The sequence below is a fragment of the Lathyrus oleraceus genome, chromosome 5, assembly GCF_024323335.1.
Source record: "Lathyrus oleraceus cultivar Zhongwan6 chromosome 5, CAAS_Psat_ZW6_1.0, whole genome shotgun sequence".
Lineage (NCBI taxonomy): Eukaryota > Viridiplantae > Streptophyta > Magnoliopsida > Fabales > Fabaceae > Lathyrus > Lathyrus oleraceus.
This window is the reverse complement of record NC_066583.1, coordinates 322,968,507-323,112,685: the sequence shown is the minus strand read 5'-3', so window position 1 is coordinate 323,112,685 and position 144,179 is coordinate 322,968,507. Positions and strand designations below refer to the sequence as shown.

The window sequence follows — 144,179 nt, the reverse complement described above, 5'->3', positions numbered from 1 at the left end:
ATGGCATCATAACATAACATTGCATTGCCTCAAGGATCATTGGACACCTTGCTTCCTTCCCTGTGGGTGGGATCCCTTTGATAGTAGGTTCTTGATCACCAAGCATTGCTTGTATTTGTATATCATTGCTTTTCTTTATCACTAACCAAAATGTACAAAAATATGTCATTTACCTTTGTTACTTGCAGCTTAAGCAGTCAACAGGTCAAGGCATCAGGTGAATTCATGATACAAAGAGCAGATAGTATTTTCTTGAGATATGGATCATGTGATTATCATTTTGAACTTATGTGAGCTATAGGTTCATTTTGGAGCAAATTCCCAAGTGGTTGAGGCCCCAAATTCATCAGAACATTTTCAGGTCATCTAAGGACCAATGCAGTCAACTGAAAAGTCAACTGTGGGTTTTGAATGTGAGAATTGAGTTTCTTCATCCCATTCATGTTCAAATCATGCTTATTCATCATTTCAAAGATCAAGGATGAAGAATTTGAAGTCAAGTCAAAAGTTTCCAAAAATGGAAAGTGACCTATAATTTCAACTTTCCAAAAATGGAAAGTTTTTGATCCAACTTCAACTCAACTTTCTAACATCAAAGAAGCTTCAAATGAAATTGTGTCCAACATGAAAGTTGAAGATATCTCTCTCCTATTTCCAAAAAGTCTAAGATCATGAGCATATGATGAATGGTTGAGGAGATATGATCCAATCATTGCCAAGTATACATGGAACTTCAAATGGCCATAACTGTTGATTCATAACTCCAAATTTGGTGGTTCTTTTTGCATTTTGCTTCTCATGACATGAAGTTTCCTAATCAATCATCACATTGCATAAAATGTTATCACATGATCATTTGCTATTCCATGCCTTTTTTGGAGGGAAATTGCAAAATTCAAAAATGGTGCATCATGGGAACTTTCTACCATTGCCATTGTGTTTAAAAACTGATCTTAAGTGTAATTGATCAAGCCAATGGTACTGTTCACGTGGGATTAGTCCATGCACCATGCATTTTTGAAATTTTTCCAAACACCTTATTTCAATTAACCAAATTAAGTGTGGATTAGCAATGTGATTAGGATTTCATATAAATACTAAAACCTAACAGAATTTGGAGGAGGTTAATCATTTTTCACCATTTCTAGATCCAAATTCTCTCTCCCTCCAAAATTTTCTCTCAATCATAATTCAAATTTTCTTCAAATAACATTGCAATTTTATTCCATTTTCTTGCTCTCTGGTATTGATATAGTGCAGATCAAGCCTTGGATTGTGGAATTCGTGCAAGAATCAAGTGTAGCAAGTTCATGAAGGTGAAGATGGAAATTCTGATTTGAGCTAGATCCAGCACCTGCCAAGCTTCAATTTCTTCATCAAACATCATTACAAGTGTTATAGAGGTGATTAGGATCATTTGGAGCTTTGAATCGTGCGAATCCAGAACCTGCTCTTCAAGAGGTGAGTTTTCCGAGCTTCATAATTCTCAAATCCATGCACATGTTCATGTAGATCTTGTGTTATTGATGAATCTGAGCTAAATTTCATGTGAAATGGTGCATTATTGAGTGAGTTATGTGTGATGGAAGTTTGATGCCTCATTTTTATTTTGTTCGATTCTCTTTGATCTTGATGAGTTAGGATTAGATGTTTGTTGATCTATAATCTCCATTGCAAAAGCTTCATGATGATGTATGATTTTGGAATTTCTGGAAAAAATCTGGAAAAAATGTTTGAAGGTGCACTGTTCATCTTCGTCTTCATGAGGAAGACGAAGTAGCGTCGGCTTTGTGACGGTTTAGCGTCCATTCTGGTTTGGCTAGGGTTTTGCTCAAAACGGCACCGTTTTGTGTTGGCGCACGCTCATTTTGAATGTATACCGGCTTCGATTCTGGCGTGTAACACTTATTCAAATTAATTCATCAATTATCCAATTCCCTCCATATTTCATATGCTATGCTTCATTTTGATTTTTATTTTTTCTTCCAACTTTAAAAATTCATAACAAATTGAAAAATGCTCCAAAAAATGCCTGGTCTTTTGCTACTTGTTCCTTAAAATGTCTAGAATTTGATGATGTTAAATTTTGAAGTTGTGCATGGCTGGATTTTGGATTGTGCTAGACTTTGTGATCATGTGTACACTTGTGACCTTGCTCCATTCATCTTATCATGAAATGCTTGATTTTAATCCAATGGACATGAAATTTTACATGATGATTCTTGACATGTTGATAGATGTTTTAGGCTTGGTTTGGTATTTTTCTCATTTACCATTTCTGTTTTATGCACATGTTTGCATGGTGTGACAATTTGTGTCACACATTTGGCTGATCAACTTGTACAATTTCATTTCCATGCCAATTGATCTTTGATGCTTCTGATTTTTTGTATGATGATTGGATTGGATGTGTTGAATGCTCCTGAATTTTTCCAGAATTATTTGAATCATTTCTATTTTGATTTGGAATTTTCTTTCTCAATGTCCAAATATGAGCTTTGAAATTGTCTTTGACTTCTCTTGCACATTACATGGCCTTGCTAGATGATTTTGATTTGGTCCTTTTTAGGACATGTTAATATATGTTTGAAGTTGCATTGTGTTAAACATTGGCTCCTGTTTTGAATTATTTCTTCACCTTTGACCCTAGGCTTTGACCTAGTGGTTTGGACTTACATTTGAGCTTTGAATTTCAGGACCAAGCACTCAATTTCCATGGTTGATGTTGCTTTATCATTTGAATGTTGATATTTGCTATTGATTGCTAACATTTGGTTGTTTTGTAGGTTGATGATAATTCACTTGAGTTTGCCGTATGGCTTATTTGTTGTACATTGGGATTGTCTGTTTGTTGTTGACTGTTGTCTGTTTGTCTGAATACTGTACTGATTTGTTTAGTTGTTTACACAGGTACCTAAGTTGCTTTAAGTTCATTTGAACTTTGCTTTGCTTTGCTTGTGGTTGGCATACCACTTAGGTATAATCCCTTGATCTTCATGTAGTTTGGAAGACCTGTCATGTTACTTTGGCAGGCACCTGTCTGAAGCCCTCCTTATGAGGCCATGTCTTTGATTGTTTATATTTGTACCAAGCAGGTTAAGTCCTCTTAAGAGGCAATTGGCAGATAGAAGGGATGTGCAATCCATCCCCTGCTATTCAGTTGTGTCTTTCATCTTGCTCACACCATGTGTTGACGCAATTTGAATAAAAACTCAAAATCTTGTACATAGAGTCAGTCATTGTGGAGTAGAGTTCCTCATTCTGGACTCCCACACATTCTATTGATTCAAGCTCTCCCAGGCCAGGGATAAGAGCTATGAGGCATAACCCTTATCTCCATTTCATCTGCTCACCCTAACTCTCAATGTTAGAGGTTAAGAGCTCAAAACACCCATTTCTAGTTGGCTTGTTTGTTGAGGTTGATATGACCCCTTGACTAAAGCTTAGCCTTGCTTGAGCCTATTGATTGTGTATAGTGTGTGATAATTGACTGTTTGTTTGCTTATTTGTCCATATGTGCATAATTGTTTGTGTGTGCCTTTGTGCATTTTTTTCATCTTTGAGCATTAATTGTATATCATTTCATGATCATTGTTCATACTTTGTGACATGTTTTGTCCATTGAGGAGTCAATTGTAAGTCCATTTATTGGCATTTGTTTCCTATGATCTGGTAGGAGTTGGAACTAAGACCCTTGATTGGCATTCCATTTCCTAGGAGTCGAGTGTAACACCATTTATTGGCAACTTGTTTCCTCTTGCTTATTGCATTTATCTTCTTTGCTTTGTGAGGCTAGTGTAAGTCCATTGATTGGCATCTGGTTTCCATCTTTGTTTTGTGGAGGTGGACATAAGACCATTGATTGGCACTCCATTTCCTATTTTATTTTGTCTTGTGAGGAGTCAGATGTAAGACCATTGATTGGCTATCTATTTCCTGTGATCATTTTGTGGAGTCAGGTATAAGACCATTGATTGGCAACTTGTTTCCTATTTTGTTTCTTGTTGTGGAGTTGGCTGTAAGACCATTTATTGGCATTCTATTTCCAGCTTTTGTTTCCTTTTTAAACCTTGCTTGTTTGCTTGTGCTTGTTGCCTATTCCAAAGGAACCACTTGGATCATCTACATATGATCTCAAGAGGTGAACTCCTAAGAAGTTTTACTCCTCATCCCCACCTTTTGTTTCCTTACAACCTCCATTTGCATGTTAACCCAAACCAGAAAATTTTGTGCAAACATTTTCATCTGTTTTCAAACTAGAAACCTAGGCCTTAAGCCTTTGATTTTCAAACTTCATTTTCATTAATACTCATTGTGAATAAACTCTAATGTCAACTTTGACCATTTTTGTGAATAATCCTAATTGGTTAATTCCACTCATTCAATTGTTTTGTGGCTTTGTCCATTCTTAATAAGTTTTCATACATTAGCCATAGATCTCAATTATCTTAGTGGTTGATGTAAATATTACCTTTTGTCCTTAGGGATTGAATTGTAAGACTTCCTTGCTTATTATAGGGCATGGTCCCTCACTAGCAAGTTGAAGCTTTTCTCACATGGTGGACTTGTGGTTGTATAGGTTGAGTTTTCTCCCGTGGATAATGAAAGACCTTAGGGCTTTTGTTTAAAATCAATCCACTCATATTTTGGAAATCTTTTAGCCGAACTACGAGGTTTTGATCCTGTAAAGGTACGTAGGCAATGGTTATCCATCCAAACACAAAAATAATAAAAATTGTATATTCTTTTCTCATCCTCCCAATCCATGTTTGCATAATAAATATTTCATAAACAATATCTTTTGCAACAAGTTGTGAAAAGGGTTCCCTAGGAGTACCTAGGATGCATTGGGTGCCTAACACCTTCCCTTTGCATAATTACCCCTTACCCAGATCTCTGTACCCCTTTTATTAGTTTTCTCGTGTAAAACTTCTTAGGCTTTTGTTCGCTTTCTAGCCATTCCTTTGGATAAATAGAAGTGCGGTGGCGACTCTATCTTTGTATGCTTTGCTTTTGATTTAGTCAATAAATCATAAAGTGATGAATACACCGCTACAGAAAAGTGGCGACTCTGCTGGGGATGAAACGATGTTTCCTAGTGGGTTTGCCAACTTTTCACACTTGTTGTGATATATTGTTTATGACATATTTTTGTACAATTTGGGATTACTGTATTGCTTGTAATGATTGATTTGCTTGATATATCAATTGCTTGCTTGCTTGGTGATCTCTGTGAGATGAGTTCTATACCCGAACTCGAGTGCACCCTATGATAGGAGAATGGCATAGTCTCGTTGATTTGTGTGGAGTTATTCCTTAGCAAGTTGACTTGCGAGTCCATTCACTTGGTGGAGGTCATGTTGGATTAATAATGTCACACAAGTTATTTGTGGTTAGGCATTATTCTTTCAACATGTGCCGTAGAAGCCAAGGACCTTACTTTACCAAGCCCATCTTGGCCTATTTTTAGGACGTAGTGCGGAGGTCGTTCAGATGTAAGATCTGATGCGATTGTTACGCGATACTACACTCATAAGAGTCTCTCTTGAGAATATTTTTGGAATACGAGTATTCGTTCCTCCGATAATATTCGAAAGATGGGATGATGACTATGGGAACCTCTGTTAGAACATGTTCAGCAGGTTTAAACCATAGTACACTCCCTTTGGGTGGTCCTTAACCGAGACTCCGTGCTCGTGACTCACAACAAACCCGTGATTCATGGTTGATCCGTTCAGGCAACTTTAATATCAATGGAATCTGGGTGTTGATAAGGTGAAAGCCATAATCCACCAAAATGGATGATTGATATTAAGGAGGTCTGAATCGTTCGTATATCATTAATATCAATGGAACCTGGGTGTCGATAAGGTGAAAACCATAATCCACCAAAATGGATGATTGATATTAAGGATCATATGAACCATCCCATGACCTTTGTCTGGTGTGCTTTGCTTGATCCTTGAGTGTGATTGTTGCATTCATGCATTCATGCATTCATCTGCATCCATATCATCAGATAAAAAGAAAATTTTCAAGGAACTTAAGGGGTTTATTTGCAAAATTTTCAGATATGGAAAGACCAAAAAGGCATACAAAGAAGTACAGCTTTCGACAACCCGATCTGAAAGAGTTAAGGAATCTGACATCTTATTGTTGCACCTCAAATTTGCACCTCCCATTTTGTATATACATTTTCATTTTAGGTCATTAACATTGCATTGTCATTGCATAGTTCATTGCATAGTCCATCAAGTCATCAGGCAAGACTGGTCAGGAGACTCAACTGTGCAAGGCAACAAGAGCATTCTCCATGAGATCAAGGCCCTAGGGTTGGTACAATGAGTTCACATGATTCAAGGATCATTTTGAAGTGGTTTGGCCAAGTATTGAAAGCTCAAGGCTCATCAGTCTATGTACAATTCATCTGAAACCCTAAAAAGTCAACAAAAGTCAACTTTCAGTTCAACTGTGGATTTGGAGGTGGGAGATGGTTAGAGATGCCTCATTCATGTGCTAACACGTCTCATTTGACATTTCAAACATCAACATTGAAGGATTTGAAGCCAGATCAAGACTTGCCAAAAATAGCAGGTGACCTGTAATTTGAACTTTCCAAAAATGGAAAGGTTTTGGACCAACTTCAACTCAAGATTACATCATCAAGAAAGCTTCAAATGAAATTTTGTCCAACATGAAAGTTGAAGATCTTTCTCTCCTATTTCCAAAAAGTCAGAGATCATGGATTTCTCATGTGTGGTTAAGGAGATATGATCAAAACTTGGCAAAGTGTGGTTTGAACTTCAAATGAGCATAACTTCTTAACCAAAACTCCAAAATGGATGGCTCTTTTTGCATTCTTCTCCTTGTGACCTCTAATTTTCAAATCTTGCATCACATTGCATAATTTATCATCATATAAACATTTGCCATTTCACTTGATTTTTGGAGGGAAAAATTGAAGTTTAAAATTGGTGCATGGTTTGAACATTCCACCATTGCATTTAGCTCCAAAACAGAATTTTGAGTGAAATTGAGTCAATTTTCGTGTACTGTTCATTCATGATTTTCATGCATAAGGGTGAAAAACCAAATTTGCCAAAACACCTTGAAACTTAATCCATTCCATTAGCATTTGGTTTAGACTTAATTAAACATGATTAGGGAGAGGTATAAAGGCCAAACCCTAACAGTTTTCAGGATAACCACCATCATTTTTTTCAGATCTAGAAAAATTTCTCAAGATTTTCTCTCAAATTTTCTTTCAAACTCTTCAAACACAATCCACTTCTCTTGATCAATTCATGATTCTGAAGCATCATTGAGCAATATTGGACTTGGAACCAAGAGAATCCGTGCCTGTTTGAAGCATATTGAAGCTTGAACTCATCCATGGCAAATGCAAATTTTGGTGGATTCGTGTGTAATTGAACCTCAAGCTTTCATCCAATCAACTTCACAAGCTTCATATAGGAACATTGGAGCATTGCAAGGCTTGAATCAACACAAATCCAGATTTGGTCTTCAAGAGGTCATGAATCGAATCTCCTAATTTTGAAATCTATTGTGCTATTGTTGTTGATCTTTTTATGCTGAGTATTTTGAGCTTTGAACCATGAGATTTCGTGCTGTTTTGAGTGAGATATGCTTGTATAAAGTTTTGATGATGAAACTTGTTTGCTTCGATTCATGCATGATTGATTGTTTCTTGATGAAATAGCTATGGATTATTGATGTATGATGAAGGATGTACACGATGATATGTTTAATTTCAAGTTCTGGAAATATTGTTCTTGATGTTCTTGAGTTTGTCACTGTTCATATGCTGAAACGCGTGAGGAAGATGAAATTCAGTTTTGGCCATAATTTTGATTCCAATTGCCGCGAAAAAGCGTTGCTGAAGGTGTTTGTGTAGGGTTTGATTTTGATTGGTGCATGCGTTTGCCATGCAAGCTTCTGATTCGTCCATGCTTTGACCACGTGCGCTGACTGCCAGCTCATAAATGAAATGCAGAGTTTCATTCTGGCGCGCCTCTCTCATTTCAAAAAGGCTCCGTGTTCGATTCCTCGCTGGAGCCAATATTTCAAATGCTTCTTTGATTTTTCCTTTTCCCTCCATGTGTTCATGTACATGTTTCACATGATTTTTTTATTTTTTCATCATTCCACAAATTCATATCTAATTGAATATTAATCCAAAAATTATGAGATTTTTTGCATCATGATCCTTGTCCTGTCTACTATTTTTTGAGCATTAATTCAAAAATTGTGCATGGCTGAATATTTTTTGGTGCTAGGATACTTGGACATGTATGCATTTTGTACCTTGCCTTGCCATATCATTTGTGAAATGCTTGATTCTTGTCCAATGCCTATGAAATTTTGCATGCTATAACTAGACTCGTTGCTTGATATTTTGGTGTTGATTTGGTATTTTTATCAATTACCATTGCTGTTTTATGATCATGCTAAGGTAGGTGTGACAATTTGTGTCACACCTTGTGATGTTCAACTTGATTGATGTGTTTACCATGCCAAATGATATCCAATTGCCTTGATTTTTTGTGTGATGCATGCTATAGATATTGTGATTGCTCATGATTTTTGCTGGAATTTTTGGGATCAGTTCTGATTTAATTGAGATTTTTCCTTCTGGATGGTCATATTTGAGCTTTAAAATTGCTTTGAACTTCATTCATTTGTGAAATGCTTGTTCCTTATCCAATGAATGTGAAATTTTGCACACTATTTCTAAACATGTTGAGTGTTGTTTTGGATTTGGTTTGAGGCTCTTAACATAATCCATCTCTGTTTTATGCCTATGCTAACTTGGTGTGACAATTTGTGTCACACATGTGCTTGTTGTGCTTGTCTTGACTTATGCTATGTGATTGCCATGCCTAATGATGTCCAATGCCTCTAATTTTTTGTGTGATGATCATGTTGTATGTTCTGTTTACTCATGAATTTTGCCAAGATTATTTGAATCATTTTTGATTTAATGTGAATTTGTTCCTTCTGAATTCACAATGTGGTCACAACTTGCATACCTTGCCATGTTTAATTCATGAAATGAATTTGGTTAATGATATTGATATGGGACCTTTTGGATTGTGTTCTTGATTGAATGAAGTTGATTCATGTTGAATTTCATGTTCTGTTTTGAATTTTTTCTCCATCTTTGACCCTAGGCCTTGACCTAGTGGTTTGTGACTCACAGTTGAGCTTTGATTTCAGGTTTACACATCCAAGTCCATAGTTGATGATGCTTCCTCACTTGAGCATTGATGTTTGCTCTAAATGTTGACTAACATTGAGTTGTTTTGTAGGTTGATGCCAAGTCATTTGTGTTGTGCCTATTGGCTTGTGGCTTGCACATTGTTGCTTAATGCCTTGCCTGTCTGATTGTGTGATGGTCTGTTGTCTGTTTGATTGTTTGACTTGTAAACTGATTGGTTTAGATTTTTTTTCAGGTACCTAAGTTGCTTTGAGTTCTTTTGAACTTGATTTTGCTTTGCTTGGTTGCTTAACCATTGAGGTATAACTCTCTGACTTCATGTAGTCTGGAAGACCTGTCCTGTTATATGGGCAGACACCTGTCTGAAGCCCTCCTTAAGAGGCAATGCTTGTGAATGTTTACTTTTGTGCCTAGCAGGAAAAGTCCTCTTATGAGGCAATTGGCAGATAAAAGAGATGTGCAATCCATCTCCTGCTATTCAGTGTGTCATCCACTTTGCTCACACACCTTGTGTTGATGCACTATGGATATTAACCCAAGATCTTTGTTGTGTCAGTCATATGTGGAGAAGAGTTCCTACATTCTGAACTCCCACCCTTTCATTTGTCTGAAGCTCTCCCAGGCCAGGGATAAGAGCTGTGAGGTCTTACCCTCACTTCCCATTTCATCTGCTTCACCCTAACTCTCAGTGTTAGGGTTAAGAGCTAACTACACCCGATTCCAGTTGGCTTGTGTTGCACAGCCTAACCTTGTATGAGCCTAATTGTGTGCATATAGTGTGTGTGCTTGCTTTGTATGCTTGTATGTATTTGCCTGTGCTGTTTAGGATATCTTGCTTCCTGTGCAAGTTAGATAGAAACCTTAACATAGGGATCGTATGCATGACAACTTCTAGGCTCGAGTCGTAGTCTCCCTAGTAGTTTGTGTCTCCCTTTGTATCTGGTTAGGCTAGTCCTTTTTCCCTGCGTAGGGGAACTACGTCGCCCTGATCCTCATACCAGATGAGGTACGTAGGCAGGAGATGAGCTGATCTCTCCGGGCAACCTTTTGCTTTTTCACCCCCTTGTGTGTGTTGGAGTCTGACATAAGTCCAGCGATTGGCAGTCGGTTTCCTGTGTCTTGTTTGTTTGTTGGAGTCTGACATAAGTCCAGCGATTGGCAGTTGGTTTCCTGTGTGTGTTTGTTGGTTCGGAGTCTGATGTAAGTCCAGCGATTGGCATTCGGTTTCCATGTTTGCCTGTTTGTGTGGAGTCTGACGTAAGTCCAGCGATTGGCAGTCGGTTTCCTGTTTGTGTTTTGTTTGGCGTGTGTTAGCCGAGCTACGAGTGCTCTAATTCTTCTCTGGTTAGAGAAGATACGTATGCATAGGATGCGACATCCTAGCGAGCACGTTTTCCCCTATTCCCGAACTACGTCGACTCTGATGTCTGTGTCTGACAGACTACGTAGGCCCAGGATGCGATATCCTGCCGAGTTGGTTTCTTTTGTCGTTCCTGTGTATCCTTCCAGCCTTGTGTGGTGTTTGTGAGCAGTTTTTTAGCAACCTTATCCTTTCTTTTGAGCGTGGATCCCGTCGAGTACGACGGATGCGTAGGGGTGCTAATACCTTCCCTTCGCATAACCGACTCCCGATCCCATCTCTCTTTGGTCGCGAGACCATGTCTTTTCCAGGTTTACTTCGAGCGTTTCCTTTCCCTCTTTTGGGATAAATAACGCACGGTGGCGGCTCTGTTGTTTCGTTTTCCCGCCGGTTTTTCGCGTAATGCGACAACTGGCGACTCTGCTGGGGACCCAGAGAAGTTGACCTCTTGCTGGTCCATCTTCCCTAAGCGAGTCTCTCCTAGCGCTCTCTAGGATAGGGTTTGGTTGCTTTTGCTGTTTCATTTATTGCATTCATTCATTTATTGTTTGCATTTATTGTTTGCATTTATGTTTGCATTCATCATATGTTTCATCTGTTCATCTGGCTGTGCTGTGTTGTCTCTCTATTGGGGTGGGAATTACATGAGGTAAAAGGCCCAATACCCAGGCTGTGAGTAAAATCTAGGACACCTAGGAATAGAGTGATTCATGGGAAGCGGGTGGTATTGCGCCACTTAGCGGAACATTGATATCACGAGCAGTTCAGACTCTGATGGGGTATCGTCGTTACATGCTTCGGGTGTGTATATGATGATATTCTATGAAAGGGTTATTTATGCTGCGTTTCTCTCGACCTTACCTTGGCCTAGATGACACTCGTGAGTGGGGAGGGAATGATCATTATTACAGGTACAGTTGGTGACTTGTCGGTGACTTGTTGGTGACTTGTGATCCTGTTGGTGACTTGGTTCAGAATTTAAGGGTCTCAGATGACTTTGGGTCTCAGATGATTTTGTGGTTCTGAGTTCAAGCCGAAGCTTTGATCCTGTGCTCCGAGATACACAGCCAGCCAGTCTTGTCTGCATCATTTGCATCATAGCATGTTTATTTTCAAAAAAATACGCAACAAAAAAAAAATTGAAAAAAAGAAAAGAAAGAAAAAGCTAATCTCTGCATGCATATCATTTCTCAGGTTCATTCAGGAGTTCGATTCATTGATAGAGATGGCAACTGGTCCAGAGTTGAAGCGGAAGACTTGTTCATACAGCTTTCATCGTGAGCCTTTGACATCTTTGATAGAGTTGAGCAACCTTGTGACCAGTGGTAACCAGAAGGGGTTTGTTGATCAGTATGGGGACTTGTTAACACTGTTGAGGATGGTGGTAGATCCAGTGCCGTTGCAGACTCTTCTACAGTTCTAGGACCCAGAGCTTCGTTGCTTCACCTTTCAGGATTATCAGTTAGCGCCTACTCTTGAAGAGTACTCCATTCTGTTGAATGTCCCGATCCGGTATCAGGTTCCTTTCTTGGAGGAGCCTAAGGAGGTTGATTTTAGAGTTGTTGCCAGGGCTCTCCATTTGGGTATCAAAGAAGTGGGTGATAATTGGAAGTCCAGTGGGGATGTTGTGGGTTTTCCTTTGAAGTTTCTGTTGAAGATGGCTAGAGAAGAAGCAGAGAAGGGAAATCGGGAAGCTTTTCATGCTCAGTTGGCTGTCATGATTTATGGGATTGTCTTCTTCCCGAGTATGCCCAACTTTGTGGACTATGCTGCAGTCACTATCTTCATTGGAGGAAACCCGATTCCTACCTTGTTAGCTGACACTTACTATGCTATTCACAGTAGGCATGGTAAAGGTGGAGCTATCAGATGTTGCCTTCCGCTGTTGCTCAGATGGTTCTTGTCTCTCCTGCCAGTCAGTGGACCTTTTGTGGATGCTCAGAGCACTCATAAGTGGACTCAGAGGGTTATGTCTTTTACCTCATATGATATCAGGTGGCAAGCTTATCGGATGGATGTGCGTAATGTCATCATGAGTTATGGAGAATTTCGTAATGTGCCACTTGTAGGGACCAAGGGTTGCATCAATTACAATCCGGTTCTTTCTCTTCGCCAGTTGGGGTTTGTGATGAATGGAAGACCACTTGATGCTGAGATAGCTGAAAGTGTGTATTTTGAGAAGCGAAGTGACCCCGTTAGTTTGGAGCGAGTGGGAAGAGCTTGGAGGACCATTGGTGTCAAGGATGGAGTTGTCCTGGGGAAAAAGTTTGCCATTGCTATGCCTGACTACATTGATTGGGTCAAGAAGAGAGTGGAAACTTTGTTGCTGCCCTATGATAGGATGAAGCCTTTGCAAGTGCAACCACCTTTGATCCTTGCTGAGAGTGTACCTGCTGAGCAGTACAAGCAAGCCCTGATGGAGAATCGTCGGTTGAAGGAGAAGGAACAAGATACCCAGATGGAGCTCTACAAAGCCAAAGCTGATAAGTTGAACTTGGCTCATCAACTCAGAGACATGCCAGGTGTAGATGCTAGTGGAGTAAAGAGCAAGAAGAGATCTTATGAAGAGATGGAGAACTTGCTGAATGCAGAACACCGGGAATGCTTGAGGTTGCAGAGAGCTGAAGCCAGTTACCAGAAGAAGATAAGAGACTTAGAGAAGCAACTCAGAGACAAAGACATCCAACTGAAGAAGGAAGTTGACTTGAGACGTGCATCCGAGGGCCAACTTGGAGGAGAAGTTGTGGAGCTCAGAAGACAACTGAAGGAAAAGCTCACTCCTTTGCCAGAATGTTCAGAGTGTGACCTGTTGATAGACCAGTGCCACTACTTGAAGACTCTCATTCCTGGCAGCCAGTTGTCTTAGCTTGTATCTCTGTTGTTTATGTTGAGAATCACCTCCAGGCTTGTTGGATGGGATTCATTTGTTGTACTCCGATCGTTTGGATCTTTGTTGACTTTGTTGTATGATCTTTGTTGCTCATATCTATAGATGAGCTGGTTGTTGATGTTTCACCTGGTGCTCAGTTATCTTGTGTTGCTTCCTTGTTGTTTGTTGCAGGTTGCCATTTCTTGAAGATGATTTAGGCTCTTTGAATGCCTGAGAAATGAACATATCATGTGCATCATACGCATCATTAGCATCATACACATATCATTTTGCATAGCATGTGTTCTTGTTCGAGACTTCTCACTCTGCTTCCTGTCTCAGGCAGGATAGTTGATCAGCGACCGCACCGCTACTCAACCAGATTGAATCCTCAGAGGAACATGGACCAGGTTCAAGCAGAATTGGCTGAGATGAGGGCTAACATGGCCCAATTTATGACTATGATGCAAGGCGTCGTTCAGGGGCAAGAGGAGCTGTGTGCCTTAGCCTAGAGACAGGAAGACGTGATTCCGCCATCCAACCGTTCTTCACCAGTGGGTGTCCCGGTTCATGAGAATAATGTTGCTGCTGCTCCCGCCAATGACTACGCTGTAGGGGATGAATTGAGGGGTATTAGAATCAACGGACAGCCTCTTGCTGCAGAGACTGTTAATGCCAGAGTCACCTGGGCTCCGATTCGTCATCCTGCTCCGCTTGTTGACAGGCAGGAGGACATGTTCACTCTGCTTAGTGAAGACGATGATGTTGTGAGAGTTGAAGAGAGGGATCAGAAGGTGGATGCCCTTGCTGAGAAGATTCGAGCTATGGAATGTCAGAACTACCTAGGTTTTGATGTTACAAATATGGGTCTGGTGGAAGGTTTGAGAATCCCCTACAAATTCAAAGCACCCTCATTTGATAAATACAACGATACTTCTTGCCCTCGCACCCACGTGCAGGCGTATTATAGGAAGATCTCTGCTTACACCGACGACGAGAAAATGTGAATGTACTTCTTCCAGGATAGCTTGTCTAGGGCTTCTTTGGATTGGTACATGGAGCTTAAGAGAGATTCTATCCGATGCTGGAGAGATCTAGGTGAGGCCTTCTTGAGGCAGTATAAACATAACATGGACATGGCGCCGAGCCGGACTCAGTTACAGAGTCTTTGTCAAAAATCTGGAGAGAGCTTCAAGGAGTACGCCCAGAGGTGGCGTGAGTTGGCTGCAAGAGTACAACCCCCTATGCTGGAAAGGGAACTGACTAATATGTTCATCGGTACCTTACAAGGTGTATTCATGGACCAGATGGGAAGTTGCCCATTCGGTAGTTTCTCGGACGTTGTAATCTGTGGGGAGAGGACAGAAAGTTTGATCAAAGCCGGGAAGATTCAAGATGCTGGGTCCTCATCTTCCAAGAAACCATTTGCTGGGGCACCTCGCAGGAGAGAGGGTGAAACCAATGCAGTACAACATCGAAGGAATACAAACAGAAATCAGTATCGCCAGGTTGCTGCTGTGACTATTCCAGCACCTCAACCTCGTCAACAGCAACAACAGAGGGTTCAACAAACGCAACCGCCACAACAACAACAACAACAACGTCCGTATCAGCCTAGACAGAGGATGCCTGATCGACGTTTTGACCCGTTACCGATGACCTATGCTGAGTTGCTACCTGAGTTGCTCAGATTGGGATTCGTGGAGTTACGTACCATGGCTCCGTTGACAAAAATACCACCTGGGTATGATGCCAACGTGCGTTGTGATTTCCACTCTGGTGCACCGGGGCGCCATATTGAGAACTGCCGGGCTTTTCATCATAAGGTCCAGGACCTGATTGACGCTAAAACTATCAATTTTGCTCCTGTGCCGAATGTTGTGAACAACCCTATGCCGCCGCATGGTGCACACAGAGTGAACAATTTGGAGGATGGAGAAGCTGTGGATTTGGTAGTCAACGTTGATGATATTCAGACTCTGTTGTTTGTTGTGAAAGACCGTCTATTGAAAGGGGGCGTATTCCCGGGCTGTTATGAGGGCTGTATAGACTGTGCAGAGTCAAAGAACGGTTGCATTCAGTTGAGGGCTGGTATTCAGAACCTGATCGATGAGGGCTGTTTGGAGTTTGCTCGGGCTGCTAGAGATTGTGGGGTGGTGTCAACCGTCACCATTTACTTCAAACCGTCCGATGGACGTGGCTAGAGGACTGTTAGTGCGCCTACAACTGGTGGTACTCCTGTTACCATCTCTGCTCCTGTAGCCGTCGGTACTCCGACTACTATTGTTGCTTCGGGAAGAAGGGCTAAAAATAGTAGGGTTGTGCCATGGAAGTATGACAACGCTTACCGCAGCAACAGAAGGGCTGAGAGTCAGACTTGGCCGGTGAATCAGTCTCCTGTGACTATTGGTGCACCTAGTAAAACTCCTGTGATTGCAAGTCCAGTTGTGGACAATGTTGGAGGACCCGGAGGTTTCACCAGAAGCGGTCGTCTGTTTGCTCCCCAACCTTTGAGAGATAATAATGCCGAGGCTCTTGCCAAGGCCAAAGGTAAACAGGCTGTGGTTGATGAAGAACCATCTCAGAAGGAGGCGCCTGAGGGCTCGTTCGAGAAAGACGTGGAGGAGTTCATGAAAATAATCAAGAAGAGCGACTACAAGATTGTAGATCAACTGAATCAGACTCCGTCCAATATTTCTATCCTCTCATTGTTGCTGTGCTCTGAGGCGCACCGTAATGCCTTGTTGAAGATGCTGAATCTGGCTTACGTACCTCAAGAGATCTCTGTCAACCAGTTGGAGGGTGTGATTGCTAATGTGAGTACCAGGCATGGTGTGGGGTTCACAGATTTGGACTTGACGCCTGAAGGTCGCAACCATAACAAGGCCCTGCATATCACTATGGAGTGCAAGGGTGCAGTGTTGTCACATGTGCTGGTAGACACTGGTTCTTCGTTGAATGTGCTGCCTAAGAAGATTCTGGGTAAGATTGATGTTGAAGGGGTTGTGCTCACTCCAAGTGACCTGATTGTGCGTGCATTTGATGGATCCAAACGGTCTGTTTTTGGTGAAGTCACGTTGCCGATAAAGATTGGTCCGGAGGTTTTTGATACTATCTTCTATGTGATGGACATCCAGCCAGCATATAGTTGTTTGTTGGGACGTCCTTGGATTCACGCAGCTGGGGCAGTTTCGTCAACTCTCCACCAAAAGCTGAAGTGTGTCTGGAATGGTCAGATTGTGACCGTGTGCGGGGAAGAAGATATTTTGGTGAGTCACCTATCCTCTTTCAAATATGTAGAGGTGGATGGCGAGATCCATGAAACCTTATGCCATGCATTCGAGACTGTTTCTCTTGAGAGGGTGGCTTTTGCTGAGCAGAAGAAGCCAGGTGCCTCAATTGCATCGTATAAGCAGACGGTAGAGGTTGTCAACTCTGGCAATGCCGAAGGCTGGGGCAAGATGGTGGATTTGCCTGTCAAAGAAGACAAGTTCAGAATTGGCTATCAACCTCTGCAGGCGGAGAAGGGTGTGCAAACAGGTCCGAGTACCTTTACCAACGCTGGGCTGATGAATCACGGTGACGTCTTTGCAACCAGTAGTGAAGACAGTGACAATGATTGTGATTTCGACAACTGGGTTCGCCCGTGTGCACCAGGGGAGTCGATCAACAACTGGACAGCAGAAGATGTGGTCCAAGTTACTCTTCAAACAGAGTAATTTTCTTTTGTTTTTTCATTTTGCACTAAACCCTACGTTCTGCCCAAGGCGTAGTGGTTCATTGTAGGGCCTCATCATGTTTTTACAATGATATCATTAATAAAGGACGTTTTGCAAACAATTTTGTGATCCCTGTCTTTCTATTTTTGTTTTTCACTTTTCAAAAAATAAAAATGGCAATGTTTTTGTTTTTTTGTGTGTCTTTCTTGAGCTCTTTTTTCTAAATCAAAGCATTAAACATGCAGAATCGATCTTACGGATCCCACTATGAACAATTCTGTTATGGCTCAGTATGATTTCAATAATCCCATCTACCAAGCTGAAGAGGAGAGTGAGGAAGACTGTGAACTCCCTAAAGAATTGGTCAGATTGTTGAAGCAGGAGGAAAGGGTCATCCAACCTCATCAGGAGGAGTTGGAGATTGTTAATCTTGGTACCGAGGACGCTAGAAAGGATATTAAGATCGGGGCTGCTTTGAAGGAAGACGTCAAGAGCATGTTGGTTGAGATGCTGAGAGAGTATGTGGAGATATTCGCCTGGTCGTATCAAGATATGCCTGGGTTGGATACCGATATTGTGGTGCATAGACTACGTCTCAGAGAAGAGTGCCCTTCAGTCAAGCAGAAGCTTCAGAGAACGAGTCCTGATATGGCTGTTAAGATCAAGGAAGAAGTTCAGAAGCAGTTTGATGCGGGTTTCTTGTTAGTGACAACTTATCCCCCGTGGGTGGCCAACATTGTTCCCGTGCCGAAGAAGGACGACAAAGTCAGAATGTGTGTCGATCACCGGAATTTGAACAGAGCAAGTCCGAAAGATGATTTCCCATTACCTCACATTGATGTATTGGTTGATAATACGGCTCAATCCTCGGTTTTCTCTTTCATGGACGGTTTCTCTGGATATAATCAGATTAAGATGGCGCCAGAGGACATGGAAAAGACGACATTCATTACGCCTTGGGGCACGTTCTGCTATAAGGTGATGCCATTTGGGCTGAAGAATGCCGGTGCTACCTATCAGAGGGCTATGACGACTCTCTTTCATGACATGATGCACAAAGAGATTGAAGTGTACGTGGATGATATGATTGCGAAGTCGCAGACAGAAGAGGAGCACCTGGTAAATTTGCAGAAGTTGTTTGACCGACTGAGAAAGTTCAAACTAAGGTTGAACCTGAACAAGTGTACGTTTGGTGTGCGATCCGGGAAGCTGTTAGGCTTCATTGTCAGTGAGAAAGGGATTGAGGTTGATCCAGCAAAAGTCAAAGCTATTCAAGAAATGCCTGAACCGAAAACAGAAAAGCAGGTTCGTGGGTTCTTAGGGAGATTGAACTACATTGCACGGTTTTTATCTCACCTAACTGCCACGTGTGAACCAATATTCAAATTGCTGAGGAAGAATCAAGCAATCAGGTGGAATGATGATTGTCAAAAAGCTTTTGACAAGATAAAAGAGTATTTGCAGAAACCTCCAATCCTTATACCTCCAGTTCCAGGGAGACCTCTGATAATGTACTTGTCAGTGACTGAGAACTCGATGGGGTGTGTATTGGGACAACATGACGAGTCTGGTCGAAAAGAGCATGCCATATACTACCTTAGCAAAAAGTTTACTGACTGTGAAATCAAATATTCGCAGCTTGAGAAAACTTGCTGTGCTTTGGCCTGGGCTGCTCGCCGACTGAGGCAGTATATGTTGAACCATACCACTTTATTGATTTCTAAGATGGATCCAGTGAAATACATCTTTGAGAAGCCGACTCTCACCGGACGTGTTGCCCGTTGGCAGATGATTTTAACAGAATATGATATCCAGTACACGTCGCAGAAGGCCATCAAAGGTAGTATTCTGTCAGACTACCTTGCGGAGCAACCTATTGATGACTATCAGCCGATGATGTTTGAATTCCCTGATGAAGACATCATGTATCTTAAAATGAAAGACTGTGAAGAGCCTCTTGTCGAGGAAGGACCGGATCCTGATGACAAGTGGACACTGATGTTTGATGGGGCTGTGAATGTGAATGGCAACGGTGTTGGGGCAGTGCTTATCAATCCTAAAGGGGCTCATATACCTTTTTCTGCCAGATTGACTTTCGACGTCACCAACAACGAGGCTAAGTATGAGGCTTGTATCATGGGGATAGAAGAAGCCATTGATTTGAGGATTAAAACACTTGACATTTATGGAGATTCCGCTCTAGTGATTAATCAGGTCAATGGAGATTGGAATACCAATCAGCCACATTTGATTCCTTACAGAGATTACACCAGAAGGATACTGACGTTCTTCAAGAAGGTGAAGTTGTATCATGTCCCCCGGGATGAGAATCAGATGGCTGATGCCTTGGCTACTTTGTCTTTGATGATCAAAGTTCATTGGTGGAATCATGTGCCACATGTTGCGGTGAATCGACTCGAGAGGCATGCGTATGTGTTTGCAGCCGAGTCTGTTGTTGATGAGAAGCCGTGGTACTTTAACATCAAGAATTTACTCAAGAGCCAAGAGTATCCTGAAGGTGCGTCGAAAAATGATAAGAAAACCCTGAGAAGGCTAACTGGAAGCTTTTACTTGAATCAGAACGATGTGTTGTACAAAAGGAACTTTGACATGGTTCTGCTCAGATGCGTGGATAGACACGAAGCAGACATGTTGATGCAAGAAGTGCATGAAGGATCTTTTGGTACCCATGCTGGTGGTCATGCAATGTCTAAGAAATTATTGAGAGCCGGTTATTATTGGATGACTATGGAATTCGATTGTTTCAAATACGCTCGGAAATGCCATAAGTGTCAAATCTATGCTGATAAGGTGCATGTAGCACCAAGCCCTCTGAATGTCATGAATTCGCCTTGGCCGTTCGCTATGTGGGGCATTGATATGATTGGGAAGATTGAGCCTACTGCTTCTAATGGGCATCGCTTCATCCTAGTTGCGATTGATTACTTCACCAAGTGGGTGGAAGCAGCTTCCTATGTTAATGTTACCAAACAAGTGGTTTCCCGGTTCATCAAGAAGGAAATCATCTGTCGTTACGGGGTTCCTGAGAGAATCATTACTGATAATGGTTCGAATCTCAATAACAAGATGATGAAAGAGCTTTGCAAAGATTTCAAGATTGAACATCACAATTCTTCTCCTTACAGACCGAAGATGAATGGTGCTGTAGAGGCGGCAAACAAGAATATTAAGAAGATTGTGCAGAAGATGGCCGTGACGTACAAGGATTGGCATGAGATGCTGCCTTTCGCTTTGCATGGGTACCGTACTTCAGTACGTACGTCGACCGGGGCAACCCCTTACTCCCTTGTGTATGGTATGGAAGCTGTCCTACCTGTTGAAATAGAGATTCCTTCTCTGAGAGTCTTGTTAGACGTCAAGTATGACGAAGCCGAATGGATTCGAACAAGGTTTAACGAGTTGAGCCTTATCGAAGAAAGACGGTTAGCAGCTGTATGCCATGGGCAGTTGAATTAGAGAAGGATGAAGAGAGCCTTTGATCAGAAAGTGCATCCTCGAAGCTATCAGATCGGTGATCTAGTTTTGAAGAGGATCCTTCCTCCCGGTACAGATAACAGGGGCAAGTGGACTCCTAATTATGAAGGTCCATATGTTGTGAAGAAGGTTTTCTCCGGTGGAGCCTTGATGCTTACAACTATGGATGGTGAAGATTTCTCGTCCCCTGTTAACTCAGATGTAGTCAAAAAATACTTCGCATAAATTGACCCGCTGGACAAAAAGAATAAAAGAGTCCAGGCAAAAAAGGGCATCCCGACGAACCAAAAAAAAAAGAAGAGAAAAAGGTTCGGGCAAAAGTTAGGGATAAAAATGAAAAGAATTTGTACACCCGGTAAGTCGAAAACCCGCAAGGGCAGCTTAGAAAAAAATGGGTATCCCGGTGGATTGAAAACCTGAAAGGGCGATCCAGCTAAAAGAGGGATTAAAGCGAAGACTACAGTCTGAGTTATCTGTACTTTGTCGCGCTTCATCATCTGCCATCTCGAAGGATGTGATCGGTCCAATTATTCTTCTCCGAAAGCAAGGAATTCGGGAGAAAACTGATGATCTGTGAGTTATAACAGAATTGGGAAATAGTGGATGCCGTGTTCACATTGCCATTAGGATAGATTTTTCCTTTTGTGCGCAATTACCTCTTTCGATGTCGGTAAACGTCGAGTCTTATCCCAGTCATCGGTAAATGTCTGGTCGCCTTTCTTTGATGTCGGTAAACATCATCTTTTGATGTCGATAAACGTCGAGTATTTTCCCCAGTCATCGGAAAATGTCTGGTTGTTCCCCAGCCAGAAATCCCCAGTAGAGTCGTCGGTAAACGTCCTATCTGGTTTCCGGTTGCAAATACCTTTTTCCTTCCCCAGTGAAATGTTCACCTCTCCGTTGGTGTCGATAAACGTCGAGCTTCTCCCTTTCGTCCGTTGACGTCTGGTCGAGTCTTCCCAGTCATTCGTTAATGTCTGGTCACTTCTCCGTTGGTGTCGATAAACGTTGAGTTTTTCCCATTCGTCCATTGTCGTTTGGTTGTATCTTTCCTTTGATGAAAATCAAAATCCCCAGGAGTCGTCGGTAAACGTCTTGTCTGGTTACTGTTGCATAATATCCTATATCATATCCCGCGTAGTGCAAATTTCTACAGTTCTTTGGTATTCAATCCCTGTTTACCCTGAAGGTCTGACAGTCGTTGCTCTCATCCGTTCAGGTTCCCAGCTGATTGAATAGGGGCAGCTGTAGCACCTCAAATTTGCACCTCCCATTTTGTATATACATTTTCATTTTAGGTCATTAACATTGCATTGTCATTGCATAGTTCATTGCATAGTCCATCAAGTCATCAGGCAAGACTGGTCAGGAGACTCAACTGTGCAAGGCAACAAGAGCATTCTTCATGAGATCAAGGCCCTAGGGTTGGTACAATGAGTTCACATGATTCAAGGATCATTTTGAATTGGTTTGGCCAAGTATTGAAAGCTCAAGGCTCATCAGTCTATGTACAATTCATCTGAACCCCTAAAAAGTCAACAAAAGTCAACTGTCAGTTCAACTGTGGATTTGGAGGTGGGAGATGGTTAGAGATGCCTCATTCATGTGCTAACAAGTCTCATTTGACATTTCAAACATCAACATTGAAGGATTTGAAGCCAGATCAAGACTTTCCAAAAATAGCAGGTGACCTGTAATTTGAACTTTCCAAAAATGGAAAGGTTTTGGACCAACTTCAACTCAAGATTACATCATCAAGAAAGCTTCAAATGAAATTTTGTCCAACATGAAAGTTGAATATCTTTCTCTCCCATTTCCAAAAAGTCCAAGATCATGGATTTCTCATGTGTGGTTAAGGAGATATGATCAAAACTTGGAAAAGTGTGGTTTGAACTTCAAATGAGCATAACTTCTTAACCAAAACTCCAAAATGGATGGCTCTTTTTGCATTCTTCTCCTTGTGACCTCTAATTTTCAAATCTTGCATCACATTGCATAATTTATCATCATATAAACATTTTCCATTTCACTTGATTTTTGGAGGGAAAAATTGAAGTTTAAAATTGGTGTATGGTTTGAACATTCCACCATTGCATTTAGCTCCAAAATAGAATTTTGAGTGAAATTGAGTCAATTTTCATGTACTGTTCATTCATGATTTTCATGCATAAGGGTGAAAAACCAAATTTGCCAAAACACCTTGAAACTTAATCCATTCCATTAGCATTTGGTTTAGACTTAATTAAACATGATTAGGGAGAGGTATAAAGGCCAAACCCTAACAGTTTTCAGGATAACCACCATCATTTTTTTCAGATCTAGAAAAATTTCTCAAGATTTTCTCTCAAATTTTCTTTCAAATTCTTCAAACACAATCCACTTCTCTTGATCAATTCATGATTCTGAAGCATCATTGAGCAATATTGGACTTGGAACCAAGAGAATCCGTGCCTGTTTGAAGCATATTGAAGCTTGAACTCATCCATGGCAAATGCAAATTCTGGTGGATTCGTGTGTAATTGAACCTCAAGCTTTCATCTAATCAACTTCACAAGCTTCATAGAGGAACATTGGAGCATTGCAAGGCTTGAATCAACACAAATTCCAGATTTGGTCTTCAAGAGGTCATGAATCGAATCTCCTAATTTTGAAATCTATTGTGCTATTGTTGTTGATCTTTTTATGCTGAGTATTTTGAGCTTTGAACCATGAGATTTCGTGCTGTTTTGAGTGAGATATGCTTGTATAAAGTTTTGATGATGAAACTTGTTTGCTTCGATTCATGCATGATTGATTGTTTCTTGATGAAATAGCTATGGATTATTGATGTATGATGAAGGATGTACACGATGATATGTTTAATTTCAAGTTCTGGAAATATTGTTCTTGATGTTCTTGAGTTTGTCACTGTTCATATGCTGAAACGCGTGAGGAAGATGAAATTCAGTTTTGGCCACAATTTTGATTTCAATTGCCGCGAAAAAGCGTTGTTGAAGGTGTTTGTGTAGGGTTTGATTTTGATTGGTGCATGCGTTTGCCATGCAAGCTTCTGATTGGTCCATGCTTTGACCACGTGCGCTGACTGCCAGCTCATAAATGAAACGCAGACTTTCATTCTGGCGTGCCTCTCTCATTTCAAAAAGGCTCCGTGTTCTTTTCCTCGCTGCAGCCAATATTTCAAATGCTTCTTTGATTTTTCCTTTTCCCTCCATGTGTTCATGTACATGTTTCACATGATTTTTTTATTTTTTCATCATTCAACAAATTCATTCTAATTGAATATTGATCCAAAAATTATGATATTTTTTGCATCATGATCCTTGTCATGTCTACTATTTTTTGAGCATTAATTCAAAAATTGTGCATGGCTGAATATTTGTTGGTGCTAGGATACTTGAACATGTATGCATTTTGTACCTTGCCTTGCCATATCATTTGTGAAATGCTTGATTCTTGTCCAATGCCTATGAAATTTTGCATGCTATAACTAGACTCATTGCTTGACATTTTGGTGTTGATTTGGTATTTTTATCAATTACCATTGTTGTTTTATGATCATGCTAAGGTAGGTGTGACAATTTGTGTCACACCTTGTGATGTTCAACTTGATTGATGTGTTTACCATGCCAAATTATATCCAATTGCCTTGATTTTTTGTATGATGCATGCTATAGATGTTGTGATTGCTCATGATTTTTGCTGGAATTTTTGGGATCAGTTCTGATTTAATTGAGATTTTTCCTTCTGGATGGTCATATTTGAGCTTTAAAATTGCTTTGAACTTCATTCACTTGTGAAATGCTTGTTCCTTATCCAATGAATGTGAAATTTTGCACACTACTTCTAAACATGTTGAGTGTTGTTTTGGCTTTGGTTTGAGGCTTTTACCATAATCCATCTCTGTTTTATGCCTATGCTAACTTGGTGTGACAATTTGCGTCACACATGTGCTTGTTGTGCTTGTCTTGACTTATGCTATGTGATTTCCATGCCTAATAATGTCCAATGCCTCTAATTTTTTGTGTGATGATCATGTTGTATGTTTTGTTTACTCATGAATTTTGCCAAGATTATTTGAATCATTTTTGATTTAATGTGCATTTGTTCCTTCTGATGTCACAATGTGGTCACAACTTGCATACCTTGCCATGTTTAATTCATGAAATGAATTTGGTTAATGATATTGATATGGGACCTTTTGGATTCTGTTCTTGATTGGATGAAGTTGATTCATGTTGAATTTCATGTTCTGTTTTGAATTTTTTCTCCATCTTTGACCCTAGGCCTTGACCTAGTGGTTTGTGACTCACAGTTGAGCTTTGATTTCAGGTTTACACATCCAAGTCCATAGTTGATGATGCTTCCTCACTTGAGCATTGATGTTTGCTCTAAATGTTGACTAACATTGAGTTGTTTTGTAGGTTGATGCCAAGTAATTTGTGTTGTGCCTATTGGCTTGTGGCTTGCACATTGTTGCTTAATGCCTTGCCTGTTTGATTGTGTGATGGACTGTTGTCTGTTTGATTGTTTGACTTGTAAACTGATTGGTTTAGATTTTTTTTCAGGTACCTAAGTTGCTTTGAGTTCTTTTGAACTTGATTTTGCTTTGCTTGGTTGCTTAACCATTGAGGTATAACTCTCTGACTTCATGTAGTCTGGAAGACCTGTCCTGTTATATGGGCAGGCACCTGTCTGAAGCCCTCCTTAAGAGGCAATGCTTGTGAATGTTTACTTTTGTGCTAAGCAGGAAAAGTCCTCTTATGAGGCAATTGGCAGATAAAAGAGATGTGCAATCCATCTCCTGCTATTCAGTGTGTCATCCACTTTGCTCACACACCTTGTGTTGATGCACTATGGATATTAACCCAAGATCTTTGTTGTGTCAGTCATATGTGGAGAAGAGTTCCTACATTCTGAACTCCCACCCTTTCATTTGTCTGAAGCTCTCCCAGGCCAGGGATAAGAGCTGTGAGGTCTTACCCTCACTTCCCATTTCATCTGCTTCACCCTAACTCTCAGTGTTAGGGTTAAGAGCTAACTACACCCGATTGCAGTTGGCTTGTGTTGCACAGCCTAACCTTGTATGAGCCCAATTGTGTGCATATAGTGTGTGTGCTTGCTTTGTGTGCTTGTATGTATTTTCCTGTGCTGTTTAGGATAGCTTGCTTCCTGTGCAAGTTAGATAGAAACCTTAACATAGGGATCGTATGCATGACAACTTCTAGGCTCGAGTCGTAGTCTCCCTAGTAGTTTGTGTCTCCCTTTGTATCTGGTTAGGCTAGTCCTTTTTCCCTGCGTAGGGGAACTACGTCGCCCTGATCCTCATACCAGATGAGGTACGTAGGCAGGAGATGAGCTGATCTCTCCGGGCAACCTTTTGCTTTTTCACCCCCTTGTGTGTGTTGGAGTCTGACATAAGTCCAGCGATTGGCAGTCGGTTTCCTGTGTCTTGTTTGTTTGTTGGAGTCTGACATAAGTCCAGCGATTGGCAGTTGGTTTCCTGTGTGTGTTTGTTGGTTCGGAGTTTGATGTAAGTCCAGCGATTGGCATTCGGTTTCCATGTTTGCCTGTTTGTGTGGAGTCTGACGTAAGTCCAGCGATTGGCAGTCGGTTTCCTGTTTGTGTTTTGTTTGGCGTGCGTTAGCCGAGCTACGAGTGCTCTGATTCTTCTCTGGTTAGAGAAGATACGTATGCATAGGATGCGACATCCTAGCGAGCACGTTTTCCCCTATTCCCGAACTACGTCGACTCTGATGTCTGTGTCTGATAGACTACGTAGGCCCAGGATGCGATATCCTGCCGAGTTGGTTTCTTTTGTCGTTCCTGTGTCTCCTTCCAGCCTTGTGTGGTGTTTGTGAGCAGTTTTTTAGCAACCTCATCCTTTCTTTTGAGCGTGGATCCCGTCGAGTACGACGGATGCGTAGGGGTGCTAATACCTTCCCTTCGCATAACCGACTCCCGATCCCATCTCTCTTTGGTCGCGAGACCATGTCTTTTCCAGGTTTACTTCGAGCGTTTCCTTTCCCTCTTTTGGGATAAATAATGCACGGTGGCGGCTCTGTTGTTTCGTTTTCCCGCCGATTTTTCATGTAATGTGACACTTATGTATTAGATCCCTTGGGTTTCAAAGCTCGTTATGGAAAGCTTCTGCCTCTGCTGACTACTCAGGTTGATGAAGGGTTGATGAATACTTTGGCGCAGTTCTATGATCCTCTGTATCACTGCTTCTCTTTTCCGGACTTTCAGTTATTGCCTACCCTTGAGGAGTATGCTCATCTTGTGGGTATTCCGATTCTGGTTCAGGTGTCGTTCAGTGGCTTGGAGAGTATTCCTACTTCTCGAGAGATAGCTGACTTGTTGCACATAGATGAATCCTTGGTTAAAGCTCATATGACTACCAAAGGTGGAATTCAAGGTCTCCCTTCTGAGTTCCTCATCGCTCAAGCTACTGTTTATGGGAAGGCCATGAGTGAGGATGCCTTTGAGGCCATATTTGTGCTTCTCATCTATGGACTGGTATTGTTCCCCAACATCGACAAATTTGTGGATGTGAACGCCATTAGGATCTTCTCTGTTCTTAATCCCGTTCCGACTCTGTTGGGTGATACCTATGTCTCTTTGCACTTGAGGAATGCAAAGGGTGGTGGCGCTATTGTGTGCTGTTTGCCTCTGTTGTATAAGTGGTTTATTTCTCACTTACCTCAGACGGTCGCTTTCAAGGAGAACAAGGGATGTCTACGGTGGTCTACGAGACTCATGTCTCTCACTAATGATGATATCTCTTGGTATGATCGTGCATATGATGGTGTCCAGATCATTGATTCTTGTGGTGAATTCTCCAATGTGCCTCTTCTTGGTACATGTGGTGGGATTAGCTACAACCTTATATTAGCACGATGTCAGCTTGGATTCCCCCTAAAGGATAAACCTAATAACATTCTATTAGAAGGTGTGTTCTTTCAGGAGGATAAAGATCCCCAAGGCCTGAAAGCTAGGATGGTCCGCGCTTGGCGCAAGATTCACAAGAAGGGTAAAAGTGAATTGGGTCCGAAGAACTGCATAGCTTTGGAGCCATATACGACTTGGGTAAGGAAGAGAGCATCCGAGTATCTCATGCCTTATGATTATCCGAGACCTACACCTTTGGTTGTGGCTGGGCCTTCAACCCTCCCTAACCAAGGCGTAGAGGAGTTGAGAGCCAAAGACCTTTCACGTGCCTAGAACCGTGAAAGAGAAGAGTTGCTTCAACAACTTAAGGAGAAGGATGCTATGATCGAGTTTCTCGAGCATCAGGTCATTGATGATCCTGATGATACTTGGACTTCTCTACTTCCTCAGTCTTCCAAGTTCTGGAAAAGGAGGTATGATAGACTCGCCAAAGATAAGGCGGATATGGAAGCAGCATATGAGAGAGAGATCAAGAGGCTTCGGGCAGCTTATCTTCCGGCATCCCAAGCTTCTAGGGATCCATAGGATGTTTATTTTCCTTCTCTCTTGGAATATAATGAACCAATGATGTACTTCTTTGTCTCAAATATATTTGATGAGATATTTTCCATATGCGATTAAATGCTAATATTTCAAAATTGCAAATAATACCCTTAAAGTTCCTTCAAAATAAAAACAAATCATGTGCACGAGCATTGCATGCATCATTTGCATAAGCAGGTGTTGTTCCGGTCTTCTTGTCTGTGGCCTAACTCTGTGCTCTTCATTTATTTTGAAGACAAGCTGACTCATCGGTACTACACCAGAGCCAACTCTGCAAGATTGATGGATCATCTCGAGCAAGAGAACCGTGAGTTGAAGGATGAGGTTGCCAGACTCACTGCTTTGATGGAGCAATTCCTAGCTGCTCAGAACCAACCGTCTCCACCACCTGCAACTCCTCCCCGGAGGACTGTTATCTCGGAGGTTGTGTCTTCGACAGTGCCAGCTGCTAGTGCCCATTTTGTGCCAACAACCATGCCGCCCGGGTTTCCGTGGGGGATGCCTCCTGGTTATATGCCTGATATTCCAGCTCCGACCTTTGCTTCTATGCCGGCATCTAGCCCGGTCCTTGCAATGCCTCCTCCTGTCGTGCATACCATTCCTAGGGTAGACGACACCATCTATCATTCTGAGCCGTCTGAGGGCCCAAATGTTAATGAGAAGATGGATGCAATGAATGACCAATTCCTTGAACTCCGCAAGGAATTGAAGACCCTTCGAGGAAAGGATTTGTTCGGCAAGTCTGCTGCTGAACTCTGTTTGGTTCCCGGTGTGAAGATACCTATCAAATTCAAAGTCCCTGACTTTGAGAAGTACAAGGGGAACACCTGCCCGCTCAGCCACCTGGTTATGTATGCCAGGAAAATGTCTACTCAAACTGATAATGATCAACTGCTGATTCATTATTTCAAGGACAGTTTGTCCGATGCTGCACTAAGATGGTATATGAGTCTGGATAGTGCAAACATCTGTTCCTTCAATGATCTTGGAGAAGCCTTCGTCAAGCAGTACAAATATAATGTGGATATGGCTTCCGATCGGGATCAGCTCAGAGCCATGTCCCAGAAGGACAAAGAGACATTTAAAGAGTACACCCAGAGGTGGCGAGAGCTGGCAGCTCAGATTACTCCTCCGCTGGAAGAGAAGGAAATGACCAAAATCTTTCTGAAGACTTTGAGTTCATTTTATTATGAGCGGATGATCGCTAGTGCTCCCTCTGATTTCACCGAAATGGTGAACATGGGGATGCGATTGTAGGAAGGAGTCCGGGAAGGACGGTTATCCAAAGATGAAGGCTCTTCTAGCAAACGGTATAGGGCATTTGCTAAGAAGAAAGATGGGGAGGCACATGCTGTGTAGTCCCATGTCAAATCCAGAAGACCCTCTACAAAGAGGAAGCCTGCGCGTCATGCCAGCAACCAGCACCAGGTGGCTCATATAGCACCTGTCTTCCGTGATAATCAGCAATATCAGCATCAGCAGCATAATCAGCAACAATCTCAACAGTATCATCAGCAACAGCATCGCCCTCAGCAGTAAGCTTACCAGCCTCGCAACAGTAATCCAGCTGGTCCGAGTTATGAAAGGAAGAAGATCACTTTCGATCCAATTCCTGTATCATATGCAGAGCTGTATCCCTCTTTGATAGAGCGGAAATTGATTACTCCAAGGGATCCTCCGGCTATACATGCTAACCCGCAGTGGTGGTATAAGCCTGATCAACATTGTGTTTACCACTCCAGTGCTCCGGGTCATAATGTGGAAAATTGCTTTCCTTTGAAGACTAAGGTTCAAGACCTTATGAGATGCGGCATTCTGAGCTTTGAGGACTCAGGCCCCAATGTTACGAAGAACCCATTGCCCGAGCATGGGAAGTCGGTTAACATGGTCCAGGGTTGCCCTGGAAAATACAAGGTCAAATATGTAAGCCATATTCGACAGTCATTGGTTGAGTTGCATCGTCTGTTGTGTGATTACAGTCATATGGAGCACGACCATGACAAATGCCGTATCTGCTCTGTCAATCGTCTAGGTTGTCGCCAAGAGCGTAGAGAGCTGCAAGAGTTGCTAGATGATGGGACTATTGGGATTCTTCAAAACAGAAATGTAGATGAAGACGAACCAGAGGTGAATGTGATTTCTCTTGTGTTCAAGATACCTGAGCCTGTTGTCATCCGATATGATGGCAGCAAGCAGAAGGTTTCCCCTTCTCTGATTATCAAACCTGCAGGTCCTGTGCCTTATTCGTCTGATAAAGCAGTTCCCTTCCGCTATAATCCGGTTGCTGTTGAAGATGGGAAAGAAGTGTCGTTGCCTTCATCCTCTGTTGTGAATATAGCTGATGTGAGCGGGTTGACCCGTAGTGGTCGCGTGTTTTCACCTCTGAAGCCTCAGGCTAAAGCTGATTCGGATGTGCGTCCGGTGGGGAATGTTGTTAATCCTTCGAACCCGGCACCTGTTGCCAAACCCTCCTCTGTACAAAAGACTCCTATTTCTTCTGTTGGCCCTAGTGGCACTGCGAATGAAGACTGTGATGAGATGCTGAAGCTCATCAAGAAGAGTGAGTACAATGTTGTAGACCAGCTTCTACAAACGCCGTCCAAGATATCCGTACTATCTTTGCTTCTGAATTCAGAACCCCATAGGAAGGCTTTGCAGAAAGTTTTGGAATTGGCTTATGTTGATCACGACGTCACTATTAAATAGTTTGACAGTATTGTTGCAAACATCACTGCTTGCAACACTTTGAGTTTCTGTGACGCTGATCTCCCTGAGGAGGGAAGAGACCACAACATGGCTTTACATATATCCATGAATTGCAAGAATGACGCCATGTCCAATGTGCTGGTGGACACTGGATCATCTTTGAATGTATTGCCGAAGACCACTCTCTCTAGATTGTCATATCAAGGGCCTCCTATGAGGCAGAGTGGAGTTGTTATGAAAGCTTTTGATGGGTCGCGTAAGACTGTGATTGGGGAAGTTGATCTCCCGATCAAGATTGGACCAAGTGATTTCCAAGTTACCTTTCAGGTTATGGATATCCACCCATCTTATAGCTGTCTCCTTGGCAGACCATGGATTCACGAGGCTGGCGCCGTGACATCCACCCTACACCAAAAGCTGAAATTCGTTAAGAATAAGAAACTGGTTGTGGTAGGGGGAGAAAAGGCTCTCCTGGTTAGCCACTTGTCTTCTTTCTCATATATTGATGCTGAGGATGAAGTTGGAACGCCTTTCCAAGCTTTATCTATTGCTGAGCCAATTGAGAAGAAGTCTCATTCATTTGCTTCCTATCGTGATGCGAAACTGGCCATTGAATGTGGTGCAGTTGCTGGTTTAGGGAAGATGATTGAGCTTGAAGACAATAAATCCCGGGCTGGTATTGGCTATTCTTCTGGAGTCTTCAACGATAAAGGGCTGTTCAAGAGCGGAGGATTCATCCACGCCAATCAAGCTGAAGAAGCTGCTGCTATCTTGGAAAAGGATGCAGAGGATACTGGCAATTTTGTCATCCCTGGAGGGATCTGCCACAATTGGGTCGCTGTAGATGTTCCTACAGTCATTCATAGATCAACGTAATATGTTCACTTTGTTTAAAAACCCTTCTCCCATGCCAAAAGGAGAAGTGATGACATTGTTGGCATCATATATACAATGATATTTCATTCAATAAATTCATGTTAAATGTTTGTTTTTCCATTTGTTTTCACTTTTTGCTTTTGCATGAAATCGGTGATCACAAAAAACCCTAAAAACAAGAATAAAAGCAATCTTTTCATCTGCATAATGATTTGCTTGTTTAAATTCTAAAGTTTTTTATTAACCAAAATCATTATGCAGGTTGATTCTAAAACCCATCGAACATAATGATCCAACACCATCTCCCAATTTTGAATTCCCTGTATTCGAGGCAGAGGAAGATGATGTTGAAGGGATTCCTAATGAGATTACCCATCTTCTTGAGCACGAAGAGAAGATCATTCAGCTGCACCTTGAGAATCTGGAAACAGTCAACTTGGGGTCCGAAGATTATATTCGGTTGGTGAAGATTGGGGCACTCCTTGAAGAGTCTGTCAAGAAGGGGTTGATCAGTTTGCTACGAGAATATTCCGATATCTTTGCTTGGTCGTATGAAGAAATGCCAGGTCTAGATACAGATATTGTGCAACATTTCCTGCCTCTGAAGCCTGAGTGCGTGCCAGTGAAGCAGAAGCTCAGAAGAACTCATCCAGATATGGCAGTGAAGATCAAAGAGGAAGTTCAGAAGCAAATTGATGTGGGGTTTCTAGTGACTTCTACGTATCCTCAATGGGTGGCCAATATTGTGCCTGTGCCTAAGAAGGACGGAAAAGTCCGTACGTGTGTTGATTACAGAGATTTGAATAAAGCTAGTCCGAAAGATGACTTTCCTCTACCACACATTGATATGTTGGTAGACAATACAGCTAAATTCAAAGTCTTTTCGTTTATGGACGGATTTTCCGGATATAATCAAATCAAGATGGCACCCGAGGATATGGAGAAGACAACATTCATCACACCTTGGGGAACATTCTGTTATCAAGTGATGCCCTTCGGTCTGAAGAATGCCGGAGCCACGTATCAACGTGCTATGACTACCTTGTTTCATGATATGATGCACAAGGAGATAGAGGTCTATGTCGATGATATGATTGCTAAGTCCCGAACGGAAGTTGAGCATGTTGAGCATTTGTTGAAGCTTTTTCAGCGTTTGAGGAAGTACAAGCTTCGTCTGAATCCTAACAAATGTACATTCGGAGTCCGTTCTGGCAAGTTATTGGGTTTTGTTGTCAGTGAAAGAGGTATTGAGGTTGATCCTGCAAAGGTCAAAGCAATACAAGAGATGTTTGCGCCCAAAACTGAGAAGCAAGTTCGAGGTTTTCTTGGCCGCTTGAACTATATTTCCAGATTTATATCCCACATAACTGCCACATGTGCGCCGATATTTAAGCTCCTCCGGAAAGATCAATCTCACGATTGGACCGAGGATTGCCAGAAAGCTTTCGAAAATATCAAAGAATATCTGTCTGAACCTCCGATCTTGTCTCCGCCTGTAGAAGGAAGACCTCTGATCATGTATCTAACTGTTCTTGAAGACTCGATGGGTTGTGTACTCGGTCAACAAGACGAATCAGGGAAGAAAGAATCTGCTATCTACTACCTGAGTAAGAAGTTCACTGATTGTGAGTCTCGATACTCTATGCTTGAGAAGACGTGCTGTGCTTTGGCTTGGGCTGCTAAACGGTTGCGCCAGTACATGATAAATCATACAACTTGGTTGATATCCAGAATGGATCCAATCAAGTATATCTTCGAGAAGCCTGCTTTAACTGGGAGGATTGCCCGTTGGCAGATGTTGTTATCTGAGTATGATATCGAGTATCGAGCTCAGAAAGCTATCAAAGGTAGTATCTTGGCTGACCACTTGGCACATCAGTCGATTGAAGATCATCAGTCTGTTCAGTACGACTTCCCAGACGAGGAGATTCTGTATTTGAAAATGAAAGATTGTGATGAGCCTACACTTGATGAAGGTTCGGAACCTGGTTCCAGATGGACGATGGTGTTTGATGGCGCTGTAAATCAGTACGGAAATGGAATTGGGGCAATAATCATTACTCCTCAGGGCACACATATTCCTTTTATAGCAAGGCTAACTTTCAAATGCACGAATAATATGGCGGAGTACGAAGCCTGCATTATGGGATTAGAAGAGTACATTGATATAAGGATCAAGCATCTTCATGTGTATGGTGATTCGGCCTTGGTTGTCAATAAGATCAAGGGTGAATGGGAAACGAATCAGCCTGGTCTCATTCCATACAGAGATTATGCGAGGAGGATTTCAACGTTCTTTACAGAAGTTGACTTTCATCATATTCCTCGAGAGGATAATCGGATGGCAGATGCTCTTGCTACGCTTGCTTCAATGATTGTGGTGAAGTATTGGAATGAAGTTCCCAACATCACCGTGATGCGCTTGGATAGACCAGCTCACGTGTTTGCAGTTGAAGAAGTGAATGATGACAAGCCTTGGTATTTTGATATCAAGAATTTCCTCCAGAACCAGGTCTACCCGCCTGGGGCATCTGTGAAAGATAGGAAAACTCTGAGAAGGTTGTCAGGCAGTTTCTACCTCAGTGGTGAAATGTTGTATAAGAGAAATTTTGACATGGTTCTTCTCAGATGCGTGGATAGAAACGAAGCAGACCTGTTAATGACTGAGGTCCATGAGGATTCATTTGGTACTCATTCCAATGGACATGCCATGGCTAGAAAGATGTTGAGAGCAGGCTACTATTGGTTGACAATGGAGTCTGACTGCTGCAAATATGTGAAGAAATGCCACAAGTATCAGATTTACGCGGATAAGATTCATATTCCTCCGACACTTCTGAATGTGATTTCATCACCATGGCCTTTCTCTATGTGGGGAATTGACATGATTGGCATGATTGAACCGAAAGCGTCCAATGGGCATAGGTTTATTCTCGTAGCAATTGACTACTTCACCAAATGGGTTGAAGCCGCATCATATGCTAATGTGACCAGGCAGGTGGTCGTGAAGTTTATCAAGAATCAGCTGATTTGCCGTTATGGTGTGCCTGATAAGATCATTACTGATAATGGATCTAATCTGAATAATAAGATGATGGAAGAGTTGTGCGCTGAGTTCAAGATTGCACACCATAATTCCTCTCCTTACAGACCCAAGATGAATGAGGTTGTTGAAGCTGCTAATAAGAATATCAAGAAGATTATCCAGAAGATGACAGTCACGTACAAAGATTGGCATGAGATGCTGCCATTTGCTTTGCATGGATATCGTACGTCTGTCCGCACTTCAACAGGGGCAACCCCTTTTTCTCTTGTTTACGGCATGGAGGCTGTGCTCCCAGTAGAGGTGGAGATCCCATCAATGAGAGTCTTGATGGAATCCAAGTTGACTGATGCTGAATGGATTCAGAGTCGTTATGACCAACTGAATTTGATGGAAGAGAAGTGATTGACTGCCATGTGTCATGGTCAGTTATATCAGCAGAGAATGAAGAAAGCATTTGATAAGAAGGTCAAGCCTCGTGTGTTCCGAGAAGGTGACCTTGTGCTCAAGAAAGTCTTGTCTTTCGCGCCCGATTCCAGGGGCAAGTGGACTCCAAACTATGAAGGTTCATATGTTGTCAAGAGAGCCTTTTCAAGCGGTGCTTTGATGCTTACAACAATGGACGGGGAGGATTTCACTCGTCCTGTGAATTCAGATGCAGTCAAGAAATACTTTGCATAAAAAGAAAAACAGAATAGCTCGCTAAGTTGAAAACCCGAAAGGGCGGCTTAGGCAAAAATGAGCGTCTCGGTGGATAACCCGAAAGGGCAATCCAGGCAAAAAAATTAGAGACATAAAAAATATATATTTGCATCCCTCTAGATTGAGTACCTCACCCTCGGGCAATCTAGGCAAAAATTAGGGATTCGGCAAGTAACTGCATCCTGACAAGACTTTCTGTTCCGCAACCGTCTTTTTGTCAGAGATTCTCGCTCAGTCATCGTCAACTGAAGCTTCAAATACATCGGATTCAAATTGGTAGAGAAATGGTCATTATGTTCAATGTAACCCTCTTCCAATATATATCATCGATTTCAAATTTGTACAGATCTATGGAGTCTTGCCATTTGCAGACTACCATTCCATCAAATAAATTTGAGCTTTTATCCAATTATTTGCACTCTTATTTGTTTCAATTCAACAAATGTTTTGCATGTTTTAATTGATAAAATGACATTGTTAAACAAACAAATTTTTCAAAAATTGTTTTTAAACAAAGTGAACATTCACAATGATAAAAGGATACTTAAGAATTTCTCAGTGCTCTCCCAAGGGTGGCATGATTTCCAACAGGGTAAGACATTTGTTCATATTCCTGGCATGATTGTATCTTCTTTCTCCAGATTGTTGTTGGGATTTCTCCCCGAGCAGAGCTTCTGTTGAGATTTTGTTCCTTGAGCAGGGTGTTTGTTGGGATTTCTCCCGAACATTTTTTTGTGGGACAGAGCCTTTATTATGACTCCTCCTCATTTAGAGTGCTTGTTGAAGACTTCAATTGTCCTCTCCAGCAATATTCTCTCCCCAGCATGGGTGCTTTCCTTTTGGAAGATTCGGTAGTTGGTGGGTTGACATCCCAGTACTTCGTCATTTTCCTCAGTGAAGTCGCCAGCGAAGTTGTTGGTATGATGTACTTCATCTATGCCATCTCCCCATCAGGGTGTTTGTTGAGGTTTTCACCGCCCCTCCCTTCAACAGAGCAGTGATTCTTTCCTCCTCAGCAGTTGTGGTTCCTTTTGGAAGGTTCAGTTTTTGGTGGTTGATCCCCGGTTCTCCTTCTCTGCCTCAGATAAATCCCTAGTAGATTTGTGGTGATGGATTGTATCTGTGATGGTTTTCTCCCATGCAGAGATTTGGTGATTTCCGGATATCTTTGATCCCCAGTAGAGTGGCTTGTATGGCAGAATCTACTTGCGTGATCTTGTTTCCCTCAGTGGATTCGTCCCCAATGGAGTTGCTGATAGTATCCCCGGTAGAGTTGCTTATGCAGCCAGATTCTACTTGTGTGTTATGTTCTCTTCAGCAGTTTCTGCTTGTGCAGTAAACTCCGTTTCTCAGTTGAGACTGATGATCCCCCTGCAAAAATCTCGTGATTTCTCCACTTCCCCAACAGAGTTGATATCGTGGCAGTTTCTGCCTGCTGTGAACTTCTGATCCCCAGTTGGGTTGACTGATGGTCCATCACTCAGAGATTTTGTGTGATTCCTGTGATATCTCATATCTTCAGCAGATTGGATACTCTCCATTAGAGTTTCTGGTTTTCTCTCCTGTGGTGTAGTACCGGGCGTTTGATTCCTGGGCCTGTTTGTGTTAGATATGCCTGTTTTGTCAGCATTCATCAAACATAAATCAAGCATATTCATGCATACTATCAACATTCAGATATTAATGTTGCATTTTTTGCCATGTATTTTTTGTTTGTTGTCTCCTGCTAATTGGTGATATAGATCTCTCCAGTAAATCTCCCCAAGCAGATGTCGGGTGTCTAATCTCTCAATATAGAGTTAGCCCCATAAGCAGAAAGTGTCTGTCACTCCTTCTGCAGTTCCCCACTGAGATATATCCTCGTGGATGACGGTTGTTTCCGTTTCCTCCCAACATATATATTGGGATGGGTTTTCCCTATTGAGTTCTTTCCTCATTAGGACGAGTTTTGATTCAGTTTGCCTTTTTGGATTGATCCTGAATTGGCATTTTTTCAACTGTCTCTTGTGATTCCGTGTGGAATAAATGAATAAATCGCCCAGTAACCGGCAATAGTTCATCTTATCCCCAACGGAATCCTTTTTGGGCCTTCTACCCATTAACCGGTAGTTATAAGTCTTATCCTTTTGGTTATCTACCCAGTAACAGGTAGTTGTAAATCCATATTTACCTTTTCCCTCTTTGCGGACTCTGTGGTTGTTTACCCAGAGATTGGTATTTGTGAACTTTTGTTCCTCGGCAAGAGTCGGTGGTTTTCTACCCAGTATTCGGTAGTTGTAAAGCCTATTTTCTTGCTCTCCAGCAGAGTTTGTGGTTTTCTACCCAGTAACTGGTAGTTATCAACCCTATTTTGTTTTCCCGTGCGGAGTTGTGATCCTTTCACCCCCCACGCAGAGGTTTTGGTTTTCTACCCCGTACTCGGTAGTTGTAAACCCTACCTTTTGTATCCTCATCAGAGTTGTGGCCCTCTACCCAGTAACCGGTAGTTGTAAGTCCTATCTCTATTCCCCTAGCAGAGGTAACCTTTGTGGTTCATTCTGGTTGATGGCGGATTTTTGTGGTTTTCTACCCAGTATTCGGTAGTTGTAAATCCTATATGTTATTGTTGTTTCCCTATCGGAGTCTGTGCTTTCTTGTGGATAATTGCCGTATGCTAGCAATTTTATCCTCAGCTGAGTCTTTGGTTTTCTACCCAGTAGTCGGTAGTGGTAAACCTCTTGTTTCCTCAGCCAGAGTCTTTGGTCTTCTACCCAGTATTCGGTAGTTGTAAATCCTTTGTTCTCCCCTTTTGCAGAGTTAACCTTGTTATTCATCCTAACCGAGGATGGTTACTCTTGTTGGTTATCCTCATCCAGTATTCGATGTTGATATTCCCTTGTCTGGGTAATTGCTCTGAGTAAGCAATTGTATCCCCAGCATGTTTTTGTGGATAATTGCCGTATGCTAGCAATTTTATCCGCAGCGGGTCCTTTCAACGTTTGCCAGTGATTTGTTCCCCGGATCATTGATTTTTATCAATGCATCCCCGGTGAGTCCTCTTTCATTTACCCTTTTGATTGGTAATGATTGTTGCTCCCTTTGATCGGTCATCATTATATGCCTAGTTTTGGTATCCCGATGCCTTTCTTGTCGGTTGATTTATCCTTTATTAACCCAGTAACCGGTTGTGGATAATCTTCCATGCGAGTGTGTTATCCACGTTCTGACGGTAATGGATAATATATCTCATGCACTCTTCAGTCGAAGCCTGTTGTGTTTCCCCAGTCGAGTAAGATTCGTTGTCCCTTTGCGGAATCGAATATTTTTCCCCTCTTTTGAGCGTATCTCCCAGTAACCGGTGATATGTCTCTGGGATAATTGTCGTATGCTTGCAATTTATCCCCAGCGAGTTATCTTTCGTCTACCCTGTTGTTGTTGGTAACGATTGTTTCTCTTTTCGGTCGGTCACCTATTATATGCCCAATAACCGGTATCCCTGGTGTTCCTTCCATGCGAGTATATTATCTACGTTCTGACGGCAATAGATATAATATCTCATGCGAGTATGCTATCCACGTTCTGACGGTAATGGATAATATATCTCATGCACTCTTTGGTTGAAGCTTTTGTCCTTCTCCATTTGAGTAAGATTCGTTTTCCCGTTGCGGAGTCGAATGTCCATCCTGTAAGTCGATTTGCTTTTTCAAGCCCTCCTTTTGGATGATGAGTGTTTTGGTAGTAAAAACCAATTCACGCTTTGGTTGGTCACCTATTATACCCAGTAACCGGTATCCCTGGTGTTCCTTCCTTTCTGCTCCCTATTATGACCTTGGTCCCCTGTGGAGTCAGATTTTCCTGAGTTGATGTACCTTTTTCAGGTCTTTCTCAGATGTTTTGGTTGATTGATATCTCTCACCCTTATACCGGTCTTAGATATTCTTTCTTCCTGAGCTTGTTGTTCGTTCACCTAGTAACCGGTGTTTAGATCACATGTCTCGTTGAGCTTGTTACCCAGTAACCGGTAACACCTCATCTTGCAGATTTTCCCCAGGAGAGTCTCTTTGTTAGACATTCCCCAGTGGAGTTTCTGTTGTGTTTCACCCTTTGCTGTATTGGAGTTTTCCCTAATATATGCATGTTTCCCCGGCAGGGAGGTTCTGTGTGAATCTTTTTCCCCAGTCCGAGTCCGAATTTTTTATCCAAAGTATCCTTTATGGATAGTTCTGCTGTATTCGCGTTTTCCCCAATACACGCATCTTTGAGTCAGCTTGAGTCTTTCCATTGGATTTGTCCCTTTTGGAACTCTCTTCCCCAGTTTGAGTCCTTTACTCCCTAGTGAGGTCTCCAGTCGTGTCCTGCTCACGCAGTGTCAGTTTTCCCCTAATTCAGAGTCGTGTCTTGCTCACACATTTCTTTTTCTTATCCCCATAAGAGTCTTGTTAGAGTCTCTGTTCACGGTGGGTGTATTACTCCGATGGATCGTCTTTTCTTCTTTGTGGACCCATATTCCCCACAGAGTTTGTTTCTTTTGCATTCATACATTTGCATCATGAGGTCTCTTAGGGACCAAAATTTGTCTCATTATTGTTATTTAAGCCCATTCTACCGCGTCGAGATGAAGATTTTAACCTTCACTTCTCCGGCTAGAATGACCTTAAATAGGGGAATCTGTAAGACCCCAATTTTGTCCCTAAGATCCCTCATGGCATCATAACATAACATTGCATTGCCTCAAGGATCATTGGACACCTTGCTTCCTTCCCTGTGAGTGGGATCCCTTTGATAGTAGGTTCTTGATCACCAAGCATTGCTTGTATTTGTATATCATTGCTTTTCTTTATCACTAACCAAAATGTACAAAAATATGTCATTTACCTTTGTTACTTGCAGCTTAAGCAGTCAACAGGTCAAGGCATCAGGTGAATTCATTTTGAACTTATGTGAGCAATAGGTTCATTTTGGAGAAAAATCCCAAGTGGTTGAGGCCCCAAATTCATCAGAACATTTTCAGGTCATCTAAGGACCAATGCAGTCAAATGAAAAGTCAACTGTGGGTTTTGAATGTGAGAATTGAGTTTCTTCATCCCATTCATGTTCAAATCATGCTTATTCATCATTTCAAAGATCAAGGATGAAGAATTTGAAGTCAAGTCAAAAGTTTCCAAAAATGGAAAGTGACCTATAATTTCAACTTTCCAAAAATGGAAAGTTTTTGATCCAACTTCAACTAACTTTCCAACATCAAAGAAGCTTCAAATGAAATTTTGTCCAACATGAAAGTTGAAGATCTCTCTCTCCCATTTCCAAAAAGTCCAAGATCATGAGCATATGATGAATGGTTGAGGAGATATGATCCAATCATTGCCAAGTATACATGGAACTTCAAATGGCCATAACTGTTGATTCATAACTCCAAATTTGGTGGTTCTTTTTGCATTTTGCTTCTCATGACATGAAGTTTCCAAATCAATCATCACATTGCATAAAATGTTATCACATGATCATTTGCTATTCCATGCCTTTTTTGGAGGGAAACTGCAAAATTCAAAAATGGTGCATCATGGGAACTTTCTACCATTGCCATTGTGTTAAAAAAATGATTTTAAGTGTAATTGATCAAGCCAATGGTACTGTTCACGTGGGATTAGTCCATGCACCATGCATTTTTGAAATTTTGCCAAACACCTTATTTCAATTAACCAAATTAAGTGTGGATTAGCAATGTGATTAGGATTTCATATAAATACTAAAACCTAACAAAATTTGGAGGAGGTTAATCATTTTTCACCATTTCTAGATCCAAATTCTCTCTCCCTCCAAAATTTTCTCTCAATCATAATTCAAATTTTCTTCAAATAACATTGCAATTTTATTCCATTTTCTTGCTCTCTGGTATTGATATAGTGCAGATCAAGCCTTGGATTGTGGAATTCGTGCAAGAATCAAGTGTAACAAGTTCATGAAGGTGAAGATGGAAATTCTGATTTAAGCTAGATCCAGCACCTGCCAAGCTTCAATTTCTTCATCAAACATCATTACAAGTGTTATAGAGGTGATTAGGATCATTTGGAGCATTGAATCGTGCGAATCCAGAACCTGCTCTTCAAGAGGTGAGTTTTTCGAGATTCATAATTCTCAAATCCATGCACATGTTCATGTAGATCTTGTGTTGCTGATGAATCTGAGCTAAATTTCATGTGAAATGGTGCATTATTGAGTGAGTTATGTGTGATGGAAGTTTGATGCCTCATTTTTATTTTGTTCGATTCTCTTTGATCTTGATGAGTTAGGATTAGATGTTTGTTGATCTATAATCTCCATTGCAAGAGCTTCATGATGATGTATGATTTTGGAATTTCTGGAAAAAAATTGGAAAAAATGTTTGAAGGTGCACTGTTCATCTTCGTCTTCATGAGGAAGACGAAGTAGCGTCGGCTTTGTGACGGTTTAGCGTCCATTCTGGTTTGGCTAGGGTTTTGCTCAAAACGGCACCGTTTTGTATTGGCGCGCGCTCATTTTAAATGTATACCGGCTTCGATTCTGGCGTGTAACACTTATTCAAATTAATTCATCAATTATCCAATTCCCTCCATATTTCATATGCTATGCTTCATTTTTATTTTTATTTTTTCTTCCAACTTTAAAAATTCATAACAAACTGAAAAATGCTCCAAAAAATGCCTGGTTTTTTGCTACTTGTTCCTTAAAATGTCTAGAATTTGATGATGTTAAATTTTGAAGTTGTGCATGGCTGGATTTTGGATTGTCCTAGACTTTGTGATCATGTGTACACTTGTGACCTTGCTCCATTCATATTATCATGAAATGCTTGATTTTAATCCAATGGACATGAAATTTTACATGATGATTCTTGACATGTTGATGGATGTTTTAGGATTGGTTTGGTATTTTTCTCATTTACCATTTCTGTTTTATGCACATGTTTTGCATGGTGTGACAATTTGTGTCACACATTTGGCTGATCAACTTGTACAATTTCATTTCCATGCCAATTGATCTTTGATGCTTCTGATTTTTTGTATGATGATTGGATTGGATGTGTTGAATGCTCCTGAATGTTTCCAGAATTATTTGAATCATTTCTGTTTTGATTTGGAATTTTCTTTCTCAATGTCCAAATATGAGCTTTGAAATTGTCTTTGACTTCTCTTGCACATTACATGGCCTTGCTAGATGATTTTGATTTGGTCCTTTTTAGGACATGTTAATATATGTTTGAAGTTGCATTGTGTTGAATATTGGCTCCTGTTTTGAATTTTTTCTTCACCTTTGACCCTAGGCTTTGACCTAGTGGTTTGGACTTACATTTGAGCTTTGAATTTCAGGACCAAGCACTCAATTTCCATGGTTTATGTTGCTTCATCATTTGAATGTTGATATTTTCTATTGATTGCTAACATTTGGTTGTTTTGTAGGTTGATGATAATTCACTTGAGTTTGCCTTATGGCTTATTTGTTGTACATTGGGATTGTTTGTTTGTTGTTGACTATTGTCTGTTTGTCTGAATACTGTACTGATTTGTTTAGTTGTTTACACAGGTACCTAAGTTGCTTTAAGTTCATTTGAACTTTGCTTTGCTTTGCTTGTGGTTGGCATACCACTTAGGTATAATCCCTTGATCTTCATGTAGTCTGGAAGACCTGTCATGTTACTTTGACAGGCACCTGTCTGAAGCCCTCCTTAAGAGGCCATGTCTTTGATTGTTTATATTTGTACCAAGCAGGTTAAGTCCTCTTAAGAGGCAATTGACAGATAGAAGGGATGTGCAATCCATCCCCTACTATTCAGTTGTGTCTTTCATCTTGCTCACACCATGTGTTGACGCAATTTGAATAAAAACCCAAAATCTTGTACATAGAGTTAGTCATTGTGGAGTAGAGTTCCTCATTCTGGACTCCCACACATTCTATTGATTCAAGCTCTCCCAGGCCAGGGATAAGAGCTATGAGGCATAACCCTCATCTCCATTTCATCTGCTCACCCTAACTCTCAATGTTAGAGGTTAAGAGCTCAAAACACCCATTTCTAGTTGGCTTGTTTGTTGAGGTTGATATGACCCCTTGACTAAAGCCCAGCCTTGATTGAGCCTATTGATTGTGTATAGTGTGTGATAATTGACTGTTTGTTTGCTTGTTTGTCCATATGTGCATAATTGTTTGTGTGTGCCTTTGTGCATTGTTTTCATCTTTGAGCATTAATTGTATATCATTTCATGATCATTGTTCATACTTTGTGACATGTTTTGTCCATTGAGGAGTCAATTGTAAGTCCATTTATTGGCATTTGTTTCCTATGATCTGGTAGGATTTGGAACTAAGACCCTTGATTGGCATTCCATTTCCTAGGAGTCGAGTGTAAGACCATTTATTGGCAACTTGTTTCCTCTTGCTTATTGCATTTATCTTCTTTGCTTTGTGAGGCTAGTGTAAGTCCATTGATTGACATCTGGTTTCCATCTTTGTTTTGTGGAGGTGGACATAAGACCATTGATTGGCACTCCATTTCCTATTTTATTTTGTCTTGTGAGGAGTCAGATGTAAGACCATTGATTGGCTATCTGTTTCCTGTGATCATTTTGTGGAGTCAGGTATAAGACCATTGATTGGCAACTTGTTTCCTATTTTGTTTCTTGTTGTGGAGTTGGATGTAAGACCATTTATTGGCATTCTATTTCCAGCTTTTGTTTCCTTTTTGAACCTTGGTTGTTTGCTTGTGCTTGTTGCCTATTCCAAGGAACCACTTGGATCATCTACATATGATCTCAAGAGGTTAACTCCTAAGAAGTTTTACTCCTCATCCCCACCTTTTGTTTCCTTACAACCTCCATTTGCATGTTAACCCAAACCAGAAAATTTTGTGCAAACATTTTCATCTGTTTTCAAACTAGAAACCTAGGCCTTAAGCCTTTGATTTTCAAACTTCATTTTCATTAATACTCATTATGAATAAACTCTAATGTCAACTTTGACCATTTTTGTGAATAATCCTAATTGGTTAATTCCACTCATTCAATTGTTTTGTGGCTTTGTCCATTCTTGATAAGTTTTCATACATTAGCCATAGATCTCAATTATCTTAGTGGTTGATGTAAATCTCACCTTTTGTCCTTAGTGATTGAATTGTAAGACTTTCTAGCTTATTATAGGGCATGGTCCCTCACTAGCAAGTTGAAGCTTTTCTCACATGGTGGACTTGTGGTTGTATAGGTTGAGTTTTCTCCCGTGGATAATGAGAGACCTTAGGGTTTTTGTTTAAAATCAATACACTCATATTTTGGAAATCTTTTAGCCGAACTACGAGGTTTTGATCCTGTAAAGGTACGTAGGCAATGGTTATCCATCCAAACACAAAAATAATAAAAATTGTATATTCTTTTCTCATCCTCCCAATCAATGTTTGCATAATAAATATTTCATAAACAATATCTTTTGCAACAAGTTGTGAAAAGGGTTCCCTAGGAGTACCTAGGATGCGTTGGGTGCCTAACACCTTCCCTTTGCATAATTACCCCCTTACCCAGATCTTTGTACCCCTTTTATTAGTTTTCTCGTGTAAAACTTCTTAGGCTTTTGTTCGCTTTCTAGCCATTCCTTTGGATAAATAGAAGTACGGTGGCGACTCTATCTTTGTATGCTTTGCTTTTGATTTAGTCAATAAATCATAAAGTTATGAATACACCGCTACAAAGTCCTATGCATGTTTAGGAAACAACCTATCCTTAATGCAAAGCCATTCACTTGATCAATTGATCAAGATGAATTAGATTTGAATTAAGGAAGATTAAGTCTCCCTAATCAATGCTAACTTATCAACCTTTAACTCATTGATCAAAAAGAAAGAAGAAGAAGAAGGAGATGAATAATGGATAATGGAAAAGGAAATAATAAAGTGCATTAAGATGAAATAAATTGTACCAATCCATGTGTGTTGACCAAATGACATTGAGAGTCAAAGTCAAATAATGAGAAACCAAAAATGAGATGAAGATTGGAGGTCAAACAATAAGCAAAATATTTTTGGCATTTTTAATATTAAAATAAACTTGAATTAAAAATAAAAGAAAGGTCAAACTTCAAAATTACTTCAAATCAACCTTGAAAGGTCCAAGAGATTTATCCCAAGTTCAACAAGGTCAAACAAAGTTTGACAAAAAAATTCAGCATTTTTATAGTCAGAAACTATTTTTAATCAATTAAAATGAATAAAAAATAACCTAATTCAACTAAAATCTCAAATAAATCTCAAATCAATTAAAAAATTGATGAGAATATTTTTCATAGATCCATCATCATTCAAATAGGTTAGGAAAATATTTTTGTATTTTTTGAATATCAAAAACTATTTAAAATGAATTAAAAATAACCAGAAAAGAGAAAATTCACAAAAAATATCAAATGACAAAATAAAAAATATTAAAAATCAAAATTAGAAACTAGAAATTATTTGGAGAAGAATGCAATTGGTGCCATATTTTTTGGAATTAAAATGAAGAAGATATGAATTTTTGAAAATAATGGAAATAAAAGAAATTAAATCAGAAAATAGAAAAATCAAAAAAACTAGGAGCGTTTGATCAAGCCTCATTAATTGACGTGGATGATCAAACGCTCCAGATGCGCGCTTCCACCATATGCCTTGGTCAACTGAAACACACCAAGCCTTTAAATAAGTCATAACAATGGACGCGTGTGATTGAATCTGGAAACTCATATGGACGGATCAGATTGAATCTGGGAACCAGACGGTGGCCAGCGCCACCGTCTTCTCCGGCCAACCTCCGGCCACATCCAAAATTTGCAGAACTTAAAATGGAAACCAAAATGAACGATCTAGGTATCATTCGAAAGAGGAAGTGATGTACATCACCCCTGTACCACTCAATTCCACTCTAGATCTCTATATTGAGAGAAATCAGAGGTGGAAATTCTGTGGTGTTCATGTGAATTTCATGGATTTCAACAATTGAGCACTAAAACAATTGCCTCTATGTAGAGGACTTCAGCCAACACAATATCCAAGCAAATAGATCAATAAATAGTGAGTTTCGAAGAAAAACCAGTTGGAGAGAACCTTTGAATTGTGGTGATCTGAGCTTGTTTCCTTGCTTCCTTTGGCCCAACAGAGCTTCAATGGATTATGAGAGAGAGGTCTAGGAACTTTAGATCTAGAAATTCAACCAAATTTAGTTGAATTTCATATCTGAGAAATTTGAATGAAAATGAAATAGTTCCTTTGGTGAGAGGTTTGGTTTTCAATTCAGCAGCATTTCAGGTTGATTCATGGATGAAAATTGAATGGAATGATGCCTCTATTTATAGAAGGAGAGGCAAGGCAAGTGTGATCAAACTCGTGTGCATGGCAAGAGGATATTCATTGCATGGGCTTGCATGATCATGTAGAAGGCCCAAATCCAATGCCAAATGCAATCTGAGATATAATTGAGGTGAAATGGACGTGTAGTTGGCAATGCATAGGCTTGTGTAATGAGTTTCAACATGTTATGCACAATTATGCCTAAAACTTCTCCTCTTCGAAAATGTCATTTGCCAAATCCAAACATGAGCATGTGAGTAATGGTTGGAAAGGTCTTGATATAAGGAAAAAATGTTATGTTGGTCAAAAATCCATTTGAAGTGTGGAAATTAGTGAATTTTGAGTTTAAAGTGTAAGGTGCAAAACATGCAAAGGCGAGGTTTCCAAATTTGGCCAATGTTCAAGCCCCTCTGTTTTAATGATGCAAACTTCAAATGAAAAAACCTTCAACATCAAAGTTGTAGATATTTTCAAGACAATCAAAATGGACTTAAATTTTGCATCATTTGGATTTTTGATAAAAGAGTTATGGGCACTTGAAGTTGGACTTTTTTGCCTTTCAATGCATTTAGTCCAAAGTGACCTATAATGTTTTGCATTATCACATGTATTTACTTTGAGATTTTGAAATTTGTTTCAACATAACATTTTAAGTAGACAACTTAAGATTTCCAATGCATTTGATCCCACCTCAAAATCATAAAAAATGAATGAGTTATGTTCTTGGGAAGTTGACCCAAAATTAGGGTTTCAGTCAAAATGACCTATAATGTGTTGGAATGGGAGATGACTTTCCAAGCTTCAAATCAATTTGTGATGAACACTAAAGTTGTTCATATTGTCCTTAAGAACAGTTTTGCGTTTGGTATCATCTCCATTTGACCAACACATAAAAAGTTAGGTCTCAGTGCATTTCAAAATAGTCAGATGGATTGACTGATCAACTTCTCAAGTCCATGACTCATATCTTGATGAATTTATGATTGAGGACACTCAAATAAGTTCAAATATTCATGAAATGATGAGTTAAAGAAATTCCCTTGATTGTATTTGATCATGGGCTGAGGTTGCTTCAAGAGCAAGGCATTGTGGTACACAGATGAATTAGGGTTTCCTTGGGAAACAAACCTCAAACTCTTTGACTTGCTTTGATCAAAAATGATGAATTGAGATGCTAGGGAGGCATATTTGATGGATGAGAGCTTTGGGAACCATTACCATGCTTGCTTTCCTCTTCTCTTCTATATCTTTGCACCAATGATTCTCCTTGAAGCTTTTGACCTTATGATTGCTCAAGCTACAAACGAAAGATGTTAGTGACATATTTTTGTGCTTTTGATTAGTAAATAAAATAAGAAAAGAAATAATATATAATTCAATCATGCTTGGTGATCTCAACCACTCACAAGGGGTCCCACCCAAAGGTAAGGGGAACCAAGATGCTTATGATCCTTGAGGCAATGCAAATGCAATGTTATGATGCCATGAGGGATCTTAGGGACAAAATTGGGGTCTTACAAATGCCCCTATTTAAGGTCATTATAGCCGGAGAAGTGAAGGTTAAAATCTTCGTCTCGACGTGGTAGAATGGGCTTAAATAATAACAAAGAGACGAATTTTGGTCCCTAAGAGACCTCAAGATGCAAATGTATGTATGAAAAAAGTAATACTCTGTGGAGATATGTGTCCACAAAGAAAGAAAAGAAATCCGGAGAAGCTGATAATCCATATGAGTAATTTACTCCATGGGACAGAGATTCTGGGACTCTCATGGGGATAGAAGAGGGGATACATTGCGTGAGCAGGGCACGGCTCAAAGCTTGGGGAGCAGAATTCCAAAAGGAGTAAATGTATTGGGGAATATGCCAATATAGCAAAAATTATCCACTTCGGATACTTCGGATGAAAATTCGGACTAAGATGGGGAAAATCCACTACGGGACTCCACTAGGGAAACACCAGGATGAGGTATTACCGGTTACTGGGTAATAAGCTCAAGGAGACATGTGATTCGAACACCGGTATAAGGGTGAGAGAGAAACATGCTCCGGGAGAATGAATATCTAAGACCGGTACAAGGGTGAGAGATACCAAACATCCGAAAATCATTTGAGGAATACCTAAAATTAGGTACACTTCAGCTCAGGAAAATCTGACTCCGCAAGGGACAAAGGTCATAATAGGGAGCAGAAGGGAAGGAACACCAGGGATGCCGGTTACTGGGCATATAATAGGTGACCAACCAAGGCGTGAATTGGGTAATATTTCCAAGACACTCATCATCCAAAAGAGGGCTAAAAGCAAACTCTAACATAGGACGGACATTCGACTCCGCAGCGGGATACGAATCTTACTCAAATGGGGAAGAACAAAAGGCTTTGACCAAAGAGTGCATGAGATATATTATCTGTTACCGTCAGAACGTAGATAATATACTCGCATGGAAGATTATCCGCAACCGGTTACTGGGTTAATAAAGGATAAATCGACCGATAAAGAAAGGCATCGGGATACCGAAACTAGGTATATAATGATGACCATTCAAGGGGAGCAACAACCATTACCGGCAATCGGTATATGAAAAAAATGACTTGCTGGGGACAAACTGTCTGATCAGAGCAATCATCCAAGAAATATACCACCGGGGGTGAAGGACTTATCAGTACCGAATATTGGATAATGATAATGTCGCATCCGCGAAAAACAACCGGCGGGCTAAAACAAAAACAAACACAGAGCCGCCACCGTGCGTTATTTATCCCAAAAGAGGGAAAGGAAACGCTCGAAGTAAACCTGGAAAAAGCATGGTCTCGCGACCAAAGAGAATGGGATCGGGAGTCGGTTATGCGAAGGGAAGGTATTAGCACCCCTACGCATCCGTAGTACTCTACGGGATCCACGCTCTAAAAGAAAGAAAAGGTTGCTAAAACAAACATCACACACACACACTGAAGACAACGCAGGTGGAGGAAGAGGAAGAGGGGGCTCGCTAGGACATCGCATCCTATGCCTACGTATCTCGTCTGGAACGAGAATCAAAGCTGCCGTAGTTCGGCTCACGCACGCCGAAACAAAACACACGCAAAAGGGCAAACATGGAACCCGAACGCCAATCGCTGGACTTACATCGGCTTCCGAACCAAACAAACACACTCAGGATACGAACAGCCAATCGCTGGGCTTACATCCATATCCTGACACACAAGAAGAAACAAACAACAAGTTACTAAGGAGTCGGGAACTCGAGCCTAGCAACTGTCAAGCAAACGCACACAAAAAGAAAAAAGTACCCGGAGAGACCTCGCACGGTCTCCTGCCTACGTACCTCATCTGGTATGAGGATCAGGGCGACGTAGTTCCCCTGGACGGGAAATAAATTCTAACCAGATACAAAGGGAGACACACTACTAGGGAGCTGGACTCGAGCCTAGATGTTATCATGCATCATTGCCCTATGTTATGGTTTCTATCTACTTGCACAACAGCAAGCTAATCCTAACCAGGAAAAAGCAAAGCATGCCAGCATCAACAAAACAAATCAAACATTCACAGTTAACACACACTATATACAGACAGATGTGGGCTCAATCAAGGGTTAAGTTGCAAAAGCAACACAACTGTGTCAGGGTGGTGTTAGCTCTTAACCCTGACATTGAGAGTCAGGGTGAAGCTGATGAAAGGTGAGTGAAGATTAGGCTTCACAGCTCTTATCCCTGGCCAGGGAGAGCTTCAGACAAAGGAGCGTGGGTCCAGAAAGTGGGAACCCTTCTACACTCAAGACTCTGACTCAACTGATCTTGGGTTAATGTCCCAATGCATCAACACAGTGGTGTGAGCAGAGGGACGACTCAACAAGAATAGCAGGGGATGGATTGCACATCCCTTGGGTTCTGCCAATTGCCTTAATCAAGGTCTTTTCCTGCTTGGGGACAAAGTTAAACAATCACAAACATCGCCTCTTAAGGAGGACTTCAGACAGTTGCCTGGCTAAATAACAAGCCAGGTCTTCCAGACTACATGGAGACAAGAGAGTCTACCTCAATTGGTTTATACAACCAAGCAGCAGCACAACAAGTTCTCAAAGAACTAAAGCGACTATGGTACCTGAAATCAATCTAATTCAGTCAGTATACCAATCACCAAGTCAAAACAGACAAGATAAGAACCAACAGACAACACAATCAATCATGTGTGCCAAGCACAAACTCAAATGAAATGAGTCAAGCATCCTACAAAATAAACCAAGTTAGTCCATAACAAGCATATAAACCAAACTCAATCAACTCGAATTAATCTCCTTAAAGCATTTGCTTCTTAACCTGAAAAGCAAACTCAAACGTGAGATACAAGACCACTAGGACAAGCCTAGGGTCAAAAGGAGGTGAAAAATTCAAAACAGCAAGTGAAAATTAATCAAAACCAAGATTTATCAAGCAAAAAGAGAATCCAATTGGTCCCACATCAAAACTATGCACCAAATCCATTTCATATACAAAACATGTCAAACTATGCACTTTGGAAACACATTAGAGCAAACAGAATGATCACAATCAAATCAATATCAAAACAGCTCAATAAATTCCACAAAAATTCAAGCCTAAACAGAACACATTCAATGAGTAGCATATCAAATTTCATGCTATTTGGACTAGAGTAAGTATGGAAATTAAATTCACTAAGTCATGGTATGCAAATACAACTTCAAACAAGACCACAAATCATGTGCCAACTTCAAATGAATGCCAAACAGTGGAAACAAATGATAAATGAGTGGGACCAAAGCCAAGATGAAGTTAAACATGTTAAGAACCAATCCACCAAATTTCATCTTCATATGATAAGGAATGAGAATTTTACAAGTCATGTAAGTTGATCACTCAAGAAAAGTTCACAAAATGGTAAACAACAAACAAAAATCCCAATCAAATAGGAAATGGATCAACAAATCCTACAAAAAATCATGATGAAACTAGACATACACAAGTAATCTCATGCAAAAATTGAGAGCAAATGACAAAGCAGAAGCATGGAAACAAAATTCAAGAACATGGCATAACATAGTGTGACACACATTGTCACACTCAACTTGACCACATCATATCTCTCTAACCAGGGACTCAAAATTAGCAAACTATATACCAAAATCACCAGGAAGGAGTCAAGAACATGCATGTAAAATTTCACACATTTTGGATAAGGCATCATTGTTTCATGAAGGAAATGGTAAAACATACACATGAAGCACACATGACCAAAGGCATTAGGCAAAGTCAAAAAATCAGCCAGGCACAACTTTGACTATCATATCTAAAAAAAACTAGAGAAAATTTGGGGATGAACACAAAAATCCTCACTCAAATTGGATAAAAAGTGAATTAATTATGATTTTTAGAAGTTTAATCAAGAAATGAAATAATTATTTAGTGATTTAAATGAATTAAAGTAGCAGCGTGGCAATTTCGTAATTAAACGGAGCCAGGGGCAAAACGCCCCGTTTCACTAAACGCAGTGGCGTCACGTGATTGGTCAGAAGCGGCGGTAAACACGAATTTGAAACGAAGGCATGGCAAAGCGAATCAAACGCGAAAACTGGACGTGTTCTGCAGCTTGTTCATCGCGTTCTTGATCAAAAATCATCACCATGACCAAACTTTCATGAAAATCAACATGCCATATATGGTTGGAACCGGCGTTCAGCAAGGATCACAAATATGAACATGAATTCGTCCAGAAATCAACACACAAAAAGATTCGATCAAAAATAGTTTTGACATTCAAACTTTAGATCCAGATTTCTTCATGAATATTGGATGAAAACGCACGATTCAAACTTCATTCTACTCTATGTTGCACACTCTACCTAAGCCACATGTTGATTTTGAGAATTAGAGGTTTTGAATTTTTACCTCTTGATGAAGTTGCTGTTGAAATCGTGATCTTCAGGTTGCCAATTGCCACAACAGAAGCTGGATGATGCCTAGGAAGATGACTGGAACAAGTAATTCAGCTCAATGATGCACCAGATTCGAGAACTTCCAAACTGTCATGGATAAGCAAGCTTGCAACAGTTGCGGATTTGATCGATTCTTCCACAATTGATTTTGAACAGTTGATCTAAACCACCTGCAAATGGTGAACAAGGCAAAAGATAGCACAAAGAACAATGGATTCTTGATGAACAATTGCAAAAAAGTGTGAAGAAAAGTGGAGAAAATTGAGAGAATTGGTGAATTTTGGAGTTTGGATCTGAGAAAATGAAATGTGATTATGCATTTTCTGTTATGATTAATGTTTTATACCACATGCTAATCCAAGTGCTAATCACAATTAGCAAATTCAAGTGAAATTAGCAAAGTGAGTTTTATGCATAATTGGCCAAAATGCCCTTTTCTAGATGCATCCAATGTAACAGTAGAAAACCAGTTCAAGCAAGTCCAAAATGATGTTTGTGATGTCTTGGAATGAGTTTTGTTTGCAAATACCATGTATTTTGGAAATTCACCATTTTTCCCACCAATTTTCAAAATGAATCACTTGAAAAATGACTTTTTTCTATGATGATTTGTGATGAAATGTGATAATGCATCATGATAGTACACATCAAATGTGGTTTGCTCAAAGAAAGATCACCCAATTTGGCCATTCTATTCAAAAGTTATGCCACTTTGAAATTCAACATTTTTGGAAAATGATTTGATCATAACTTGCCAACCACACATGAGAAATTCATGTTCTTGGATTTTTTGGAAAGGTGAGAGCAAGATCTACAACTTTCATGTTGGACAAAATTTCATTTGAAGCATTTTTGGACATGTAATTTTGAGGAGGAAAACTTTTCATTTTTGGCAGTTTCCAATTACAGGTCACCTGCTATTTTTGGAAACTTTTCATCTGACTTTATTTTTTTCATTCTTGATGTTTGAAATGTCAAATGAAACTTGTTTAGACATGAATGAAGTGTATCTAACCCTCTCCCACCTCCAAATCCATCATTTTAGGCACAGTTGACCACATTTGACTTTTCTGACTGATAGATGAATCTGGCAGTGCATTGATCAACTTGAGCTTCAAACTCCTGATGAAATGGCTCAATGATGAAACCCTAGCTTCCATAAGCTCAATATAATCATATGAAGATCTCCATATCCATTGAAAACCCCATCTCCTTGCAAAACCCTGATTGGCCCAATGCAGATGATTAGGGTTGACCAGTGGTCAAAACCCTAATCTCAAGGTATCTGATCAATCTCTTGAATCTCTTAGATGATAACAAGACCATGATGATGATGATGTATTATTTCAACCAAGATGAAGATCAATCTCCTTGAGAAATCATGAAACCCTAATTTGTAGGACAATCCTCAGATGGCTAGTGATCAATTCAATCAATGAAACCCTCAGCTTGCATCTTAACCTCTTTATCTTCTGACCAAGACTTAGGAGGAAGACTTGCACAATGTAACCACATGATATGCAAAGATGCAATGACTAATGACCTAAAGATGAAACGCAATATGTTAAGCTAGTCCCAAGAGAGGAGGGCAAATTTTGAGGTGTTACAGCTGCCCCTATTCAATCCACTGTGAACCTGTCGATATGAACAGCCTCGGCCTTCAGATGATTAGGATGAAGAGTGATTGAATACCAAGAACAGACGAACAATTTGCACTCTGATGGGAAATAATTAACAATGCCTGTCAGAATCGGCAAAGAAACAATCTTGAAGAAAAATCCGTCTGGTACGGAGAAAGTCGGCCTGATCACCGAAACAGCAACATCGACCTGGATACCAAAATAAATGGTAACACAGGGATAACCATGGCCTGAACACCACATATCCGCTGGGGATTATCATCTCCCTTTTTTTTTTACTTTTTCTTGAACCCCGAAATTTTTCTTTTTTCCATTTTCTTGAACCCCAAAATTTTTCTCTTTTTTCGTTTTCTTGAACCCCGAAATTTTCCTTCGCGCAAATGATCCCGGATCACTGCATTTGAACCCCGACATCTTGTTTGCCAAAATAACGAACCCCATTCTCCATTTGAACCCCAGTCGCCTGACGATAACTTACGATCGCCATTATGAACCCCATTCTCCAGAAAATGCCTCAACATTTCCCTTTCTCCGTTTGAACCCTGCTCTCCAGAAAATGCCTCAACATTTCCCTTTCTCCGTTTGAACCCCGCTCTCCAATTCTTGTGATAATTCCGCTGGAAACGTCAGAAATAACACCAAACACCACTCTGAGGGCGACATATCAGAGGGTACACCTTCACAAAAGGAAGGTAACATGTGCATCTCTTCCTCAGAAGACACCTATAACGACCTCCATTGACCTCAACCAAAGTCTAAGGTGACACATGAACAGAAGATAATCCTGCGGACCTCATCCCGGATACAATCTTCAACTCCAATCTCCATTTGGACCCCGCTCTCCAGAAAATGTCTCATCATTTCCTTTTCTCCATTTGAACCCCGATCTCCAGAAAATGTCTCAACATTTCCCTTTCTCCATTTGAACCCCGATCATCGCGCTGATCGCGTAGCGTCCTTTGATTTTATTTCCATCTCTGTCCGACAGAAAAGTTCCCTTCAGTATCGCACTACTGGGGAACACTGCTGATCTGACATCATGATGCTAAACTCCTCAGAATAACAACTTTACCCTCGGGAAAAACCAAATCTCAAACGGTAACCACGGCTTGAGTCGCGCTGATCGCGTAACATTCCCATCTCTGTCCGACAGAAAAGTTACCTCCAGTATCGCACTACTGGGGAAGTACTGTTGATAAAAAACGGTGCCAAACTCCTCGGAGCAACACCTTCACCCTCAGGCAACCACTTCTCAAACGGTAACCACGGTCTGAGACTAGCTCATGCTTGCAATATGATGCATGATTGATTTTTCTGCGTAATGCTCCATAATTATGGAAATGCTACGCGATTTATTATGCAATATGCTATGCTATTTACATGATGCATGCATAAAAAGCATCCCCCTCAGGGGACTCTTCTGAGGAGCTCGAGACACTCTGCTGAGGAACTCGTCAACACTCCGATTCCACCCTGCTGGGGAATAGCGCCGCTGCTGGGAAAAGGCAACCCTTGCTGGGGAAGAACCTCCTTTGCACCCGATCCGCTTGGGGAATTGCTGGGGATAGAACCACCAATGCACTCTGTGGGGAAACAACAGTCTTAGACTTGCTGGGGATGCAACACTCCAGACTCTGTTTGGGAAACCAACACTCACAGATACCTCCGCTGGGAAATAGCAACCTTCAGACCCGGCGACTGGGGAAGTATCGATCTAAAACCTGCTGGGGATAACCATCTTGACCCTGCTAGGGAGGCCACAGATCTTGAATCTGCTGGGGAATTAGTCCTTCCGACTCTGCTTGGGGAGAAGGACAGCCTGGTACCGAACACCCGTCGACTCGTCGAACCAATCGGTACTCATATCCAACTCCCATGTCATCTTTCCAATTTTGAGAACTCCCAGACTCGTCTGGACCTTTTCTGCTCCATCATCTTGTATTCCCAACTGCTCCGCGCTCGACGGAGAGCGAACTCCTGGGATTTATACATACTTTCCATCCTTCCGACTTTGAAGAGTCTTCTTGATTAATTTCAAGGATCGTCGTACGTCCATCGCCGTCTTTTCCGCCGTTCTTCTACTTATTCGTCCCTGACTGGACTCCGTGGGGATTGTTTTGTCAAAAGCTTCCACATCACAACCTGCAAGTGAGGGAAAAATATCTAACAGCACCTGCAAAACAGATCGTTAGATAAAACCGTGCCCCAGGCGTGTCAAGATTCCAACACTTGGGTGACTCAACCTTCCGAATAAGATTTCAAGCTTTCAATCTTATAAACATGCATTGGAAGGGACCTGTATGTCTTAAAATGCAAGATTCTTTATCAAAATAATCGGATGTCTTTGCAATCAAAGCGGTAATGAAAAACAAAAACAAAATTATTTGACCGAATATGCATTTTATTGATTGAAAAAGTGTGGCTCAAATTGAGCAATACAAAGGAAGCAATTCCTGAAAAGAGGTAATTGCGCACAAAAGGAAAAATCTATCCTAATGGCAATGTGAAACCCGTGATCTCATCGAGTTCCAACTCAGTTACACCTCATATGTCCTCAGACTCTCCGTGCTTTCTGCCTTCTGAACAAGACGTTTCCGACTGATCCCTACCGGGTATTATCCATGATGCTTTAACCAAAGCACAAACGATCATGCTAGACGCAGTTGTTCGTTTCAATCCCTCTTTTGCCTGGACCGCCCTTTCGGGTTTTCAGCCCACCGGGATACCCTTTTTTGCCCAAGTCGCCTTTTCAGGTTTTCGACTTGCCGGGTGTACAATTTTTTTTCATTTTTATCCCTAATTTTTGCCCGAACCTTTTCTTTCTGTTTTTGGTTCGCCGGGATGCCCATTTTTGCCTGGACTATTTTGTTCTTTTCGTCCAGCGGGTCTATTTATACGAAGTATTTTTTAACTGCGTCCGCATTCACAGGGGATGGAAAATCTTCGCCATCCATGGTCGTTAACAACAAGGCTCCGCCAGAGAAGACCTTCTTGACCACGAATGGACCTTCATAATTAGGTGTCCATTTGCCCCTACGATCATTTTGAGGAGGAAGGATCCTTTTCAGCACCATATCACCCACGTGATATACCCGAGGTCGTACCTTTCTGTCAAAAGCACGCTTCATCCGCTGCTGATACAACTGCCCATGACAGATGGCTGCCAGCCTCTTCTCTTCAATCAGGCTTAACTCTTCGTACCGGGTCCTCACCCATTCAGCTTCTTGCAACTTTACGTCCATCAGGACTCTCAAAGAGGGAATTTGAACCTCAACCGGTAGCACCGCCTCCATTCCATATACCAACGAGAAAGGAGTTGCCCCAGTAGATGTACGTACCGACGTTCGATACCCATGTAATGCAAACGGCAACATCTCATGCCAGTCCTTGTAGGTTACCACCATTTTCTGCACAATCTTCTTGATATTCTTGTTGGCTGCCTCAACCGCCCCATTCATCTTCGGACGATAGGGAGAAGAATTGTGATGTTCAATCTTGAATTCCCGGCACAGCTCTGCCATCATCTTATTGTTCAAATTAGAACCATTATCAGTAATGATTCTCTCGGGAACCCCATATCGGCAAATGATGTCTCTCTTGAGAAATCGGGCAACGACCTGCTTCGTCACGTTCGTATAAGAGGCTGCTTCCACCCACTTGATGAAGTAATCAATAGCCACTAATATGAACCTATGCCCATTCGAAGCCGTAGGCTCAATCTTTCCAATCATATCAATGCCCCACATAGCAAACGGCCATGGAGACGACATCAAACTCAACGGGTTAGGAGGCACGTGCACCTTGTCAGTATAAATCTGGCATTTATGACACTTCCGCACGAAATTGAAACATTGGGCCTCCATTGTCATCCAATAATAGCCTGCCCTCAGTAGCTTCTTTACCATTGCATTCCCACTGGCATGGGTACCAAACGATCCTTCATGAACCTCCTTCATCAATTGGCTTGCTTCTTTGTCATCAACACATCTGAGCAAGACCCAATCGAAATTCCTCTTGTACAAAACCCCATCTTTATTCAGGTAGAACACCATGGCCAACCTCCGCAGAGTCTTTCGGTCCTTCTTCGATGCTCCCTCAGGATACTCTTGAGTCTCTAGATAGCGCTTGATATCGAAATACCACGGCTTGTCATCATCAGACGCTGTATCAACAGCAAACACATAAGCCGGTCTATCCAGACGACCTACTTCAACACTGGGGAACTGATTCCACCATTGCACCTTGATCAAGGCAGCCAGAGTAGCCAAAGCATCTGCCAAAGGGTTCTCTTCTCTGGGCACATGATGCAACTTCACCTTGGTGAAAAACGTCAACAATCTCCTCGTATAATCCCGGTATGGAATTAAATGAGATTGATGCGTATACCATTTCCCGTTAACCTGATTCACCACCAGAGCTGAATCTCCATATATGACAAGGTTCTTGATCCTCAAATCAATCGCCTCTTCAATCCCCAATATGCAAGCTTCGTATTCAGCCACGTTGTTGGTACACTCAAATGTTAGCCGGGCAGTAAAAGGAATGTGGGATCCTTTCGGCGTAACCAAAACAGCACCAACACCGCTTCCATTCACGTTAACGGCCCCATCAAACATCAGAATCCATTCGGATTCAGGGTCAGGCCCCTCCTCCGGGATTGGTTCCTCACAATCTTTCGATTTGAGAAACATGATGTCCTCATCAGGGAATTCAAACTTCATCGGTTGATAATCATCAATGGGTTGCTGGGCGAGGTAATCAGACAATACACTCCCCTTGATCGCTTTCTGAGAGGTATACTGTATATCATATTCAGTCAAAATCATTTGCCACCTCGCAACCCGTCCGGTCAATGCTGGCTTCTTAAAAATGTACTTGATTGGATCCATCTTGGAAATCAACAAAGTGGTATGAACCAGCATGTACTGCCTTAGTCGGCGAGCAGCCCAGACCAAAGCACAACAAGTTTTCTCGAGCAGTGAATATCTTGTTTCACAGTCGGTAAACTTTTTGCTAAGGTAGTATATGGCATGCTCTTTTCGACCAGACTCGTCATGCTGCCCCAATACACACCCCATAGACCCCTCGAGGATTGTCAGGTACAGAATTAACGGTCTTCCCTCCACAGGAGGCATCAGAATCGAAGGCTCCTGCAAATATTCTTTTATTTTTTCAAATGCTGCTTGGCAATCATTATTCCACCTGACCGTTTGATCTTTTCTCAACAACTTGAAAATTGGTTCACACGTGGCTGTTAGATGAGATATGAACCGTGAAATGTAGTTCAATCTACCTAAGAAACCACAAACCTCCTTCTCTGTTCTCGGTTCAAGCATTTCTCTTATTGCTTTTACTTTAGCAGGATCAACCTCGATTCCTTTCTCACTCACAATGAACCCCAGCAATTTACCGGACCGCACTCCGAAAGTGCACTTGTTCGGATTCAACCTCAGTCTGAACTGTCTCAACCGGTCGAACAACTTGGCCAGATCTACCAAATGCCCCTCTTCTGTCTGGGACTTTGCTATCATGTCATCAACATAGCATTCAATTTCATGATGAATCATATCATGAAACAAAGTCACCATGGCCCTCTGATAGGTAGCACCGGCGTTCTTGAGACCGAATGGCATCACCTTGTAACAGAAAGTGCCCCACGGTGTGATGAACGTTGTTTTCTCCATATCATCTGGCGACATTTTAATTTGATTATAGCCAGAAAAGCCATCCATGAAGGAAAACACCGAGAATTGAGCCGTATTATCTACCAACACGTCAATGTGAGGTAATGGAAAATCATCTTTCGGACTAGCTCTGTTCAGATCTCGATAGTCCACACACATTCTCACCTTACCATCTTTCTTCGGGACTGGCACAATATTTGCGACCCATGGCGGATAATTAGTGACAGCAAGGTGTAGCGGTGTATTCGTCGATATATGATCTATTGATTAAATCATAAGCAAAGTATACAATGAACATAGAGTCGCCACCGCACTTTTATTTATCCTAAGGACTGGTTAAAAAGCGAACAAAAACCTAAGAAGTTTTACACATAGAAAACCAATAAAAGATCAGAGAGTCTGGGTAAGGGGTAAATTACGCAATGGGAAGGTGTTAGGCACCCATCACGTCCTAGGTACTCCTAGGGAGCCCTTTTCACACTTGTTGTTTGAAAATTATTATTTGTCATGACATAAGTATTGTGCAAACATGATTGGGATGATGAGAAAAGAATGTACAAGTTAGTTATTTTTGTGTTCGAACGGATGAACCCGTTGCCTACGTACCTTCCATCAAAGGTAAGGATCAAAACGCCGTAGTTCGGCTAAAAACTTCCAAAAGTTAGTGGATTCAATTTTAAAACACAAGCTCTAAGGTCTTACGTTACCCACGAGAGAAAACTCACCCTTAAGAAACAACAAGTCCACCACGTGAGAAAAGCTTCAACTTGCTAGAGAGGGGTTAACCCTATAATAAGCAAGGAAGGCTTACAATTCAATCAACTAAGGACAACTAGGTGAGATTAATATCAACCAACTAGGGTAAATCAAACCTATAGCTAATGTATGAAAACTTAACAAACATGGACAAAGCCACAAAATCATTTGAATGGGTGAAGTTAATTGATTTGGATTATCTACAAAGTATGGTCAAAGTATGATTAAAGTTAATTCAAAATGAAGTGTTTACAAAAAATGAAGTTTGGAAAATCATGGACTTAAGGTCCAAGTTTCTAATTTGGAAAGAAGTGAGAATGTTTGCACAACATGTATATACGAGTTTGAAAAGTCAACAGTGTGAAAAGGGGTTTGAAACAAAATGGATGGATGATGGAGTGTAAAAACTTCCTAGAGGTTCACCTCTTGAAATCATATAGAAGATGATTCAAGTGTGTCCTTTGGAATGAGGGACAAAGCAAGTTAGTAAAATAAAAGACAAGGTGATACCGGATGCCACTCAATGGTCTTACTCCGATCTCACACAAAAGCGGATACCGGATACCAATAAATGGATTTACACCAATCTCCTAAAATGAACAATGATACCGGATGCCAATAAATGGTCTTACTCCAATCTCACAAAGCAAAACAAAAACAAACATGGAAGTAAACTGCCAATCTATCTGGACTTAGGTTAACCTCCACAATGATCATAGGAGAACAAATGCCAAATTACATGGGCTTACAATGAATCCTCACATACAACAACCAGTTCAATCAAAGAGCAAAGAGGATATGAGTGACCAATGAATTGGTCTTACACTCTATCCCTTCCATGTCATAGGAACAAAAGCCAATCAATATGGACTTACAATTGTCCTCAATGGGAAAACATCAATGTCACGAGGACAAATGAAATGATCATGCACCAAAGGCAAACAAAGATGATAAATGCACAATGGCAATCAATGATGGTAAATGCACAACGGCAAATCAAGTAATCATGTATAAATGAATCAAGTAATCAATCACATAAATTCAAGTAGCACACACTATAACCATTCAATTAGGCTCAAGCAAAAGGGTGAGGCATTAAAGCCAACTGGAATAGGGTTAATATTGCTCTTAACCTTGCCATTGAGGGGCTAAGGTGAAGCAGATGAAAGGATATGAGGGGTGTGCCTCATCACTCTTATCTCTGGTCAGAGAGAGTATTGAATATCAGAAGGTGTGGGAGTTCAGAAAGATGGAACTCTCTCCACAAATTAGACTCGATAGATCTTGGGTTTGGATCTCAATGCTACAACCATGTAATGGGAGCAAGGAGAAGACTCACAGAATAGTGGGAGATAGGCTACATATCTCTTATATCCACCAATTGCCTTATTTAAAGGACTTTTCCTGCTTGGGGACAAACATAAACAATCACAAACATTGCCTCTTAAGGAGGACTTCAGACAGGTGCCTGGCTAAATAACAAGCCAGGTCTTCCAGACTACATGAAGACAAGAGAGTCTACCTCAATGCAAATGCTATACAAGCAAAGCAATGCAAGTTCTTAAGAGAACTGAGCAACTAAGGGTACCTGAAATCAATCAAATATAATCAGCATCCCAACATAAACAAATCAACAACATAAGAATCAACAACCAATGTACAATCAAACAATAATGTGCATAGCACAAAGCTCAAGTGAACCAAGCACCCTACAACATAAGACAAGTTAGTTCACAATAGTCAAATGAAACAATTCAACTTGCATTAGTTCATTTAAAGCACTTTGCTTCTTAACCTGAAAAGTCAAAGTCAAACTCAAACATGAGTAACAAGACCACTAGGACAAGCCTAGGGTCCAAAGGAGGGAAAAATCTTAAAACAGCAAGTGAAACATAATCAAAACCAAGATAATTCAATTAATAAGAAGATCCAATTGATCCCATATCAAAACAATATACCAATTTCATTTTATGCACAATTTAGGTCAAAGTAAGCAAGTATGAACCACATGTGAGTGAACAGAATGACTTCAATCAAATAAATGTCAAAAAAGCTCAATAAATTCCACAAAAATTCTATCCTAAACAGAACATATACAATGAGCTACATATCAAATTTCATAGCATTTGGACAATGGGAAGTGGAGAAATTAAATTCAACATGTCATGGTATGCAAAAATCAACCTAAACTAGGTCACAAAGTGTACACCAACTTCAATCAATTGTAAAACAGTGACAACAAACGAGAAATGCATGGGACCAAAGCCAAATTGAAGATAGGCATGTTAAGAAACACTCCACCAAATTTCACATTCATATGGTAAGAAATGAATATTTCACAAGATATGGAAGATGATCACTCAAGCAACAATCCAAAAATGCTAAACAGCAATCAAAAATGTCAATCAAATAGGAAATTGGTCAACAATTCCTACAAAAATTCATGGTGAAACTAGACATATACAAGGTATCTCATGCAAAAAATCAGAGCCATAGGCCTAGTGAAAGCATGGAAAATTAAATCATGAACACAACATAGCATAGTGTGACACATGTTGTCACACTCAAGAAGATTAAATCATATCTATCAATCCAGGGATCCAAAAATTACAAACTATACATCAAAATCTCCATGCATGAGTCAAGAATCATCATATGAAATTTCATTCAATTTGGATAATGTATGATTATTTGGTGATTAAAATGGTAAAACATACATATATAGTATACATGTCAAAGATCAATATACAAATCCAAAAAATCACCAGGCACAACCTGAACTACTATGCCTAAAAAAAACTAGAGGAAATTTGGAATCTAACAAAAAAAGTCTCATTCAATTTGGATTAAGGATGATTAATCTATGATTTTTTGAAGTTTTATTGAATTATGAAATAATTATTTAAGTTTAAAATGGATTTAATTAATTAACGAATGGCAAAACTGTAATTCCTGAACCAGAGGTGCTAAACGCTGCGTTTAAATAAACTGCTTGGCAGCACGCGATTGGCGCGCCCGAGCGGGAAACATGATTTTCGAATTGGAACGCGTGAATGCAAGATCTGGCACGCGAAATTCCCAGAGTTCAAGAGCTGCATCGCGTTCTTCATGCTCATCACTTCCAGATTCGGTTATGGCCATTTCTCAACCAAAACGCATAAACCGCATACCGTTCTCTCCGTCTCTCCACGTAGGTTACAGTTATAGCAACGAAATTGTCTAAAGATTAACGTACATAAAGATCCGATCGAAAGAAGTTTTGGTACACAAACTTTGATTCACAATATCTTGATGATTACTCAATGAAAACGCGTGATTCAAATGCCAAACTACTCCACGTTCAACGCACTATCTAAGCCATGTCTTGATTTTAAGAATTAAAGGTTTCGAAAATTCACCTTCTTGAAGTGCAGTTGGAGAATCCGCGTGTATTTGGCCTTGATTGATGAAAACAGATGATGTAATATGCTCAAGAAGGTGTATGGTGAAGAAACTTCAGCTCAAAGATGCACGATCATGGAGGAATTTGCAAATGCCATTGGAGTTCAAGACTTGGACAGTTGGTTTTCAGCTCGATTTCCACCTCCAAATGCTTCAACAGAATTTCACCACCACCTGCACATGAAGACTCAACCAAGAATTTGCAAAAACAATGGAGAATTATTGAAGAATTGATGAAAAAGTGTATGTGGAAATTGGAGAAAAAGTGAGAGAATTTGAGAATTTTTGGCTTTTGATCTGAAAAATGATTATGGATCCTCAGAAACAGTTACAATTAAGCTTTTATATGTGCCCTTAATCCACCCTTAATCATGATTAGGCCATTTTTGATAATTAGCAAATGAAGCTCACTTAAGCATTTTGGCCTTTTTGCCCTTGGATGGTTTTGATCAATGGAACAGTGTTTTATCACTTCAAGCAAATCATAAATCATATTTGGAAGCTATTGGAATTGGTCCCATGTCAAAATTCTTTGTACTTCGAAATTTGGACCATTTTGCCCTTGCTTTTTAATTGGTACACTTGAAAAATGACCTTTTTATATGAAGGCTTTTGGCAAAATGTGATGATGGATTATGAAAGTACATGTCAAATCTGGTTTGCTCAAAGAAGAACCATCCAATTTGGCCATTCCATGTGAAAGTTATGCCACTTTGAATTTAGGCATTTTTGGAAAATGATTGGACCATATCTTGCTAACCACACATGGGAATTTCAAGTTCTTGGACTTTTTGGAATGGTGAGATCAAGATCTTCAACTTTCATGTTGGACAAAATTTGATTTGAAGCTTGTATGATGAAGTAATTTTGGGGAGAAAAACTTTCCATTTTGGGCAGGTGAGAATTACAGGTCATTTCCATTTTGGGAAACTTTTTGTCTGACTTCAAATTCTTCAACCTTGATCTTTGAAATGCCAAATGAGGCTCATATAGACATGAATGAGACTTTTCAAACCATCTCACACCTTCAAATCCCTGATTAAATGCACAGTTGACCACATTTGACTTTTCTAGGGTTTTGGTTGACTGGGCCATGTTCTGATGAATTCCAAGCCTCTTTCACATGAGATCTTGATCCAAAATGATATCACAAGTTGTATGAACTCTTTATGAATGATCATGGTGTCCAAATTCTTCAAGAATAGCCACCATCTATTGCTCAATGCCTGATTTGACTGTTTTGACCTAGCTAGCTTCATCTGCAAGCAACAAGGTTAGATGACAATATTTTTGTACTTTTGGTTAGTAAACATATGAAAAGCAATGATACACAAAGGCAATACATGCTTGGTGATCAAGAACCACACTCACAAGGTAACCCACCCACTAGGAGGCAAGCTAGGGTAGGCAATGATCCTTGAGGCCATGATATGAGATGTTATGGGCCATGAGGGATCTTAGGGCCAAAATTGGGGTCTTACAGATGCCCCTATTTAAGGTCATTCTACCCGGAGAAGTGAAGTTTAGAAATCTTCATCTCGACGCGGTAGAATGGGCTTAAATAATAGTAATGAGACAAATTTTGGTCCCTAAGAGACCTCATGATGCAGATGTACGCATGCAAAAGCAAATTCTGTGGGGAATATGATTCACACAAAAGAAAAGACGATCCATCGGAGTAATTCACTCACCAGGTACAGAGACTTTAACAAGACTCTTATGGGGATAATAACGAAAAAGAATGCGTGAGCAGGACACGACTTCAAGTTGGGAAAACAAAACTGACACAACGTGCGCAAGACACGACTCTGATTAGGATAACAGGAATCAGACTGGAGACCTCACTGGGGAAGTAAAGGACTCAAGCCGGGGATAGAAGCAATTCCAAAGGAAAACACCCTCATTGGAAAGGCTCAAGCTGACTCGCAAAATGCATGTACTGGGAAGAACACCAATACAGCAACACAAATAGAAACACAGCTCCGCTGGGGAAATCTAGGAAAGACTTTCCAGGGGAAGCCAAAGGATGAGATGTCACCGGTATAAGGGTAACAAAACTCAGGAAGAATGAGTATCTAAGACCGGTATAAGGGTGAGAGATATCAAACGACCAAACATCTGAGAAGGACCTGAAAAAGGTACATCAACTCAGGGAAATCTGACTCCACAGGGGACCAATGTCATAATAGGGAGCAGAAAGGAAGGAAACACCAGGGATACCGAGGTATATAATAGGTGACCGACCAAATGTGAATTGGTATACGTGCCAAAACACTCGTCATCCGAAAGGAGGGCTTGAAAAAGCAAATCGACTTACAGGATGGACATTCGAATCCACTACGGGAACACGAATCTTACTCAACTGGGGACACAAACCCAAAGAGTGCATGAGATATAATATCCATTACCGGAAGACCGTGGATAAGAATACTCTCATGAGATATATTATCTATTACCGTCAGAACGTAGATAATAAACTCGCATGGTAAGACACCAGAGATACCGAAGTATATAATAGGTGATCTACCGAAAACGTGAATTGGTATATATGCCAAAACACAACATCCAAAACATAAACTGGTTAAAGGATGGATATTCGATTCTACAAAGAATACGAATCTTGCTCAGTTGGGGAAAATCAACAAAGATTCCAACTAAAGAGCGCATGAGAAATATTATTCATTACTGGCAGACCGTGAATAATATACTCGAAAGGAAAAGACACCAGGGATACCGAAGTATATAATAGGTGACTAACCAAAAAGAGAGACAATCGATACCAAGCATCCGGGTAAACGAAAGACAACTCAAAGGATAAATCGCAAGCATCCGGCAATTATCCAGCAATAGAGAAATATTCGACTCCGCAAAGGGAAATAACGAATCTTACTCGACCAGGGAAACACAAAGGGCTTCAACTGAAGAGTGCATGAGGTAGATTATTCATTACCGTCAGAACGTGAATAATACACTCGCATGGAAGATTATCCACAACCGGTTACTGGGTTAATAAAGGATCAATCGACCGAAAAGAAAGGCATCGGGATACCAACCAGGTATATAAAGATGACCAATCAAGGGAAGCAACAGTCATTACCAAGCAAACGGGTAAATGAGAGACGATCCGCTGGGGATGAATTGCAAGCATCCGACAATTATCCGTAGGGACTAGCGGGGAATACATTGATAAACAAATCAATGATCCGGGGAACAAATCACTAGCAAATGGTGAAAAGACCCACTGGGGATAAAATTGCTAGCATACGGCAATTATCCACAAAAGATTTGCTGGGGATATAAGTGCTTATTCAAGCGACTTATCCAAGCGAAGGAAAATCGACATCGAATACTAGATGTAGATAACCATAAAGAGGGGATTACATCTACCAAAAGTTGGATAGAAGACCACAGAAAGGGAATTGTCATCGGTTGGGATGAACAACAAAGTTAACTCCGTTAGGGGAGAAAACAGGGTTTAAACTACCGGTTAGTAGGTAGAAAAAACCGCAAAGGTAGGACTTACAACTGCTGGTTTGTAGGCAGAGGCCAAAAATTCCACTGAGGAACAGATGAATGAGCGCCGGTTTGTAAGCAACTATTCATTTATGCCACAGTGAAGCGCAAGAGACAGTTGAAAAGAAAATAGCCGATTCATGATCGATCCAAAAAGGCGGACTGAATCAAGACTCGTCCTGATGAGGATATAACTCAAAAGGGTAAACCCGTCCCAAGGTGTGTTGGGAGGGAACGGAAATAACCGTCATCCACGAGGATGTATCTCAGTAGGGAAAGGCATGAAAGGGTAGACACTTTCTGCTTAAGGGCTGACTCTATTTGGAGAGATTTAAACACCCGACATCTGCTTGGGAAGATCTATAAAGAGATCTATATCACCCATAGCAGGAGAACAACAATCAAGGGATATATGGCAAACAATGCAACATGAATCTCTGAATGTTTTATGATTATGCATGAATATGCGTGATTTTATGTTTGATGAATGCTGACAAAACAGACATATCTAACACAACCAGGTTCAGGAATCAAACGCCCGGTACTATACTTCCAGGGGAAAAACCAACTGGAAAACCAATCTGATGGAGATCCACATGCTGTAAAGCAAAGATCTACGGATACTGCAGGGAAGCAGAGGTATCAGGATACACCAAATCTCTGAATAATGGATCAGCAAAACAAACCAATCAGGGCACAGAAAGTCACAACGGGAAAAACTGCCACCAAGACAAATCTGTATGGGAACAAGAGAATCCTGAGGATATCTGCAGGGGATCCCAGTATCAACTGAGAAACAAACGTTCATGGCTCAACCAAGAACTGTTGCAAAGGCAACTCCAAACAACTTCGGGGAACAACCCACTGAAGGAGAATCATCCGAGTAGAATCTAACTGCACAAGCCACTCTATTGGGGAAAAGCTACCCGACGGATCACACAAGTAGATTCTGTAACAAGCCACTCTACTCGGGGAGAATATGCATCTGACGGATCACATCAGTAGATTCTGCAATAAAAGCCACTCTACTGAGGATCAAAGCAATCAGGAACCCAATCCAATCTCTGGATGGCAGAGCCGTCAACCAATCATACTGGGGATTGAAGGAGGTTCAACAGGCGATACTGCCACAACAACCATTCTGCAGACAAAGCTGGGGAGAGATGGATGAAAAACACTGGGATATCAACCCAATCAACCGCTGAGTAGGAAAATAAATCCCGCCCTGCTGAGGAGAACCAACTCTGATGGAGAGAAATCAACAACTCTACTGGCAACTACACTGGAGAGAGCAACAACAACCCTGCTAGCGACTGCGACGGGGATATCAACATCCGCTCTACTCGCCACCGTGCTGAGAGGATAGATCACATACGGGGATAGCAACCCACTGACTGAATCTTCCAGAAATAACATCCATGCTGGAGAGAAACTGCTGCTGGAGAGAACTGAGTCTTCAACAACACTCTGCTTGTGATCATGCTGGGGAACAACCCCACCAACAACTTTACTTGAGGAACAACCCCAACAAAGATCTGGAGAAAGGGACACAACCAAACCAGGAATGTGAACAAACGTCTTACCTGTTGGAATCATACCACCCTTGGGAGAGCACTGAGACATCCTCAGGTATCCTTTCAACATTGTGAATATTCACTTTGTTTAAAACAACAATTTCGAAAAATTTGATTTGTTTAAAACAATGATATTTTATCAATTAAAACATGCAAATCATTTGTTGAACTGAAACAAATAAGAGTGCAAATAGTTGGATAAAAAGCTCAAATTTACTTGATGGAATGGTAGCCTGCAAATGGCAAGACTCCATAGATCTGTACAAATTTGAAATCAGTGATATATATTGGAAGAGGGCTACATTGAACATAATGATCCTTTCTCTACCAATTTGAATCTCGATGTATTCGAAGCTTCAGTTGACGACGAATCGAGACTCCTCTGACGAAAAGACAGCTGGTGAAACAGAAAGTCTTGTCAGGATGCAGTTACTTGCCAAATCCCTAATTTTTGCCTAGATTGCCCCAGGGTGAGGTACTCAATCTAGCGGGATGCAAATATACTCTTTTTTCAAGTCTCTAATTTTTGCCTGGATTACCCTTGCGGGTTCTCCACCGAGACGCTCATTTTTGCCTAAGCCGCCCTTTCGGGTTTTCAACTTAGCGAGTTATTCTGTTTTTCATTTGCATATACCTTTTTTTAGGCAAAGTATTTCTTGACTGCATCTGAATTCACAGGACGAGTGAAATCCTCCCCATCCATTGTTGTAAGCATCAAAGCACCGCCTGAAAAGGCTCTCTTAACAACATATGACCCTCGTAGTTTGGAGTCCACTTGCCCCTGGAATCGGGAACGAAAGACAAGACTTTCTTGAGTACAAGGTCACCTTCTCGGAACACACGAGGCTTAACCTTCTTATCGAATGCTTTCTTCATTCTCTGATGATATAACTGACCATGACACATGGCAGTTAATCGCTTCTCTTCAATCAAATTCAACTGGTCGTAACGACTCTGAATCCACTCAGCATCGGTCAACTAGGGACTTTGAGGGTATAATTTTTCTTTTTTCTTTTGAAAAATCTTGAAAATTTTTTCCTGATTTTTTGATTTTTTCATCTTTTTCACCCCCTCTTTTTTCACATTTTTTTTATTGCATTTGCAATGCCCCAGTTTGATTGTTTTGCCGATTCTCATGATACAGCTGAATGAGCTCCTTTGGTGCTCAAGAAGGCGGGTAATCTCATCAGGAATCCCCTTCAACATCATCTTCCTCTGCCTCAAATACAAAGAATTCAAGATTGGGAGATGGCGTTGGATCATTATGTTCAATGGGTTTAGAAGTCCCTGCATAATGATTCTGGATAATGAAAAGCTTTTAAATTTTAAACAAGCAAATCATTTATGCAGATGAAAAAGCTGTTTTTATTCTGTTTTTCAGGTTTTTTGTGATCACTGATTTCATGCAAAAAGCAAAAAGTGAAAACAAATGGAAAAACAAATGTTTAACAATGCATTAATTGAATGAAAACATCATTGTATTAAATGCTGCCAACAATGTCATCACTTCTCCTTTTGGCATGGGAGAAGGGTTTTAAACAAAGTGAACAAATCACGTTGACTTATGAATGACCGTAGGAATATCCACAGCGACCCAATTGTGGTAGACACCACCAGGTATGATGAAATTGTTCAGATCTTCTGCATCCTCTTCTAAGATAGCAGCGGCTTCTTCTTCAGGTTGGTCATCATGGATGAATCCTCCACTTTTGAACAAACCTTGCTTATTAAATGCCTCAGAACAGTAGCCAATGCCAGTCCGGGATCGGTTAACCAGGAATAAATCCATCAACAACACTTAGTCTGGCAAATCCTCCTTGAGTTCACAATTCTCTTGCTCAAGACGGTCCATCACTCTGGTAGAGATTGGCTCTGGTGCAGTACCGGCGAAGTGCGTCTTCAAAATAAATGAAGATCGCAGGGTCAGACCACAGGACGGGAGACCAGAACAAAACACCCGCTTATGCAAATGATGCATGATGTGTTTATGCATATGCTTGTTTTTTATTTCAAAGGAACTCGAGGGTTTTATTTGCAAACTTTGAAATATTTAAGCATTTTGGTCATATATGAGAATATCTCATCAGATATATCAGGTGAAAAAATTTTCCCGGTTTTTCCATGTTTGAAATTTTTTGCAAATAAACTCCTTTGAGTTCCTTGAAAATTTTCTTTTTATCTGATGATATGGATGCAGATGAATGTATGAATGCATGAATGCAACAATCACACTCAAGGATCAAGCAAATCACACCAAACAAAGGTCGTGGGAAAGCTCATTGTATCCCTGATATCAATCATCCATTTTGGTGGATTATGGTTTTCACCTTATCAACACCCAAGTTCCATTGATATTAACGGTACATGAACCGGCTCAGACATCCTTAATATCAATCATCCATTTTGGTAGATTTAGGTTTTACACCTTATCAATACCCAAGTTCCATTGATATTAACGATGTTTGAACGACTCAACCACGAATCACGGGTTTGCTGAGAGTCACGAGCATGGAGTCCTGGTTAAGAACCACCCAAAGGGAGTGTACTAGGGTTTAAACCTGCCAGACATGTTCTACCAGAGGTTCCCATAATCATCGTTCCATCTTTCGAATATTATCGGAGGAACGAATACTCGTATTCCAAAAATATTCTCGAGAGAGACTCTTATGAGTGTAGTATCACGTAACAATCGCATCAGATCTGACATCTGAACGACCTCCGCACTACGTCCTAAAAAATAGGCCAAGATGGGTTTGGTAAACTAAGGTCCTTGGCTTCTAAGGCACATGATTGAACGAATAATGCCTAACCACAAATGACTTGTGTGACATTATCAATCCAACATGACCTCCACCAAGTGAATGGACTCGCAAGTTAACTGGCTAAGGAATACTCCACACCAGTCAACAAGACTATGCCATTCTCCTATCCTAGAGTGCACTCGAGTTCGGGTATAGAACTCATCTCACAGAGATCACCAAAGCAAACAGCAATTGTATATCAAGCAATTCAAACATTACAATCAATACAGTTATCCCAAATTGTACAAAAATATGTCAAATAACACATAAATAGATATCATACAACAAGGGTGAAAAGTAGGCAATACCACCAGGGAAGGTCTAATTTTGATCCCCAGCAGAGTCGCCACTTTTCTGTAGCGGTGTATTCGTCGCTATATGATCTATTGATTAAATCATAAGCAAAGTATACAATGAACATAGAGTCGCCACCGCACTTTTATTTATCCTAAGGACTGGTTAAAAAGCGAACAAAAACCTAAGAAGTTTTACACATAGAAAACCAATAAAAGATCAGAGAGTCTGGGTAAGGGGTAAATTACGCAATGGGAAGGTGTTAGGCACCCATCACGTCCTAGGTACTCCTAGGGAGCCCTTTTCACACTTGTTGTTTGAAAATTATTATTTGTCATGACATAAGTATTGTGCAAACATGATTGGGATGATGAGAAAAGAATGTACAAGTTAGTTATTTTTGTGTTCGAACGGATGAACCCGTTGCCTACGTACCTTCCATCAAAGGTAAGGATCAAAACTCCGTAGTTCGGCTAAAAACTTCCAAAAGTTAGTGGATTCAATTTTAAAACACAAGCTCTAAGGTCTTACGTTACCCACGGGAGAAAACTCACCCTTAAGAAACAACAAGTCCACCACGTGAGAAAAGCTTCAACTTGCTAGAGAGGGGTTAACCCTATAATAAGCAAGGAAGGCTTACAATTCAATCAACTAAGGACAACTAGGTGAGATTAATATCAACCAACTAGGGTAAATCAAACCTATAGCTAATGTATGAAAACTTAACAAACATGGACAAAGCCACAAAATCATTTGAATGGGTGAAGTTAATTGATTTGGATTATCTACAAAGTATGGTCAAAGTATGATTAAAGTTAATTCAAAATGAAGTGTTTACAAAAAATGAAGTTTGGAAAATCATGGACTTAAGGTCCAAGTTTCTAATTTGGAAAGAAGTGAGAATGTTTGCACAACATGTATATACGAGTTTGAAAAGTCAACAGTGTGAAAAGGGGTTTGAAACAAAATGGATGGATGATGGAGTGTAAAAACTTCCTAGAGGTTCACCTCTTGAAATCATATAGAAGATGATTCAAGTGTGTCCTTTGGAATGAGGGACAAAGCAAGTTAGTAAAATAAAAGACAAGGTGATACCGGATGCCACTCAATGGTCTTACTCCGATCTCACACAAAAGCGGATACCGGATACCAATAAATGGATTTACACCAATCTCCTAAAATGAACAATGATATCGGATGCCAATAAATGGTCTTACTCCAATCTCACAAAGCAAAACAAAAACAAACATGGAAGTAAACTGCCAATCTATCTGGACTTAGGTTAACCTCCACAATGATCATAGGAGAACAAATGCCAAATTACATGGGCTTACAATGAATCCTCACATACAACAACCAGTTCAATCAAAGAGCAAAGAGGATATGAGTGACCAATGAATTGGTCTTACACTCTATCCCTTCCATGTCATAGGAACAAAAGCCAATCAATATGGACTTACAATTGTCCTCAATGGGAAAACATCAATGTCACGAGGACAAATGAAATGATCATGCACCAATGGCAAACAAAGATGATAAATGCACAATGGCAATCAATGATGGTAAATGCACAACGGCAAATCAAGTAATCATGTATAAATGAATCAAGTAATCAATCACATAAATTCAAGTAGCACACACTATAACCATTCAATTAGGCTCAAGCAAAAGGGTGAGGCATTAAAGCCAACTGGAATAGGGTTAATATTGCTCTTAACCTTGCCATTGAGGGGCTAAGGTGAAGCAGATGAAAGGATATAAGGGGTGTGCCTCATCACTCTTATCTCTGGTCAGAGAGAGTATTGAATATCAGAAGGTGTGGGAGTTCAGAAAGATGGAACTCTCTCTCCACAAATTAGACTCGATAGATCTTGGGTTTGGATCTCAATGCTACAACCATGTAATGGGAGCAAGGAGAAGACTCACAGAATAGTGGGAGATAGGCTACATATCTCTTATATCCACCAATTGCCTTATTTAAAGGACTTTTCCTGCTTGGGGACAAACATAAACAATCACAAACATTGCCTCTTAAGGAGGACTTCAGACAGGTGCCTGGCTAAATAACAAGCCAGGTCTTCCAGACTACATGGAGACAAGAGAGTCTACCTCAATGCAAATGCTATACAAGCAAAGCAATGCAAGTTCTTAAGAGAACTGAGCAACTAAGGGTACCTGAAATCAATCAAATATAATCAGCATCCCAACATAAACAAATCAACAACATAAGAATCAACAACCAATGTACAATCAAACAATAATGTGCATAGCACAAAGCTCAAGTGAACCAAGCACCCTACAACACAAGACAAGTTAGTTCACAATAGTCAAATGAAACAATTCAACTTGCATTAGTTCCTTTAAAGCATTTTGCTTCTTAACCTGAAAAGTCAAAGTCAAACTCAAACATGAGTAACAAGACCACTAGGACAAGCCTAGGGTCCAAAGGAGGGAAAAATCTTAAAACAGCAAGTGAAATATAATCAAAACCAAGATAATTCAATTAATAAGAAGATCCAATTGATCCCATATCAAAACAATATACCAATTTCATTTTATGCACAATTTAGGTCAAAGTAAGCAAGTATGAACCACATGTGAGTGAACAGAATGACTTCAATCAAATAAATGTCAAAACAGCTCAATAAATTCCACAAAACTTCTATCCTAAACATAACATATACAATGAGCTACATATCAAATTTCATAGCATTTGGACAATGGGAAGTGGAGAAATTAAATTCAACATGTCATGGTATGCAAAAATCAACCTAAACTAGGTCACAAAGTGTACACCAACTTCAATCAATTGTAAAACAGTGACAACAAACGAGAAATGCATGGGACCAAAGCCAAATTGAAGCTAGGCATGTTAAGAAACACTCCACCAAATTTCACATTCATATGGTAAGAAATGAATATTTCACAAGATATGGAAGATGATCACTAAAGCAACAATCCAAAAATGCTAAACAGCAATCAAAAATGTCAATCAAATAGGAAATTGGTCAACAATTCCTACAAAAATTCATGGTGAAACTAGACATATACAAGGTATCTCATGCAAAAAATCAGAGCCATAGGCCTAGTGAAAGCATGGAAAATTAAATCATGAACACAGCATAGCATAGTGTGACACATGTTGTCACACTCAAGAAGATTAAATCATATCTATCAATCCAAGGATCCCAAAATTACAAACTATACATCAAAATCTCCAGGCATGAGTCAAGAATCATCATATGAAATTTCATTCAATTTGGATAATGTATGATTATTTGGTGATTAAAATGGTAAAACATACATATATAGTATACATGTCAAAGATCGATATACAAATCCAAAAAATCACCAGGCACAACCTGAACTACTATGCCTAAAAAAAACTAGAGGAAATTTGGAATCTAACAAAAAAAGTCTCATTCAATTTGGATTAAGGATGATTAATCTATGATTTTTTGAAGTTTTATTGAATTATGAAATAATTATTTAAGTTTAAAATGGATTTAATTAATTAACGAATGGCAAAACTGTAATTCCTGAACCAGAGGTGCTAAACGCTGCGTTTAAATAAACTGCTTGGCAGCACGCGATTGGCGCGCCCGAGCGGGAAACATGATTTTCGAATTGGAACGCGTGAATGCAAGATCTGGCACGCGAAATTCCCAGAGTTCAAGAGCTGCATCGCGTTCTTCATGCTCATCACTTCCAGATTCGGTTATGGCCATTTCTCAACCAAAACGCATAAACTGCATACCGTTCTCTTAGTCTCTCCACGTAGGTTACAGTTATAGCAACGAAATTGTCTAAAGATTAACGTACATAAAGATCCGATCGAAAGAAGTTTTGGTACACAAACTTTGATTCACAATATCTTGATGATTACTCAATGAAAACGCGTGATTCAAATGCCAAACTACTCCACGTTCAACGCACTATCTAAGCCATGTCTTGATTTTAAGAATTAAAGGTTTCGAAAATTCACCTTCTTGAAGTGCAGTTGGAGAATCCGCGTGTATTTGGCCTTGATTGATGAAAACAGATGATGTAATATGCTCAAGAAGGTGTATGGTGAAGAAACTTCAGCTCAAAGATGCACGATCATGGAGGAATTTGCAAATGCCATTGGAGTTCAAGACTTGGACAGTTGGTTTTCAGCTCGATTTCCACCTCCAAATGCTTCAACAGAATTTCACCACCACCTGCACATGAAGACTCAACCAAGAATTTGCAAAAACAATGGAGAATTATTGAAGAATTGATGAAAAAGTGTATGTGGAAATTGGAGAAAAAGTGAGAGAATTTGAGAATTTTTGGCTTTTGATCTGAAAAATGATTATGGATCCTCAGAAACAGTTACAATTAAGCTTTTATATGTGCCCTTAATCCACCCTTAATCATGATTAGGCCATTTTTGATAATTAGCAAATGAAGCTCACTTAAGCATTTTGGCCTTTTTGCCCTTGGATGGTTTTGATCAATGGAACAGTGTTTTATCACTTCAAGCAAATCATAAATCATATTTGGAAGCTATTGGAATTGGTCCCATGTCAAAATTCTTTGTACTTTGAAATTTGGACCATTTTGCCCTTGCTTTTTAATTGGTACACTTGAAAAATGACCTTTTTATGTGAAGGCTTTTGGCAAAATGTGATGATGGATTATGAAAGTACATGTCAAATGTGGTTTGCTCAAAGAAGAACCATCCAATTTGGCCATTCCATGTGAAAGTTATGCCACTTTGAATTTAGGCATTTTTGGAAAATGATTGGACCATATCTTGCTAACCACACATGGGAATTTCAAGTTCTTGGACTTTTTGGAATGGTGAGATCAAGATCTTCAACTTTCATGTTGGACAAAATTTGATTTGAAGCTTGTATGATGAAGTAATTTTGGGGAGAAAAACTTTCCATTTTGGGCAGGTGAGAATTACAGGTCATTTCCATTTTGGGAAACTTTTTGTCTGACTTCAAATTCTTCAACCTTGATCTTTGAAATGCCAAATGAGGCTCATATAGACATGAATGAGACTTTTCAAACCATCTCACACCTTCAAATCCCTGATTAAATGCACAGTTGACCACAGTTGACTTTTCTAGGGTTTTGGTTGACTAGGCCATGTTCTGATGAATTCCAAGCCTCTTTCACATGAGATCTTGATCCAAAATGATATCACAAGTTGTATGAACTCTTTATGAATGATCATGGTGTCCAAATTCTTCAAGAATAGCCACCATCTATTGCTCAATGCCTGATTTGACTGTTTTGACCTAGCTAGCTTCATCTGCAAGCAACAAGGTTAGATGACAATATTTTTGTACTTTTGGTTAGTAAACATATGAAAAGCAATGATACACAAAGGCAATACATGCTTGGTGATCAAGAACCACACTCACAAGGTAACCCACCCACTAGGAGGCAAGCTAGGGTAGGCAATGATCCTTGAGGCCATGATATGAGATGTTATGGGCCATGAGGGATCTTAGGGCCAAAATTGGGGTCTTACACAAGGAACCCAACATCCCACTGCTTCTGCACTTCTTCCTTAATTTTCATCGCCATGTCAGGTCGAGTTCTGCGCAACTTCTGCTTCACTGGAGGACAATCTGCTCTCAACGGCAGCTTATGCACAACGATATCGGTATCCAACCCTGGCATATCTTGATAAGACCAGGCAAAGATGTCGACATACTCTTTCAACAATACTACCAACCTGCTCTTGACACTCGCCTCCAAAGCAGCCCCGATTTTCACCTCTTTCTTGACCTCGTCGGTACCCAAATTCACAACCTCAATCTGCTCTTCATGCGGCTGAATCACCTTCTCCTCTTGTTTCAACAACCTGGCTAACTCCCCTGGCAGTTCACAATCTTCTTCGCCTTCTTCTTCGGAATGATAGATTGGATTGTCGAAGTCATATGAGGGTGTAACAGGATTGTTATCAATGAGATCCGGAGAGATATCGCATCTGCATGAATGTTGATTCATGCATTGCTTAGAACCGGTGTGAGACAAATTGAAAAAGAAAAATGAAAACACTGCCATTTTTATTTGTTTTTATTTTTAAACTGCAAAAATAAATGAAAAACAGGGAACACCGCTTTTTAACTGAAAAACATCCTTTATTTGATGATGCAAATTTGCAAATTTTAGACATGAGGTGGCCCTTACAATGAACCATTACGCGTCGGGCAACACGTAAGACTTTCATGCATATAAAATCAAAACAAGAAAAATATTACTCTTCCAGCAGAGTCACCCGGATGATCTTTTCAGCCTTCCAGTTCTGGATTCCCATCCCTGGTGCGCACGGCTTTATCCATTGGTCAATTTCACAGTCACTATCAGCTTCCTCACTCATCATGCAGATGTGATCCGGATCCAGCATTCCGGCACTAGTGAAGGTGACAGACGTACGAAGTCCTCTTCCTTGTCCTGATGAGCCTCTGCCAGGCTGATACCCCACTCCGAAGCGGTCCTTCTTTGCAGAGACATCCATCATCCTGCCCCAACCAGGAGCCTCTCCATTCTTCACCACCTCAGCGGCCTGCTTGTACGAAGCAATGGACGGTTTCTCTTCTTCCTTTGCAAACAGAGCATTCTCCACCTTAACGGTTTCGAATGCGTGACTCGGGGTCTCCCATATCTCACCGTCCATTTCAACATATTTAAATTAGGACAGGTGGCTGACAAAGATGTCCTCTTCCCCGCACACAGTGACAACCTGTCCTTCCCAGATGTACTTCAACTTTTGATGCAAAGTCGAGGTCACTGCCCCAGCAGCATGGATCCATGGACGACCCAACAGGCAACTGTATGCCGGCTGAATATCCATGACGTAGAATGTCGACTTGAACACCTCTGGGCCTATCTTCACAGGAAGCTCAACTTCTCCAAACACGGCCCGCTTCGACCCATCAAACGCCCGCACTATCAGATCAGTGGGAGTCAGGATCAGCCCTTCACAATTCAGCTTAGCCAGAGCCTTCTTTGGCAACATATTCAATGAGGAGCCAGTATCAACCAGCACATGCGAAAGCACGACCCCTTTACATTCCATTGCAATGTGTAGAGCCCGGTTGTGATTCCTCCCATCTACCGTCAGATCCATGTCTGTAAAACCCAACCCATGGCTGGCATGCACATTAGACACGACCGTCTCCAACTGGTTAACTGTTATCTCCTGAGGAACATAGGCTTTCTTCAGGATTTTCAACAAAGCCTCCCTGTTCCCCTCAGAGCTTAACAGCAAAGATAGAATCGAGATTTTGGAGGGAGTTTGCTGCAGATGGTCCACCAACTTGTACTCAGACTTCTTGATGATCCTTAAGAACTCTTCTGCATCATCATCAAGCTTTTCTTCCGACCCAACCGGCGCCGGTGTCACCACTGGCGTACTATCATTCCCTACTGCTTTCCCTTTTGCCCTGGCTAAAGCCTCGGCCTTTTCTTTTTTCTCTTTTTCTCCTTCTTCTCTCCTCAACGCATCAGGAGCAAACAATCTGCCACTGCGAGTGAAACCACTGGTACCGGCATTATCCACCTTTGAAACGGTGGTTTCACTAGCAATCTGGTCTTCTACTTTCTCACCATTACAGTACACTTCTCCACCATAATGCCATGGCACGGCATCATCTTTGTCATACGGAATTGGTCCAGGTACCGTGATGGTAACTGGAGCCGCTTCCGCCAAGGTAGACAAATCCACCGGGTCAAAGTATATCGTTATGGTGGAGACCTCTTCTTTTCCCTTATCATCCTTCAAGATCAGAATACTCCCATCGTCCATCAGACCCTGGACAGTCCTCCTCAAAAGTGAACATCCCTTGGGAGCACCAGTACACTTAGCACAATCATCACTACAGCCCGGATGAACCCCATTCAACAATAACTGCCTCTTGACCTCAGCCAGAGGAGTCCTCAACTGATCAACAGACAACAGCCCCACTCGGCCGTCCTCAGAGACAACATTCACCCCCCTTTGACCATGCGCGGGCATGGGATTAGCATTGACGTTGGGAGATGGTGCAAAGTTGATCGCTTTCGAATCCACCAAGTCTTGAACCACGTGCTTAAAAGCTTTGCAGTTCTCTACGTTATGCCCAGGCGCACCTGAGTGAAATTCGCATTTGGCATTTTCATCATAGTTGGCTGGCCTTTGATCAGGTCTCAAAGGTGCCAGAGTCCTTAACTGTACCAACCCCAAGTCTTGCAATTTCTTCAACAAGAAAGAGTAAGTCACCGGTGGCCTATCAAACTGCCTATCATTCATCCTTCCCCGCACTTGATAACCAGCCCTCTGAGGCCTCTGCTGAAACGGTTGTCTTTGCTGCTGTGGTTGTTGTTGTTACTGTTGTGCAGGCTGACTATCAGCAGGAATAGTTACCGCAACAGTGTGCTGGAAGTAACGATCCATACTGGGTCCTCTCTGAGCATATACCGCACTGGTATCACCCTCTTTCTTCCTCTGGCCGTTACCGAAGGGCTTCTTCGATCCTGAAGATGAAGCATTACCCTGTATCTTCCCGAGCTTCAGCCAGCTCTCTATCCTTTCACCAGCCACAACTATGTCTGAAAAGTTGGTCACCGGACAACCAACCATTCTTTCGGCAAATGCCCCCTGAAGGGTCCCCATGAAGAGATCAGACATCTCTCTGTCAACTAGTGGAGGTTGCACTCTGGCAGCCAATTCCCTCCACCTCTGAGCGTATTCTTTAAACCCCTCGTTATTCTTTTGAGACATACCCTGCAGCTGGGTACGACTCGGGGCCATATCAGCGTTGAACTGATACTGTTTAAAGAATGCGTCCCCAAGATCTTGCCAATTCTTGACATCTGAGGACTTGAGCTTGGTGTACCACTCCAGTGAGCCTCCGGACAGACTGTCCTGGAAGAAGTACATCCACAACTTTTGGTCCATGGTGTATGTAGAGATCTTACGAACAAACGCTTCCAAATGAGTTTCGGGGCAGGAACTCCCATTGTACCTATCAAATGTGGGCGCCTTGAATTTCTGCGGGATCACAATCCCTTCCACCAGCCCCATATTTGACATGTTGACCACCCCAGGAGTGGCATAACTCTCCAAGGCTCTGATCTTTTCAGCCAGCAGCTGAATCTCTTTGTTCTGTGGTGGGGCACCGTACTGACCGAACGGTTCGTTGTGCATCGAGAACTGATCGGCTTTCCTGTCTTCCTCTCTGTCATCTTCAACCCCGAAGAAAGGCGGGAATAGACTGTCCTTCATGTTCTGACCCGGTTGGCCACCAGTAGGAGCACCAAAACCAGCAGCATTATTCACTATTCCCACGGTTGTCCTCTTACCACCATCTCGAGAACCACCCAGCCCCTGGTTGGAGACACCATCCAGGTTTACACCACTGTTTGCCGCCGAAGCCCGCTCGAGCTTCTCAACTTTATCAGCCAAAGCCTTCTGACCAACTGCAAAACCTTGCATGATGTTGATCAGCTCATTCATCTTATCTTTCAACTCAAGGATATCTATGTTCGGAAGATCCATCAGTCTGGGAGTATTGCGTCGAGTAAAGTATCTGTGAGGACGGGTTGAGTGCAAAGGTACAACTCTGCGAGCACGAGCAATGATTCCTGCAACAATCAAGCACGTTAGAACTGATACCTACAAAATAAAAACACGTTATTATGATCATGCATGAATGCAGTGTTTATCCACATGAGGAACACTTTATCTCTTGATCCTGGCTTCATCGAGACGAATAATAATCCGGCAGCAATATTCTGACATTCATCATCTGGTTCATCATACAGATCAGAGATATATGATTTAGCAAAATACCGCCCAACCATGTGTGTGCTGTGTGAGTGCATACGGGAAAGCAAATAAAGCTTGAAGATCAACCACTGAATGAAAATAACCATCACATAGCAAAATGCACAATAAGTGCCATAGTCATACATCAAAACAGATACAAATCTCCAGAATCAAGAAATAAATACAAGCAAATGAATTCCGTCAACAAGCCTGACGGTAATCCTCACAAATAGTAAAGCCTAGCCTGATGAGGGTCCCACAGACGGCCCTATATCATCAACCATCTTCGCGAACTCTGCGGCGAACCTGAACTCGGTGTTCTCCTGCTGTAATCTCCCCACCTCCTTCTGGTGAATCTTCATCTGCCTGAAGTAATGATCTCTCTCAGCAATGTAATGATCTCTCTCAGCAATGTAATGATCTCTCTCGGCGATGATCTTCACATTCTCTGCTTCTTTAATCTTCAGTTTGGCCTCCCACTCAGCAATGAGAACCCTGACTCTGTCATCCCTCTGATCCCTCACGAGGATTTGCCTCCTCTTCTCATCTTCAATGACCTTTGAAGCTCTAGCCAATCTCTCTTTGGTGATGTCGTGCTCCTTTGTCGACGACGCTAAGGCTTGGCTGATCTTCCCGTAGTAGGCAATATCCATCTCAAAGCGCTTTGCCTCCAATGCATGTCGCTTATCTTGATCTTCCATCCTCACTCTGATCTCCTGGTTGACCGTCTGAATCCGAGCAACACTCATCTCCAATTCAGCTTTCTCCGCTAGCAACTGATCTCTGGCTCTCTTCATCTCGAGGAATTCTTCCATACTGACAGAAGAACGCGGACCCTCAATCAAAGGACACCCAGGATCACCTCCCGGAAATGGTAGATGTGTGATCTCGATCCTCTTCCGCAGCCAATCATCGAATAGAGGAAAATACCGGCTACTGACCTTGCCATAAGGAACCTTACCCTTTCGCTGAATGTCACGCCACTCATCCAATACTTGCCTCAACTTGGCCTGATTGCCCTTAATCGGAAAGTAAAAGGACTCCTGAATCTCTCGTCCAAGAGGAGGACCCTCCACAGCAAACCCCATCTGTCTCCTGAGAAGCACCGGGTTGTAATTGATGCAACCCTGAACTCCCACAAGAGGCACATTGGGAAGACTCCCACAACTGCATATGAAATCCCGTCCTGCCATACCGTTATGAGTCCATGCTATATCAGCAGCCCGCAAACCCATCAATCTGAATGACCACTTGACAGTCGGATCGAGATGAGCAAAAGCACCCTTGGAAGGCAGATACCCCATAAACCACCTATACAGCAGCTGAGCACAACATCGAATCAGTCCCCCACGCCGCTTCTCATTCCGGTTATGGACCGAGTAATAGACATCTCCAATCAAAGTAGGAATAGGGTTCCTCTGCATGAACAATCTGATAGCATTATGGTCGACAAAGCTCTTCTGATTAGGAAACAGAATGACACCATAAATGCTCACAGCAATCAAAGCACAGACCGTCTTCCAATTACCCGCAGCAGCATATTCCTTGGCTTTAGCTTCCAAGAAACTCAAATGAAAACCAGGTAATTTTCCCTTCTCCTTCAAACCCTCTCTGATCATCTCCGGGCTCAAATAAAGAGCACGAGAAATTCCAAGGATGTCAGGCTCTCCCCTAACGGCACAGAAAGGAATCTGATCTCGGATCGGAATACCCAAGATGCTGGCATAATCCTCCATCAGAGGTCCCAACAAATAATCTGGAAACACAAAACACCTTAGACCCGGGTCATAGAACTGGAGAAGAGTATGAATGGCGCTCCTGTCGCTGTCAGTGAGTCTGAAAACCATCTTCAGAATACCACCGTATGCCTAACGGAACATCCCTACATGGTCGGGTGTAATCAAGGCTATCATATCTCTCAACACACCAATCTCTGGGTCGAAGAAACTGTAGGCAACATCATGCTTCAAACCGGTCCTCATGTCTGAGCAAAAAGTCTCTCGACCAGGATCTCGATCAAAAATGTCCCTGCATATGGATAAACATGTGTTAGATGCAGGTGAATGCAAAATGTGAATGATGCTGATGAATGAATGCAATGCATTGCCATCCTCCAAGTCATCCGATCATCTGTTGCGCTGAATCACATCCCTGACTTCTGAACCGATCACAACCATCTGAGGGAATATGTAACCACAAATCCAACTCAAGGGTTCCGAAATAAACGGAACTGAAAGATACACCATCATCACCATCACCAAACAATCTCTGAGCAGATACCCATAACCATCTCTGAATCGGCCCGGGGAATCCTGAAATAAACGGATCCCCACTGATAAATAACTCGGACATCACTCCGGCGTCTCAGAAATAAATGGCCATAAATCCGACTTATAAATAGGACTCTGATCAACGGAACCAAAAGTCACCATCAAAGTCACCATCTGAACATGCATCTGTAAGAATCACCCTCCCCTCACAGGTAAATTCTAATCAGGTCACCCTAAGGCGGATAATAGTCTCGACAATCGGGCAAAGATACTCAATGGGTTTGCCCTTTCGGGTGTGCCATTGTAGCTCCCTTAACATCGTCTAAACCAAAGATCCGGGAAATGATCAGTCACCAGAGTCAATAGTTCAGATGAAGTGACTCAACCAGAGTGGAGTACCCCACAAAGGAAGAGCACTCTCAAATGAACCTCGTCCGGCTTGTGGTACATCATGTTGCCAAACACATGTTGACCTAACATGAAGGAGGCAACATGAGACCACACTAATCCTAGGTGTATACTCGGGCCTGGGTTTTAGCCCCACTCAGAACACCCACCCCAAAACAGAGGAACCACCTGTACAGAGGACAACAACATGATAGTATGATGCATGCAAATATTTATGCAAATACATACACAGTCAGAATAATAAATGTAATAAATAAAGCAACACAAGCAACCTAAACTATCCTATAACGCTAGGAGAGACTCGCTTAGGGAAAATGGACCAGCACAGGTCAACATCTTTGAAATCCCCAGCAGAGTCGCCAGCTGTCGCATCCGCGAAAAACAACCGGCGGGCTAAAACAAAAACAAACACAGAGCCGCCACCGTGCGTTATTTATCCCAAAAGAGGGAAAGGAAACGCTCGAAGTAAACCTGGAAAAAGCATGGTCTCGCGACCAAAGAGAATGGGATCGGGAGTCGGTTATGCGAAGGGAAGGTATTAGCACCCCTACGCATCCGTAGTACTCTACGGGATCCATGCTCTAAAAGAAAGAAAAGGTTGCTAAAACAAACATCACACACACACACTGAAGACAACGCAGGTGGGGGAAGAGGAAGAGGGGGCTCGCTAGGACATCGCATCCTATGCCTACGTATCTCGTCTGAAACGAGAATCAGAGATGCCGTAGTTCAGCTCACGCACGCCGAAACAAAACACACGCAAAAGGGCAAACATGGAACCCGAACGCCAATCGCTGGACTTACATCGACTTCCGAACCAAACAAACACACTCAGGATACGGACAGCCAATCGCTGGGCTTACATCCATATCCTGACACACAAGAAGAAACAAACAATAAGTTACTAAGGAGTCGGGAACTCGAGCCTAGCAACTGTCAAGCAAACGCACACAAAAAGAAAAAAGTGCCCGGAGAGACCTCGCACGGTCTCCTGCCTACGTACCTCATTTGGTATGAGGATCAAGGTGACGTAGTTCCCCTGGACGGGAAAGAAATTCTAACCAGATACAAAGGGAGACACACTACTAGGGAGCTGGACTCGAGCCTATATGTTATCATGCATCATTGCCCTATGTTATGGTTTCTATCTACTTGCACAACAGCAAGCTAATCCTAACCAGGAAAAAGCAAAGCATGCCAGCATCAACAAAACAAATCAAACATTCACAGTTAGCACACACTATATACAGACAGATGTGGGCTCAATCAAGGGTTAAGTTGCAAAAGCAACACAACTGTGTCAGGGTGGTGTTAGCTCTTAATCCTGACATTGAGAGTCAGGGTGAAGCTGATGAAAGGTGAGTGAAGATTAGGCTTCACAGCTCTTATCCCTGGCCAGGGAGAGCTTCAGACAAAGGAGCGTGGGTCCAGAAAGTGGGAACCCTTCTACACTCAAGACTCTGACTCAACTGATCTTGGGTTAATGTCCTAATGCATCAACACAGTGGTGTGAGCAGAGGGACGACTCAACAAGAATAGCAGGGGATGGATTGCACATCCCTTGGGTTCTGCCAATTGCCTTAATCAAGGTCTTTTCCTGCTTGGGGACAAAGTTAAACAATCACAAACATCGCCTCTTAAGGAGGACTTCAGACAGTTGCCTGGCTAAATAACAAGCCAGGTCTTCCAGACTACATGGAGACAAGAGAGTCTACCTCAATTGGTTTATACAACCAAGCAGCAGCACAGCAAGTTCTCAAAGAACTAAAGCGACTATGGTACCTGAAATCAATCTAATTCAGTCAGTATACCAATCACCAAGTCAAAACAGACAAGATAAGAACCAACAGACAACACAATCAATCATGTGTGCCAAGCACAAACTCAAATGAAATGAGTTAAGCATCCTACAAAATAAACCAAGTTAGTCCATAACAAGCATATAAACCAAACTCAATCAACTCGAATTAATCTCCTTAAAGCATTTGCTTCTTAACCTGAAAAGCAAACTCAAACGTGAGATACAAGACCACTAGGACAAGCCTAGGGTCAAAAGGAGGTGAAAAATTCAAAACAGCAAGTGAAAATTAATCAAAACCAAGATTTATCAAGCAAAAAGAGAATCCAATTGGTCCCACATCAAAACTATGCACCAAATCCATTTCATATACAAAACATGTCAAACTATGCACTTTGGAAACACATTAGAGCAAACAGAATGATCACAATCAAATCAATATCAAAACAGCTCAATAAATTCCACAAAAATTCAAGCCTAAACAGAACACATTCAATGAGTAGCATATCAAATTTCATGCTATTTGGACCAGAGGAAGTATGGAAATTAAATTCACTAAGTCATGGTATGCAAATACAACTTCAAACAAGACCACAAATCATGTGCCAACTTCAAATGAATGCCAAACAGTGGAAACAAATGATAAATGAGTGGGACCAAAGCCAAGATGAAGTTAAACATGTTAAGAACCAATCCACCAAATTTCATCTTCATATGATAAGGAATGAGAATTTTACAAGTCATGTAAGTTGATCACTCAAGAAAAGTTCACAAAATGGTAAACAGCAAACAAAAATCCCAATCAAATAGGAAATGGATCAACAAATCCTACAAAAAATCATGATGAAACTAGACATACACAAGTAATCTCATGCAAAAATTGAGAGCAAATGACAAAGCAGAAGCATGGAAACAAAATTCAAGAACATGGCATAACATAGTGTGACACACATTGTCACACTCAACTTGACCACATCATATCTCTCTAACCAGGGACTCAAAATTAGCAAACTATATACCAAAATTACCAGGAAGGAGTCAAGAACATGCATGTAAAATTTCACACATTTTGGATAAGGCATCATTGTTTCATGAAGGAAATGGTAAAACATACACATGAAGCACACATGACCAAAGGCATTAGGCAAAGTCAAAAAATCAGCCAGGCACAACTTTGACTATCATACCTAAAAAAAACTAGAGAAAATTTGGGGATGAACACAAAAATCCTCACTCAAATTGGATAAAAAGTGAATTAATTATGATTTTTAGACGTTTAATCAAGAAATGAAATAATTATTTAGTGATTTAAATGAATTAAAGTAGCAGCGTGGCAATTTCTTAATTAAACGGAGCCAGGGGAAAAACGCCCCGTTTCACTAAACGCAGTGGCGTCACGTGATTGGTCAGAAGCGGCGGTAAACACGAATTTGAAACGAAGGCATGGCAAAGCGAATCAAACGCGAAAACTGGACGTGTTCTGCAGCTTGTTCATCGCGTTCTTGATCAAAAATCATCACCATGACCAAACTTTCATGAAAATCAACATGCCATATATGGTTGGAACCGGCGTTCAGCAAGGATCACAAATATGAACATGAATTCGTCCAGAAATCAACACACAAAAAGATTCGATCAAAAATAGTTTTGACATTCAAACTTTAGATCCAGATTTCTTCATGAATATTGGATGAAAACGCACGATTCAAACTTCATTCTACTCTATGTTGCACACTCTACCTAAGCCACATGTTGATTTTGAGAATTAGAGGTTTTGAATTTTTACCTCTTGATGAAGTTGCTGTTGAAATCGTGATCTTCAGGTTGCCAATTGCCACAACAGAAGCTGGATGATGCCTAGGAAGATGACTGGAACAAGTAATTCAGCTCAATGATGCACCAGATTCGAGAACTTCCAAACTGTCATGGATAAGCAAGCTTGCAACAGTTGCGGATTTGATCGATTCTTCCACAATTGATTTCGAACAGTTGATCTAAACCACCAGCAAATGGTGAACAAGGCAAAAGATAGCACAAAGAACAATGGATTCTTGATGAACAATTGCAAAAAAGTGTGAAGAAAAATGGAGAAAATTGAGAGAATTGGTGAATTTTGGAGTTTGGATCTGAGAAAATGAAATGTGATTATGCATTTTCTGTTATGATTAATGTTTTATACCACATGCTAATCCAAGTGCTAATCACAATTAGCAAATTCAAGTGAAATTAGCAAAGTGAGTTTTATGCATAATTGGCCAAAATGCCCTTTTCTAGATGCATCCAATGTAACAGTAGAAAACCAGTTCAAGCAAGTCCAAAATGATGTTTCTGATGTGTTGGAATGAGTTTTGTATGCAAATACCATGTATTTTGGAAATTCACCATTTTTCCCACCAATTTTCAAAATGAATCACTTGAAAAATGACTTTTTGCTATGATGAATTTTGATGAAATGTGATAATGCATCATGATAGTACACATCAAATGTGGTTTGCTCAAAGAAAGATCAACCAATTTGGCCATTCTATTCAAAAGTTATGCCACTTTGAAATTCAACATTTTTGGAAAATGATTTGATCATAACTTGCCAACCACACATGAGAAATTCATGTTCTTGGACTTTTTGGAAAGGTGAGAGCAAGATCTACAACTTTCATGTTGGACAAAATTTCATTTGAAGCATTTTTAGACATGTGATTTTGAGGAGGAAAACTTTCCATTTTTGGCAGTTTCCAATTACAGGTCACCTGCTATTTTTGGAAACTTTTCATCTGACTTTATTTTTTTCATTCTTGATGTTTGAAATGTCAAATGAAACTTGTTTAGACATGAATGAAGTGTATCTAACCCTCTCCCACCTCCAAATCCATCATTTTAGGCACAGTTGACCACAGTTGACTTTTCTGACTGATAGATGAATCTGGCAGTGCATTGATCAACTTGAGCTTCAAACTCCTGATGAAATGGCTCAATGATGAAACCCTAGCTTCCATAAGCTCAATATAATCATATGAAGATCTCCATATCCATTGAAAACCCCATCTCCTTGCAAAACCCTGATTGGCCCAATGTAGATGATTAGGGTTGACCAGTGGTCAAAACCCTAATCTCAAGGTATCTGATCAATCTCTTGAATCTCTTAGATGATAACAAGACCATGATGATGATGATGTATTATTTCAACCAAGATGAAGATCAATCTCCTTGATAAATCATGAAACCCTAATTTGTAGCACAATCCTCAGATGGCTAGTGATCAATTCAATCAATGAAACCCTCAACTTGCATCTTAACCTCTTTATCTTCTGACCAAGACTTAGGAGGAAGACTTGCACAATGTAACCACATGATATGCAAAGATGCAATGACTAATGACCTAAAGATGAAACGCAATATGTTAAGCTAGTCCCAAGAGAGGAGGGCAAATTTTGAGGTGTTACAGATAACCGTCAAGGAGGGGATTACATCTACCGGATACTGGGTAGAAGACCACGGAAATGTAACCGTCATCGATTAGGATGAATAAAAGGTTAACTCTGCAAGGGGATGAAATAGGGTTTACAACTACCGGTATGAGGGTAGAAAACCACAGACTCCACCGGGGATAAGATGAATGATTACTGATTACTGAGCAATTATTCATTTATACCACAGGGAAGCGCAGGAAACAGTCACAAGAGGCCAATCTAGGATCAAACTAAAGAGGCAAGCTGAATCAAGACTCGTCCCAGTGAGGATATAACTCAATGGGGACTCCCATCCCAATATATGTGTTGGGTGGAAACAGAAATAATCATCATCCACGAGGATATAACTCGGTGGGGAATATGGAAGGAAAGATAAATACTTTCTGCTTAAGGGGCTGACTCTATATGGGGAGTTCAGACACCGACATCTGCTTGGGGAAATTTATTACCAACTAGAAGGGGATCGCAAACAAAGATATATGGCAAAGAATGCGATATGAATATCCGAATGTTTGAAAACTATATGCACACATGCGTAGTTTTATATATGATGAATGCTGACAAACAGGCATCTCTAATACCAACAAGTCCATCGAACAAGTACAAACATCCGGTACTACATCTCACGAGAGAAAGCCAGGATAACAAAGATCTCCGCAGGGGATGAGCATCAGTCATTCCAACTAGGGCATAGTCGTTGCACGGATGGACTCCGACATAGGGGCCACTCAACTGGGAAATTATCCAAAGGGTCATCAAATACCGTGTTACCAAAGAGATCACATCTGCTGAGGAGGAAAGATCACCATCCTGCTGAAGGGAGGAGAGATGAACATCTTACCAAACACCCCGTTCGGTAGAAAAACCACAAAAGTCTCCGGAGGAAGAGGATACAAGCATGCCTGGAATGTGAACAAATGTCCTACCCTGTTGGGGATCATACCATCTTTGGGAGAGCACTGAAGATCTCTTGAGTATCCTTATGTCATTGTGAATGTTCACTTTGTTTAAAAACAAAATTATGAAAAATTTGATTATTTAAAACAATGATATTTTTTCAATTAAAACATGCAAAACATTTGTTGAATAGAAACAAATAAGAGTGCAAATAAATGGATAAAGGCTCAAATTTATTTGATGGAACAGTAGTCTGCAAATGGCAAGACTCCATAGATCTTTACAAATTTGAGATTGGTAATGTATATTAGAAAAGGGCTACATTGAACATAATGACCATTTATCCACCAATTCTGAATCCGATGTATTTGAAGCTTTGGTTGATGATGAATGGGCGAGAATCTCTGACGGACAACAATTGTAGAACAAAGTCTTGTCAGGATGCAGTTACTTGCCAAATCCCTATTTTTTTCTTAGATTGCCCTAGGGTGAGGTATTCAATCTAGCGGGATACATATATATTCATTTTTTCATGTCTCTAACTTTTGCCTGGATCGCCCTTTCGGGTTTTCAATCCACCGAGACGCTCATTTTTGCCTAAGCCGCTCTTTCGGGTTTTCAACTTAGCGAGCTATTCTGTTATTTTATTTTTTAGGCGAATTATTTCTTGACTGCATCTGAATTCACAGGACGAGTGAAATCCTCCCCATCCATAGTTGTAAGTATCAAAGCACCGCCCGAAAAGGCTCTCTTAACAACATATGGATCTTCATAGTTTGGAGTCCACTTGCCCCTGGAATCGGGCACGAAAGACAAGACTTTCTTGAGCACAAGGTCACCTTCTCGGAACACACGGGGCTTGACATTCTTATCAAAAGCTTTCTTTATTCTTTATTGATATAATTGACCATGGCACATGGCAGTCAATCTCTTTTCTTCTATCAAATTCAGTTGGTCATAACGACTCTGAACCCATTCAGCATCAGTCAATTTGGCTTCCATCAAGACTCTCATTGATGGGATTTCCACCTCTACTGGGAGCACCGCCTCCATGCCGTAAACGAGAGGGAAAGGGGTTGCCCCTATTGAAGTGCGAACAGATGTACGATATCCATGTAAAGCAAACAACAACATCTCATGCCAATCTTTATACATGACAACCATCTTCTGGATAATCTTCTTGATATTCTTATTTGCAGCTTCAACAACCCCGTTCCTCTTGGGTCTGTAAGGAGAAGAATTATGATGCGCAATCTTGAACTCACTACATAGCTCTTTTATCATCTTGTTGTTCAAGTTAGATCCATTATCAGTAATGATCTTCTCTGGCACACCATAATGGCATATGAGTTGATTCTTGATAAACCTCACAACCACCTGCCTGGTCACATTAGCATATGATGCTGCTTCAACCCACTTAGTGAAGTAATCAATTGCTACAAGAATAAATCTGTGTCCATTGGACGCTTTCGGTTCTATCATGCCAATCATGTCGATTCCCCACATGGAGAAGGCCCATGGTGACGAAATCACATTCAAAAGTGTCGGAGGAATATGAATCTTATCCGCGTAAATCTGACACTTATGGCATTTCTTCACATATTTGCAGCAGTCAGACTCCATTGTCAGCCAATAGTAGCTTGCTCTCAACATCTTTCTAGCCATGACATGTCCATTGGAATGAGTATCAAATGAACCCTCATGGATCTCAGTCATCAACAGGTCTACTTCGTGTCTATCCACGCATCTGAGCAGAACCATGTCAAAGTTTCTCTTGTAGAGTACATCACCACTGAGGTAAAAACTTCCTGTTAATCTCCTCAGAGTCTTCCTATCTTTCATAGATGCCCCAGGCGGGTAAATATGACTCTGAAGGAAACGCTTGATGTCATAGTACCATGGCTTATCATCTTTCACTTCTTCAACTGCAAACACATGAGCTGGTCTGTCCAAGTGCATTACAGTGATATTGGGAACTTCATTCCAAAGTCTTACCATAATCATTGAAGCAAACGTAGCAAGAGCATCTGCCATCCGATTCTCATCTCGAGGAATATGATGGAAGTCAACCTCAGTAAAGAACGTTGAAATCCTCCTTGCATAATCCCTATACGGAATGAGGTCGGGTTGATTCGTTTCTCATTCACCCTTAATCTGATTAACAACGAGGGCCGAATCACCATAAACATCAAGAAGCTTGATCCTTAGATCAATGCACTCCTCCAACCCCATAATACAGGCCTCATACTCAGCCATATTATTCGTGCATTTGAAAGTTAGCCTTGTTGTAAAAGGAAAATGTGTGCCCCGAGGAGTAATAATTACTGCCCCAATACCATTTCCATATTGATTTACAACGCCATTAAATACCATGCTCCATCTGGAACCTGGTTCTGGTCCTTCATCAAGTGTAGGCTCATCACAATCTTTCATTTTCAAATACAGAATCTCCTCATTTGGGAAGTCATACTGAACTGACTGATAATCCTCAATCGGTTGATGTGCCAAGTGGTCGGCCAAGATACTACCTTTAATAGCCTTCTGAGCTCGATACTCAATATCATACTCAGATAACAACATATGGCAACGGGCAATCCTCCCGATTAAAGCAGGCTTCTCAAAAATATACTTGATTGGATCCATTCTGGATATTAACCAAGTTGTATGATTCAACATGTACTGGCGTAAGCGCTTAGTAGCCCAAGCCAAAACACAACATGTTTTCTCAAGCATTGAGTATCGAGACTCACAATCAGTGAACTTCTTGCTCAAATAGTAAATAGCATATTATTTCTTCCTTGATTCGTCTTGCTGACCAAGGACACAACCCATTGAGTCTTCAAGAACAATCAGATACATAATCAACGATCTCCCTTCCACGGGCGGAGACAGGATCGGAGGCTCAGATAGATACTCTTTAATACTGTCAAAAGCTTTTTGGCAATCCTCGATCCAATCATGAGACTGATCTTTCTGGAGGAGCTTGAATATCGGCGCACATGTGGCAATCATGTGGGATATAAATCTAGAAATGTAATTCAAGCGGCCAAGAAAACCTCGGACTTGCTTCTCAGTTTTGGGCACATGCATCTCTTGTATTGCTTTGACCTTTGCAGGATCAAACTCAATACCTCTTTCGCTGACAATAAAGCCTAATAACTTGCCAAAATGGACTCCAAATGTAGACTTGTTAGGATTCAGACGAAGCTGGTACTTTCTCAAACGCTGAAAAAGCTTCAACAGGTGCCCTACATGCTCAACTTCTGTTCTCGACTTAGCAATCATATAATCAACATATACCTCGATCTCCTTATGCATCATATCATGAAACAAGGTGGTCATAGCTCGTTGATACGTGGCTTCGGCGTTCTTCAAACCGAAGGGCATCACTCGATAACAGAATGTTCCCCAAGGTGTGATGAATGTTGTCTTCTCCATATCCTCGGGTGCCATCTTAATCTGATTATATCCGGAAAATCCATCCATAAATGAGAAGACATTGAATTTAGCTGTATTATCTACCAACATATCAATATGTGGTAGAGGAAGATCATCTTTCGGACTAGCCTTATTCAAGTCTCTATAGTCCACACACATTCAGACTTTTCCATCTTTCTTAGGCACGGGCACAATATTGGCCACCCATTGAGGATATGTAGAAGTCACCAGAAACCCCGCATTAATCTGCTTCTGAACTTCTTCTTTGATCTTTACTGCCATATCAGGATGAGTTCTTCTGAGCTTCTGCTTCACAGCTACGCACTCAGGCTTCAAAGGCAGGAAATGTTGCACAATATCTGTATCTAGTCCAGGCATGTCTTCATATGACCAGGCAAAGACATCGGCATATTCTCGTAGCAACTCAATCAACCCCTTCTTAACAGACTCTTCCAAGAGTGCCCCAATCTTCACTTCTCGCACACAATCCTCAGACCCTAAGTTGACTATTTCCAGATTCTCAAGATGTGGCTGAATGATCTTCTCTTCATGCTCAAGTAGACGGGTAATCTCGTCAGGAATCTCTTCGACATCATCTTCTTCCGCCTCAAATACAGGGAATTCAAAGTTGGGAGATGGTGTTGGGTCATTATGTTCAATGGGTTTGATTAACCTGCATAATGTTTTTGGATATAAAGAGCTTTAGAATTCAAACAAGGAAAATCATTATGCAGATGAAAAGATTGATTTTATTCTATTTTTAGGTTTTTATGTGATCACCAATTTCATGCAAAAGCGAAAAGGGAAAACAATTGGAAAAACAAACATTTAACATGAATCTATTGAATGAAAATATCATTGTATTTATGCGCCAATAATGTCATCATTTCTCCTTTTGGCATGGGAGAAGGGTTTTTAAACACAATGAACATTACTTTGACTTATGGATAACTGTTGGAATATCCACAGCGACCCAATTATTGCAGATCCCCCCAGGGATGACGAAATTGCCAAAATATCCTCTTCGTCCTCTTCTAAGACAGCAACAGCCTCCTCGTCTTGAATGGTATGGATGAAACCTCCACTCTTGAACAGCCCTTGCGTATTGGAAACCCCAGAAGAATAACCTATGCCAGCCCGGGACTTGTTGTCTTTTAACTCAATCATTTGCCCCAAACCAGCAGTTGTGCCATGCTCAATGGCCAACTTCGCATCTTTGTAGGAAGTAAATGAAGAAGTTCCCTTCTTAATAGGCTCAACAATAGATAAAGCTTGGAATGGAGTTCCAACTTCATCCTCAGCATCTATATAATAGAAGGAAGACAAATGGCTAACCAGGAGAGCCTTCTCTCCCCCTACCACCACCAGTTTCTTGTTCTTTACAAATTTCAAATTCTGGTGTAGGGTGGATGTCACGGCGCCCGCCTCGTGGATCCATGGTCTGCCCAAAAGGCAGCTATACGATGGGCGAATATCTATAACCTAGAAGGTAATCTGGAAATCACTTGGTCCAATTTTGACTGGGAGATCAACCTCGCCAATCACAGTTTTGCGAGACCCATCGAAAGCCTTCACAACTACTCCACTCTGCCTCATCGGAGGCCCTTGATATGACAACTTCGCAAGAGTGGATTTCGGAAATACGTTTAATGATGACCCAGTGTCCACCAGAACATTGGACATGGCGTCATCTTTGCAACCCATATATAAGTGTAAAGCCAAGTTGTGGTCTCTTCCCTCCTCGGGGAGATCAGAGTCACAAAAACTCAAGTTGTTACAAGCGGTAATGTTTGCAACAATGCTATCAAATTGTTCTATCATGACATCATGATCCACGTACGCCACATCCAAAACCTTCTGCAGAGCCTCTCGGTGTGGTTCTGAATTCAAAAGTAATGACAACACATATATTTTGGATGGCGTTTGTAGAAGCTCGTCTACAACGTTGTACTCGCTCTTTTTGATGAGCTTCAGCATCTCATCACAGTCTTATTTAGCATTGCCACTCGGGCCAGCAGAAGCAGGAGTTCTTAACGTAGAGGAGGGCTTAACAATAAGTGCCAGATTCGGAGCGCTCACGGCATTCCCAATCGGGCGCTCAACAAAATCAACATCAAAATTTCCTCGAAAATCAGCTTCGGGTTTCACCGGAGCTGAAAATACACGACCGCTGCGGGTCAAACCACTGACGTCAGCAAGGTTAACAATAGATGAGGAGGGCAAGGATACCTCTTTCCCATTTTCCACTGCCACAGCGTTGTAGCGATAGGGAACTGCTTTCTCAGAGGAATACGGTACAGGTCCGGCTGGTTTGATGACGAGAGCAGGAGGAGCCTTCTGCTTGCTACCATCATACTTGATGACAACAGGCTCAGGTATCCGGAACACCGAGGAAATTACATTGACTTCGAGCTCATCTTCATCAACATTTCTATTTTGAAGGATCTCAATGACTCCTTTGTCCAACATCTCTTGCACATCGTTGCGCACCTGGCGACATCCTCTCTGATTGACGAAAGAGACTCTACATCTGTCGTGATCATGCTCATAATGGCTATAATCACACAGCAAATGATGCATCTCAACCATCGATTGTCGGATATGGCTGACATATTTGTCTTTGTACTTGCCAGGGCAGCCTTGGACCATATTGATAGACTTCCCATGCTCGGGCAATGGGTTCTTCTTTACGTTTGGACCGACATCCTCGAAAAATAAAATCCCGCTTCTCACAAGGTCTTGCACCTTGGTCTTCAAGGGATAACAATTCTCTACGTCGTGTCTGGGAGCACCGGAATGATACTCACAATAAAGTTCAGGCTTGTACCACCACTGGGGGTTAGCAGGTACAGCGGGAGGGTCTCGCGGAGTGATCAACTTTCTATCGATCAGCGACGGGTAGAGTTCAGCATAAGTCATCGGAATTGGATCAAAGGTGACCCTCTTCCTCTCATAGCTGGTGCTGGCATTACTGTTGTTATTTCGAGGCTGGTAGGCCTGCTGTTGCGGACGCGGTTGCTGTTGATATTGCTGAGTTTGCGGTTGCTGATAGTGTTGAGCTTCCCTGAAAACAGGTGCTATATGAGCCACCTGATGCTGATTGTTGACTGGGCGAGCAATCTTCCTCTTCACAGAGGGTCTTCTTTTGTCATGGGAAGACACGGCATGTGCCTCTCCCTCCTTCTTCTTCGCAAAGCTTCCATATCTTTTTGCCGAAGAGCCTTCGTCTCGAGTCAAGCGTCCTTCACGGACCCCTTCTTCAAGTTTCATCCCCATATTCACCATCTCGGTGAAGTCTGAGGGAGCACTGACTATCATCCTCTCGTAATAAAACGAACTCAAGGTCTTCAAGAAGATCTTGGTCATCTCTTTTTCCTCTATGGGAGGCACTATCTAAGCTGCCAATTCGCGCCATCTCTGGGCGTACTCTTTGAAGGTCTCTTTATCCTTTTGCGACATTGCCCTCAATTGGTCCCTATCAGGGGCCATATCCACATTGTATTTATATTGCTTGACGAAGGCCTCGCCAAGATCGTTGAAAGATCGGATGTTCGAACTCTCCAATCCCATGTACCACCGGAGAGCGGCACCGGACAGACTGTCCTGGAAATAATGGATGAGCAGTTGGTTGTTATCGGTTTGCGTTGACATCTTGCGAGCATACATCACAAGATGGATGAGAGGGCATGTGTTTCCCTTATACTTCTCAAAGTCAGGCACTTTGAATTTAATAGGGATCTTCACGTTGGGCACAAGGCACAACTCAACAACACTTTTACCAAAGAGGTCTTTCCCCCTCAAAGTTTTCAGTTACTTGCGAAGCTCAAGGAATTGATCCTTCATATCATCCATCTTTTCATAAACGTCCGGGCCCTCAGATGGCTCAGAGTGGTAGATGGTATCTTCGACCCTTGGTAACGTGTGCACAACGGGAGGTGGCACTGAAAGGATCGGGCTAGATGCCGACAGAGAAGCAAGAGTAGGGGCGAAACCCTCTGGTACAAAGTTGGGGGGCATTCCCCAAGGGAACCCGGTTGGCATAGATGGCGCAAAATGAGTCGTTGCAGCAGGCATAGTAGAAGTCACGATCTCATAAATGACCGTCCTCTGGAGAAGATTGGCTCTGAGCGGCCAAGAATGACTCCATCAAGGCAGTCAACCTGGCTACTTCTTCCTTCAGTTCGCGGTTTTCTTGTTCTAGGTGATCCATCAGTCTTGAAGAATTGGCTCTGGTGTAGTACCGGTGAGTCAGCTTGTCTTTAAAATAAATGAAGAACACGGAGTTAGACCATAGGACAAGAAGCTGGGAACAAAACCTACTTATGCACATGATGCATGCAATGCTTGTGCATATGATTTGTTTTTTATTTCAGAGGAATTTTAGAGTTCTATTTGCAAATATTTGGAAGTATTAAACATTTATCATATATGAAAGTATCTTGTCATTAATATCTGGAAAATAGTTTTACATCAAAGAAGTACAACATTGGTAACCAAATAATCATCCTATGGATCCCTAGAAACAATAATCTAAAACTCGGGACACAGGAAGATAAGATGCACGAAGCCTCTTAACCTCTTCCTCATAGGCTGCCTCCATATCTGCCTTCTCCTTGGCGAGTCAATCATACTTCCTCTTCCAGAACTTGGATGACTGAGGAAGTAGAGAAGTCCATGCACCATTAGGATCATTAATAACCTGATGCTCGAGGAACTCAATCAAAGCATCCTTTTCCTTGATCTACTGAAGCAACTCTTCTCGTTCGCGGATCCAAGCACGTGAACGGTCTTCGTCTCTCAACTCCTCTACTCTTTGATCAGGGAGGGTTAAAGGCCCAGCCACGACCAAAGGTGTAGGTCTCGGATACTCGTATGGCATGAGATACTCAGAAGCTCTCTTCCTAACCCAAGTAGTGTAAGGCTCCAAAGCGACACAGTTCTTAGGACCCAACTCATTCCTTCCTTTCCTATGAATCTTGCGCCAAGCGCGGGCCATCCTGGCTTTCAAGCCTTGGGGATCTTTACCCTCCTAAAAGAACACACCCTCCAACAGAATGTTATTAGGTTTGTCCTTTAGGGGGAACCCAAGCTGACGACGTGCCAAAACAGGGTTGTAGCTAATCCCACCACATGTACCAAGAAGAGGTACATTGGAGAATTCACCACAAGAGTCGATAATCTGCACACCATCATACACACGGTTGTACCAAGAGATATCATCATTAGTGAGAGACATAAGTCTCGTGGACCACCGTAGATATCCCTTGTTCTCTTTGAAGGCGACCGTCTATGGTAAGTGAGAAATAAACCACTTATACAACAGAGGCAAACAACACACAATGGCGCCACCACCCTTTGCATTCCTCATATGCAAAGAAAAATAAGTGTTACTTAACAGAGTCGGAATGGGATTAAGAGTAGAGAAGATCCTAATAGCGTTCACATCCACAAACTTGTCGATGTTGGAGAACAAAACTAACCCATAGATGAGAAGTACAAATATGGCCTCAAAGGCATCCTCACTCATGGCCTTCCCATACATAATAGCTTGAGTAATGAGGAATTCAGAAGGGAGACCTTGAATTCCACCTTTGGTAGTCATATGAGCACCAACCAGAGATTCATCTATATGCAAAATTTCAGCTACCTCTTGAGAAGCAGGAATACTCTCCAAGCCACTGAACGACAACTGGTCTAGGATTGGTATACCTACAAGATAGGCATACTCCTCGAGCGTGGGCAAAAGCTGAAAATCCGGAAATGTGAAGCAATGGTACAAAGGATCATAAAACTGCACCAATACACTCATCAACCCTTCGTCCACCTGAGTAGTCAGAAGAGGAAGAAGCTTCCCAAAATGAGCCTTGAAACCCAAGGGATCTAGCACATAGGATGTCAAATTCCTTAACTCTTTCAAATCTGGTTGTCTGAAGTTGTACTTCTTTGTATTCCTTCTTTGTCTTTCCATGTCTGAAAATTTGCAAATAAACCTCTTAAATTCCTTGAAAATTTTCTTCATTATTGATGATATGGATGCAAATGGGTGCATGAATGCATGAATGCAACAATCACACTCAAGGATGAAGCAAAGCACACCAAACAAAGGTCATGGGATGGCTCATGTTATCCTTAATATCAATCATCCATTTTGGTGGATTGTGGTTTACATCTTATCAACACCCAAGTTCCATTGATATTAAGGACACATGAACGAATCAACCACGAATCAAGGGTTTGTTGCGAGTCACGAGCATGGAGTTTCGATTAAGAACCACCCAAAGGGAGTGTACTAGGGTTTAAACCTGCCAAACATGTTCTACAAGATGTTCCCATAGTCATCATCCCATCTTTCGAATATTATTGGAGTAACGACTACTCGTATTCCAAAAATATTCTCAAGAGAGACTCTTATGAGTGTAGTATCGCGTAACAATCGTATCAAATCTTACACTTGAACGACTTTCGCACTACATCCTAAGAATAGGCCAAGATGGGCTTGGTAAACTAAGGTCCTTGGCTTCTAAGATCTATATTGGAAAGAGTAATGTCTAACCACAATTACTTGTGTGACATTATTGATCCCAACATGACTTCCACCAAGTGAATGGACTTGCAAGTCAACTTGCTAAGGAATAACTCCACACAAGTCAACAAGACTACCATTCTCCTATCCTAAGTGCACTTGAGTCCGGGTATAGAACTCATCTCATATAGATCACCAAGCATACAAGGAATTAATATTCAAGCAATTCAATCATTACATACAATACAGTAATCCCAAATTGCACAAAAATATTTCACAAAACAATATAATACAATACAACACAATATGAAAAGTAGGCAAAACCCACTAGGCAAATCTTATCCCCAGCAGAGTCGCCACTTTTCTGTAGCGGGGTATTCATTACCATTAGAGATATTGACTAAATCCAAGGTAAATCATACAAGTCGAGTCGCCACCGCACTTCTATTTATCCAAAGGAATGGTTAGAAAGCGAACAAAAACCTAAAAGTTTTATCAAATCAAAAACTAGTAAAAGAGAGTCAGAGATCTGGGTAAGGGGTTTGGTTATGCAATGGGAAGGTGTTAGGCACCCAAAACATCCTAGGTACTCCTAGGGAGCCCTTTTCATACTTGTTGTAAGGTCGTTTTTTTTGTGAAAAATTGTTTGTGCAAACATGATTGAAGAGATGAGAAGAGAATATACAAGTTTATTTACATTTGTGTTTGGATGGATAAACCCATTGCCTACGTACCATCTTTAAAAAGATTAGGATCAAAACCTCGTAGTTCGGGGTAAAAATCTCAAAATGAGTGAGTGGATTGATTGATCCAAAAGCCTTAAGGTCTTTTGTTATCCAAGGGAGAAAACTCAACCTAAAACCACAAATCCACCATGTGAGGATAGCTTCAACATGCTAGTGAGGGGTTAACCCTATAATAAGCATGGAAGACTCATTGTCCATCACTAAGGAAATAGGAGAGTATTACATCTACCTCAAGGATAACTCAAACCTAATAGCTAAAGGTTATGAAAAAAATAATTTAAGAAAGTGGCCATTGAAACCACAAAAGCATTTGAATGGGTTATATTTACCAATGAAAAGTATTTACAAAAATGGTCAAAGTTGACTTAGAAGTTCAATTCAAAATAAGTATTATGAAAAGAGAGTTTGAAAATCAAAAGCATAAGGCTTAGGTTTCTAATGTTGAAAACAAGTGTTAAATGTTTGCACAAAAAGTTTTGGCTTGGGTTAGAGTGGAGGGAAGAAGAAGAATGGCTAAAGTCCTAATCATACAAGAGATGAAGGATAAGAAATAAGACCACAAATGGAGTTCCTCTCTTGAGATCATATGGATGATCCAAGTAGCTTCCATCCTTTGGAATAAGCAATCACATAAGCATACACTCAAGCAATCAACAATCAAATGAACTCTTGGAAGGTTCCTCAATGTATCTTGAATCTCTCTCTCTTAGGAGCTCATGGTAATGGTTCCTCAATTTGGCTCAAGTGGAAATCCCTAGCACAAAGAAACACACACATCAAAAGGTTCTATTAACAATCAAAGAATGGACAAGAGGGAGTTTAGAATATGGTCCTTTCAATGTTCATCTTCAAGCTTTAAGTATTCTAAAGGCATGAGGCCTAGTTGCTCTTTGACATTTAAGCATTCTAAAGGCATGAGGCCTAGTTGCTCTTCAAACTCCATTAGCTTGGGTAAAGTCCAAAGATCTAAGTCCATTTTGTCCAATTCTTTGCAATTGGTTCACAACAAACATACAAACACAATCACAAAAGATATATATACACAATTATATGCTCAAGTGAGCAAAAGGCAAATGGCATTAGCATAAACATGTGCTCAAGTGAGCAAAAGAAAAAAGCAAATGGATAATATGTACAAGAATAATAAATTGCATAAAAGTAAAGTGCAAAAAGTAAATGTTAATGGTTAATGATTAGTGTTAGTAGTTAGTGTGCCATAAGGCAAATTTAGCGCTATGTTAAGAAATCGTAATTGGACTTATGTAGAAGTCACAACTATCTGAGGTCGGTCAATAATAATGTAGGCAACAACACAAGTTAGAAGTCTTGATTAGTGAACCAAGTTCCAACAACTTGCCATGCTAAAAAAAAGAAAAAAAGAGAATTGATCTTGTATTGGTTTAAGTCCTATGCATGTTTAGGAAACAACATATCCTTAATGCAAAGCCATTCCCTTGATCAATTGATCAAGATGAATTAGATTTGAATCAAGGAAGATTAAGTCTCCCTAATCAATGCTAACTTATCAACCTTTAACTCATTGATCAAAAAGAAAGAAGAAGAAGAAGGAGATGAATAATGGATAATGGAAAAGGAAAGAATAAAGTGCATTAAGATGAAATAAATTGTACCAATCCATGTGTGTTGACCAAATGACATTGAGAGTCAAAGTCAAATAATGAGAAACCAAAAATGAGATGAAGATTGGAGGTCAAACAATAAGCAAACTATTTTTGGCATTTTTAATATTAAAATAAACTTGAATTAAAAATAAAAGAAAGGTCAAACTTCAAAATCACTTCAAATCAACCTTGAAAGGTCCAAGTGATTTATCCCAAGTTCAACAAGGTCAAACAAAGTTTGACAAAAAATTTCAGCATTTTTAAAAGTCAGAAACTATTTTTAATCAATTAAAATGAATAAAAAATAACCTAATTGCACTAAAATCTCAAATAAATCTCAAATCAATTAAAAAATTGATGAGAATATTTTTCATAGATCCATCATCATTCAAATAGGTTAGGAAAATATTTTTGTATTTTTTGAATATCAAAAACTATTTAAAATGAATTAAAAATAACCAGAAAAGAGAAAATTCACAAAAAATATCAAATGACAAAATAAAAAATATTAAAAATCAAAATTATAAACTAGAAATTATTTGGAGAAGAATGCAATTGGTGCCATATTTTTTGGAATTAAAATGAAGAAGATATGAATTTTTGAAAATAATGGAAATAAAAGAAATTAAATCAGAAAATAGAAAAATCAAAAAAACCAGGAGCGTTTGATCAAGCCTCATTAATTGACGTGGCTGATCAAACGCTCCAGACGCGCGCTTCCACCATGCGCCTTGGTCAAATGAAACACACCAAGCCTTTAAATAAGTCATAACAATGGACGTATGTGATTGAATCTGGAAACTCATATGGACGGATCAGATTGAATCTGGGAACCAGACGGTGGCCAGCGCCACCGTCTTCTCCGGCCAACCTCCGGCCACATCCAAAATTTGCAGAACTTAAAATGGAAACCAAAATGAACGATCTAGGTATCATTCGAAAGAGGAAGTGATGTACATCACCCCTGTACCACTCAATTCCACTCTAGATCTCTATATTGAGAGAAAATCAGAGGTGGAAATTCTGTGGTATTCATGTGAACTTCATGGATTTCAACAATTGAGCACTCAAAACAATTGCCTCTATGAAGAGGACTTCAGCCAACACAATATCCAAGCAAATAGATCAATAAATAGTGAGTTTCGAAGAAAAAACCAGTTGGAGAGAACCTTTGAATTGTGGTGATCTGAGCTTGTTTCCTGGCTTCCTTTGGCCAAACAGAGCTTCAATGGATTATGAGAGAGAGGTCTAGGAACTTTAGATCTAGAAATTCAACCAGATTTAGTTGAATTTCAGATCTGAGAAATTTGAATGAAAATGAAATAGTTCCTTTGGTGAGAGGTTTGGTTTTCAATTCAGCAGCATTTCAGGTTGATTCATGGATGAAAATTGAATGGAATGATGCCTCTATTTATAGAAGGAGAGGCAAGGCAAATGTGATCAAACTCGTGTGCATGGCAAGAGGATATTCATTGCATGGGCTTGCATGATCATGTAGAAGGCCCAAATCCAATGCCAAATGCAATCTGAGATATAATTGAGCTGAAATGGACGTGTAGTTGGCAATGCATAGGCTTGTGTAATGAGTTTCAACACGTTATGCACAATTATGCCTAAAATTTCTCCTCTTCGAAAATGCCATTTGCCAAATCCAAACATGAGCATGTGAGTTATGGTTGGAAAGGTATTGATGTAAGGAACAAATTTTATGTTGGGAAAAAATCCATTTGAAGTGTGGAAATTAGTGAATTTTGAGTTTAAAGTGTAAGGTGCAAAACATGCAAAGGTGAGGTTTCCAGATTTGGCCAATGTTCAAGCCCCTCTGTTTTGATGATGAAACTTCAAATGAAAAAACCTTCAACATCAAAGTTGTAGAGCTTTTCAAGACAATCAAAATGAACTTAAATTTTGCATCATTTGGATTTTTGATGAAAGAGTTATGGGCACTTGAAGTTGGACTTTTTTGCCTTTCAATGCATTTAGTCCAAAGTGACCTATAATATTTTGCATTATCAAATGTATTTCCTTTGAGATTTTGAAATTTTGTTCAACATAATATTTTAATTAGACATCTTAAGCTTTCCAATGAATTTGATCCCACCTCAAAATCATAAAAAATGAATGAGTTATGTTCTTGGGAAGTTGACCCAAAATTAGGGTTTCAGTCAAATTGACCTATAATGTGTTGGAATGGGAGATGACTTTCCAAGCTTCAAATCAATTTGTGATGAACACTAAAGTTGTTCATATTGTCCTTAAGAACAGTTTTGCGTTTGGTATCATCTCCATTTGACCAACACATAAAAAGTTAGGTCTCAGTGCATTTCAAAATAGTCAGATGGATTGACTGATCAACTTCTCAAGTCCATGACTCATATCTTGATGAATTTATGATTGAGGACACTCAAATAAGTTCAAATATTCATGAAATGATGAGTTAAAGAACTTCCCTTGATTGTATTTGATCATGGGCTGAGGTTGCTTCAAGAGCAAGGCATTGTGGTACACAGATGAATTAGGGTTTCCTTGGGAAACAAACCTCAAACTCTTTGACTTGCTTTGATCAAAAATGATGAATTGAGATGCTAGGGAGGCATATTTGATGGATGAGAGCTTTGGGAACCATTACCATGCTTGCTTTCCTCTTCTCTTCTATATCTTTGCACCAATGATTCTCCTTGAAGCTTTTGACCTTGTGATTGCTCAAGCTACAAACAAAAGATGTTAGTGACATATTTTTGTGCTTTTGGTTAGTAAACAAAATAAGAAAAGCAATAATATACAATTCAAGCATGCTTGGTAATCTCGACCACTCACAAGGGGTCCCACCCAAAGGTAAGGGGAACCAAGATGCTTATGATCCTTGAGGCAATGCAAATGCAATGTTATGATGCCATGAGGGATCTTAGGGACAAAATTGGGGTCTTACAGTATTGCATTTATCATAGACCTTCCAACAACTCTCCTAAGTATATTAACTAGGACCAAAAGTACATGTTGTACTATCTGGAAACTAAGTCTAAAATGAATCTTCCATCAATCCTCTTCAAGTATCTTAGGGAAATGATTAGAGATACAAGAAATGGTGCCACTAAACCTAGAAAATGGATTCCTCTTGGAAGAATAATCTCTGATGTGTTGGTTGAAAGCCATTTGGTAAAGGCTCTAGAGAATGTGCAACTTTCTGAGGATCTCAAAGTTGAAGTTGGAAATCCCTTCAATGGCGAGACTTTGGAAAACATGCAAATGATCTCCGAGACGGTAGAACCTAAGGAAATAACATAAAAGAAATTACTAACAAAAGGGTAGAAATTGCAGATTTTCCAATGTTCACAATGCAAGACCCTCCATATGTTCTTGAAGGATATATGAGAAGTTGTAGGGAAGAAGGGATTGACCCTATGGTTTACCCAAACAACTTGCCTGAGCGTCCTCCATATGCTTTTCTCAAGAGAAAAAAGAAGTCCAGGAAGAAGAAAGAATCTTCATAAGTGACCTATACAACACTCTCAACGCCTTCACCTCCCTTTGCATCCAAACAAGCAAAGATTTCAAATGTGCATAGAAGATTGTTACATAATGAAGAAGATGATGAAGCAGAAGAAGACATTGTGCTTGCAAATGTAGCACTTATTTATCCATCTTCTTTTCAGAATCAAAGTAACTCTATCTCTGTTAAGACTTCTAATATTTATGGTTCTGCTACTGTGAATCCTTCATCAATTATTTTTACCACTATTCTTGTTCCTTCCCTCATCATAAATAAAATGTTTACCACTATTATCAAACCGCATTCTAAATCAGCCTTTAAAGAACACGTCCAACCAACCCCCATAATATCCTCACCATCATCAACTGACCAAAATCAAACTGAAAACCCACTTGAAACCTCTCCCATGCACATTTCACCTCCTTCTATTCAGGATAATCACCCTGTAGAGAATACAATTCTTGAAAACTCTAAACCTAACTCTGAAACTTTCACTGACTTTGTTGAAAGTGTCGAGTTCATATCCCTGATTTCAAAACCCCTTAACTTATCATACAATTTTGAACCAGAAACATCCACCGATAACCTATTTCCATCCCTCAATTCTGATCATGACCTAGAACCCATAAATGAAACCTTTCAACTATCATACATTCCTACCTCTGACCAAGCATTTCATAGAACTAACATCCATGAGAATGCTCCACTCAAACCTTCATTTGATGAAGCATGGACATAAGTTGAATCAAAGATAGTAGTAGGTCTCCTCTCTATGAAGTAGGTTGTCGCTGAGTGTGCCTATCCTACTGAGAGTGATGCATTGTGGCATAAATATAAAATCTAGATTGCATCTTACATCAAGTTTCTAACATAAATTTCTTATGATAAGGTGCTTAATAACTTCCAATCTAGATTCTCTTCAGCTACGAATCCTATTCTAGAACTTAAGAGAGTTGTTGATGAATCAAAAGCTAGATCTCAGATTCTGAGGCTACCAACATCTGAGTCCATTATGCGTATTAAGAATCTTCCATCATCTTCTAGACGAGAGATTGGAACCTCTTCTTCTATGGCATTTCCTTCTGTACCATTGATATCTTTTGTGCCAATGTCATCTTCTGAGCCATAAAACATCTCTGCCATTATCAAGACTCTAGATGAACTAAAGAAGAAAATGTAGCGGCTAGGGTAAGGTTGGATAGTCAAAATGAGATGTTCATAACACAAGCTCAAACCAACCACAAAATTGAGGATTTGTTGTGCACCATTTTAAACAGATTACCACCTGCACCTTAATTTTTTTTAATTGGTTTATGAAATAATTTTTATCAATCTAAAAGTATTTTATTCTTCTATCTTATCTATTATCTTTGATTGATGACAAAAGAGGAGAAAAAGAAATGATTTTGATTCATTTTTATCCCAAGATAAAATTTCCCAAATATGTTATATATTGGATAAATCATATGACTATATGTGCTGACTATTAATCAAAAAATTCTAAGCCTTAATCTCTGGGGGAGCTTGCAAACCTCACTCTGTGACATTAAGCTACGAAAATTTTGAAGCCTAAAATTCAGGAGAAGCTTACAAACCTTTGTCCTAACTTTTAGTTGATTGAAAATCAAAACTTTTTCTAAGTCTTAATCTCAGGGCGAGCTTGAAAACCTCACACCGTGACACTAAGCTAAGAAAATTTTGAAGTCTAAAATTCAGGGACAGCTTACAAACTTAACTCTGATTTTTAGCTGATTGAAAATCAAAATATTTCTAAGTCTTAATCTCAAGGGGAACTTGCAAACCTCACTCTATGACCTTGAGCTAAGAAAATTTTGAAGTCTAAAATTCAGGGGAGCTTACAAACCTATCTCTAATTTTTAGCTGATTATTTGTGTTGTCCAAATTGTTCATCAAAATTATAATATTTTTCAACATAAAAAATGGGGAGATTGTTGGAACAAGTTTGATTACACATTTACTTTCCTTAAGTTTTGATGATAACAATGTATAAATAATAATTTTGTACTCTAATAGTTTGTTGAGTATGCAAAATATGATCAAAGCCTAAAGTTGAATCAATCAAACTCTGAACAAGCTAGAAGATGAGTAAAGATGAATCTGATCAAGCCAAATCCTTTAGATGGCAAACTCTGATCAAGACAGATCATAAATAGAGAAAACTCTTATCAAGCCAGTTCCTGAATAGAGAAGACTCTGAAAGAGTCTGACACTGATCAAAGCTGAGTAAAACAAACTTTGGACTTTGGACAAAGAGAGACTCTGGACTTTGGACAAAGAGACTCTAGAGTCTGGATAGAGAAAGATTATGAACAACATCTGATTCTGAACGAAAGTGATAATTTGAAGAAGTACTAAACTTAAAGTCAACTTTGGATATATCAATCAACTCTTCTGGAGTAAACAACCCAGGTGTACTCTAATATATTCAAGCCTTATTTTCATTATACTCTGAAGTCTATTCTCAAGGCTCTAAACTCTGATCAAGCTTGAAATCTCTCATACAAGAAACCAATGATTTAGAGAAAAGGAAGAAATGAATATTCTAAGAATACATTATAAGTTAAGATATGAAATAAAAGGGATTTTACTATAAACGACTATAAAAGATTTTCTCTCCATTATCCACGATTTACGGTTGAACCTCGTGCCAACTTTTACAGCTGTGGATTTGAAGAAGTTTCTAATTCTATCCTCCAACGATCTTATTCTTCATCTATATAAAGAGGACAATGATGTTTCCAATCCGCAAGTGCACTGAACAATAAATTATAGTATAAAAAATATTGAACCCACAGAGACAAATGTCAACCTACTATGATCTATCATCGCTTTATAAATCTAAGGCTAATTGAATTTTGATTTGTTTGAGAACGAATGTAAATTACTACTTTTAGAGTTTAAATAAATGGAGACCGAAATATAATTTCTCGGGTACCTTTGGGACTCAGATAAATTTCAGCATTGCGTTTGGTTTTAAAATATTTTTCCGGAAGAAATACTAATTTAAAAGTAGTACTCACTTTCGTGCAACTCATGTTGTGTTTCGAAACCGTAAATGCCATGTTGTCGCTCTGCAAATTACAATTTCGAAATACTTTTTAAAAATCGATAAGTCCTAATTAATTAATAAAATGTTGTCGTTGTCACTATTTTTAGAAATTAAAAATTCAAATTTTATTGATCGGATACCGGTCTCACACTGTCGCGATATTGATTGATATCTGAGTGCTTTCGACGTTGCGCAAAACTTTTTAACTTTAAAAATAAAATTCAGAACCAAAAAAAAATTAATATTAAAAATCAATACCAATATAATTTACCGAATCTCGTCAGAACGACAGTCCTTACATCCCGAACTCTAAGAGCTTAGTAAATACATGTTGGGGGAAACATATTGTTATTAAGAATATATATATATATATATATATATATATATATATATATATATATATATATATATATATATATATATATATATATATATATATATATATATATATATATATATATATATATATATATATATATATATATATATATATATATATATATATAAGTATCTAATCATACATACATGCAATTGAATCAATACGTACAATACAACTCCAAACCGGTATGTAAAGGTGAGATCGGTTAAGGAGATTAAATGGTTGACTCCAATCAGAGGTTGCATGATAGGTGCATAGATTAAGGCATGATTAAGAAGATTAAATGACTATACGAATTTTTAATCAAAGATAAATGCAGCGTCTTTCATCAAGAGACCAATTAAAGGTTTAGGGATATTAACGAAATCTTCAATAAAACTTCAATAGAAGTCGACGTGTCTAAGGAAATTCCGGACGTCTCCAACTATCTTGGGTGGTTGGAGGTTTTTAATAACTTTGATTTTTGTTTTGTCAACCTTGATTCCTCTCTCAAATACTATGTGTCATAAGACTATGCCTTATTTTACCATGAAATGACACTTCTCCCAGTTAGGAACTAGATTTATTTTGACGCATCTTTTTAGCACCGTTCCTTAGTTAACAAGGAACCCTTCAAAGCTTGATCCAAACACGGAAAAATCATCCATAAATACTTCCATGATATCATCTAGGAAGTCTGCGAGTATAGCCATCATACATCTTTGGAAGGTTGCAGGAGCATTGCATAGTCCAAATTGTTGGTGTAAGCCCTAGAGGCCAACACTTTTGGTACTTGTATCAAATTATTTATTAATAATAAAAGGATTTTTTCTTTATTATTTTTATTTAATAAAGTTCCTATAATAGCTAGTCCATTTAATGTATCAAGTGTGACTTAATCATGAGATCCCATTAAACATAAGGACATTATTCTTAAAGTATCTGTAGTCGAGCTTTGTTGTGAAGTGGGATAACATTAAAGCATTAAGACTACTATGTATTTAGACTGATGATCACATCTCATGGATCATGGATAAGGAGTTATCAAGTCTTAAACAAATGTATGATTATTAGGAGTAATATTTATACTGGATTGACCCGCTATGAGAATACTATATAGAATGTTATGCAAAGTGTCATAAGTTATTCTCATGGTGATAGTGGTGTATACCACCCTTCGACCTGAAACCACTATGAACCCTAGATGTAGAATCGAGTGTTTTTATTGTTGATCAAACATTGCCTGTAACTGGATGACCATAAAGGCAGTTGATGGATACTCCACGAAGCATGCTGAGGGACATGAGTGACCTAGATGGAATTTGGCCACCTTGCATAATAGGATAAATGTCTAAGGGCCTAATATTGAACTGGATAAGGATGACACGGTATATGCCTTGTGTTCAATATATACATAAGGGTAAAAGGGTAATTGTACACACAAGTATTATCACAAAAGGATTTGTCAGATCACATGACATTTTCGTGTCTTGGGTAGCAGTGATGTGTTGCTAGATACCGCTCACTGTTTATTATGTTAAATATGTGATTTAATATAATTGCCAATGTCGCGAAAACCTACAGGGTCACACACAAAAGGACGGATTGATGAGAGATAGAGTAAATAAGGAACATTGTAAGGTACGGTGCACTTAAGTGAATTGTAGAACATCGTAAGGTACGATGCACTTAAGTAAAATACGAAATATGGTAAGGTACCACACGCTTAAGTGATTTTGGTATATCATGAGATATGAGCCACATACACTTAAGTGGGCTTTTTAGCTTACAGTCCACACAAGTGGTTCTATAAATAGAACCCTTATGAAGAAGCATTTGATCCGATAAAATTTTCTCTCTCTCTCTCTCTCTCTCACTCACTCACTCAAAGCCTTCATCTGTAGCAGCTAGCATTAAGATTGAAAGGATCCGTTCGTGTGGACTGAGTAGAGGCGTTGTCACCATTCAACGTTCATGATCACTCCTTAGATCTGCATCAAAGGTTTCCATCGCCACAAGAGGTAATGATTTCTATCACTGATCATGCCCATTCGTAAGGATCACTAAAGGAGAAAATTTTAATTTCCGTTGCGTTTTGGATCGCAATTCTCCTTCACTAATGGCATCCAACGATAGACAAACGTTCCATAGGGACATGTGAAGGTAGTATTTTCTTGGTCATCTAGATGAATTGGCATTTGGAAAATTCTTGGGTAATCGTCTAAGTAACAAAAACATGAGTTTCTAGGTAAATGTTCAAGCATTTGGTCAATGAACGAAAGAGGAAAATGGTCTTTCAGAGTTGCTTTGTTTAGCTTTCTGTAATCTATACTCATTCACCATCTAATTTCTACTCTTTTAGCTACAAACTCTCCTTTCTCATTATGAACTACAGTGGTGCCTCCTTTCTTAGGTATTTAAGGAGAATAACGATCCAAAACGCAGCGAAAATTAACAAATTTCTCCTTTAGTGATCCTTACGAATGGGCATGATCAGTGATAGAATCGTTACCTCTTGTGGCGATTGAAACTTTGATGCATATCTACGGAGTGATCACGAACGTTGAATGGTGACAATGCCTCTACTCAGTCCACACGAACAAATTCCTTCAATCTCAGTGCAAGCTGCTACGAATGAAGGCTTTTTATGAGAGAGAGAGAGAGAGAGAGAGAGAAACGAAAATTTCAACTGAAAAAATTGTTAGACGGTGTGGCTAGTGATCGAGAGGGGGGGTGAATAGATCACCTCTTTTAAATTTAACGGATTTGAAATTTTATCAGAGTTTTCAAAGTTGGCGGAAAAATCAGTCCCGAATCGACTTCCGTCTATTCTGAACCGCTACTAGAAAGCCGGACACACAAGTTTAATTGCTGGATTTTAATGAGAATGACAGAACCAATTCACACCAGAATTTTAAATAATTGAATGCACTTATCATTAAAGTCTATTTCCAATGAATAAAATCTAGCTAACCGTTTTATCAAACAGTTGGTGTGTATGTGATCGATGATAAACAGCAATGGAGTTTGATTAAAGTTTTCTTGCCACTGCTGTCTTGAAAAAGAAACAATCACCACACACTAACTGAAATTGCGAAAACAGTTTGAAAAACGTAAAGAGGAGTAAGGTAAGAGTACGATACGCAGAGATTTGGTAAGGAAGTTCCCCACGTCGTCCTCGCGTGTGGGTACGTCTCCCTCTCAATTTCAAATGAAATTGAGAACTTTGATTATCAATTATTGCCGAATCCATTGATACAAGGTTATGATACAAAGACAGAATTCTAAACTCTAAGAACCTCTTCTTGTATGAACCTTCACTTGATCTGAGCACGATCAAGATTTTCCTGCACGAAATTGCAAACAATTCACCGGTTCCACGACCTGCTTGCGAAATCCCCCGATCTCCAAACGCAACGCTGCGGCTGAATATGTTCTGCAAACGTGACTCCCAAACCCTGAAGAACACTCCAGTTCTTGAAGGACAAACCAGTAGGTTTTTCCTAGAAACCCCCTTCAATCTTCGACTCAGCTAGATCCTCGATCGTTCCACTGCAAACCACAGCTAGATCCTTGATCGTACCACTGAACGTTATCTCGATGCTTCTTTAATCCAAAGAACAAGAATGGTTATGTGTAAATGTTCTTGAAGAAAAGTGATTGAGAAGATGAAGAAGATGAAGTCTCTTTCAGGTTTCTAATTGCTCTCAAACAATTGCTCCAACACTGCTTTTGATTTGTGTTCAATTGTTTTCCCTCAATGAATTCGTGTTTTTGCACTGCTGTTGTAACCTGTCTTTTATATGCTGTAAAACAGTTGCTGTTATACCACAAAACAGCTTTGTGCATTGATACATAATAGTGTGCATCGATGCATACTGTAGGATATGTGAATTTTTGGTGAAATTGATTATTCATATATCGATGCAAAAGTCGTGTGTATCGATGCATGTGATTATTACACTAGTATGTATCGATGCCTGATGCGTATGTGTTGATACACAGACTGTTTCAATTAGTCATGTATCGATGCAGGGATCGTGTGGATCGATGCATAGAGTCTTTTGCCTTTCATGTATTGATGCATGACTCGTATGCATCGATGCATACTGAACAAAAATGTTTTGTGATTTATCACATGCTGTGTGTATCGATGCAGAGGTTTATGTATTGATGCATACTGACACCAAATGCATTTTAATTGTTATTTAGAGGGAAGTATCAATGTAGGTCTATATGTACAGTTATGCAACAATAGAGTGGGATGAAAAATATAATAAAACACACATGTATCATGTAATGCAATGCACAACCAACATTTGGATGGTGATCACACAATTTGCTATCATTAAAAATTAATTCAAGGTAAAGAATTCTCTCACAAAAATGCTTACGCACAAGGGTTATATTTATAGAACCACTTGTATGGGCTGCAAGCTAAAAAGCCCACTTAAGTGTATGTGGCCCATATCTTATGATATGCCAAAATCACTTAAGTGCATGGTACCTTACCATATTTCGTATTCTACTTAAGTACATTGTACCTTACGATGTTCTACAATTCACTTAAGTGCATCGTACCTTATGGTGTTCCTTATTTACTCTATCTATCATCAATCCGTCCTTTTGTGTATGACCCTGTAGGTTTTCGTGACATTAGCAATTATGTTAAATCACGTTTTTAACATAATAAACAGTGAGTGATATCTAGCAACACATCACTGCTACCCAAGACACGCAAATGTCATGTGATCTGAAAAATCCTTTTGTGATCATACTTATGTGTACAATTATCCTTTTGCCCCTATGTCTATATTGAACACAAGGCATATACCGTGTCATCCTTGTCCAGTTCAATATTGGGCCCATAGACATTTATCCTGTTACGCAGGATGAGAAAATTCCATCTAGGTCACTCATGTCCCTCAACATGCTTCGTGGAGTACCCATCAACTGTCTTTATGGTCATCCAGTTACGGACAATGTTTGATCAGCAATAAAGCACTCGACTCTACATCTAGGTTCCATAGTGGTTTCAGGTCGAAGGGTGATATACACCACTATCACCATGAGAATAACTTATGACACTTTGCATAACATTCTATATGGTATTCTCATAGCGGGTCAATCCAGTATAAATATTACTCCTAATATTCATACCTATGTTTAAGACTTGATAACTCCTTATCCATGATCTATGAGATGTGATCATCAGTCTATATAAATAATAGTCTTAATGCTTTAATGTTATCCCACATATTACTCCTATATTGGCCTCTAGGGCTTACACCAACAATCTCCCACTAGCACTAGAGCCAATCAGGCATACCCCTAATGCCCATAGATCTAGTATGGCCATCATGCTTCTGTTGCGCAAGAGGCTTTGTCAGTGGGTCAGCAATATTGTCAAGTGTAGGTACTTTACATATTTTCATATATCCTCTATCTATTATCTCTCGAATGAGGTGATAATGCCTAAGTATGTGTTTGGATCGTTGGTGAGATCTAGGATCCTTAGCTTGTGCGATAACACCATTGTTATCACAATAGAGATCAATGGGATCCACAATGCTAGGAAATATGCCAAGTTCACTAATGAACGATTTGATCCAAACAACTTCCTTTGCTGCACTTGAGGTAGCAATATACTTGGCCTCGGTTGTAGAATCAACAACTATATCTTTCTTTGAACTTTTCCAACTCACAGCACCACTGTTTAAGCAAAACACATAACCATATTGTGATCTAAAGTCATTCTTATTTGTCTGGAAGCTAGCATCGGTGTATCCAATTACAACAAGTTCTTTGTGACCTCCATATATCAAGAATGAGTCCTTAGTCCTTCTCAAATACTTAAGGATATTCTTGACAACTACCCAATGAGCATCACCGGGATCAGATTGGTACCTACTCGTTGCACTTAAAGCAAACGAGACATCTGGTCGAGTACATAACATGGCATACATGATAGATCCTATTGCAGATGCATATGGAATCTTATTCATGTGATCCCTTTCTTCCTTAGTTGAAGGGGATTGTGTTTTTGATATACATAAGCCATGTTGCATAGGTATGAATCCTTTCTTGGAATCATGCATATTAAAATGTCTCAGCACTTTGTCTATGAATGTACTCTAACTTAGGCTAAGCAGTTTTTGTAATTTATCTCTATAGATCCCGATTCCTAATATATAGGCTGCTTCACCTAGGTCCTTCATAGAAAAGCATTTCCCCAACCAAGACTTTACTTGTTGTAGGGTAGGGACATCGTTTCGAATGAGTAATATGTCGTTTACACAAGGCTCATCTTCATTCTTCATGAATCTATATTGTTTTACTGTTTCATCAAAATGAAGATTCCATCTTATGGAAGCTTTCTTCAATCCATATATTGACCTTTGCAACTTACATATCTTTTGGGCTTCTTCTAGTATGTCAAATCCTTCAGGATGTGTCATGTACACATCCTCAAGAAGATTACCATTAAGGAAAGCAGTTTTGACATCAATTTTCCATATTTCATAATCATGATATGCAACGATAGCAAGTAAAATCCGAACAGATTTGAGCATTGCAACTGGTGAAAAGGTTTCATCATAGTCAACCCCATGAATTTGTTTATATACTTTTGCAACCAGTCTTGCCTTATAGGTATGTACCCTACCATCCATGTCAGTCTTCTTTTTGAAGACACGCTTGTATCCTATAGGGTTAACTCCTACAGGAGGCTCTACCAAGGTCCAAACCTAGTTTGTGTACATGGAATCCATTTCAGATTTCATGGCTTCTAGCCACTTCTCAGACTCGGGACCAGTTATGGCCTTTTGGTAGGTCACAACTCATCTTGATCCATGAGTAATACATCACCTTGATCAGTTATGAGATATCCATATCTCTTAGGTAGGTGACATATCCTACTTGACCTATGCTAGTCTTGTTCTACTTGAGTAGGTTGCTCTTCCACAACTACTTGTGTTTCCTGCTCTAATTCCCCCATAGGTGTATCAATGCTTTGTGATTCTTGAATTTCTTCAAGCTCTACTTTCCTCCCACTGATTCCTTTGGAAATAAAATCCTTTTCTAGGAAAACTCGAGTTTGAGCGACAAACACTTTTCCCTCAAAAGGATTGTAGAAGTAATACCCTCTTGTTTCTTTAGGATACCCCACAAATAAGCATTTGTCAAATTTGGGCTCAGGCTTAGTTGAAATTTGTCATTTCACATAAACTTCGCAACCCCAAATCTTCATGTAAGACATATGTGGTTTCTTACCATTCCATATCTCATATGATGTCTTCTCAACCTTTTTGGATGGAACACGGTTAAGTGTGTAAGCTGCTATCAATAATGCATGTCCCCAAAAGGAGTTTTTAAGATCGGTGTGACTCATCATGGATCAGACCATGTCTAACAAGGTTCGATTTCTTCTCTCAGATACACCGTTCCATTGGGGTGTTCCAGGAGGAGTAAGTTGGGATAAAATCCCACACTCTTTCAGATGGTCATCAAACTCTAGGCTTAAATATTCACCACCTCGATATGATCGAAGAGTTTTAATATTCTTACCTATTTGGTTTTGTACTTCATTCTTGAATTCCTTGAACTTTTCAAAGGACTCTGAATTGTGTTTCATTAAATACACATAACCATATCTACTGAAATCATCAGTAAATTTGATGAAGTACTGAAAACCTCCTCTGGCTGGTATGTTCAATGGTCCACATACATCAGTATGTATGATGGCCAAAAGATCATTAGCTCTTTCACCCTTTCCTGTGAATGGAGACTTTTTTCATCTTTCCAATTAAACAAGATCTCCATGTATCATATGATTCATAATCAGAAGAGTCAAAGAGTCCATCTGAAATTCTGGTATCAGATATAAGATGTCGAAGGTAATGTCACGATACTAATATCTGTTAATACACAATGGATAAATAAACAGAATTGTAAAGCAAATCACACAAGCAATTGTTAACCCAGTTCGGTGCAACTCACCTACGTCTGGGGGCTACCAAGCCAGGAAGGAAAATTAACTAAAATAGAATTAGTTCAAAGACTATCCATACACTTCAACAAGTTACAATCTTTCTCACCTAATCTCTACCCGTGCAACTTCTACCTAAGCACTCTTAGATATGAGAACCCACTCACTTCCCTTACAATCACACACCCGTGATTTTAAACAACAATCCCTTGTGAAAAGAAAATACTTTTCAATTACAAACTCTTGATTTTACTTCACAGTTTCAATCAAGAAGACACACTCTTGATCTTGCTTCACAACTTTGATCAAGAAGACACACACTTGATCTTGCTTCACAGCTTTGATCAAGTAGACACACACTCTTCCTTAACAGCTTTAGAGTTACAAATTACAACCACAAATCAGTCCAATTCAATCATCAATGGATGACTTGAATGACCTACAAGTCTTACGACTAAACAGACACAAACCCTAGCTCTCTCTCTATATTTCGCTCAGTCTTGGTTGTGTATTCAAACAGGTTTTCTAAGTCCCTTTTTATAGAAGCTCTCAGCTAGGCTTGGACATCTTAAAAACCCTAAATCTATTTTCCAACCAAATCTTTTTATAACAGCTGTATAGATCTCCTTGGAAAATAAGTAAATCTGGTTGTAATCCATGATTGAATGCGCCAGCTAGCCATATCTTCAATCATACAAAGATTGCCATTAATTGTGCAATCACAAAACACCAGACATTCATACTGAATGTTCTGTGTACAAGATGTCATGACATCGGGTCTGACATCCTGGAAAAATCCTGCATAGTCCAATTTCCTTTTATAGCAGGTACAGCCATATCAGATACCATGACATTGTGCATGTCATCAGAAACAATCCTGTATGAACATATCTTCCATTTAAGCTCCAGCAGGTACAACCAATATCAGAAGCCTTGTCATTGTATGTGGCATTCTGAAACAATCCTGCTTGCACATGTTCTTGAATTCCAGCAGGTACATAGGATATCTCATGTTATGACATCACACATGACATCTTGTAAACACTCTTTGTTTTACCAAAATTGCTGCCAACACTTAGAATCAACACCATCTTTATGGAGTTTGGAAATGTGTTTCTCATTTATGTGGCCTAATCGACAATGCCAAAGGTAAGTTTGACTTAACTCATTAGGTTCCATCCTTTTAGTATTAATGTTATAAATAAGCATTTCAAGATCAAGGACATATAGTCCATTGTTCATTTATGCAGTAGCATAGATTATATCATTCAAATAAATGGAGCAACAATTTTTCTTTATTATAAATGAAAAACCAAACTTGTCTAAACAAGAAACGAAAATAATATTCCTGCTAATTGCAGGTACATAATAATAGTTCTCTAACTGAATTATTAAACCAATAGGTAAAGTTAACACATAAGTTCCTACGGCTAAAGCAGCAACCTTTGCTCCATTGCCAACTCGTAGGTCAACTTCACCTTTATCCAAATCTCTACTCCTTTTTAGCCCCTGCACATTGGTACAAATGTGAGAACCGTATTAAGTATCTAATACCCATGATGCAGAAGTAGATAAGTTAATTTCAATAACAAAAATACCTGAAGTTGAAGTCTCTACTCTATTCTTCTTATCTTCCAGGTACTTTGGGCAGTTTCTCTTCCAGTGTCCGGTCTTACCTCAATAGAAGCATGTGCCTTCCTTTGTTATTCCTCCACTAGGCTCCAAAGCAGGAGTTGTGGGTTTGGGTTTGGAAACCTCCTTACCTTTCCCTTTACCACCCTGCTTGGTGGGTCTTTTGTTCTGTCTCTTTCTATTTCCGATCATCAGAATGAACTTCCCTTTTGACTTCAGATTCTGCTCAGCAGTTCTTAACATGGCTAGCAGTTCAGGAAGAGATTTGTCCATATCATTCATATTGAAATTAAGGACGAATTGACTGAAGCTATCTGGAATTGATTGCAAGATCAAATCAGTCGCAAGTTCCTTTCCGAGGGGAAAACCCAACCTCTCAAGGTTCTTCACATACCCAATCATCTTGAGCACATGGGGACCTACAGGGGCTCCCTCAACTAACTTGCCTTGAAAAAAGACTTTTGAAACTTCAAACCTTTCATGCCTTGCCTGCTCTTGATAGAGAATCTTCAGGTGTTCGATCATATCGAACGCTGTCATATTCTCATGTTACTTTTGTAACTCTGAATTCATGGTAGCTAGCATGAGTCAAGCAGTTTTATTGGCATCATCGACATGCTTCTTATAAGCATCTCTTTCTGCCTTAGGTGCAGAACTACGAGGTTCCTATTTAGGAACAAGTTTCTCCAAGACATACAACTTTCTATCATGTTTGAGGACAATCCTAAGATTTTGGTGTCAATCCATAAAATTTGTCCTAGACAATTTTTCCTTATCAAGGATTGATCGCAAAATGTTGTTAGAGGTGTTTGTTGTCATGGTAATCTACATGAAAAATAATGAAAACATAAGTATCACTAAATAACATATTTAATTAGGCCTTTAATTAAATATGCTTCCACTATTTTACTCAAAACAAATGACCCTCACCATTTGATTTAGAAAATCCCGTTGGAAGATTTTCTAGTGGGTCGAGATCCACATTTCACTTTGTTTTAAGTCCGCGTAGATGGATTACACAAAACTAGGTTATTTAGGTAGGAACTCCTTCCAATTGTATCTAATGCAACTCTCAAATATTTTAGTTGTGTGAATAACTCCTTATTCCAATCCATCACATGGATCATTTCCAACTCTTGCTTCTAAACGTATATAATCTTATTATAGTTTGTTTAGTTAAGTTTGACCCATTGTTTTGGCAATTGGATATTACAATTATCCCATCGCACCTTAATAATATAGAACATGCACCTCGCGTAGGGGAAACCTACATTACTCGATACTAGTCTTGATGAGTGCTAAAACTTGGAAAGCATAAACTTAATATTTAATTTGAGGGAATTTGCAATTATTCTGATCTCACCGGCTTATTTATCATATAAATCGTCTCTCACATGCATCAACATGCATTCACATGCATCAACATACATACCAAATGAAACAGTTATGGCCCCTAGCGCAATTGTTCTCCCAAGCCAATGAGAGAACCTAAGCTAACCTAATAACGATCTAAGCTTCTCCAAGCAAGATCTTCAAGGTTGTCCTCCTTTGATATTGTATTCTTCTCTTTCTTCATAATATTACATTACATAAAAGAAACTCGTTTTACATACGAGGGAGTGAGATGAGAAAAGAAGTTACATTAAGAGATTAAAAGAGAGGCACGACACGCAGGTCATATTTTAAAATCCCAAAACAAAATAAAGGAAAACTAAGGTCATGACCAATCACCATAAGACAATAATAATAAACACATTATTATTATTAATTTAAATTCTGTTATATAAATAAACCAAATTAAATTTCGGCGACCGATCACACTACGCAGAGTTAGTTGAGGTTTCTGCTGACCGTTCAGCGGACGGGGGTCAAGGGGGAAGCGCCCCGATGCAAAATTTTAATGAATAATTCATTTGAAATCGACGTTGATTTTCGCATCAACACTTTATACTTTAAAGCACAACTCTTGCGCAATCACAACCCTAATCACATAACTCTTTGACAACACAACCCTTATACCGTCATGAACCCTAATGCACCAATTTCATACCGTCAAACACACCTCGATTGTTAATTCAGTGTGATTGATTAACACGTCATTCCTTCACCATACTTTCGTCGGATTCCGAAGCAAATGACCATCGATCTCTCAAAGGAAAACTACCATTAAGTGTTTGAATGAACGAAAGAGAAACAATATATCATATATATTGTAATTTGCATCATAATTAGTTATATCATATATATAACTTGATCGATCTCAATTGTGTAACCTATGGACGATCGATGTGTCACTGCTTCACCATACTAACGTCGGATTCCGAAGCATAGTCAACATTAATCATCCAAATCGTACACACATGATGCCAAATTTAATTACTCGTTTATTCTTTGATTCATTCTGTCTTTTAATCATATTAATATAGAAAATATAGAAAATAAACAGCTATCAGATGCATGGTTTCGTAAGTGGCTATCATACCACTGAAGGAGAATAGCGATCCAAAACATAGTGGAAATTAAAAAATTTTTCCTTTTGTGATCCTTACGAATGGGAATGATCAATGATAGAATCATTATCTCTTGTGGTGATAGAAAGCTTTGATGCAGATATAAGGAGTGATCATGAACGTTGAATGGTGACAACGCCTCTACTCAGTCCACACGAATAAATTCCTTCAATCTCAGTGCTAGCTGCTACGAATGAAGGCTTTTGTGTGTGTGTGTGTGTGTGTGTGTGTGTGTGTGTGTGTGTGAGAGAGAGAGAGAGAGAGAGAGAGAAACGAAAATTTCAACTGAACAAATGCTTCTGCACAAGGGTTCTATTTATAGAACCACTTGTGTGGGCTGCAAGCTAAAAAGCCCACTTAAGTGTATGTGACCCATATATATGATATGCCAAAATCACTTAAGCGCATGGTACCTTACCATATTTTGTATTCTACTTAAGTACATCGTACCTTACGATGTTCTACAATTCACTTAAGTGCACCGTACCGTACGATGTTCCTTATTTACTCTATCTCTCATCAATCCGTCCTTTTGTGTGTGACCCTGTAGGTTTTCGCGACACTATCAATTATATTAAATCACGTATTTAACATAATAAATAGTGGGTGGTATCTAGCAACACATCACTACTACCCAAGACACGAAAATGTCATGTGATATGAAAAATCCTTTTGTGATAATACTTATGTGTACAATTACCATTTTGCCCCTATGTCTATATTGAACACAAGGCATAAACCGTGTCATCCTTGTCCAGTTCAATATTGGGCCCGTAGACATTTATCCTGTTACGCAGGATGGGCAAATTCCATCTAGGTCACTCATGTCCCTCAACATGCTTTGTGGAGTACCCATCAACTGTCTTTATGGTCATCCAAATACGAACAATGTTTGATCATCAATAAAGCATTCGACTCTACATATAGGGTTCATAGTGGTTTCAGGTTGAAGGATGGTATACACCACTATCACCATGAGAATAACTTATGACACTTTGCATAACATTCTATATGGTATTCTCATAGCGGGTCAATCCAGTATAAATATTACTCCTAATATTCATACCTATGTTTAAGACTTGATAACTCCTTATCCATTATCAGTCTATATACATAATAGTCTTAATGCTTTAATGTTATCCCACTTCACAACAAAGCTCGACTACAGATACTTTAAGAATAGTATCCTTATGTTTAATGGGATCTCATGATTAAGTCACATTTATACATTAAACGGACTATCTATTCTAGGGAATTTATTAAACAAACATAATAAAGAAAGATCCTTTTATTATTACTAAATCATTCGATACAAGTATGAAAAGTATTGGCCTCTAGGGCTTACACCAACAGGTACGACATGCACTGGGCTAACCTATTGACTATCAGAGATCAAATAAATTATTCCAGCTTTAAGTAGTTTTAGCACTTCTTTTTTTACTACATCACCCATGATATGATTAATCCTCCTCTGGTGCTCTCTAGAGACTTTAGAGTCCTCTTCTAGCATGATTCTGTGCATACACATAGAGGGGATTATCCCTTTTAGATATGAAATATTGTAGCCTAAAGCAATATGATACTTTTGCAATACTACCAAAAGTTTCTTAGTCTCGTATTTATCAAGATCAACAATAACTATGATTGGACGATCAAGGCGTCCATCTAGAAACTCGTATCTTAAATTTTTGGGTAGCACCTTAAGTTATATTGAAGGTTGCTTAGGGCTTGGCATATGGTCATGTGTAAGTGCAAGACATTCTCTTAGGCTCTCATCTTGATAATGTTCAGCCTCATTTTCTTATAGCATAGCTTCTGCTAGAAATTTGATCAATTCCTTGATAGGCGGTGGTCATTCAGCTGCTAATTTTTTTATGCATTCATCAATGATATCTATGAAATAAAAGGTGTCATTTACAGCTGGAGCTTTAAGAAATTGAGAAAGAATAAACTCAATCTTTTCTTCACCTACTTCGAATGTTAATTTCCCTCATTTTACATCTATTATCGCACCGACAGTGGATAAGAAAGGTCTATCTAATATGGTAGGTATATTAGAGTCTTCCTTTATATCCATTACTATGAAGTATGTAGGGATATAGAATTGTCCAATGCGTACTAGAATATTTTCCAGCATTCCCACAAGGTATTTAACTGAGTGATCGGTCAATTGGAGGGACAGTCTCGTAGGTATCAAGTCTCCTAAGTTTAGCTTTTCACAAATCGAAAGAGGTATTGGGCTCACGCTAGCTCCTAAGTCACAAAGTGCCTTGTCGGTGACAAACTTGCCTATAACATACGGAATAAAAAAACTACCAGGGTCTTTCAGCTTCATGCGCATGTTGTTTTGGATAATGGCACTACACTCTGCAGTGAGTGCCACTGTCTCGTCATCTTCAAGTTTCTTTTTATTGGATAGGGTTTCCTTTAAGAACTTGGCGTAAGAGGGCATTTGTGTAATGGCTTCTGTGAAAAGGTATAGTGATATGAAGTTGCTTTAGAAGCTCTATGAATTTCTTAAACGGACCCTCATTCTTTGATTTGGCGAGTCTTTGAGGATATTGTATTTTTGGTTTATAAGGAAGTGGAGGCACATAAGGATTCTCTTTTTCAACTATTTCATTGCTTTTGGTTGTCTCCTCATTATCAGCTTTCTGTGGTTCTTCCTGGCTCTCATAATCTAGTTTCTCTAGTTCGCTCTCATCTTTCCTATATATTACAGAGTTTGAAACTCTTGGGTTAACAGGTCCATCCAGTTCCTTCCTAGTTCATAGTGTGATGGCGTTAGTATGAACTTTAGGGTTAGGTTGAGGTTGGCATGGGAATGTGTCAGCAGGGGTAGTAGTGGCTGCTTGTTACAAGGTTACTTGAGAGATTTATGTCTCAAGCATCTTGTTATGTGCGGCCATGGCGTCAACCTTCTTCGCCAATTATTTCACCAACTCATTTGTGTGGAAATTTTGGTTCATAAGTTCTTTATTTTTTTGAGTTTGAGTTGCAATGAAGTTCTCCATCATCAATTCCAAATTTGATTTTCTAGGAGCGGATGGAGCAACGGTATCTCCCTTCTGAAAATTTGGAGGTGTTGTTGGTGGTGGGATGGGAGCAAACAAAGCGTTGTTGTTTTTGCAGGAAAAGTTTGGATGATTTCTCCATCCTAGATTATAAGTGTTTGAATAGGGATTTCCTTGCGCATAGTTAACTTAGTACGACACACTTCCTGTCAAAAGCTAACAATCAGTAGCGATATGTCTTTGGATTCCTAAATCTCGCAGTTTGGAGTTACGAGAACTACAGTAGTTGGAAGGGTAATAGTTAAGTTGTTGATATTTTGTGTGAGGGCATCGACCTTAGTACTCACATGGTCTAGGCCATTTACTTGAAACATGCCTCCCTTTTGTGGTGTTTTCTCTACTTGAGCACATTCGTTTCCCCATTGATAATGGTTCTGGACCATATTCTCAATAAGCTGGTAAGCTTCATTGAAGGGTTTATCCATTAAAGCACCGCCAACTGTAGCGTTTATGGTCATTCTTGTGTTATAAAGTAGACCATTATAGAATGTATGGATGATGATCCATTTCTCTAGACCATAATGAGGACATAGTCTCATCATGTCCTTATATCGTTCCCAAGCTTCGAAAAGTGACTCTCTTTCTGTCTGTCTGAACGTGGTTATGTAATTTCTTAGCACTGCTATTTTTCTCGGAGGAAAATATCTGGCTAAGAATGTATTCTTTAGTTCATTCCAAGTAGTGATAGAGTTAACATGTAAATACTGTAGCCAAGCTCTGGCTTTATCTCCTAGGGTGAAAGGAAATAAGCGTAGGCGAATTGCTTCAGGATTTACGTTATTAGTCTTTAATGTGTCTGCATACTGTACAAACACTGACAAATTAAGAATTGGGTCCTTAGTGGGATTTCCTAAGAACTGGTTCTGTTGCACGATTTGCAACAGAGAAAGTTTCAATTCAAAGTTGTTCACTTGGATTGTAGGTGGAACAATACTTGAGTGTGGCTCGTCTTGAGATGGGACTGCAAAGTCCTTAAATAGGCAGTTATATGGTTCAGCCATAGGATCGAATATGACTCTAAGTTCTCGTACTCGACAATTGAGGTGAATGAAATGCTCAATTTCAGGGATCGATTGTTCTACTCGTCTCCGGTTGAGCGACTGTTGGGCATACAACCAATAGAAGAAAAGAAATACAATACCTTAGTCTATACGTTGCTACAACAGAATCACAATATTGACTGTTGGTCCTTGGCAACGACGCCAAAAACTTGATGTTGTCAATCTGCAAGTGCATGGAATAATCAATTGTAGTATACAAATTATCAAACCCACAGAGACCAATGTTAACCTACTGTGATCTACCGTCGCTTTGTAAATCTAAGGCTAATTGGATTTTGATTTGTTTGAGAACGAATGTAAATTACTAGTTTTAGAATTTAAATAAACGGAGACCGAAATGTAATTTCCGGGGTACTTTTGGACTCAGATAAATTTCAACATTTCTCACTTTCGTGCAGCTCGTGTTATGTTTCGAAACCGTAAATGCCATGATGTCTCTTCGCAAGTTACAATTTCAAAACACTTTTTGAAAACCGATAATTCTTAATTAATTAATCAAGCACTATCGCTGTTTTTAGAAATTAAAAATCCAAAATTTATTGATCGGACACCAATCTCACACTGTCGCGTTATTGATCGGTATCAAAGTGCTTTTTCCGTTGCGCAAAGTTTTTTAAATTTAAAAATAAAATTCAGAACTGAAAAAATAAATTAATATTAAAAAATCAGTACCGATATAATTTACCGAGTCCCGTCAGAACGAAGGTTCTCACATCCCAAACTCTAAGAACTTAGTCGGATATGTTTGAAAGAAGCATATCATTATTAATTTAACTGAACATGAAATAATAGAATATAAGATTAATAATTAAAATAAAATATTAAAATGGTTGTTAAGAATATATATATATATATATATATATATATATATATATATATATATATATATATATATATATATATATATATATATATATATATATATATATATATATATTTTAAAGTATTTGTAAGTGGCTAATTATACACACATGCAATTGTATCAATACGTACAACACAAATCCAAACTGGTATGTAAATTATAATAGTGCAATCAATAATAAAAGTTAAATGAACTAGAACTAGAAATTTAATGACAACAACAATGGACAATAATTCTGACTGGAAATGAAGATCAGACAACAATAAAGAATGAATACGATAAAAGTAAAAATTGAATAGAGAATGAAATAAATAAAGTAGAAAATTAAAGCCATAAATAAATTGAAACTTGATAAAAGTTGAATTAAAAATTGATTCTGAAATTAAATTTGCAAATATGATTCCGACAAGATTGTTGATCTGTTGATCCAAGTACAAAAAAACTCTTAATTCTAAGATGTAGCCGCCTCTCAATGTGAGAAACTGCAATATTTTACAATAGTGATTTTCCTGCCTAAAAATTAAGTGCTCTAAACTCTAATAACTCTGATAAAACTTGGATACTGAAATCCTAAAATTCATGGCTATATATAGTGCTAGGAATAGATGAACGGAGTATGAATTCGTGTAGAAATAGTGGAATATTTTCTTGCTGAAGTGGGAGAAGATTGGGCCAAGTTGTTACTATTTTTCTGTCCTCAAAGTCCATGGCGGACGCCATGAATGAAAACTGGTAGAACGTGATCTTCAAGGTCCATGGAGAACGCCATGAGTTCTGAACTGCTCCTTTTTGTATTTTCTTCATGCTTAGGTGGCCAACATAGCAAACTCCATGGTGAACGTCATGAGTGCATAATTTGTCCTTTTTCTCCGTTCTTTACTATTTTCGTCCTGATTATTTGCACCAAAGCTCCTTTTGGGAAAATACCTAATACGCCGACATAAAATCATAAAATGGAAATACAACAGACTAATATAACATGTGTATCGAGTCAGAAACGTGATACATTTCATGGTTATCAGACAATGAAATAGTGAGAACAACGATTGAACAATTGCAGTGACAAGAAACTTCATGCTGAAAGAATTTCATTAAAGAAAATCAAATTCAAGAAAGAGAAAATACAAGAGAAACACTTACTTCATTTCGTATATTCTTAAGTGTAAAGTCTAAAAATCACTTTGCGTATCTGCTTATTTAGAAGCAACTTTGTAAACACAAATCTTGTATTTAATAGTTGTTAAATATTTTGAGGGACTAGGGTATAGTTAAAAGCCTCAAAAAGTAATTGACGATTAGTCTTTGAGCTGTAATTCCTTAAGGGACTAAGGTTAGTCAGAATCCTTAAGAAGTCATTCACGGGTAGTCTTTGAGATTGTAATCAGTTTTATTATTGGACTAAGTCTTGTTGAGAAGGAAAAATAATTCTAGCGAATGAATTAGATTCACCTCGTTAACGTCGAACCATGATAAAAATATCTTGTCATTTTTATCGTTATTATTATTGTTTTTGGGATAACGAAAAAATTGTCATATTTGAAATCCAATTGAATCCCCCACCCCCTTTCTTGTGTTTCCTAAACCTTCACATATGACCCATCAAATCTTGAAATTGTAGGTTGTATGAATCATTCTTGTGAGGATTCAATCATGATGATCGATGAGAAATCAAGCAAGATTCAAGAACGACGGTGTAAGAACGAGGATATGGCGGAAGATTAAGAAAGGAACTTAATGTTTAAACTAATTGATGTTTTTCTGTTTAAACCAAGGGAAGGATCTGAACTAAGGTGATGATGCCATTTGTTAGATCAAAAGGTCAAGTTATCATTCATCAAGTACCAACTAGTACTTACACAAAGACAAAGCACTGTTCAAGGGTTACTTGTTGAACAAGTAATTTAGAAACTAACTCAATTAACTTGCCAACTAAGCACCCTAACAACTAACAACCTTGAACTCCTTTTAACTAACCATATCATTATGATTACATAACCGTGATATAGTAAATTGCAAACTTAGATTTATTTGAAAATAAAATATGTTTTACTTGGATTTGTACATATGATCATCTTTCTCTCCAATTTTTCGATAATAGAATAATGAGGTAGAAACCTATTTAAGGCTGAAATGGTTATGAGTTGGGTGTTGTTGCAGATGCATTTGTTGTTGTTGACTTTAATTGGAATAAAAAACGTGATGTAGTATTCTCTTGAATGTATATGTTTTTGATTTTTAGGGATGATGAAAATGGACGTGGTTATGAGTTTAACTTTCTACATTTTCTCTTATGTTTCTTCTTTGTTTTTTTTCTCTTCCAAAGTTTCTCCTCAATTTTTATGTTCCGGTTTACTTCCATTTTATACTAAAACTTAGGCTTTATTTAAGAGTTTGGAGGGGAAAGAATACGAGGGCTTTAAAAAAAGAGAAGAAATGAGTGAAAAGAATATAAGGATTTAGGTGGGGAAGGTTTTGAGATTTTTTATTTATTTAAAAACTAAAATTTCTTAAATTGAAGAACTAAAAAATTGTATGGGAGGAATGGTTTATAAATTTTTAGACGACTTAAATAAATTATAAATGTTACCTAAACTGTTGGGGAAGTTTTTCACTATAAAGTATTGAACATTGTGAGACTTTTTTTAGAGCAACACCTTTGTGAGAGACACACCACACATTCACCAAAAATCTTAAGGTGATAGGTGAGTGAGTTCTCTCACTTATAAATGCTCAAGTTTCCATATTTCCAATCAATGTGAGAATATTACCGACATTACTCACACCTGATACATTCTCAACACTCTTCCTCAAGTGTGAGTCCACAATACTCCCCCTCAAGTGAAAGTTCTTCTTACTTCCACAAACTCTTTTACCGCACAAAACGTTTCTTATTCACCACACGGACGTTGTTTATCCTCTTCAAAGAAACGTTTCTTATTCACCACACTGGCATCGTTGACTTTCGATACAAGTAAGTCGGTCCCTTTCTCAAACCAGACTTTGATACCATTTGTTGGGGGAGTTTTTCACTATGGAACATTGAACATTGTATGACTTTATTTTAGAGTAACACCTTTGTGAGAGACATACCACATATTCACCAAAAATCTTAAGGTGATAGGTGAGTGAGTTCTCTCACTTATAAATGCTCAAGTCTCCATATTTTCAACCAATATAGAACTATTACTCACACTAGTCACACTTAATACATTCTCAACATAAACATTATCATTCATATTAAAAAAATAAAACACCATCATTAAAAAATAAATAATATTACTAACAAGTGGCAAAGAGTAAATTTAGAAATGTTTGATAGTAAATTATTGGTAAGAGAACTTTCTAACCATTCTTAGAAGGAAATCATCTTTTAGTGGGTCCCACACATTATGTTTCTTTCCTTCAATTTTTTCTTACATCCAAATCATATAAAGTTTCTTGGAATTATTACTTTCCCTTTTTCCACTATCTTTCCTCCTACCTTCACCCCAACCAAATAAGGTGTTAGAGTTTAAGAGTGAACACCATGTGAATGTGTTAAGAGTTTAAGAGTTAAGCACATGTATTTAAGTTTGATAGGATGGATACATGACCAAAATTGCATTAAGAGGTTGCACATGGAATACTTTCCCCACTATTGAAGTGTTGAAGTAGTGGGGAAACACATAAATGGAAATTTGTGAAAAAGCAAAGTAGTAAGAAAAAAAGGATTCATGTGAATTTTGAAGATTCCCTGCGACGTGCGATGTCTTGTTCTATTATTATTATTATTATTATTATTATTATTATTATTATTATTATTGTTATTATTATTGTTATTATTATTATTTTCTATTATTTTTATTATTATTATTATATATATATATATATATATATATATATATATATATATATATATATATATATATATATATATATATATATATATATATATATATATATATATATATAACAACTAGTTGACAATCCCTCATAAGGGGTAAGAAAGATTATTTAAATTTTGAAATAAAATACAAGATCTCAACATTTCTTTTTTAAATTGTATTTTTAAATTCAACTTTTATAATTTTGTTATTTAAAAATAATAATAAAGTAAATGTTTCATTTTAAATTTAATAATGAAATTAAATGATGGTAAATGTATTGATAAATTAAATCTTTTTTTTATATCAACTAGCGTTCAAACGGGCACTTTGTGCCCGTTTGTCCATTTTTTTTATTGCGCTATCGTGTAAAAATATTAACAACGTCTTTTTTATAAGTTTGATTTTAATATAAATTATTTATATGATGAAAAATATGATATTTATTCAGATACATATTAAATTTTGTTTATAATATGTAATATTGGTGCATTAAATTTTGTTTGAATTGAGAAAATTGTAGTGTGAAGTGACTTTATTCAACTGTTTTTTTTCCCAAGCAAATCAATAAATAACTCAATGTATAAAAGCAAATTCTTCTTTAATGTTTTTGAATTTGTATTCTTTAATGTTTTTGGTATGAGGATTTAATGCACAGTACCTACACAAGCAAACAATTAAACGGAGTAAGAATGCAACGGTAATAATCATTAAATATTTTAGTATAAAACATAAAAATTAACTAATAATTATATATATTTTAATAAAAATTACGGTAAAGTAAAAGAAAATAGAATAATTAGAAAGACAGAAAGAATAAAAACTTAAATGGTAAAAGTAAAAATTCAGTGTTAAATCACTTAGCAATTATAGATAAATCATTTCCCAAATTTCTCAACCTTTCTCCTTAAAATCAACTTTAAAGCAAGTACGATGGTTTAAGTAATATGAAGAACTTAGAGGGAGATAAAAATCAAAAAGAGAGTGAATTTGTATATAGACAAACCACTTTAGATTTTAAAGAATCAATTAAATTCGGAATACAATACAAAAAGTAAAGCGAACAAATTTTGCAAATAAATAGTTACTACCATGTATGTCGGTTGTCTAGTTAGTTTTCAGTATTGTTTGCTTTCGTTTCAATTTTTAACTATGTTTTGGTTATAAAATTGTATTAGGTAGTTTTATTGATGCATTATTTGTAACTGCTAAATGGAAGAAAATGGAGGTTATATTATTATACATTCAAGTGGTACCTACCAAGAAGTTGTTATCACACAATTTTGTTTTATTATTTACTTTTAATGCACATCATTGTAAATATAAGTGATATTTTTTATTTAAATATAATTTTTAAAAAATACAGCATGTGAAAGTTATTAGTAGAAATTTACGTGGAAGTTAATAATAATAGTTTTATTGGAAGTTATTAGGTAAATTACACAATAAAATAAGGATAAAAATGATAGAAAAATAGGCTACACCAAAAGAAAGTATTCATTTTATATATTGTTATAGATTAAAAAAATTAAAAGATTAAATAAGAGTAATTTTGAAAAAAAATAAAAATCACTACAAAATATTATATCCCCTTAATATAGAGTTATAAATAAGATCTTTTAAATAGTTAAAATTATAAAAAAAAACTAAAAATATTAAAACTTATTTTGAATTTTTTTAAAAAATATTCGAAAATAACCAATTTTTCAAAAAAAAAACCAAAATAATCAAGTTTGGTAGAGGATGCGCCAAATGAATTGGCGCACCCCCATACCACTAAGAGGAGGCACCAATAGCATTGACACACATGCATTGGGCCTCATGAGGAGGCGCCAATGCTAGTGGCGCCTTAGTGTCTTTTGCATGGTGGGCGCCAATTCATCTGGCGCCTGCATGTGATGCTCATGTGGGCGCCAATCCCTCATGCGCCCACGTGTTTTTTCCAATGGATGTTCCGTCTCTATAAATACCACGCCTTGCATACAATAATTTTCACTCAAATTCATCTCCTAATACCATAAGTTGTCTAGTTCAACCATCAATTTTAATTCTCTCGGTTTCAACAATGTCTGCATACATTTAGAAACGAAATGCTGATGTAATATTTCTGCCGTTGCAGCTCCGATACAGGTTAGACTTTGGAGCACAAATACGTTTGAACGTCTTAATCGGACGTTGTACAGTTGGTTAGAGGGAGAAATTGGAGAGGGTGAACGGATTAGAAGAATACAATTGCTTGTGTCCATGTTCAACCAACACGAAGAAGTGCACGAATTGGTGGATATTAAGACCGACCAAGACGCTCGTAGGATGATGCATTACATGTTCAAAATTGCTTTGATGGTTGTAATTGCATAGTTCTTGTATTGTATTTGTTATAATTGTTTGTGTTATTTTTTTATGTAATGGTATTTTCGTCACAGACATCTACTATGAAGTAAATTTAGTTTTCCATATATTGCAACAAAGGTACTATGAAATAAATTTAGTTTTTCATATATTGCAATAGAGGTACATCTGAATTTATCTGGTTGTGCTCGTTCCAACACTAGGACAGTTATTACGATTGTGACCTGGTTGACGGTATAAACTACATAGTCTAACCATTTTGTTCGTCGTATCCATTTCGGTTCGAATCCGGGTGCTGTTAGGGCGACCCTTTTTCTTCCTTCGCATAACTTCGTTGTTCCAGACGATGTCCCCTTGATATTCTGGCCAATAATCCTCTTTTTCCACTACCGAAAAACTAATTTTATAAACATTTGAAAGGCTGGCGACTTTGTAAACTTCAGATAGCAAGTAGGATGGATCCCTTCGAGCCTTTGAGCATGCCTCAATGACATGGGAGCAGGGGGTACGAGAGGCTTGGAACCTTCCGCAGTCGCACCAACCTCTATCTAGTTCGACTCTGTATTGTCCCATCGGCATGCCCTCATTGTGATCCATGGACTCGGTAACACTAAACCAACCTTTAGTTCGGTCAAATACCGTAACCACGTGTGTGTTTGCTTTGGCAGCTTCATGTCTGATGAATTTCATTGAAGCATCACTGAACAACTGTCCAGATTGCAACACTGAACTCCATTTTGAGCGCCTGGTTTCAAACAACGCCCCTAGCCTGAAATATGTAGCCTGCACCAAAACGGTTATTGGTAGGTTACGAATGCCTTTGAAGACAGAGTTCATTGATTCCACAAGATTTGTTGTCATGTGGCCCCAACGCTGACCGTTGTCGTATGCCCTAGTCCACTTCTCCAACGGAATACTATAGATCCACCGTACCGCATCTTCATTCGACAATCTTATTTCCTCGCGGTAGTGTTTGAAAGAAGGTTCTGATAATGCGTAACCTGCATTGACAACCTTCTTACGCAACGTCTTATCTTTGATTTCCCGCATGAAATTCAGAGCAATATGTCTAATACAGAACACATGCGTCGAAGGAGGATTTTGCTAGCCATTGTCAATGTTATTATATGCACTAATGATTGAGGGGTGTCTATCAGAGATCAAACATAAGTTAGGCTGAGGTGCAACGTGCAATCGATCATTTCTTGGGAAAAAACTTCATCCCTCAGCAGTCTCCCCTTCAACTAGGGCAAAGGCAATTGGAAAAATATTGTTGTTCCCATCTTGTGCCACTGCCATCAGTAACGTTCCTTTGTATTTTCCATATAACCATGTACCATCAATTTGTATAATTGGTTTACAGAAAGAATAACCTATGATACATGGTTGATACGCCCAGAATAGACGGTGAAATATTCTATTTCCAACAGCACACGTACCATCTGGTGTATAGGCGGGCAATGTTTCCATCTTGACAATTGTCCCGGGAGCATATTGTTTTAGAGCCAACATGTATTTTGGAAGTTGTTTGTAAGACTCCTTCAATTGCCAAACACTTTTTCAATAACTTTTATTCTAGCTATCCATGTCTTCCTATATGATGGAGTGTACTCGTACTCTGCCCTAATATGCGAGATTATTGTACTCACCTTTAACGACAAATTTTCGCCAATGATAGACAATATTTCATCACATATTAGCTGAGAGCTTAATTTACGACGATCCTGCATTGGGTTTGTCAGCATGCATGTGTGATTTGGACCCATTGATCCAATCTCCCAGGACTCGCTCCTCTTCCGGTACGAAGCTGACAACCTAAAAAGGCAGTGCTCATTCGGACAATAAACTTTATACCTCGACACGACAGTTCTGTCAACTCTGAAATCAGCTGATAGTTGCATGTAGAATTTATTAATGGCTTTTACACATTCCTCTTTTGTGCGAAATATGTCTCCTTGTTTCAGAGATCCTTGCATTTGTACGTAAGGAGTGTACAATACATCTGCCAAAGGTTCATCTGAACCCAAATTTAACCTTGTCATGTGTTGGGGTGGGTAATATACATGACTTGCTGGTATTGGCCCCTCTTCCTCTTCAGCGTTCACCATCGAATCAACCATGATCTCAGGTTCCTTTTCTTCGTCGTCTGGAGCATTCACCTCAGCTTGTTCGTCATCAGTCTCACAAAACACTTGTGACTGATCAATGTACTGAGACTCCTGTTGTTGATGTGTGTAACACCCCAAAATTTGTCCTCCTCATTCATGCATTCATTTAGCATTTCATATTGCATTTCATCGTGTCAATCAGAATTAGATCCAAGAAAAAATAAAAATAAAATAAAAAAATAAAATAAATAAGTAAATAAATAAATAAATAAATAAAAATAATAATAAAAAGATAAATAAAATATAATAGAAAAAACTTGGACTTGGACCTCTCTCATTTGAGCCCACAAAGCCATGAAAATCAGGTTATAAAAGAGGGAGATCAGACAGAAAAAGGAAGAGAAGCAAAATACTCTAAGGTTTCCTTGAAACAAAACCCTGGACAAAACCTGGAGAGGAACCTGACAGAGAACTCAGAGCAACCCCCATCTCACGCAAACCCTAACATTTCAACCGGTCTCTCCCATCAGGTTTGCCTCATTCCCATGATTTTATGCTCTTAATTTGGATCATCTGAATGTATGAGGTATGATGGATGAATTTCATTATGTTTTTGCCCACGGGTTTAATTATGCATGAATGGGTGAAACCTATGCCTTGAATGTTTAATTACATGATTTCTGAAATGTATGCCACAGAGTTTGAGGTTTCTGAAACCATACTGTTATCCATGAAAAAAATGCTTATCGTGTTTCACTAACCCTTTTGTTGAGATTTTGTGAGGGCTCACAGACTCTTGCAGAGATGGTTTGCGTGGTTTTCCCACTTTATTTGTGGGATACCCCCTGGAGGTTCATTCCAATTACCTGTACTGACTCACCTTTCTTTGATGGCATTAGCTTGGGAGATCCCTGGGTTTCTTACTCCTTTAATTGCTGTTACTTAGGATCTTTATCCGTGTGGTACTTTTACCTCTTTTCCGCATTTTATCGCTTTCTTAGCTGGAAGACCTCGATAGGAGGCATTTGTTTTCTTTTGTTTATTTACTTCTGAGCCCCTTGTTGGCACATTTACTTTATACATGTTTGTTTTGTATGTGTTCGTATCCCTGCAGGTAGCGCGGTTCCTTCGTCAAGGACTGCCTTTTTGCCCTTGAGCATCCCAAACCCTAAAACCCAAAGCAACACGTTAACTCCTTCTACTACAGGCGAGTAAGTCTCCAAAGGTCGAGCATCTGGTAGATTGCGTAGTGACGTCGTTCGTCCAAAATCCAATCCATAACCCCGTAGTTAGCCGAACTACGGCTTGCTCTGATTCTCATTCCAGATGAGATACGTAGGCATAAGACGCGATGTCTTAGCAAGCACACATCCCCCCAACCCATAGGTCAGCCGAGCTACGAAGACTCTGATTCTCATATTCAGATGAGATACGTATGCAGTGGATGCGACATCCGCGCGAGTCATTTTCATTTAACCCCTTTTTTTTTTTGATAAACTCACACCCTTTAGACAAGAACTACAAAAGTGGATCCCGTAGAGTACTACGGATGCGTAGGGGTGCTAATACCTTCCCTTCGCATAACCGACTCCCGAACCCAAGATTTGGTTCACTACGCCAAATAAGGGAAAAGAGGGCGCTTATTTTGGCCTATAACAACACTTTTAAGCGCCCTCTAAAGTGGCGCTGGCATAGGTAAAGACAGCGCTTTGTTTTCTTGGAGAAAATGCTGTCTAAAGTGGCCCTTTAAGGGCCACATTATAGTGCACTTTCAGAAAAAAGCGCCCTCTGGAGTGGTCCATAAAGGGACACCTTAGAGGGCGCTTTCTGGAAAAAGCGCCCTCTAAAGTTGTCAATGTAAAGTGTTTAGAGGGTGCTTTCTGGACAAAGCGCCCTCTAAAGTTGTCAATGTAAAGTGTTTAGAGGGCGCTTCCTACAGAAAGCGCCCTCTAAAGTGTTAGTTATTTTTAAAAAAATTGTTTGAAAAACAGTGGATATTTAATTGGTAACCTGTTCGCATGCTGCAAAAGTGTAAAATTCATATTGATTTCATCCTTTAATCGAATGTTATACACCATTAATCCATTGATATATACAACATGAATCCATTTATATACAACATTAATCCTCCATATATACAACATTAATATATGATTCTTTGATCAACAATATACAACAACATATTCATGATTTAGTAAAAGTACAACAACAATATACAACATATATACAACAACAACATACAACAACAACATTCCATACATATATGTACAACAATATACAACCTAGCTATATGATTCTTTGATCAACAATGAATTGACACAATTCATCCTTCATTTCATCCAAATGAGCTCTTGAGTAAGATTTGTATTCCTCAAAGTACTACAATTAAGAGAATAAAACATATTCATGATTTAGTAACAAATTAGATGAAATATCCGATAATATTAAAATAAACCCTAAGTTATTATTCCATACTATTTTTGGGATGTCTATACGATTCAACGCAATGATATCTCTCATAAATCTCAATACAAAAAATCCACAATCGACCGAATTGTTTTGCTGAGGACACTACATAGAAAAACAAACAATATATATATAGTTAATTTCTTACAAACACTACTATAAGCAAAAAAACAAACACTATTATAAGCAAAAATAAGATACTTAATATATACCTGAACTCTGACCCAGGTAATGTCCTTCCTATTACGGTAATTCTTTTTCGATCTAAATTTTAGTATTGCCCTAACAAAATAAAAACGTATATTGAGACCAATCTGACAGACATAATTAAATATACAAATACACACGAATATTTAGGGGAATTTCACTTACCCGTCAACCGTCTTCTTCATACTCGGATATTTACTCGAATCACCCGATAACGAATCGAGATAATACACCATTAGTCTCGAAAGATCCATAGCAACCAACACCCAGTGACCACTGTAAAATAAAACAAAAATTTAGATGCATGAAAATTTTCTACGTAAAAGATATACATAGATTAGAATGAAATTATTAGAAAGAAAATCTAACCCGTTGCCAGAATTAAACGGTAAAAAATACAAACTGGGTGTAGTATTATCGCCGGCCGCCATGAATCTATCGACTAGTTCATTCTTTACGGATGTTGGATTTTTCGTTATAAACGTTGTGTTGATACGGGAAGCAGCAATAAAATTGAATCGGTTACACAATTCAGTTCCCCGCATCAATGTTACATACATATACCTTAAATAGAAACATAATAAACATTAGACTACTCATTGAAATGTGTAAATAAATTGTTCAACTAAGTAAATAATAGATTGATCGGAGTACCATATGTATGTATGAATGACAGCGATGCCCAATTCTTCGTGTTCAAAAAGTTGTTGCATGTCCTCCTTTGCAATTATTTCGGAATGAGCAATTCCGAAAACACCTTCATCAAAATCTACACTACGGATGTCGCCGTGCATAATATCGGACTCTTCCACCATTTTCTCAAGACGCATCATAATTTGAGATTTTGTCTCGGACGTCGTTGGAATGTCGTTACCAGCTTTTTTCAACTTTCGACCGGGAACCTAAAAATTCATATAAATTAAATCATGACTTTTTGTGATGCAACAGAATCGTTGCGTATATAATTCAATGGGTATATATATTTGTACCTCTTTTTGAGATGCAACCGACTCGATGCGTCTTGAAATCCCTTTACCAGCTTTATGTGTGGGTCTTGTAGGAGTCTAACATTACCATGTAATAAGGATTGATTAAATATCATAATTGTAGCTGAATTGAAATGTGAATACTAAATATTCATAATCATTTAGAACATATATACCTCGGCATCTGGGAAAATTAGATCTGACAACCATCCAACAAAGGATCTGACTGCATCTCGCATCAACGTTGTCTCTGAAACAACGTCAGGTAATGGTAGAAGCGCGTCGGTATCTAATACAAGGTCAACCGAAACTTTCATATATCCCACCGGGAGGGGATTATGGTGAAGTAATTCACCCGAAGTGTTGTGCACTTTTCCCTTGCCAACTATGCGATAAGTTGGTGACGATAGATACAGCTGACAAGGTGTAATGCCCTAAACCAATAATAAATGTTATTGTTAACGTGTATATGTGTCAAGTAAAAAAGTGCTATTTTAATTTCATAATAACATATATAATTACCTCGGGAAATTTCGGTTGACAATTGATACTAGCTCGGTCACTAGTATCTTTTGCCTCGGAACCGCACCTTTCCTCTCTATACCTTGCATTCTCCTTTTGCAGTTCGAGTACTTGTGCCCTTAACTCCGCCAAGGTCTCCATCACCTCTTTGTTGGTAGGATTTTTTGTTTTTGGTTTTTTATAAAATGATGACGGAGTCACACCAAAACCCTTACCCCTCACACGACCGGAATACTCAGGAACATTTAGTACTCGACTAAGTACGCTCCTGCAAATCCTGGACCTCGATTGAAGGTAAGGTTTGGGATAAAGTCTCCTGAAATATTATTAGAGGAGATTAAAAATGAATTATATGTCTAACAAAATTTTCGATATAATTAAAGAAATAATGTTACATATACTTACACATTCGTCATAAACATTTTGAACCGCTTCAACGACAGCCCCATCCTTCCCAACCCGAGCAGCCTTCCACAATACGTGCTCCAGAAGAGATGTTGCGTCACTTTTCTCCTCGGCTAGCTACAAATTGAATCAGATTATAAGATCATCAATTATAACATATTGTGACAATGTATAAGCTCATAGCATTTGAATATACTCACAATTCTTTGTTGTAACCGTGCATATCCCGTACGCCCTTTTTTGTACGGATACGCGGGTTTTGATGCCCTTTTCCGATTTTTGTCGCTTACTTCCTGGATAAAAAAGTTTAAGGCATATTAGAACCAAGTAACTTAACAATTGTATAATACCATAATTAATAGGCATTACATGGAATTTTTTGTTTCTTCGTTTGGCGACAAAGTTATCCCATTCTTCGGCTGAAATAATCTCCGCATACTTCATTGGCCGTTCTGCTTCAACAAAGTTTCCTTCCTCATCCTTGAGAAATTTGTTGGACAAAAAGGATCGAAATCCTCGGAGTCTTTTTCCGGCCAATTGAATACAATATTTTTGCCGGCTTTCATCGATGTGAAAGGATCTCTAAAAAACATACAAATGGAGTGTGTTATTATAAGTAATATTATAACAATATATGGTCAACAAATAGTCAACAAAAAAAACATATAATAATATATGGTAAGTACCTGTATCTCGGACCATATTTTTTCTTTGCCAACCTTCAATTCCGGACTTCTCCAATTATCACATGTAATCGGAATATGTTGTCGAACAAGGGAACCAATGTAACTTGCCAACATTGAACCGTTAGGCTCAATTAGTTGGTCTTCAACACTCCAATGTACTTCGAATTTTTCACCCTTGTCTCTTGCACGAATGATTGACTTCATAACAGTCAATCCTCGTTTGATTTCTTTTTCAACATTGTTACGTGATCCACTCGCGTCATGGGTATCGTCTAGGTTAGCCATTTTATCTGTAATATAGAAATGATTCAATAAGACCCAAGTAAGACAATGACCATATTCGTGAAGCTACACAAAAAACACATTCATATACCTTCCATTTCTCTCATGTTACAACAATCTAAACTCTCTCTTTTTTTCATCATTATTGAATACAAACTCACTCACACCTACTGCATACAAAAGACCAATGCAAACTTATGGTGTTTGGAACATGAACAAACTTGCATCCATAATCATCAAACTTCCAAGCACAAGCTCAAACACACTCCAAATGACATCAGTTTTCAATCAGAAATAAAAAACCTTACAACAAGGTGCTCATGAACACCATATAGTGCTCATTTGCCCTAAACAACATTAATCAACATAATGCACAAAATGTAAAACTCAGTTTAGAAAATGCCCTAATCAAACACCTGAAGAAAGTGAACGGTAACGATGGAGAAGAGAAATACCTTCAAGGTGACGGTAACGATGGAGAAGAAAGTGAACAGCGACGGTGGACGCAGATAACTCAGTGAACGTGAACGCAGCAGCAGAAAAAGGCGACGGCGACGACGACGGTGAGGGAGGGAGAACGAACGGAGGACGAGAGTAATCGCAGTAGAGAGAAAACCCAGTTACGTAAACGAAATAGCATATAGAGAGGGAAAATAAAGAGACATGCAGTATATATGTTATAATTTTAATGTTTAATAAAGGGGACCTTAGAGGGCGCTTGTGTAAAAAAAGCGCCCTCTAAAGGGGGCCTAAGAGGGCGCTTCTAAAAGCGCTCTCTAAGGCTTTCCAAAAGCGCTTTATAAACTGGAAATGTACATGGACTTAGAGAGCGCTTTTTTAAAAGCGCCCTCTAAGGGTACCCTTAGAGGGCGCTTTCATAAACGCGCCCTCTATTGGTGTCCCTCCATTTCCTCATTATTTTTTCGCTTCACTTTAGAGGGCGCTTTGTTACAAAAGCGCCCTCTAAAGTGTGCTGTCTATTCCCCCTTATTTTTCTCTTCACTTTAGAGTGCGCTTCTTTAAGAAAGCACCCTCTAAGGTGCGCTGTCTATTCTAGTTTTTGGCGTAGTGGTTGCGAGACCCCGTCTTTTCCTTTCCTTTTTCAGGTTTACTTCGAGCGTTTCCTTTCCCTCCTTTGGGATGAATAACGCACGGTGGCGACTCTTCTGTCATTTTCTTTCGCTGGTTGTTTTTTCGCGCACTGTATTTTTCAAGTTGCGACAGCTGGCGACTCTGCTGGGGATTGAAAGAAGTTGACCTCTTGCTGGTCCATCTTCCCTAAGCGAGTCCCTCCTAGCTTGTGTGATTTCTTGTTTATTGGGTGTTCATGCTTTTGTACCTTTATTTGCTTACCTGCTTGCATGCATCTGTTGTATCTGTTGGATCTGTTTGTTTGTTTGTTGGGATGGGGTGTTCTATGAGAGATAAGCCCATTACCCAGGCTTGAGTGTACACACAGGTTTTAGAGTGGATATTCATGAGGCTTGTGTGGCGTGTTGCTACGTTAATTCGTTCGTGAAGAACCACACCCAGACGAGGTTTCTTTTGGATATATTATGTCTTACGGGTGTTCCGTAACGGCAGGATGTTCCTCTAGAAATCGTCGACTCTGGTGACCATTTCCCGAGAACTCAGTCGAGGCCTCTCCTCCGAGACGTGATTATGTTAGCTCTGGTGGGCGCATTCTCGCTGCTCAATCCGAGGATCCCGAGACTGGGAACTTGCTATTAGGATGTCCTGTTGAGGGGTGTCAATGGAGGTCTTTTGTCCCGTAATAATACCAAACCTTCAGTGGTAAACGTATTATTCGCGACTGAAGGGCTGAAGCTGACGAACTTCTGTTCTTAGAACCTACCAGTGAGGGGCGGGCTAAATTCAGGAAACCTTAACCTCCAACCAACCCGGTTTTCTGGAGCAGAGTTTTGGTCTTGTATTATATTCCTCAGTGAATTTCTCTCCAGATGTTCAAGCGGATCCATCAATTCTGATTGACATGCCTTTGCATTGCATAACATCATCTGCATATTTGCATCCAACATCTCATGCTTATTCATTTGTAGGGTATTCCCTTTCAAAACGGGGGTGCCTTAAAACTGAACAAGCAGTGCATCGTATACCATGCATATTAACCCTTGTCTGTTTTGCAGGTGTCACCGCAATGTCTAATGTTTGTTCCCTGTATCAGGCAGTTATTGGTCCCAAGCGAGTCCACAGGTACCCGACAAAGGAAAATCGTCCACAGCTAGCAATGGACCAAGTACAGAAAGAGCTGGCTGATATGCGTGAAAGGATGGATCAGTTCATGACATTGATGACTGGTATGGCAGAAGGCCAGGAAAAGCTGAGGGAATTGGTTGAGCAACCGAGACCCGATCCGGAGGTGGAGATACCAAATGCTGAGGGAAACCCTGGTAACCCTGGGAACGCTGATAACCCTGTGAACACTGGTAACATGGGTAACGCAAATGCTGATGGAAACCCGGGTAATGTTGGCAACACAGGGAATGTTGGAAATGGTATTGGCGGAAGGTACAATGTGAATCAAGGAATTCGGATTAACGGGCGCCCCGTTACTGAAGATTATCAGTATGATCAATTTTCTTTGCACGACGAGGCCCTCGAGACCACTCGCCGTATGGATGAGCTTGCTGAGAAGCTCAAATCTTTGGAGTCTCAAAATTCCTTAGGCTTTGATGTCATAAATCTTGGTCTGGTTCAGGGAGTAAGGATTCCTCACAAGTTCAAACCCCCTACTTTTGAGAAATACAACGGGGCTTCTTGCCCACGCACTCATCTCCAATCTTATCTGGGAAGGTTGGGAGCTCACACG

At 39.6% G+C, this 144,179-nt stretch overlaps 1 protein-coding gene and 1 non-coding gene across 2 annotated transcripts; one reads left to right on the top strand and one right to left on the bottom strand.

Moving 5' to 3' along the window:
• Positions 1 to 124,468: 124,468 nt before the first annotated feature.
• On the bottom strand, positions 124,469 to 124,930 carry LOC127080429 (uncharacterized). Its single transcript, XM_051020748.1, has one exon. The coding sequence runs from the start codon at positions 124,928 to 124,930 to the stop codon at positions 124,469 to 124,471; it is 462 nt and encodes a 153-aa protein (XP_050876705.1).
• A 1,135-nt stretch (positions 124,931 to 126,065) lies between these two features.
• On the top strand, positions 126,066 to 126,172 carry LOC127089510 (small nucleolar RNA R71). Its single transcript, XR_007791094.1, has one exon. It is a non-coding gene; the product is annotated as a small nucleolar RNA R71 (small nucleolar RNA).
• Positions 126,173 to 144,179: the final 18,007 nt, after the last annotated feature.

What these genes read in the sequence shown, in the direction of transcription:
- LOC127080429 (XM_051020748.1), bottom strand. Translation starts at nt 124,930, where the DNA reads ATGCCCTCTTACGCCAAGTTCTTAAAGGAAACCCTATCCAATAAAAAG.